Genomic DNA, 144,179 nt, shown 5'->3' with positions numbered 1-144,179 from the left:
CGCATTCCCACATTTGATCTTACAAATAAGATCTTACATTTATACCATAACCTAAGACCAATTTTAGTAGGTCGGCTCTACAAGATATTACAATAAAACATTTTACAAACAATATAATATCTGATGCAATAACTGATTAAACATGTTGGCTTAAAGCATTTACAACAATAATAAATCATCTCCATAGCGTGCCATGCTGATCTGGAAAAGATAAACCTGTCGGTGTAACCCTAGGTAACCCTGGACCTATTTGCTGGTAAAAGCAAATATGCAAATATGATTATACCAATGATTAATTCTTCAAAACAAAGTGTCCACATGATGTCTTCGACATTACCAAGTGTCTTCCATATCATTCCAAGTGTCGGTGATCATTATATCCTACCGGTTAACCATATACCAGTAACTGTGCAATAGTTACTTGTTTGTCGGTGAATGCTGCTGGATCTCCATAGTGCTAGTGCTTTAGTAGGTGTTGACATCAATGACAAAACCATACCAAAATACCAACAATCTCCCCCTTTGGCATTGATGGAAACACAAAATGGAAAAACCATCAAAGTGCCAAAAACCAAAAACCAACAATCTCTCCAAAAAGATCATAACCAGAATACAGAGAGTAATAGTCTCTCTCAAACAACAATCTCTCCCCCTGGGAGCAACATGTGTTATTCAAAGTTCTCTTAAAAGATAATGTGTTTTTCCATAGATATCTCTCCCCCTTTGACATCAAATGCAAAAGTTATAATAATACCAAGTTCATATACAAAATACCAATCAATTCAATATACCAACTACTCCCCCTGAGAAGTAGCTTCCTCATCAAAGACCGGAGTAAAAGATTTGTCTTTTAATTATGTCAGTTCATGACAATCATCAACTGTCTAAGTCTCTACCAGTGGTGGTACGACTCCAAGCTGATCTCTGAGATATTCAAAAGTCTCCTTAGGCAAAGGTTTTGTGAAAATATCTGCAAGTTGTTCTTTAGTATTCACATAAACCAGTTTTATCTCTTTTTCTTCAACTTTTTCCCTTAGAAAATTCAGTTTGATAGAAACATGTTTTGTTTTAGAATGTAATACCAGATTCTTATATATATCAATTGCTGCAATGTTATCACAATATATGGTAATAGGTTCCTTGCATTTTACCTTTATGTCTTTCAACATTTGCTTAAGCCATAGAACCTGTGTACAGTTAGTTGCTACTGCAACATATTCTGATTCTGTTATTGATAAAGATGTACAACTCTATTTCTTACTCAACCAAGAGACTAATCTCTTTCCAAGAAAGAATGCTCCGTTGGTGGTGCTTTTTCTATCATCCACATCTCCTACCCAATTTGCATCTGTGTATGCGCATAGATCAAAATTTTCATCTCTAGGATACCATAATCCAGGATTTGCAATGCCTTGTAATTACCAGAAAATCCTTTTTACTATTGATTCATGATTTTCTCTAGGATTACTTTGAAATCTAGAAACAATGCATACTGCATTCATAATATTAGGTCTAGTTTGTGTCAAATACAGTAAACCTCCTATTATAGATTTGTATCTAGTTGGATTAATAGGTGTAGATTCATCCCTTTGAGATAATTTGTCATTTTTAGTCATAGGTGTGCTTACCGGTTTAGAGTTCTCCATCCCAAATTTCTTTAGTAACTCTTTCAAGTACTTGGATTGACTCAAAAATATACCTTTGTCAGTCTATGAAATCTACAATCCTAAAAAGAATTTTATTTCTCCAATCATAGACATTTCAAATTCTTGCTACATTTTAATAGAAAATTCTTTACATAATCCATCTTCTCCTCCAAAGATTATATCATCAACGAATACTTCTATAATCAAGATATCATCATTAGTTATTTTGTAATATAAATTGTTGTTTGCATTTCCTTTAGAAAAACCAATCTTTAAAAGATACTTATCCAACCTTGCATACCAAGCTCTTGGGGCTTGTTTCAATCCATACAGAGCTTTTCTTAACTTGCAAACCATATCATTATCATCTGTCAAAGAAAATCCATCGGGTTGTTCAATATAGACTTCCTCTTCAAGATCTCCATTCAAGAATTCACATTTAATATCCATTTGATAAACTTTGTAGTTCTTCTGAGCTGCAAAAGCCAAGAATAATCTGACTCCCTCAATTCTAGCTACCGATGCAAAGGTTTCATTGTAATCAACTCCTTCTTTCTGAGAATATCCCTTACACACTAGTCTTGCTTTATTTCTGACAACCTTACCATCTTCATTGAGTTTGTTTCTAAATACCCATTTGGTTCCAATTATATTTTTATCTTTAGATTGGGGAACTAATGTCCAAGTGTTATTTTTCTCAATTTGTTCTAATTCTTCTTCCATAGGTTTAATCCAAAATTTATCTTCACATGCCTCATTAACAGATGATGGTTCAATTTGAGAAATAAGACATACCTCTTCATTTGCCAATCTTCCTCTTGTCATAACTCCTTTAAATTTGTTTCCAATTATCTAATCTTCAAAATGATTCAATTTTACATACCGGGGTGTCTTAGTTTGTTGTTGTTCTTCAATTACTGTGGAATCCTCTGATGGTACCGGGGTAACTGGATCTTCATTCTGTACTGGTGGATTTAGTATAGGTTCATTTGTCACAATTTCTGTTTCCGGTTTAGAATCTATATACCTTGAAGTTCCTCTGAATTGTTCATCAATTTTTACATTTGTACTCTCAATAATTTTCTGTAATCTTTTATTAAAACATCTATATGCCTTGCTCTTAGATGAATAACCAAGAAATATTCCTTCATCACTTCTAGGATCAAATTTGCCAATATACTCATCTCTTCTAATATAACATTTACTTCCAAAAATTCTGAAATACTTAAGAGTAGGAGTATTACCAAACCATAGTTCATGAGGGTTCTTACTAGTTTCACCTTCGATGTGAAATTTGTTAAATGTATAGACGATTGTGCTAACTCCTTCTCTCCAATATACATGTGGTAAATTTGCTTCAGATAACATACTTCTTGCTACATCCAAGATAGTTCTATTTTTTCTTTCACCAACTCCATTTTGTTGTGGTGTCCGAGGTGCTGATAGTTGTCTTCTGATTCCATTCACTTCATAGAATGTATTAAAGTCCTTAGATGTGAATTCTCCTCCTTGATCTAATCTTAAACATTTGATTTTCTTATCAGTTTCATTTTCAACCATTGCTTTGAATAGTTTGAACTTTCCAAGTGCTTCTGATTTTTCTCTGAGAAAAGTAACCCAACACATTCTAGGATAATCATCAATAATTAGCATGAAATATCTATCACCTTGTAAGATTTTAGTTCTAGCTAGACCACATAAATCAGTGTGAATCAAATCAAGAGCATTATTGGATTTTTCTGGAATACTTTTGAAACTAGCTCTAACTTGTTTTCCAAATTGACATTCCTTACATATTGTATTCTGAGGTTTCACAATTTTAGGTAGATCTCTAACTGCCTTAGAAGTACTGATCTTTACCATGTAATCAAAGTTTACATGATAGAGTCTCTTATGCCATAACCAACTTTCATCTATATGTACAATCAAGCATGCCTTTTCACTGTTATTCAAATGAAAGATATTACCTCTAGTCTGATTACCAGTTGCAATTTCTAAACCAGTTCTATTCATGATTTTGCATTTTCCATTCTCAAATTGTAACTGAAATCTTTTCTCAACTAATTGACCAACACTTAAAAGATTATGCTTTAATCCTTCAACATAGTAGACATTGTCAGTGTTATGCTTACCATCAAGAGATATTGTGCCCTTACCTTTGATTTAACAGGCTTTGTCATCTCCAAATCTTACTAAACCTTCATTGTATTCTTGAAAGTTCAAGAATTTACCTTTGTCTCCTGTCATATGATGTGAGCATCCTGAGTCAATGATCCATTCATCCTTTACTTCAACTTTAGTTGCTAGGGCTTGTTCTACCGGTTGAGCAGTAGGTGTTGATTGATCTTCTGTTATAGCAACAAAAACCCATCCATTGTCTACTAGATCCTCATCAAAATCATCAGTTACACCTTCATCAGCAATGTAACAAGATTTGTCTTTGTTCTTCTTAAATCTGTATCTCTGATATTCAGGATTAGGCTTGTATGTTCTTCTAGCTTCTTCTCTTAGTCTAGCATGTCTATCAAGGCATCTCGAAGCCATATGACCAATCTTATTGCAGTTAAAACATTTAAAGGGTACTTTACCTTCATATTTACTTCCAACTAGACCTTTTGGCATTTTCCTTGCAAATAGTGCTTCAAGTTCTTCAAGTTCTTCATTCTCCTTCCTAATTTCTTCAAGTTCTCTTGCATAAAAGGCTTTCCAATCTGATTTGTCAAATGATGGAGTAGATGATGTTGATTCTTTAAAGGCCAAATCTGTCTTTATAGTAACAGCAGGACCAAATTCCTCAATTTCAAAGGCTGAAAGTTTTCCAATTAATGTATCCCTAGTTATTGATGTATTAGGCATTGTTCTCAACTCATTTATAGTAGTAACCTTCATTTTATATGCCGATGGCAATCCTCTTAAGATTTTTTAAACAATTTCATCCTCACTCAATGTTCCTTCACAACATTTAATACCCAAAACAATTTCATTTACTCTTTCCATCAAAGCAGAAATCCTTTCATCTTCTTCCATTTTCAGATGTTCATACCTGACTCGGAAGCTTTCAAGTTTTGCAATCTTGATTGTGGAATCTCCTTCATTCAGTGTTTCCAAATGATCCCAAATAGCTTTAGCAGTAGACCTATCTGATAATCCCATGATTTGTTGATCTGATAAAGCGCTCAAAAGTGCTTCTCTTGCTTTGCAATCATTCTCCTCATCTTTAGCTAAGGTAGTTGGAGCGATCTGACTAGCTACAATAGTAGTATAACCATTCTTTGTAACTTCCTAGATGTCTTTACCAATGCAACTCAGATGTGTCTCCATCCTAATCTTCCATATCCCATAGTTGGTTCCATCAAGTTTAGGACTGTCCTTCCTGAAATAATTAGTAGTCATTGGATCTCCTCAAGTTGTTAAACTTCTGCAAAAGAGGACTAGGCTTTGATACCAATTGTTAGGTCCCAGAGACAACTAAGAGGGGGGGGGTGAATCAGTTGTCTAATAAATTCAAACCAAAAACAACTCAACCAACTTAATGCTTAATACCGGTTGTAGACACCTAAAAATGGTCAACGCTTGCGAAGTCATACTTTAACATTTGCGCATTGCCTCATTTTAGGTTTTTGCGTTGCATTAACATTTCTCCTATGTCACGCACTTGATCTTTATCATTTGCGAGCATCGAGTCATTCTTCTGTATTCTTCATTCATCTCGCCTTCGAATTTGGTCTTGTCGACAACAATCTTCAATCATGATTTTGGGTCGATCTTTGTCCTTGTCAATCTTGTCATTTTGTGATCAATTTTGCTATTGATCCTTGTCCTCTTCAATTATGTCAATTTGGATCAATTTGTCATTGTTCCTCGTCAATTGGCGCTTTTATCAATCAAATCATTTATCGCACTGGTCAGTTATCAATTCAAAATCATGATCGATATCAACTATCCTTTGTCAAGACCTAATTGTCATTCTCGCATTTCTAATTCATCTTCCAAGGTTTTATGATTTATTCATTTAATCTTGTTTGTCATTTCTTCCTCTAGGATTAATAAATTATTTATTTATCCTAAGTCTTCTTGTCACAATTAAATGTTCATTTAATTGGCTAATTATTCCTCTTTTTGTGAATTAATTAATAAATGAAAGATTATTAATTAATTTACCTAATTTTCTAATTTTCTAATTTCCTAATTTCATTATTTATCCAAATTCATTTTCCACCTATTTTCTAATTTTCCTAATTGCAATTTCCACCTAATTATCTTGTCTCTAGTTCTCCCTATTTTTGTGCTTCATGTGTCATACTCTTGACATAGAAATTTGTCATAGAGTCTTGTCTTGACATAGCAATTTGTCATAGAACTTGTCTTGACATGGAAATTTGTCATAAAATTTGTCATAAAATTATCATAATCCTCTTTGCATAGCAATATGTCATAACTTTGCTATTCTTGATTTGAATTTCTATTCGAATCTATTTCATGCTAATTTGTCCATTTCTCCAATTTCTCTATAAATTGGATGATCTTTGAATCCCTTGAATCCCTTGACCCTTCGAATCCTTCGAATCCTTAAATCCTTAATAACCTTAATAATCCGAATTTCTATCAAAACTACCGAACTTACGCTTCTAGTACTCTTGAGCTTTCATCAATCTTGCTTTCAATTGTGTGTGCACTTGTAGGTGAGATCCACAAACCTATTGAAGAGGAAAGAACAACAATGGAGCCGCATGGAAGGAGTATTCAATCTTACATCTGGTTTGCATAATGTTTTCTTTTGAATGCTTCGTTTTCATACCTCTATTGAATGTGCTTTAGAATTAGGTTCATTTCAATGAGTATTCTCATGATATTGCTTTGATTGTCTTGTGTTTTGATTGATATATCTTGTTTTGATGATTCCTAATTTCTATGCCACACCGGTAAACCAGTTAAGTATGCCGATAGACAGTGTTAATAGTTAATTGCTATACCGATAAAGATTAATGCATGAAACATAAACACAAAGTCATCCACAACACATAACACAAATATTTGTACGTGGAAACCCTATAAGGGGAAAAACCATGGTGGGAAACCTTACCCACAATCAGATGATACTACTGCAGATAGTAAGTGTACATAAATGGGGTCTGCACATGCAGAAAGGCCAATAGCCTAGAGCTCACTACTCAATCACAAAATGGGAGTCACACTGACTACAGTTGGATGGTTAAATCCAATAAGAATGTACTGCACAAAATAGCATCTTCATATGCTGGATTCTGTACCGGTGTAATGCTGATATGCTTCCACAAAAACCTAGCTTCTCCTTCAAATGATGTCTTCGTGTATAGCTCTGCTTAATCTTGCATATACCTTCACTTAGTTCTTTTTTGCATTCCCACATTCGATCTTACAAATAAGATCTTACATTTATACCATAACCTAAGACCAATTTTAGTAGGTCGGCTCTACAAGATATTACAATAAAAAATTTTACAAACAATATAATATTCGATGCAATAACCAATTAAACATGTCGGCTTAAAGCATTTACAACAATAATAAATCATCTCCATAGCGTGCCAAGCTTATCTAGAAAAGATAAACCTGCTGGTGTAACCCTAGGTAACCCTGGATCTATTTGCCGGTAAAAGCAAATATGATTATACCAATGATTAATTCTTCAAAACAAATTGTCCACACGATGTCTTTGACATTACCAAGTGTCTTCCATATCATTCCAAGTGTCGGTGATCATTATATCCTACCGGTGAACCATATACCAGTAACTATGCAATAGTTACTTGTTTGCCAGTGAATGTTGTTGGATCTCCAAAGTGCTAGTGCTTTAGTAGGTGTTGACATCAATGACAAAACCATACCAAAATACCAACACTATAAGCCTAACCAAAAGTTTAGATATCAGAAGAGATGTTATTATGTTGTTGATGAAGGTGTGACAGATGAAGAATCAGAGAATGGGAATTCAAAGGACGAGTTTGTATTTATTTCTATCAAGGAAGATGATCTGGTACCAGTGAATTCTACAAGCTACATTGTTGAGGAGAAAGGTTTGGCTGCTAAGATTGAAGAGGAAGATGAATGGGTAATTGACAGCGGTTGTTCAAATCATATGACAGGCGATAAAAGTAAATCTGTGAGTATGGAAAGGTATGATGGTGGTATAGTAAGATTTGGAGATGATAAAGCTTGTGTGATTCATGGTAGAGGTTCTATATCTTTTAATGGTAAGCATACTATTGATGATGTCTTGTATGTTGAAGGTTTAAAGAATAATCTTTTGAGTGTTGGACAGATGATTGACAAGGGATATCATTTGCAATTCAAGAATGGTAAATGCAAGATCCTAAATGCCTCTGGTATAGAGATTGCATCAGGGACTAAGACTAAAGGTAATATCTTTCACTTGAATGTTGGTGAGAAAAGTTGTTTGATTGCTCAAATTGATGAAAGTTGGTTGTGGAATAGAAGGATGTGTCATGCTAATTTTGAATGCATGATAAGGATAAGTTCTACTCAAGTTGTTAGAGATTTGCCTAAAATTGTGAAGCCATCTAATTTGGTATAAAAGGAATATTAGTTGGGAAAAAAAACAAGAAATACATTCAAAAGTAAGTTGTATTCATCTAGTGGATTGTCAGATCTAGTGCATACTAACTTATGTGGTCCTACTAGAGTGAGAAGCATGCATAGTGAAAAATACTTTATGTTGTTGATTGATGACTATTATAGGATGATGTGGGTTACCTTTCTAAGGGAAAATTCAGAAGCGTTGGAGAAATTCAAGATATTAAAAGCTAGAGTGGAGACTAAGATAGGGTTAAATCTGAAGTCCCTGAGATCTAGCCGTGGAGGAGAATTTACATCAAGAGAGTTTGATACATTCTATGAGAGGAATGGAATTAGAAGACAACTATCTTCTCCTAGAACCCCTCAGAAGAATGGTGTTGTTGAAAGAAAGAACAAAACCATTTTGGATGTTGCCAGGACTATGTTGATAGAAGGAAATGTTGCACAAACCTTTTGGAGAGAAATTGTTGGCACAGTTATTTACACATTCAACTCGGTGCATATAAAAGGTGGTTCTGGTAAGACTCCTTATGAGCTATGGTTTGGTCATGTTCCTATAGTTAGATATTTCAGAGTTTTTGGAAGTAAATGTTATATCAAGAGAGATGAGGATATAGGGAAGTTTGATGCAAGATGTGATGAAGGAATATTTTTGGTTATTCTACTAAGAGAAAGGCCTACCAATGTTACAACAAGAGAGTAAGAAAGATAGTAGAGAGTGCAAATGTGAAAGTTGATAAATGTCTTGGAAAGAAAATCAGAGCATGCACATATGAATTTGATGATGAAGATGTTATTTCTAAGCCTATGCAAACTAAGATCTTGAAGCAGAATGATCTGGTGGAGATAAGTAATCCAAATATTATTGTTGTCGGTGAAGAAGTTCAAGAGCCTGAGAATCAGAATAATCAGAAGACCTTGAGGTATGTAAGATTAAATCATTTAGAAAATCAAATTATTGGTGATAAGAATAAAGGTGTGATGACTAGGAGAAGGATTGCTACTAATGACACTCAGATAAAGAATGCACTAGTAGATCTGGAAGCAGCAATCAATGTAATGACAAAGGACATTGTGCAAAAGCTTAATATAACTAGCCTTAGACCTACTCCTATGGTCCTATAGCTTTCTGATAGTTCTACAGTATAGCCTGATGGTATGATTGAAGATGTTGTGGTTACTATAGATTCCTAGGAATATCCGGCAAATTTTATGATCTTATCTCCTAAAGCTACACTGGGGGGATATTTGGTCATCTTAGGAAGACCTTGGCTTGCTACAACTGATGGATTTAGTAGATGCAGATCAGGGGACATTACTATTTTTAATGGAAATTCAACTAAAACTCTTTCTTTGTATTCACCCACTCAGCCACAACTCAATCAAGAACTAGTTGTCTGCCCTGACATGGGGGATGATTTAGAAGGAGAAATCAACTTTGTCGGTCATCTTATGATGATCAATAGAGAATCACTCATACAACTCCAGGATGATGATTCTATCCTTTCTAATATTCTGGAAAATCAGTATAATGTGGAGCAGCAATCGCAGGAGCTAACATCAAGCATAGCAGCATTGGATTTTCCTAGAGCCACTCACATATTGCATACCTTGTTGCTGCAGGAAATCCGCACTTCTTATCTATCTAAAGCAGCTCAAATCAATCTTACTATCAAGGTAGAAGTTGATCCAAATAAATATTTGAATATCAATAATCAACTCGCCAAAACTCAAAGGCTAACACTGATTGAATTTCTCAAATGTCATCAACGCGCTTTTGTGTGGGATTACAAAGATATGAAAGGAATAGATCCTATGATTTGTACACACCGTATCTATATCAAAGAATATTGTAGACCACTTAGACAACCACAATGAAGAATCAATCTTGCATTAAGAGAGATAGTTAAAGAGGAGCTACAGAAGTTATTAAATGCTGGATTTATCTATCCTATATCAGATAGTCAGTGGGTGTCGCCTTTAGTCATGGTTCCAAAGAAAGGGGGTAAATGGTGAGTATGTGTTGATTACAGAGCTTTGAACTCAGCAACTAGGAAGGATCATTTTCCTTTACCATTTGTGGCTCAAGTGTTAGATTCCTTGGTAGGGAAGCAGTACTTTTTATTCTTGGATGGATTCAGTGGCTACAACAAGATTTAAATTACTCCTAAGGATCAGGAAAAGACTACATTTACTTGCCCTTGGGGAACATATGCATACTTTGTCCTTCCTTTTGGGTTGTGTAATGCCTCAACTACTTTTCAAAGAGCAGTCATAAGCATATTTTCAGATATTTTCCAGGATAGCATGGAGATCTATATGGATGATTTCACCACTTATGGTTCAGAATTTGAAGAAGCATTTGATAACTTAAAGAAAGTCTTACAAAGGTGTGAAGATTACAATTTATCCTTGAACAATGAAAAAATTTTCATGATGATGTAGGAAGGCATCATTTTTGGCCATCATATTTCTATAACTGGAATACAGGTTGACCCAGCCAAAATTGAAGTCATTCAAACCTTCCTATTCCCACAAAGAAAAAGGATGTCTAAAGTTTCCTTGGTCATGTTGGGTATTATCGAAGATTTATTAAGGATTTTAGTAAAATTGTAGGACCTTTATATTCTCTTTTGACTAAAGATATGGAGTTTAATTGGACTTCTGCATGCCATGAAGCTTTCTTGAAACTCAAACACCAGTGCTTAAGGGTCCGAATTGGTCACTGCCTTTTCTTATTCATACAGATGCATCTGATTATGCCATTGGAGCAGTTTTGGGAGAAAAGATGGACAAATTAGAAAATGCAATTTACTTCATCAACAAAAACATGTAGGGACCTGAGCTTAATTACACTGTCACAAAAAAGGAGATGTTGGTAGTAATATATGCACTTAACAAATTCAGGAATTATGTCACAGGATATTAAATATATGTGCATACTAATCATACAACAATCAGATATCTCATGAACAAGCCTTCAATTATAGGAAGATTGGCTCGATGGTTACTATTGATGCAGGAATTTGATATTACAGTTATTGATAAACTAGGTAAAGCTAATGTGGTTGCAGATTATCTTTCTATCATAGATTATCTTTCTAGGCTTCAATTGCAAGATAATCCTAAAGCTATAGATGATGCTTTCCCAGATGAACATTTGTTCGTGATAAAAGCTCACACTCCCTGGTATTGCCAATATTGAAAATTATTTGGCTGCTAAGAAGATGCCTTCTAGTTTTTCTCCTAAAGAAAGAAGGTTGCTAGTTGAGAAAAGCTTTAATTTTTCTTGGATTGCTAACTGTTTATTTTATACTAGACCTGACCAAGTCATGAGAAGGTGTGTCAGAGAAGATGAAACGTATGATATTCTTCATGCATATCATGATGAGCCATGTGGGGGACATTTTGCTGCTAAAAGAACAACACTTAAAATTCTTAACACATGATATTATTGGCCAACTTTGTATAAAGATGTAGCTCAATATAATAGAAGGTGTGATAGATGTCAATGCATGGGTAGGCCTACCAGATCTAATGAGATGCCATTGCATCCCCAAATATTAGTTGCACCATTTGACAAATGGGGATTGGATTTTGTTGGGCCTGTTGATCTTCCTTCCAATGGGAAATCCTATATTCTAGTATGTACTAATTATATTACAAAATAGGTGGAAGGAAGAGAAATGATACATGCAAAAGATAATAAAGTGGTTGAATTTCTCTATGAGGAAATATTTACACGATATGGAGTCCCAAGGGAGATTGTTTCAAATCAAGGACCACAATTTACTTCCACATTAATTATAACATTGGTTAATGAATATAATATCAGACACAGGAAGTCTACTTTGTACCTTCCTCGGGCAAATGGTCAGGTAGAAGTTACAAATAGGGAATTAGAATTTATTATTACCAAGACAGTAACTCTTCATAACAAATATTGGTCAAATAGACTTCCTGAAGCCATTTGAGCATATGGAACAACATGGAAGACAACAACTAGTTTTACACCTTTTGAAATGGTATGTAGAAAAACAACCATGATGCCCATCGAGTTTGAGCATAAAACTCTTAGGACATCTCTTCAATTGAATATGACTTTCTCAGAAGCACAAAAATACAACGTCATGCAGTTGAATGCCCTTGATGAACTGAGAAAGATGGTTATCCAAAATACAAAATTATTCAACATCAAAGTGCTAAATGACATGATAAATATATCAAGGAAAAAAAGTTTAAATCTAGAGATTGGGCATTGTTATATGATTCCAGATATAAGGATGCAATTGGGAAGCTACAAACATGTTGGTTGGGACCATATGTGATTGATGAAGTCTTTCAGAATGGAGCAGTTTGGTTGACAACAATAGACCCAATAAGATTCAAACTTTTGGTCAATGGTCATCGACTACGCCTTTATCATAAGCCTGCTTCAAAAGAAGAGTTCTTGCAGCAATTTGACAACCAAGTGTCGACCTCAGTTCTTGCAGCCTCTATAGGGGGCCTTCTTGGCTCCATTCTTTCAGCCTCTGCAAGGGACCTTTTTGGTCCTCAATATTAACATTCTTCTTGCATGCATTCATAATAAATATTTCCATGTTTTATGGAAATACTATTCTCTGCTAATAATCTTATCGTCCACCTTATCCCATTTCATTTTTGTTTTTGTCACATCATCCACTCCACATCACCTCATCTCATATCCTAAATAACTAAGCGTTTGATTGCAGCATTAATTAGCATGACTGTGGGTATGTATAATATTTATTTTTCTTTAATTTTGCATTTATACAGTTTTCATTATGATTTTTACCTGATATAATTCACATAATCCGCATTCCCTTCCCTCTATCCTTTTTCACATGTGTGGACACGTGTCATCTTAAGTTGGGGGGGAGGGGGTTGTTTTATGGTTCTATGGTTCTATTTACAGTTGCGTAATTATGTGTCCTTGTCCATGATGTGTTTTAATTTTCTCGACATTATTTTTGAATGACTTAGTTCTGATGTGAAAGCTTGTAGTACAATTGAGTATACCGTTCCTGCAGCCAAAGTTGATGAAAGGTACTAAAGAATAAATAGAAGATTATGGGGCATGAATTTTCAAAATCACGCACGATATTTCAAGCCTTTCATTTTGTTGTGGTGATTGATTTTGAATGTCAAGTTAGCCATGGGAGGAGCTCCTATTCGACATGAGCCTGTGATTCATGACACTTTGCTATAGGATAATCAATGTGAACACTATTTACGAGCCTATGGGTGGCTCGATTATATTTTGAAATTAACACATTTTAATGAGGAGATTGTGCAGGAATTTATGCACACATTCAGTGAAGGGGAGGCTTCTATCAAAGGGTTGCAGGTCATAGCCATAGAGCATAGAATAGCCAAAGTAACCAGGTTGCCACAAGATGGAGAGCTATTTCCTGAGGAAAAAGATGCAAGAAGTGCAAGGGTAGAGCTTACCCACCCGGCTGATGGACCTCTAAGCATGGACAAGAAAGGAACTAAATGAATGTCTCTTCCAAGTGAATGGCTACCGGTTGCATTTTATATAACGAAATATAAAACGTGTGATGATAGGTACTCCAATCTGTATTCTATCCATTTTAAATTATTGAGTCATCTGAGGCATGGTTGAAGGATGAATATTCCAAATTTCTTGTATCATTTGATCTCTATTAGTGCAAAGGAAACACAAAGGGGTAGTAACCGTTTTGTTAGTCATCATGGACTAATCAAATTATTGGTAGAACGGTCTCTTAGAGATGTTTCGCAGATGTCATGGGGAGAGTTCAAGGATATTGAGCAATTTGGGGAAGAAAATATTCCTATTGTAGAAGAAATTGCAGCCCAAGCAGAAAATGTGGGAGAACCCTCGTCTCCTAGGGTTTCTTCGACAGCTAAATCTCCTATTGTCGAAGAAGCTTTGCCTGGTGCTGAAGCAACAGAAGTTGAGCCAAGTATTGAACAACTCTCCACTCAAACTCAAAGTGGAGTTGCATCTTCTAAAAGGAAAGGTAAAGAAACCATGGAACGACCTCAAGAAGCGCAGGTTCATCCTGCAGCTAAAAAGCGAAAAATGAAAAAAAGTTTTCTTGTAGCAGAATCTCCTGCAGTCACTCAGGAAATGCCATTAAGAAGGAGTCATCAGGTTAAGAGAATAACTCAAGCAATTGGAAGTGTGAGTGAGGTTATTTCTGTGGAAACATCAAAATTAGGTCACGAAAGTCCGAAAGAGGGAAAACTGTAGGAAGAACATGAAGCTGAAAGACTATCAAATTTAGCCCAACTAGCATAACAGTTTGAAGAACCAAGCGATAAGGTCTCAAGCCTTCAGGTAACTCCTCACAAGCTCCCTTCATGTCTCAGTAGCTTATCCATTGCACTAACATTTAATAGACAATGTGAGATAGAAAGGGATATGCTACAAGGGATAATTGATAAGCAACATAAATAAATTGAAAAGAGGGATAACCAAGTTACAAACCAAAGTAGATATTGTCACAAACTCTTGAGTTAATGCAATGCAGGGCTCCACCAAGAGTTTATGCTTTATATTTGAAGGAGTGGTATCTATGTTTTAAACTCAACCACATTGTTAGAGATCTTAGCCCTTCTTTGAATACTCCACAGGAGTTTTATAGTGTTTACCAAAGCTGTCCTACAGCTGTTAAGAATTTTCTATGTGAGTTTTATTTACATAATTATGTTGTCTCTTCTGACAATGAATGGAATCCCTTGTTGTATATTGGTGATATTCAGTTAAAAGCATTGATGACCTAGATACATAATGAAATTAGCATGGGAGTGCAATCTAGAACTTACACAAACTTGGAATTTGATTCTCCCCTATCGCTCAGAGCTGAAGCTAAAAACCCATGGCAGATGTACTATGACTGGCAGAAATTATTGACTAGACCTGATGTCAAAAGCCAAGTTTTTCCATTAAGGGAGGAAGTATTTCAGGAATATGAAAATTTGGTTAGAGTTGAGAATCAAGTTGCAATTGAATGTCTGGCTCAGCGTTGGAATAGTATTCTAGAGGACCTAAAGCAAGGTGAACCCCATTCATTGCCCAATTATCATGAAGCCACACAAAGAGCTCCCAAGTATATCCACTTGGGCAAAACAAAAAGCAATAATTGGTTACTTTTGATACTTTAGCCACCTATCCTTATGTGGCCATTGATGGGATGCAAAGTTATAGATAAGTTGTATGAGGAGGCCACAAAGGAAGCCAGGTGGGCTAGGCTCGAGAAGATGAAAGGATTTTATTGGAACTTGGCTACAAGGGGCACAAGACAAGGTACCATAGGTGATTTTCGAGTCAGTGCCAGAGTAAGGAATTTTCCTCCTGTTGGAGGACCAACAAGACATTAAGTTGGGGAGAAAACGATGAGCTAAAATAATAGCTATTTTATTTCTATGACTGATAAATTTTTCTTATATTTTAGGTTGCATATTGGGACAATGTTTGGGTCATGTGATGTATTAGAGTTTTGATTATGTGCATTCTGAATGTTGGCCAAACCCACTAAAATCTGTATTGTTTTGACTTAATATTCCTATAGTTATGCAGATTGTTATGGTAATGTCATGTGTGGATGTATAAATGTTGTAATTAATGGAAATGGATATATGCATGCTTGTATGTTCTAACCTTTATTGCAGAAGTAAATAAGTTGTTGCAGAAGCGGTTGTGCTAGGCCAAATGGAGGGTTGCGCCATGAAAGCAGTTGGAGACATTACGGGATGGTTAAACATTTAAAACAACATAGAAGATGATGTGCAAGAGGAATGGAAAAGGAGTAGCGAGGTGATACCAGATTCATTTATATTTGTCTCTAACAAGCATCAATCTAGTACCCACCACCATGCTATATTCTTGGTTGCAGTTAGTTGAGTTCCACATTTTTGTGGATTAAATTCTTCTCTTTATTGTAATAAATGTTTTCGCCTAATTTCATGGGCATGATCTAAATAGTAGGAATTTTATTATAAATTTCTTATAAATAAAGACCTGCACCCTTTCCTAGGGGTTAGACAGCATTTTCCAGAATTAGAAGCATTTCTCTTATCTCATACATTGTATCGACTTTTGGAAATAATGAATAAAAGCTATGTTACTCTAAGTTTATAGAATAATTTTAAAGTTTGGATACACTCATCCAAGGGGGCTCACTTGGTGAGTATTCCTATGTGATTATTAGATTAAGTTTTCCTTTGCTACAGTAAATGTTCTAGTAACTGACTGTTCTTGTAGCCACTGGAACCAGATCCTGTGACTGTTCCTACAACTAAGGCAAACAAAGTAATTCCTGTTTGCTAGCTCTGAAATTAGTTAATAGATGTTTAGTTAGAATCCTTTATTAATGTTAAGATTTCTTGTAGCCATTCAGTTATTATATTTTAGCTTGTTATTGCAGATAGACTTAGTTGTTGCAGGTAGTGTAGAATGACTCTTACCGGAACTTAGTACATATACAATGCAGGCTCATTTCAAGTAATACATCCCTGGGTTGACAAGTAAATGAACCTCGGTCATTAAAATGATAGCTACTCAAAATGGATGACCAATCCTTGAGTTAGGACTTTTAGTCTAGTTATTGTTCTAATTGCTTAGGCAGACATATGTTGTTTACAAGAATTTCAAGGTATATCAGATGGATGTCAAGTCAGCCTTTTTGAATGGTGATTTGAAAGAGGAAGTCTACATTGAGAAACCAAATGGATTTTCTTTATCAGATGAAGGAGATATGGTATGCAAATTGAAGAAAGCATTGTATGGACTAAAGCAAGCCCCTCGAGCTTGGTATGCTAAAGTGGATAAGTATTTGTTGAAGTTGGGATTCTATAAAGGTACTATTGATGGAAATTTATACTTTAAGGTTGATAATGATAACATTTTTATTGTTGAAGTCTTTGTTGATGATATCATTTTTAGAGGAGATGATGATTTGAGTATGAAGTTTGTTGATGATATGCAAAAGAAATTTGAGATGTCTATGATAGGTGAGAATAAATTCTTTTTAGGATTGCAGATTACACAAGTTGAAAAAGGCATTTTCATTTCTCAATCTAAGTATGTGAAGGAATTGTTAAAGAAGTTTGGGTTAGATGATTCCAAACCTGTTGGAAATCCTATGGTAACTAGATGCAAGTTGTCTAAAAATGATGAATCTCAAAAAGTTAATCAAACTTTGTATATATCTATGGTTGATGGATTGTTGTACTTAACTCAGACTAGACTGGATATTATGCATGATGTTTGTCTTTTTGCTACATTTTAAGTTAATCCTAAAGAGACTCATGTTACTTATATGAAGAGGATTTTCTGATACTTGAAGGGGACTGTTGACTATGGTTTATGGTATCCGAATAATGATGATTTCATGTTATGTGCCTATACAAATGTTGATTGGGTAGGTGATGTTGATGACCAGAAGAACAATACCGGTGGAGCTTTTTTTTTTGGAAAGAAGTTGGTTTCATGGTCTAGTAAGAAGCAAGATGTTGTATCTCTATCTACTGCTGAAGTTGAATACATTGTTGCTACTAGCAACTATACTCGGGTAGTTTGGATGAAGCAGATGTTGAAGGATATTAGAGTTATTTATGACGAGCCTACTGTTATTTACTCTAATAATTCAAGTGCTATAAATATTTCCAAGAATCTAGTACTGCATTCTTAAACAAAGCATGTATCAATTAAGTATCACTTCTTGAGGGAGAAAGTCAATGATGAACAAGTCAGATTGGAATATGTATCTACAAAGGATCAGATTGTAAATATTTTCACTAAGCTTGTGCCTGAAAATACATTTTTCTATTTGAGAGACAAGTTATGGGTCTCTGCCCCTCCTGTTGAGAACTAGATGCATGGAGATGCATCAATCTAGTGGATTTCAGAGCTTCATCTTTTTTCCTGAGTTGATAAGTTGGTACTGCTACTTAGCCAAAGTAGTTAGTGTGTGATTCAGATGATCAAAATTATGAATTTATCCTAAGGGGGAGATTTTCCTTCTTAGAGGAAGAGATTGTTTGGTTTGGGGAGAGAAGTATGACTTATATTATGTCTTTGGCATTATTGTCAAAGGGAAGAGAAGCATGTGAAAAATTGCTTTATCTTTGGAGATTTGTGTGCATGATCTTAGGAGGAGTTTATTGGAGATTGTTGGTGTTGATTCATTCCTTTGCATTGACTATTTATCACATTCATATGTTGCCATCAATACCAAAAGGGGGGACTATTGGATATTGTTTTTGCTAGGATATGTTGTTGTCATTGATGTCAACATATCCTGTGTTTGGTGTTCAGGTGATTGCAAAGAATTGGTTTGGTTTGTTGATAAGGATTTGTGGTTAAGTAATGAAGTATTTCTAGTATCTCTAATTCATTCTTTATTGATTCCATGATTTTATGTGGTGATTTGGTTGAGTTGTGGATTTCAGTATGAAGAGTGTTCTTTTGTGTCCAGTGTTGCAGTGTTGTGGTATTTGATTCGTTGTGCTTCGGTACGATCATATCTTTGGTTGCGGATTTGGGAGAGTGTTTTGGATGTTCATGTGTATCTACATTTCAAATGGTTAGTGATTTGCTGCTCTGCAAGTTATCTTTCTAGTCTGAAGTGTTGTTGATGAGTGTTCTTAAGTGTTAGCGTGTTGATCGATAAAGATTTGGTTAAGTGATGTTGGAGCAGCTATTGTGGATGGTTCTAAAGTGCTTGTTGGTGTTTCCTAATTATTTTCTATTTGTTTTGGTGGTCTGAATTGATCCTTGTGTACAGTATTGGTGATTTTGTTGATCCGGTGATATTCTTCATGTTATACGATATTTTTGGTGGTGTAGCACATTACAGTTGATCATGGCGAGATTTCTGGTGATGATGCATGTTTGGAGATTTGGTTTAGGTTCATTCTATGTTGTATATGGCATCGTATTGGTCCTATGGTTGATTTATGTATCGTATGATGTAATTTTGTAATTAAGGGTTGAGGGTTTGGTCGACCTTGTAGTCAAGATTGATGAATTGTATATATTGTTAGGATTCCCACAGATACTGAGAGGGGGAGGTGAATCAGTATCTAACTGGTGATAAGAATTTTCTAAGTTAAAACATGCAGAACATAAAATAATAGTATACTGGTATGCAAGAATTAATGCAATAAACAGAATCAGAAACATCCACATGAAAAGAACACCATAACACAAGATGTTTAACGAGGAAACCCGGTGTGGGAAAAACCTCGGTGGGGTTTGTGACCCACAATATTCACTCACTAGCCAATAAGAGAATATTACTTACAATAGGGGCCTACACATGTAGGAAGGCCAACTGCCTAGAGCTCACTGCTCAATGAGAAGTCACACTGACTTACAATAAGGATTATACTAATCCAATGACTTGTACTGCTTTACAATAGCATCTCCAATGCCAAATTCAGTATCGGTTCTTGCTCTGTTCTTTACATATACCCTTGACCTATAATTCGCACATTAGGTCTGCCTAATAATTTTCTTTTTGCTCGCCACATTACCTCTCTAAATATCTACAATGATCTCATTTATATACAAGAGTCATTTTACAATTTGCCAAGTCGGCTTACAATAATAAACAAAATATTACATATCAAAAATCCTGTCGGCCTCTATGCTGGTATACATCTTTTCTTTTGTGTTGGTGTCGGTGTCAGTGTAGAGTGATCTTGTTGATGCCGGTGCACTGTCTTGCCTGTGTAATGCTTTACCGGTATGATGTCTTGTCGGTGCCATAGGATTGCAAGGTTGCCATCAATGACAAAACCTTCAATCACATACAATGTCTCATTGGAGTGTCCATATGCCAACATATATAGATGTTATACTCATCTATTTTGGGTGTCAATGTGGTGTCTACATTATCAGAGAGTGGTGTATGTGTGCATAAGTGAATTTATCCTTTGATATGATGTATTGAGCAGAGATTGTTGCAGCGCAAACAAATGAGCTTAACCAAAACTATCATCAGACATTAGCAAATGTTATCTTTGTAGTTCATGTAATCCAGATTATAGTCTGAACATCATTATAAGGTAGTGAACCTTCCCTAAGGGTTGGAGCCTTCTAGATCATTATATTTTGAGCAGTGAGCTCTAGGAAGTGTGCCTGAATGCACGTGCATTTCCCATTGTAATATTTACACATATTACTATAGAGTATCATCTTATTGTGGGTAGGTTCCCACTGTGTTTTTTCCCTTAACTGGGTTTTCCACATCAAAATATTGGTGTTATGTGAGTTGATGTCATTTTCTTTATCTTTATTCTTGTTGCAGTTGATTGGAATCTAAGTTTGTGCTTGAATTTATTAATCCAGTGAAAACCGATTCACCGCCCCCCCCTCTCAATTTCCCTTCATTATTTTTGCCAACAGAATACCTAAGGGCGCAATTCAAGTATCGTACAAATGCAAACATCACCTCCATGTTCACAACATGGTGTTTTGACTTGGTCAACTTAGAAAAGGTGAGATGGATAGTTACTAACAATGTGAAGAAAGAGTGGCATGATGGATTGGAGAATTTTTTGTGTATGTCACGAGATGGGAGTGGCTTTGTGTGTCTGAATGGGGTTTGGCTCCGTTCGAGTGAATTATGATCCCCTCTGAGACCATACCTTCTTTGTAGTGTAGACAGTAACAAGGAGGTCCGAATGGCATTTTCACAAGTCGGGTTGTATGGAATTGAAGAGTACCTATGGGCATGGGAGAGGAAAGACATTCACAAGGAACTAGAGAAGTGGGACTTGAGTGGCCATAAGTCAGTAGAGGAAGGCGCGGACTCGAGTTCATCTTCTAAAAGAAAGAGAGGGCGTCCAAGAGTCCCAAAGAAGAAACTAGTGAGGCGCACCCTCTGGATTGGTTTTTTGCCTGAGGACAATGATGACCTAGCTGATCTAGAAGACTCATAGGATGATGACACAAACAAGAAGGAAGAGTCAACAAACTTGCATTAGCAAGTGATTCTTAGTTTGCTAGCCTAAATTATTTTTTGAGTAATGTATATGCAATTGATTGTAGTATGGTTGGATATGCATTAGACTAGGTGATAGGTAATCCATGTGTTGTATGCTTAAAATCATCATTGCTTAACTAGAAAATAATAAGGAAAATCATGAATCCCTATTCTAGCAATTCAAACATAAACCAATGAAATAGATGCATAATAGAATCAAATTAAACAATATAAAACTCCCTATTGTGCATCATAGCTTCCATTGTTCTTCTCTTCTTCATGGTATGATGGCTCTCAGATATTACACTAGTAACCTGCAGTTGACACAAAGATTCGAAGTTCGTGATTGTATCATGATTGTTGAAAATGGAGATTGAATGCTCAATTTATAGATTTTTGGAGAGGATTGATTGAGAGGTGGAATAGAATGATCAAGAGGTGAAACTCTAGTGAGCTCACATGCTGATTAATAGTTGAACTATTGATTTTGAGGTGGAACAAAATAGATTGAATTTTTAATTGAGTTAACTGATTGAGAAAAGAGTTGATTGGAAGATGAAAAAGAATGATTGGAGGAGAATTGGTTGATGACAAAGAAAGCTTTATTTAGAAAAGCTAACTGGGAGATAGAAATAGAATGATTGGAGAGAATTAAAGAAATGATTTAATTAATCAATTAATTGAAGTGATCAATTAAAATAGATTGAATTGTTAACGAATTGAAAGCTTTGCGGAAAAAAGAAAAGTGGATGACAGAAATAGAGATTGAAAAGATAATTGATTTAATTAATTAATTTGGCATGTGTTTGCACTTTGACTTTGATTTTTAATTCAATCTTTCAATGAGATTTAATTCAATATGAATTTATTTTAAATTCAATTATTGTTTGAATATATTTAGAGCTTGACTTTGATTTTCAATTTGTTTTTTGAAATCATGCACATGTATTTGAAATAAAATAAAATTAGAAGAATATGAAATTAAATAAAATTAGAAGAATTAAATGAAATCAAAATTTGGGGATTTCGAATTGGAATTTGAAGAAATAATTAGCTAATTAAATATTTAAAGAAACTATTTAATTATTTAGAAATTGAATTTAACTAAATAATAAAGATTGTTTAAATTAAAGGATTAAATCACAATTAATTACATAATTAATATTTTAGAAAAGGGTTAATTGTTAGAGTAATCTTTTATTAGCTAATAATTATTTATTTAATTATTAGTCTATTATACTCTATGCTTAAGCTAAACTTAGGAATCTTATAATTCTTTAGGGTTTTCACCTTTAGGGTTTCGAGTATCCTTTTATAAGGATTCTCTTTTTGTATTTTCATAACAATTTTAATTATTGAATTTCATTCTTCTTGCACAATCAATATGACTCCTCTTTTCTGGATCTCTGAATTCTTGCCTCCATAGCTTTTTTGCTTCTCTCCTTCTGTGACAAGTTTTCATGCAAGTGATCTTTGGGAGTTGTAGAGTTGATTTTTCCTCAACTCCAATATGGTATCAGAGCTCCAGATCTGCATGCCCTTGTTCTCTTCATGAGAGATTTTGGGCCTTGTTTTTTCAAATTTGGGCATGCAGGGGTTTGTGCAGTTGTTTTTTTCCATTTCTGGGGGTAGTTGATTTTTTTGGTACGTTTTAGTGCCAAATGGACCTCACAATTGGATTTAGAAGGTTGATTCCATGAATTTTGACATATAATTTGCCTATTTTCGGTGACAGGGGCATCTAAGGCATGATTTTTTATTGGCACATTTTTCGAGGCATAGAAATCCGTACGGTTGTACTTGCAAATGCGTCAGAAAATTTTCGTCAATTTTTTTTTTTAAACCCTCTTTATGCCCTACAAGAGGGGTTTTTTTTCTTTTGGCTGTAACTTGGTCATACGAAGGCGCTTTTTCAAAAACCTTATATCGTCAGAAAGCTCTTTTCGAGCTCTATCCAGATCTAGAAGTTTGAACTTTTGATTTTTCTTTTTTGATAGCATTTTTTGCTGTCAAAATCAGAGGTTTATTTTTGCACTCCAAGAGACATAACTTGAGCATCTGAACTCCATTTTTTGAAAACTTTATATCATTGGAAAACTTGTTATGTGTTCTTTCCATTCATTTGAGTTTTCTTTACAGATTCTGCTCCAAGTATATTTTATTCAATTTTTTGCTTTTCAGCATCTGGTGAATATCTTGGATGTTTCAGGTCCTGGGATCTCTTTCTTTGAGTAGAATGTCTCATCTTTGGTTGTTCTTTCTATTTCCAATCTTCTGTCTATTTCCAATCTTCTATCTCTTCTAATCATTGTAGCATTTTATTTATGTAAACGCACTGAGATAAAGTGCCATCATGTATTGTATACTTGGGATCTTGCACATCTTGTGTTTTATTGTACATGCACTACTTATAAAGTGCCATGGGGGGTTGATGTTTGCCTTTTGTTTTCCATCTACCTTTGTCAAGTGAGTGTTCCTTCCATGACATTAGCCTCGTGATGTGTGTCAAGTGAGTCTTCCTTCCACAACACTATGTACTTTCTCTGCACCTTCGATGTTCCTGGTTCTTCGTCATATAGTTCTTGTTGGCCATTCTTTTTTAGTGTACCTGTCCCTCTCCCTTTTCAGCATTATGGGGAGGTTTGTCCTGTTGGTTCTAATTCTTCCTTAGTTCGATTGATCATCTCTTCATGATTTGGTGTTTCATGCCATCTGTATCTTCGAGTTCAGTTGTTTGCATTTGTTTGCCATCTGATTCGAGCAGTGTCATTTGAGGGCACTCATGCAGATTACAGTCTTCTCTACCTGGTCATGTTCTTTTTCAATGGAGGTTCTTCATATCAGTAGTTACTCTTCGACAATGTTTGCATCTATTTCATGCTTCAGTGGTGTTCTTCATTCTCTTCTTTTTGTTCCTATCTTCTGGAACACTCTTGTTTGGAGGCTTCTTAGTCCTTCACTTGAGCTTTAATCTCTTCTTGGAGAGGATTTTTGTTCCCACAGGGTTTTCTCCTTTTTCTCCACTTTACAGAGATTTTATTGTACTTGGGTACCTCATCAGGCCTAGTTGCCAGGACCCATTGTTGCTTTCTTGCATTTTTTACATGTTTTTTTAGTCCTTAGTTATTTTTTAGCTACTCCCTATGTTCATTTTAATGGGGGGTGTTAGAGTAATCTTTTATTAGCTAATAATTATTTATTTAATTATTAGTCTATTATACTCTATGCTTAAGCTAAACTTAGGAATCTTATAATTCTTTAGGGTTTTCACCTTTAGGGTTTCGAGTATCCTTTTATAAGGATTCTCTCTTTGTATTTTCATAAAAATTGCAATTATTGAATTGCATTCCTATTGCACAATCAATATGACTCCTCTTTTAGGGATTCTAAATTCTGGCCTCTATAGCTTTTTTGCTTCTCTCCTTCTGTGATAGGTTTGCATGCAAGTGATCTTTGGGAGCTGTAGAGTTAATTTTTCCTCAACTCCAATATTAATGATTAAATGATGAGAATAATAGAAATTGAGAATGTATTTATTTAAATAATGGATTATTTAAATTGAAAGATTAAAATCACAATTAATTAAATAATAAATATTTAATTGACATTAGAAATTGATTGAAATGATTAAACGATGATAGAATTGGAATAATTAGTAAGATGATGAAGAAATATGAAATTAGAAGAATAAGATTAATTAACTTAATTAAATAATTATTTAACTATTTCAATGAATAATTAGTACGTGATCAATGAGACATTTTTAGGTGTCTACACCATGGATGATCTTTTTTGCTTCTAAACTCTTTATTTTGATGCTCTCGACTTAGGAGAAGTATTTATAACTTTATGTATTTCATATTTTTTACATCAATAGAAATCAACATTAACTGATCAAAAGAAAATATTTCACCCTTCCACCTGTTAGACCTATACATGTATTGATGACACTTGTACATTTCTATGAAGCTCCCACTTTTATGTGGACATCATTAATTGAATGGTTGTGATATTGGAACGTGCATGTCACTATAATATGCAAGACCTCATTAATAGATATATTATCCTCGTCAAGAACCATAATAATAAATGTAACAAGTATGTTGTGACCTTAAATATAAACTAATCATTTCTTTCAACATCAATGGTCTAATCATTTTGCTCATATCATCAAGAGACCCACTCTTGATACCTCTGATAGATGATATTCTTTCTTCTTCCTTTGATGAATTTATTGGTGCTCTTAATGTCCAACCTTCTTTTACTCCTTTTGCTCCTTGTATCATGTTCTTAAACTAAATATCAAAAAATGGATATCATGGGCATATCTATGTTGAAGGACGTAGTAATAGAACTGGTGAAGTATTATAATCAAACCAAACCAAGTGTTTATCATTTAATCGAACAAATTCCTCTTCAACCACTATGTGCAATACAATTCTCATGTTCCCTTTAGTATGGCCTTAAATGTTTTAATGGTACCTTTATTGATATCTTGGACTAGATTATTCTTCACATTTAAATCAATCCAAAGGAATTGCTTATATTTTATCATATTTTTCCTACTTCAGATTGGCTTCACATTTCTTGGGGACCCTTGGATGGGTAAAATAATCCCAAGTCATTATTTCAATCATTTGATAATTTATAAAACTCATTCATAATAATGAAGTAGTGACCATCCCATGTTAAGAGTACCAACCACTTTTTGAACTTGTGAAAATTTGCCTATAGCAATCCAAGATCTAGAGGCCAATGAATAGTACAAAAATAAGATCAAACTGTATTCTCATCAAGATGCAAAATACCCCGACTGGATTAACCAATCGTACAATGTACATGAGCCTTCTTATAAAGGTGAGGCTATAGGGAATGAAAGCACAAAATAATGACATGTGGCCCAATGAGATACAAGGGTAGGCAGGGGTAGGTAGGAGAAATAATAGATAATTCCACTAAAGGTGGATCACCCACCAAAGGTGGAATTTCTCCTACAACCATATCCCTAGAAATGCAATTCCCAAAGTGTCTCATATGCAAATTACTATGACATGCATTGTCCTGAGTTAAGTAAAGTACAACTTAGGGTAATGTCGACTTAGGCTAACAATGCAAGATGTGTCCCGACGACTAGGCCATGTTAGGTACCCATGTACAAATGCAATGCAATCTCTCACAAATGGAGAAAGAGAGAAGAAACAGATGGGAAAAAACTCCCCCCTAAAAGAGAGATACAATCACACAATGATCTCAATGATGAATGAGAAGAATAAAACCTTGTGTGAGGAAAAATCCCCCCTCCCCCCCATAAGAAAGAAGAAGAGAGACCATGAAGCCCCCCCCTCAATATAGAATCTCATGCAATGATTGTCCAATGATGGTGACAAAAATTCCTCCCTATTAGGAAGAAATAGAGTCAATGTTGCACCAAGAATGTCAAAGTGTGACAAAAACTGGTACCAATATCAATGAAGAATGATCGATGAATCCCTCACTGCAAAAAATTGAAGATCAAGCATGGAGACACTTGCTTGAGCATCTACTGGATACTCGTCGATGACAAATTGGTACAATCTAAGTCTCATTGGAGCCATGCACAAATTTGTAAAATCTAAGTCTTAAATGGAGCCATGCACCAAGTCTCACAAGATATTTCCTAATCTACAAGTGCAAGAGGATTACATCAAATATGTCATCAATGAGAAAGTACAAAGAAGAATGACACTTGATATTAGTGCATGTAAAACATAGCTCATGCAAGAGATACAACATGATGAGTAAATCAAGAAACATGATGATGTTGCCACCAAAAAGAAGTTGTGTAGAAGAGTGCAGATGAAGATGCTTCTAATTGGTATATCACCAAGACAAATGTAGGAGCAACTGGCCCCCATGGCTAGTGGTTGGAGACGCTGCAATACAGGTATGAAAGGAGGACAAAAAAATGTGTTCCCAATTTTGCTTATTTATGAAAATTTTGTTTTTTAAAAAACTTAATTAAAGTTTAAATAAAATATTTAATTAAAAACCCATATTGAAAAAACTTTATTAAAAAAAAATAAAGAAAAATTTGAATTTTTTTTCTATTTTTGAAAAAAACTATTTAAAAATAAAAGGAAAAAACACACATTTATTTTAAAAATATATATAATTAAAAAAAAAACATTAAAAAATAATAAGTGAGAATTTGCCTATACCAATCCAAGATCTAGAGGTTAATTAATAGCACAAAAACAAGAGAGAGAAAAATAGACAAGAACAAACTTTATTCTCATCAAGATGCAAAATACCCCAGCTGGATTAACCAATCATACAATGCACATGAGCCTACTTATAAAGGCAAGGCTATAGGGAAATGAGAGCACACAATCATGACATTATGACCAATGAGATACAAGGGTAGGTAGGGATAGGTAGGGGTAGGTAGGATAAATAATTGATAATTCCACTAAAGTTGGACTGCCCACCAAAGGTGGAATTTCTCCTACAACCATATTCCTAGATATGCAATTCCCTAGGTGCCTCATATGCAAATTACTATGAAATGCATTATCGTAAGTCAACTTAAGTAAAGTGTAATTACATGAGACATAAATTACACTAACATAACTAATTAATTTTACCATTGACACTTGTATTACCAAATCCATGAGACCACATTGCAAGTATCAAGAGGGACTTACCAATGATTCAAAGAATAACACTTTCACTGCTATTTGAGAAATATTTGCTTTCCCATATTCTCTAAAGAGAACCTATCAAAATCTATGTAATATATGCCTAAAAATACCATAATGATGTAGAGGTATCTGGTCCTAAACACTTCCTTGTACAAGAATCTTAATAGGTTTACTCAAAACCTTCAATTCCTTTAAGTCTTTTACTCCTTATAAGCATGCCAACCCACTCAAACTTGGATTTTGGCTCTCACAACTCTCTCAACCCTTATAAGGGACTTAAAAAACTTATTATATCTCAACTCAACACCCCAAAATTTCCTTTTGTGGAGTTTTGACTCCTAACACCAAACTACCCTTTGTAGGCTTTAATCCTACTAGCCCTCCAAATCAGGTAATTTAACAATAACTCAAAACTTTCCAAAAACACCTGCCCAAAACATTACATATTAAGACACCCATTTGTAATTTATATAAAATATCAAAAACTCAAGTATAGGTACTTTGGATCAACTATACCGACCAGCACCCTGCTACGCTTGAAACTAGGCTAATTAGCCCACTTTTATATAAATTATAAATTATATTTTATAATTTATATAAAATATCAAAAACTCTTCAACAAGACTCCAAACCCAAAAAAAGTCTTACTAAAGGATTCAAATCAACAAATTTTCTAGGTTTTAGATAGTGAAATGCTCATTTAATCACCCAAACACAAAACCCTCCTTTTTAGGCCTACAAACTAGGCTTTCACATACACACCCCCTCCAAACACTTCACAAATCCAACAATGGATGAAACACAGTACACATGAACTTCAAAACTCCAAAAACCATAAAAACACCAAATCATTCAATGGTTTCACTCAGATCCATACATGGCACCAAATTTCCACTTACTCAACACACCATTCCTCACCACTCTCCACCCTAGGGTCTTGCCATCACATATCCATGGCCATACCTGCACTCAAAATTTCCACAAGAAACAGTGGATAGATAAGGTGGAATGGGTCAATTCTTCATTGTGACCCTTAAACCCTTAGCAAAAAACCCATCAAAAGTGGTTGATTTTAGGACACTCAAAATAAAATACACAAAATAGATTAAAAGAGCCTATCAATTACAAAAGGAATCAGATCAAAAGATATTATGAATGGAGAGTTATAGTAGTTGGAAGTTCATATTTTAGACCAAAATTACGGGGAAAACCATGTATTTCAATGCCAAACTCCAAACTCTTACAATGCCAATAAAGTTAGACCGTCAACAACCTTTTCCAGGCTTGTACATGAGTATTTAAACATGATCCAATTCCCCTCCAACCGAAATCAACCTCCCAACTAACTTTCAAAACTAATCATGACCGTTGGAATTCAAAAATGACAACTTTAACAAGTTGTTTCATGACAACCTTACATTGTTTGATTTTTTCATCATTTGGATTAACCAATAGACATAATAAGACTCAAAATCACCTAAAACGTGATCTCCACACCAATAAGGAGCATTTTTACATTTATTTGATCATATGGCAACATTTGACACAATTTGATAATTGTTTGACACAACTAGACAACATGACATATTGACCCAAATTATTACATCATGGACCATAAATGGTCTTATTACATCACATATTGATCAAAATGACCTTATTATACTTCATCTAGACTCAAAATCACATATTTACTCATGAGGTCTCATTAGACCCTTGGGTGCTCCTGCACCACATAATCCCACTCTTTTTATTACCAAAGTTGAACATGACTCTCTACCTCCCCCCAATCTAATTTTTCTTCTACCTAATATTCCCCCATGTATTAATTTAGTGCTTGTATACCTACAACTAAAACTAAACCATCCACCCAGCTGTCATGCCCAAACTTTTGGGCACAAACGGAATAATTTTTTTTTTTTTAAACATGTCCTAATAAAACTAAGTTTGCTAAAATAATGTAGTATCATGTCTTGTCTTGACTACGTTTGAATTCTTCTTCAGCTAAAGTTAATTTAAACAACTATATCAAATAAGCGAGGTAATCTAAATTACATGCGGAAAATTAACTCTCCAAAGAATTTATTATTATCTCATCAATTAATAAATAATAAATTCATTTAAGGAAAAACCTCTAAATGAATTGACAAGAGATATTATTAATCTTAATTAATCTTTTTAATCATTGTAAGAATTAATTAAATTAACTCTAGCAATTGGATTTTTAAATCTCATGATTTATTTTAACAATAATTATAATGATGCTAAAACTTGAGTAAAGGGCTAAATAAATCCATAATAAAAATTTCCCTATAAAGTTTAATCTTGACAAGCCTAAATTTAGGTGGACTACAATAATCCCCATATAGCCAAATATCTTACAAAAGGAATCGTTATAATTTCCTAAAATATAAAGCTTTAAAGAATTAAAATTTAAACATCATATTCAAATGTCTATATAATCGTATATAAAATATGAATGTTTAAATAAAATAATTAAATTCAAGTTAGATTTATACATTTATATTTTTAACTATATATATATATATATATATATTCATTAAACACATATATATTTATATACGAGGATATTTATTTTCTAAATAAACATTATTATAAAAATACCTTATGTAGCCTAACTAAATATTATAAAATACCCCCACCCTCTACTCTATTTTTCTCTTTCACCTTATTGTCTTGCCCTAACCCAATTTTCGGGCTAGGGCTTAACTATGTTCTCCATTTTTATGTTGGGCCGAGGGAGAGCGGGCAGAGGTGGCTAGAGGGTGGCCGCAGGGTTTTATTGCAGGTGCGGGGTGGGGAAGGCCATGGGGGCTCCCCGCAGGGACGGTCGCAGTCGTGCCTGCGGGTCACTGCCTACATAGGCGGCCTTGGCCCCCATCTGTGGGTTGCAGCCCACAGTGCGGCTATGGCCGCCGCTGGGGGTCGCCGCCCACAGCGCAGGGGGCCGAGGCTCCCCATTTTTGTTTATTTTTATTTAGACAAAAAAAATAGTTTAAATCTCTTTTTTTTTTTTTAACATATATATATATATATGTATGTATATGTATATGTATATATATATGTATATGTATATGTATATATATATATATGTATATGTATATGTATATGTATATATGTATATATACATGTATGTATGTATATATACATGTATATGTATATATATACATACATACATGTATATATACATATATACATATACATATACATATACATATACATGTATATATACATATACATGTATATATATATGTACATGTATATATACATGTATATGTATATACATGTATATATGTATATATATACATGTATATATGTATATGTATATATACATGTATATGTATATGTATATATACATGTATATGTACATATACATGTATATGTACATGTACATGTATATGTATACATATATATATACATGTATATGTATATGTATATGTATACATGCATACATACATGTATATATACATGTATATATATACATATGTATGTGTATATATACATATATATACATACATACATATATAACATACATATATATATATATATATATATATATATATATATATATATATATATGTACACACACACATATATATGTATATGTATATATATGTAATTTAAGGGATAGATTTAGTGTAGGTTTATCTAAGTAGATATTTTATTTTCTTAACTTTTTAAATCATGCAAAAATTATTAAAATACTGACAACAAGGAAATAGGGGCAAAATTTCTTTTATTTACTTTAAGCAATCTGTTTATATTTCTCTTTTTTTTTTAATCACATAAAGCAGGTTTATCAAAACTAACAGATTTAAATAGGGTATTTTTTTTTTGACAAATCTAGTTGCTAACTTTAGAGATAGCCTATTAAGTCTAGATTTATTTACTGCAAATAAATAAAATGACAGAATTTAATAAATTTTAACAGCAACTATATTAGACTAGAAATCATTTGAAATAATCCTTAGAGATAGACAAATTAAATCTATTTAACCAAAGTTTGTAAATGGAAATAAAAATGCTTACTTTTCTCTTATTGACATGCAAGCTTACTACTTCTCTCATTTCCATTATTTCAATAGGCATAAAGAGATAAAATGAACTTTTATTTTCAAAATATAACACGAATACAATAAATATTATTTCAATAACTATAGGAACTTAAACAAAAAATAATCATTTCTTTTCTTTTGCAATAATAACTTAATAGAATAATGCATTTCTTTAAAGCATATTTAAAATACAATATAGTCAACATTACAAATGAGTGAGATACCCATCGAGTCTCTCATTTCTATTAAATGAGAACTTTAAATAAAATGAGTACATTTCTTTTTCAAAATAAATACAACATATAGCTTTTCTTTTACATTGTTGCAACTAAAATATAATATCCCACTCCCAAATCTTTTTCTGCAAATCAAGTAAAAACCAGCAACTCCTAGCTTGTCTTTTTTCTTTTCCAAGCAACCTGCATATAAATCATGAGACTATGACCATGGAGAGTTCACCTCCGAGCCTAGGCTTACTAGAAGCCACCCCCGAGCTTGGAGAACCAATCCCTAGACAGGTTACACTCAAGCAAACACAACAAGCAAGGGAAAAACACTCAACAAACACTTTCCTAACCAAGGCTAAACTTCACCATAAAATGTGGTGCTTTCACACGGGTGGAAGTGGACCAAATACCTTGAGGAGACTGCAAGAATGGTAGATCACAAATCCATCTCATGGCAAACAAAGATATATCTTAAGTTCATTAATCCCACATCCTTATGCCCCCCAAGGCATTCATGCCATACTTTCTCTCCTTATGACCCTCAAATGCATAAACAAGGCTATGCAGCAAGGGTCACATATACAACCCTTGAAGTCACTCTCATAATGAGAGTCTGTCACTCGAAGGCTGTCAAACTCCTTCCACCCACAAGACCATCCTACTCTCCCAAGAGTAGAAGGTCTTGGTTACTCCCAAATCACAAGAAAATGCATAAAAGAAATAACAGATAGGTCACATAATAATTTCACAAAGGAAAATACAAGAAAACAACTTTTACATACAAACAATCTTTCCAACATAAACATGCAACGTGAAAGGGAGAAGATGAACCAACCTTCAATCTGCCCAAAGGTTTGCTAGAACTAGTTTGAGGATGAGCAGCCCAATTCCACAATCCCTTCTTCTACACTTAGCCAAATTTTTATCCCAAAACTATTTTTTTCAAAATTGCAAGATCTCCAAAAATGGAGATTGGGTGATTACCCACAAAATCTCTAATCCTTGCCTAAAAAGGCCTCAGTGAGAGTTTTCACAGGTTACTAAAACTGAAAAAGTAAGAGAAAGTGGGGAAAAAGATCTCACATCAAAAAGGAAGGTTACTAACCTAGATGGAACCTTCTAAATTGAATTTTCGCTCACCTTAGGAAACCCACTTTTTGAGGTGACTAAACAGTCACATGGGAGTAGTCACATGCCTAAAAATACTCCTAACCCATAGGTATACCTTATGGACTTTAGGAAAAACCTTTAAACTACCCCTAGGAGTCCATTTGACCCCTTAGAAACCCATCTAAAGTTAACTTTCGGGTCAAACCTGAGTTGACCACTGTAAAGACTCTCTACCCAAGGAAAATTTGAGACCACATTCAAATGTTTGAAAAGGGCTATGGTCGAACCAACTCCCTCCAAGAGACAAGTCAAAAATTAAGACACAAATCAGCACGTGTCAAGTGACACAATAAAATACATTACAAAATTACACATGGAATTTGTCTCTTGTTGGATTTACACAAATTAATAAATTCAATTTAACACACATGCGACATTTACTTTCACAAATAAAATATGATACATATGGGGTGTTGTCTCTCCAAATAGACAACCCCTAGTTTTACGAATGTACATAGGTCTAGGTTTGGTTCTCCATAGTATTTCCATGGTCACATGGATAATTTTCCTACACAACTCAATTACACATTAGTAATTCCAAATAACCTCATATAAAATTAAACACATGAATAAGAATACACATCAAACACTCTGCATACAATTGACATTAAACAAAATCAATATATCTTATATCCAAATAAATCCACATAAATAATTATCATAATCCTCATAATTTTGATCCATACATAAGACATGCATCCTATTTCTATCATCATAGTAAAGTCCTGCAAATCCAATAATGGCATACATCATCTCAAAGTTATCCTATTCTAGAATCATATAGAGTTCTATACCTATAATGCATAGAAATGAAGCATCGATATACATCAACGTTATCCAAATCATGGAATCATATAAGTTCTAAATCCATAATGCATAAAAATAAAGCATTCATAATAGTCTCAACATGAAAATCACTGAAATGCTAGGATGAGTTTTTAAGACAAAATTTGAAACCCATCCATAATAATCACCTTTATGTCATGTCTTACCATTCAAACAATGTTCCCATTTCTTTTATTGATCTCTCCATCATGACTCATTTTATTAAATATTCTTTGGAGTATCTTACAAATAATAATTGCCTTGATGTTATGTACTACACCAACTACACTACTTAAATCTATTTAGGCCACTTCTTTATGTACATTCTTGTTATTTAATGTGTTGTTCATCACTTTTAACAGATAATTCAAGGTCACACATGCGTGAGTGCATGTTGACTCATAAGATGTGGAATTGCATGTATACTTTCATTTGTGTCCTCTTTCCCAATTACTTCTCTTTTTAATGTTTGTTTCCTCTTTCACACACATGCCATCCTCCAAATTTTGTTCACCCTTCATATTATTTTTCTACCTATGAATTTAAGGATTACTCAAAGCACCAAGGTGCTTCACCTTCATAATGTTGACCAAAAATCATAGTTTCACTTGTCATGTTCCAAAAAAATCTCCTTTTTTTCTCATACATTATGTAGTTTTATGAATTTTGGGATAATGTGAAGCATTAAAGTGGTTCACCTTCATTGTGTTGACCCAAAATCATAGTTCTCTTTTTATTTGCTACTTTCCATCTTACTTTTCTTCCCTGCAAGATTCTTATAGATTCCTTTTATGTAACCAAGTAGATTTTTTCGTTTGGAGATGATGCAACATAATAGGATACTTCAAGCACATTCTCTTCATTTTAACCTAAATAAATTGTTTCTATTGTTGTTTTACCTTTTATTTTGGATTTTTACTCCATGCCTTTTATTATTTTTCTTAGGATGTAGAAGGATGCAGAAGGATGCAAGGCATCACACATGTAATTTGGATCATTTTTAGACTCATATAACTATTATTTCTTGACTCATATATCTGTTATATACCACTTAAATAGACCTAAAACACCTCTAATATGCCCAAATAAGCTATAAAAGTACAAAATATCATATAGGAAAAAGGTAAATTCACAAGAGTAAGATAATTAAGTGTTACTATGAAAGGATATGATGGGAAGCCATTATGAATAGGCATTAAGAGGATATACAAATAAGGGAAAAGTGGTAGATAACAGAAGGAATCATATAAATTAAATATGTGTGTGAATGAGGGAGATGATTAATAAGAGTAAACCACGTGTGAAATTAATTATAAGACATGTATAATCCATTAAAGTATACATGTGTATATTGGTGTATATATGTGAATGTATATTATTTAGTACGATTTAATTTAAATACTTATTCTATATCTAAGTTCTCCCTTTTTATTGCATCACGTCAAGGTTTCGTACATAAAACATAATATTAAACCTTGGACTTTGGTCTAGTTTTTTTCTATCAACACTTCTCCTCCATATGTAATTAATTTACTCCTCTTGCTCCACTTTAACATTTCTTCTATTATTTCCATAATACCTCATACTATTATTGTTGTCATTTATTCTTATTGTTTATATTCCTAGCAACATTATCAACAAACATGCATCTTTCTTCACTCTTTTACTATTTTACCCATTCCTTCCCATTTGTACCCCAATTTATATGTAATACAATCTTGTGTAATATTTACCTAATTTACATCCTTCCTTAACATTTATCTTTTATTCCATCATGTTTAAAATTAAATTTATGATCTTTCCCCTCCTATTCCCATGTACCAAATATTTACCATACCTAGCATTCCTTCTTGTCCATTGAAATCCTTCTCAATTTTGATTATTGCCAATGATATTACCCATTACTTATCTCACATTTATTCTCCTCCTTGCCCCTACCATGGAGGAAAATTGTGGGGGCATCTTTCAAGGTATTTCTTTCATGTGATATACTTTTATCATTTGATTCCCCCTCCTAAACATTTAAATAAATCACAATACATGTCTTTTCTTTCTTTCTATTCTATTCTTGCAAATCTTTCTTTTTGTGGTTCCTCTTCCCAAAAGTTATTTTACACCACACTTCTACTTATATTCTTGATTCACATTTTTATCCCTCTATGCCATGACTCTCTAAATCATTATTATCTACGATATACTTCCTTACTTTCTCTAAAATCATCTTCTAATACACTAAGTTTCATATTTCCTTACTTTCTCTAAAATCATCTTCTAATACACTAAGTTTCATATTTCCTTTCTTTCTCTACTATGCCTATTGTATTGCCAATATTTTTTCTTTACATCATATATAATAGTTTCCCTTACCATGGGGGTAATTGTGGGTTACACCCTTGAAGAAAACACTCTCTTTTCCCTCACATCTCTCTTTTCCTTTTTTATGCGTACATAATTACATCCTCTTTACACATGAATATATTGTGTACTTACACTACACTCTCCCTATTTCCTTAAATTAATTCCATTTTATCACATCTAATCAATTTAAAAGGGTGTATATGTTTTCTTCCCATTACAAATAACAATGACCTATAAAATAATTGAAATGGTCCTTTGTGGAACCCTACATCATTTGCCCTTAGTTAAAATGGTTTTAGATTAGTCCTACATCATCCGTTTTGGTTGATGTATTTATAAGAGTTGATATAGAATGGTTTATAACATGTAAGATTTGGTACAAAATTGTAGCCACCAAAGATTTAGAAACTTCTATGAAAGCAAAAGAGATCAACTATGAGAGAACAATGATATTCTATCAAAGGATGCAAGTGATAAATTGCAATAGACTTATTAACTAGATTGAGATTATGTTTTTTATTTTTTTGGATTCGACTGTGTGATTTTTTTGCTCTCTTGCTCTTTTTCCCTGAGGATGGATCATGGTGTTTGATCCGAAATGTTGGCAACATAAAAACTCACACAGACGAATCCATAAAAATTAAAAAACATATCAATATGAACTGTGGAAACTTCATGCATTCAATACATTGAGATTACAAGATAATCCCTTGGTTATACAGGCCAATGTGGGACATAGGAATCTATAAGATTATGATAGGTTCCTTGATCTTATGAATTGATATATAAAGTGATAAGAATCATATATACCCTAAGTAAAATTAAGTAACAAGTGTGAATAAGACCTAGGTGATGAACTAGCTAGGTAAAACACACCTTTCACATCAACACCCCCTTAAGTGTAACTTAGGGAGAATGTTAAATTTGTATTGATGTAAAGATTAAAAAATGGGTCTTGACTACTAGGCCATGTTAGATACCCATGTACAAATACAATTTCCCACAAAAGGAGAAAATGAGAAAACCCAGTGGAATAAAACTCCTCCCCAAATAAGAGAAAAGAAAAATACTCTCAAAGAATAATGAGAAGGAAAAAACCCTTGTGAGGTATAATTCTCCCCATAATAGAGAAGAATAAGAGGGACCATGCAACCCACCCTAAATACATAGTCTTTTGAATCATGGTAGATGCTTGACACTAAATATTGAAAATGGTTTGGCTTTTTTGAACAAGATTCCTCCCTTCAACAAGAATGCATGTAGGATTTCTTCTCATTCCTAAAAGGAAGAGGAGGGAATAAGGATGATGAGTGATGTATTTAAATTCTTTTGTGTTTCCCCATGTCAATGTTAAAAGCTTCCAACAATCAAATCGAGTGTTCTAGGTCATACTAATGAAGATGCCAATCTAGAATACAATAGACATGATTGCAAAAATACAATCCAAAGACATAAATTTCTCTTCAAAAGATAAATATGCCTCTTCAAAATGTTACTAAAAAGTATCCACACTCATGTCAAATTGCAAGGAATGATCATGTGGAGAATGAACAAGAGGCTCTAAGTGTTTAGGCTTGTAATAATTCAAGAAAAATCATCTCCAGAAAAAAGAAGGTGAATATAATTAATGGTATCTCCTAAATACGAAATGTGGGATTCTACAAAAAACCTTGCAATGTCTATCAAGTGATCATCCCAAATATGCATATTTGGAAGACAATAATCTCTTATTATAGTCAATTAGAAGAATTCATGAAAAAAGCATTATCAAATAGATCTAACTAATGACACGAGAGATAGAATCTTCGTGTGTCATTTGACTACACTTATCATCTCCAAATGATGTCATGTCACCACAAGATGTTGAAGTCAGAGCAATAGATGAATATGTTGATGCTAATTAAAAATAAAAGCAAACTGGTATTATTAATAATGCAATGATATTTAAACCGATGAAGTTCATATTTTAAATTTCAAATCATCAAGTTGTTTCAGAAAGCATTCATTTATTGTATGTTTTTTCCTCCCACAATGATCACATGTATCTTTCTATGGATTAGGAGACATGATTACAACAAGCAAAAACAAAAGAATGCCCCCAAAATACTCAAACAAGAATCTCCCAACAATATTTAACTCTGGTACTTTGTATTTATTGTGATTACAAGTGTCACTTGCCAAAAACAACAAAGTGAATTTAATTTTAGTGCTTATAGATGCCAAATTTGGCCATGGAATTAAATTACATTTTTTAATAGAAAACAAGACCAATTTGATTGAACCACTACAAAGTATAAGGAAAAAGTATACACTAAAAAAAGTACCAAAAAATATTATTTTAAGAGTGAGAACTATCCCCATAAGTTCTCAAAATAAGATCTACTCAACAACACTTTCGGTAATACACAAGACCATTTCGAAGAACACAAAATTGTACCTTCTGCAGTAGTTCGTATTGTCTCTTTTTTGTTGTTATGTTTTGTGTTGGTTCACTGATGGTTGGTTGTTGGTTGTCTATGGTTATCTTTTAGGTGGCATTTTTTTGTAAGGGTTCTTGGGTCCCTTCAAAACCTAGTTTACCCTTCATCAAAAATACAAAATTATACCCTAAAAAAATTGCTTGAAAAATGAAGGTTTAGATGGCTATGTTATGACCATTTTAAGATCAACTACAAAAATAAAAGTAGCAATGCATATGGGGCCAAATAGGGGGTTGACCTACTAATATCATGCTCATTTCAACATGATCAATTGCCAAAATATTCTCTTAACAAAAATATTATCTCAAAATATTTTATTTTGGGTTGATGTTGACAAGATCTTTATATTTTTTGGAACATTCCTTTCATCGGTTTATAATTTACTATTCACCCACCATAATCTTTGAGTTGCTAGAATATTCATTTGATGTCGGTTTATTTTGTCAATAAAGGTGGTGAATACTGCACTATATGGATGGCACAAATCACACCATGTGGTACTCGTTGAGCACTTAGAAATATAGTGGGAACATTGTGATAATGTAGTCAATAGTACCCACAAAATTCCAAATTTTTTTATTTTAAAAACTTCGACAAAATAGTTTAAAAAACAAAATTTATAATGTTGATAGTATCATTTTTTAAACATGACCTGTGTAGTGCTTGTGCCAACAACCATATGTTCACACAAATAGAATTGATATAGTGGGTCGTTCTTAGGGCCCTAGACAAAGTTCTCTAATTTTGATGAATTGACAATTGATCTCAGGTTCTTGGGCCTTTTGGATGCAATGATAAGGTTTGTTTTGACCCAAAATTCTCTAGAGTTAGAGCTACCTTCTAGATATAACAATCACCTTCCAACTTTAAACTATTGTATATTTGGCCTCACATTTCCAATTTGAACAAAATCAAAGGAAAAAATAACTTTCTTGAACACTCAAAATTCAATAGTGACCTCAAATTTGCATCAATAAGCTAAAAAATAAAGTTATAATACAAAGCCACAAAGAGGAAACTCCCTAAATCTATTATTTCTATCAAGTTTTTTTTATTCTCTAGATCATCATTAAATGCAACACAAGAGAATAATCAATTTTTCAAGATCCACCAGGATTTACAACCTTGCAAAAGATCCAACACAAATCACACTTAAATATGAGGAGGGGTTTTATATATCTAAAGCTCTAATACCATGCAAAAGTTGGTATGGAATGCTCATTCCATGCAATATTTGGCTAAATATTGTAGCCACTCAAGATATATGAGCTTATATGAAAGATTAAGAGAGATAAACTTGAGAGAATAATTCTATTCTATCAAATTATGCAAATGGTAGATTACAATAGATTAAATATGTTGATTGACTAGATTGAGATTACAGAGAAAAACCCTTAGTTGTATAGACCAAGTTGAGACATAGGATTGCATATGATTATGACATGTTTCTTAATATTATAAATTTAGATGTAAAGTGATAAATATCCTATGTGTACCCTACGTAAACTTAAGTAACAAGCATGGATAGGGCTTAGGTGATGAACTATCTAGGTGAAACAACCCTTTCACACTAACATTAAGTTTGTCTAAGTCCTACACCATTCCTTCTTAAAGTGATCCTCTATGGATCATACGCAAGCCATCAATCATGGATTGTATCATTTATAGAGGTCAACTTGGTAACAACTCCAAGACTATCACATATAATACAATCCCCTCAAACTTATCTTGATCACTTTCCAATCTCTAGTGTTATGAAGGTCATATTGTTTCTCCCTCCATGAATTCTTTTTTACCCAATTCAATGTTAAAATTGAAATAGATTGAAACATTTACAATTAGATCTTCCATATGTTTTCATGATGTGCATTAACTTATCTTCTTGTGTGTTTTATAGACCTGAAAATGATCCTCAAGTGATATATTTATAAATACTGTTAAATGAAGCTCTTTACTATCATTTTTATCAATCATAATAAATAACATTTAATTTAATTTAACATACTGGATGGTGGCAATATGTGTTGTCATTGATGTCAACCTAAATGTTTGACAATATGTGTTGTCCTTGATGATAGGAGGTTGTTGTGTTATAATTGATGTTGTTGTGTTGTTGTACTATCAAGGAGAAACAATTGGTAGTGTTGTAATCTATTGTCAACCTGCAGTTTTTATTGGGTTGTCAAATATGGTTTGGTAAAATATGAGGAGATAGTCATTACTAATTGCAGTTGCTTTGGGGTGTGGATGTCCACCTTTCTTGGTGTCTGATGTCTACATTTAGTATGATGTGTTAGTGGTAATAATTTGTGGATTGGTAGCACGATGATGATGGTTAGGATGTGTTTTACCTGGCACTAACACTCTTGTTTAGGTTAATGTTGTTTTTGGAATATTTGCAACATGGGGAGATGTGATATGCAAGAAGAATACTTAAAGTCTAGCTAGAAGAATGTTTTGCATTCCTTTGCACTTGAGAATTTGATCTTGTAGATTTGTACATGATGTTTATGCTCTATGGATATTGTATTACTATCTTTTCAGGTTCCTGGTATTGCAGCTGATGTGGCTAATGATTGTTGTTTGCTAACAATCTAGTTGTTTGTTAGAAGTGAATTCAATTAGTCCAAAAAATGCTCCACATTTTTTTTGCATTGATTTTTTAGGTGTTGTGACTTGGAGGACATGATTTTAATGTTTTTGCATTGTCTTGGTTCCATTTTAGGGTGTTGAGATGTTCTACAAAAATATTTATTGATGTTTTGTTCAGGAATTTATTTCCTGGCATTCTAGCAATATAGTGATTTGTATATGTTTGTGTTGTGCCAACATGTATAGATGTGACAGTGAGAAATAAGTATTTGTGAATGTTAGATGTTCTAGGAATCTCCTTGTGTTCTCCACGTGGTGTTGGATGATCTAGTTGGTGTTGCATTGTGTTTGATGTTGTCTTTTTGGGTAATTTTTGTGGTTTGATCATCATAGTTTTATTTTCTAGCTTGTGCTATAATCGTAATGATACATATCAACTTTGGAGAGTGTATTAATTTGTATTTGGGTCCTACCTTTACCATGTGGGGATCTGCATTGAGTTAATTCATTTGGATGTTATGTTTTTGGGTTGACTAGTTATGTGCTACATTGTTTATCTACATGTTACCTAGTCGTCATCTTTAAATGATGTGTGTCAATGTATGTATTATTTGAAGCTATTTAGAGAAGTGTAATATTATGTTTTAGGTCATCTCTATCTCATGGATTGGACCACATTCACCATAATTATGTTTAGTGGTCAACTTAATAGAACATATGTTTATCCTTTGTTTTAGTTGAAATAATTGATGTTTCTAATGAAGAATGTGGTATATATAGAAGATGAATTTGGAGGCGTGAGGAGTGGCACTATGATGTGAATGTGCAAATTAGAATATATGTGAGTCCACTTTCATGATCATATCATTTGCATATTTTTATGATGCAAAGACAATGAAAGTGTGGTGGTGATTGTTGTTGAAGCTGGCTACTTGTGAGAATGGTTCAAGTGCTGCATCATATTTGGAGAAGACTTTATCCTATTGATTCAAATATTGTGATATTATGTCTTGCCCTGAAGAAGTGATCTTTAGTCATAAAATCTTTGTATCTTGTCTTGGAGAAGTGATCTTCAATCAACAAGTCTTTGTATCTTTCTCCGGAGGAGTGAACTTCAATATGTAGGTCCTCGTGTATCTTTCCCTGGAGTAGTGAGCTTTAGCCTGCAAGTCCTTGTGTATCTTTCCCTAGGATAGTGCATCTCAATTTGTAAGTCTTCTAGGTGGTGGTGTGCTTCCTTGGTAGTGTGCCTAAGAAATATTTGTAATCAGTTCATATATTGTGAGTTGAATCTCACCATGGTTTTTCCTTGTTTGGTTTTTCCATGTAAATTTGGGTGTTCTCTTGTGAATTGTGTTTCATTGCTCTACTTTTCATTATTGTAGATGAGGTTAAAGATAATTTGACATTGTTTTGAGAAATAAAGTTTAAGTTTAAATGTTTTAAGGTCCAAACTAATTTTCCCCCCCTCTTAGTCCTCACATGTGTTCAATAATTGGCATCAGAGTTGAATTCCTCTAGAAGAAGCTCAAGTGCTTGAAGCTGATTCAAGATGGCACAAGATGGATCTTACAAGATTCCTAGGTTTGATGGCTCAAACTACTCTTTCTGAAAGATGAGGATGGAATCACATCTAAACTCTACGGATTTAGGGTTTTGGAACTCTATAATTGTAAATGGCTATATTACTCCCTCTACTCCACTCAATACTCTAGATGAGATCAAGGCGCATGTGAACAATGGAAGAAGGAATACAATTATAAGCAGACTATCTGATAATGAACTCTTGAAGGTGATGGACTGTAAATCCACCAAATATTTATGGGAGAAACTTAATAGTATTTATGAAGGAGACAAGAAGATAAAGCAAGTCAAGTTGTAGAATCTCAAAAGCAGATTTGAAAGCTTGAGAATGTCAAAAGATGAAAGCATTGACAACTACACGCACTAGGTAATAGAGGTAGTTTTTGGAATCATAAATGTTGGTGGAGAAATGAAAGAATATGAAGTTCGGAGGAAGGTAGTTTAGACTCATCCTAAATATTTTGGTCCTAAGGTATTTGCCATTGAAAAAACTAGAGATTTGGATACCTACACTATGGGTCAGCTCTATAGAGCCCTCTTTGCCTTTGAGATGAGAAAAATTGAACTAGATAAACCTAAGAGGGAAGATCCATTGAAATCAAGTAAGAAGGATGGAGATGATGTTGACCTAGTGAAGCAAAAGCAAACTTTGGGAGAAGACTACAAAAGGGTACTGGTTAATACAAAGGTAAGTTACCTCTAAAATATTTCAGCTGTGGCAGGATTGGTCATTTTGTAGTTAGATTTCCTTATAGATAAGAAAGAAATAGAAGAGAGATTATAGAAACAAGAGGGTAGATGATAAAGAAAATGGATATAATCCTAAGATAAGTCAGAGAGTAGCCATTCATCTGGGGATGAGGATTATGATTATCCTGGTGATGAGAATAATGAAAGATCATTAATTGTATGGTCTACTCTACATGCAAAAGAGGATTCGAATGCACGAGTGATTGACAGTGGTTGCTCAAACCATGTGATAGGTGATAGAAGAAGATTTATCAATTTTGAAAAGACAAATGGTGGATGAGTCAAGTTTGGTGGTGTAGAATCTACTTAGGTCTATGAAAAAGAAACACTATACCATTGATGGGAAGATCAAGACATAGGATGTTCTATATGTTAAGCGTTTGAGGCATAATATTCTCGATGTTAGTTAGATGTGTGGTAAAGTATATAGAGTTACATTTCATGGTAAGGGCTACGAGATCAGAAAAGGTAACTCTGGAAGACTAATTGCAGAAGGAACAAAAACTGATGGAAATATGTATTACTTGAAGGAGGATATAAATGATAGTTGTTTAATTGCTCTAAGTAGTGAATGTTGGCTTGGCACAAGAGAATGAAACACATAAACTTTGATAACTTGATGAAGATAAATTCCACGCATATTGTTAGAGATTTGCCAAAGATTACCAAGCCTACAAACACAATATGCAAGGAATGTTAGATGGGAGAACAAACAAAGACAATATTCAAGAGTGATGAGTTTTCTACTTTAAAACCTTTGGATTTGATGCATAATGATTTATGTGGACCTACTAGGACAAGGGAACTTGATGGTGAAAGGTACTTTATGATACTTGTTGATGATTATTCTAGAATGACATGGGTTACTTTTTAAAAAGAGAAATCAGAAGCTTTAGATAGATGTAAAGTTTTCAAATATATGGTTGAAAATGAAATGGATGCTAAGATTGAATGCTTAAGGTCTAATAGAGGAGGTGAACTTACATTAAATGAGTTTGAAAGATTTTGTGAAAAGCATGGTATTATGAGATATTTGTTTTCTCCTAGGGCACCACAATAGAATGGGATTGTTGAAAGAAAAAATAGAATTGTTCAAGAGATGTCTAAACAAATGTTGAAAGATGCTAATCTACTAGAAATTTATTGGAAGGAAGTTGTGTGCACTATGGTGTATATTCTTAATAGAGTGAAGGTGAGAGTTAATCATTCTAAGACCCCTTATGAGATTTGGCATAAAATACTTGCTACTATCAAGTATTTTAGAATCTTAGGAATTAAATGCTATATTTGAAGAGATGAAGATGATCTTGAAAATTTGATTCAAGGGCTAATGAAGAAATCTTTCTTGGTTACCCAACAAGAAGCGAGTCCTACATATGTTTCAATAAGAGAATCAAGAAGATAGTTGAAAGTATAAATATCAAAGTAAATGAAGATTGGGATCATATTACATTAGTACCTGAGGATTGCAGACTTGATCCTATTCCATAAACTGAAGAGGAAAAAAAGAAAAGGAAGAAGAAGAAAAGAAAATAGAGTAAAAGGAATAAAAAAAGACCCCCAATAATCTGGCAAGATATGTTCAAAAGAATCACTCTAAAGATCACATCATTGGCGATAAGAAAGGAGTGTGAACTAGGAGGATACTTGCCAAGATAAGTGAACAAGTAAATATTTGTCTTCTATCAAAAGTTGAACCTAAAACTTTTTTTGATGCATGCAAGGAGAAAGGATCATATTGAGAAGAATCAAATATGGGAACTTGTTCCTAGACTTGCTGAGAAGAATGTAATTGGAACCAAGTGGGTGTTTTAGGACAAATTGAATGAAGAAGGAAAAGTGTCAAGGAATGAGGCTAGATTGGTACGTAAGGGATATTCTCATGCTAAAGGCATTGATTTTGAGGAGACTTTTGCTTTGGTTACTAGAATAGAGACAATTAAAATGTTTTTAGCTTTTGATACTCACAACTTCAAGGTATATTAGATGGATATCAAGTTAGCTTTTCCTGAAGGGAGATCTGGAAGAAGAAATCTATATAAAACAACCTGATGGATTTTAGCTGGCAAAAGATTCAGACATGGTATGCAGATTGAAAAAGGTACTATATGGTCTCAAGCAAGCCCTTAGGGTTTGGTATGCTAGATTGGATAGGTATATACTACAACAAGGCTTCAATAATGGTATTGCTAATAGGAATCTTGATTTCAAAATTGAGGATGGAACTTTTTTTATAGTAGTTGTGTATGTTGATGATATCATCTTTGGAGGAGAAGATAAGGCATGCACGGGATTTGCAAAAGAAATGCAGAAGGAATTTGAGATGTCAAGGATTGGTGAGTTATCCTTCTTTCTTATCATTCAAGTTTCTCAATTAGATAATGAAATCTTTATCTCTCAAGAAAAGTATGTTAAAGAGTGTAGTGTCATAAATTGTAAAACCTTAACTAAGGTGTCCAATTTCACACTCTCCTAGCACTCATTTTAGTATTTCCCATTACTATATACATTATAGGACCTTTTATTTATTTAAATTAATATTTAATTCAATATTATGAGTCTTATTCCACTTTATTACATCATAACACTCTTATTTCGACTCTTAATTCTAGGTGTGACCTTTATCTTTTATTATCTCGATTTATCATCAAACCTACCCTATTTTAAATCTCAAGAGATGTTTCCCTTAACTAAACATTATATATTGTCACACAAACTTAATTATGATATTAGAACCCTATTATATTACATTCCTAAAAAGTCAGGCTAAAAGTGTTGTGACTAGGACAATTTTTCCGCCATGGGACTGCACTTTCAGTCCTGAATTTCAAGAGGATAATAAGACGATCCTATCCTATTCAAATCCAGCTCCATGTGAAAATATGATAATTCTAAGTCAACCTAAAGATGATTTTATTATGAAATCCTTATAAAAGGCATCATTCTAAATTCAATTTTACCTATCTCATTCTTATCTCATCATTACGTTATCATTCCAATTCAAGAGCAACACTTCAAGAGCATGTATGATTCAAGGAGTAGCAAACTAGATCAAGGCATCTTAAATTATGTTCATTTATGACTTCATGATGGATTTTATTAGATTTATCATGTTATTGCATCAACACATGAAAGACTTATCTTAAGGACATTGCATCATCAATTGGAGGTATAATCAATCAGAGTAAAACATTTCAATTCAAATATAGCATTACCCTCAAAAGGAAAGATTTTTCAATTAAATTAGAGGGTTAGTTCCACACTTGGGGTTTGACCTACGAAAACCCCTATCAACATGTTGGTTGAAAATTTTGCAAATGTGTGAGGTTTACAAAATTGTGGTTCAAGCCATAGTGTGCACGAGATTAAAATCTCTCCTAGTTATAAGGGAAGGTTCCCCCTTTCGCTTATTACTCTAACTTAAAACAAAATTCTAACTACTAAGCCTATTATAATCTTGGGTGTTACACCATCTCATTCTCTTTCTTCATAATAGATGTTTATTTTCTCTGTTTTCATAAAGGATATTATAATTTAGAGTAACAATGATTTAAACAACTTCAAAATTATTAAGAAACAACTTAGGAGAATATATAAGATTCAAAAGTAACAAGCAAAGTTTCTATAAAAGCACAAAGTCTTTCATTACTTCTCGGGATGATAAAAAAATGGTGAAGCTCAAAGTCTTTAGCTCACTATTATCCTATCTACCTTTTTATTATAACTTTTACATAACCCAGACAACTTTCTTTAAATATGAAAATAAATATCAAAGTCTTTATGATGATATTTTTATACAAAATCACAAGATATACTTAATCCAAGATAACAAGATAAAGCTCAAAGTCGTTATGATGTCATCTACCAACAATTTCTACTCTATCTATTTCTAAATGTAGCACAAACTCTACACAACCAAATTTATTCTACTCTTTCACAATATCCCTATAAACTACTTTTACTCAATCAATTCAATTGCCATAACAAGAATGGTGTAAGAACACTCTCACCATAGAACACAATAAAGTCAACACAAATTTTGAGTGCCAAAGATGCTTTATTTATTGATTGAATTATCAAAAATCACAAATTAATTCAAAGTTTCACTTTTCTCTTCACTTAAACAAAGTTTAGTTGCATGTAGATAATAGATGAAAATTACAATGAGCACCCTCATATATATATGAGAGGGGCGATGAGTAAAATTGGGAAAAGAATCAACTAACTATAACTAAGTCAAAAGTAGAGTTCAATTTGACTTAGGACTTGTGCAATCCTACATGCAAAACTATATATACAAAATGACACCTAAAATATCAATTGGAATTACAAAAGGACACTAAACTAGAAATCTATAAAATGGAATAGGTGTCTGGATCTCCATATTGAACATCGGCATCTCCATTTTTCTTTAGGAAATCTTCATATTATTGAAAGTTAGCCTATATTTTAGAGTCATATGGTCACAGTGTGTAGAATCTGGCACCTGGAGTGGAGTGGAATATTGATTTGAAGAATTCCCATAGTTGGACAAAAAAGACCAAAAAATGCAAATAGGGGTTACTTTGGTGTAACTCGGGGTTATAAACCCGATATAGACCAAGAAGCATGACTTTGGTGCAATTCGGGTTTATAAACCCGATTTACACCAAAAGGGTGACTTTGGTGCAATTCAAGTTTATAAACCCAATTTACACCAAGAAGGGGTGACTTTGGTGCAATTTGAGTTTATAACCCCAATTTACACCAAGAAGGGGTGACTTTGGTTTTAGGTTTATAAACCCAATTTACACCAAGAAGGGTGACTTTGGTGCAATTCGGGTTTATAAACCTGATATACATCCAAAAAAAAAAAAAAAATTCCTAAAAAGACAATTTTTCAATTTTTTAGATTGACAAATTGAGACTCAAATCAAGATGTTTTCTCGAAGAACCTAAATACACATGAGGGAGTTTGACAAGCGCCTCAACATGCATGCTTAGAGGGTGTGGGCTATGAAATGGACAAATTGTGTTGGGGTTATCCCACAATTTGAGCGAGTCAATATTGAGGATAACAATTGGCTCTTACTGGGAAGCTTCTTTCGATCATTCTTTGAAATGATTAAAGGGAGTAGAATCCAAAACTCTAAGTGACTTCATCCATCCATTGGGCCATAGAGTCAAGCAACAAAAGACATAAAAGACAAAAAGGAAGACGCAACTGACTAAAACAAAAAATGACTCAATCTTTGTGCAACTGCACTTGGAAAGGGAAACTAACCTATCCTAGACTAACCAATAATGGAAACTTCTTCAAATGAAACCATTAACTAGTAATCCAAACTAGTTGCCCTTCTTCAACAAGGTAGAATGTGTTACATGATCATAAGCATCCACAACTAGTTGAAGCACGAACAATCATACCATAGCTTAATGCACCACTTTTTGGAAGAAATTAACAAATGCACTTGCCACCTCAAATGAGTTCTATGTACTGCTGCTCCAAAGTGAATCAGTGAACCAAGACCACCCTCACTCAACTATAGATGTATCTTTAACCTCACTTTCAACTGTATCTTCATGTTCAAGAACAAGTGTGGCCTTTAACGACTTGCTAGCTTCCAACCAAGCTAGATGTCTTATAGGACATCCCCTTGATGGGATGTAGACTAAAATCTTCCTGATGGTTCTACCTTGATGAACTACTTTCTCAACCATATCCTCATGCTAAGTGAAATGATTTTCCTCATGCGATTCAAGTGAAAATATGGTTGCATAGCTTGCTTCATCATGTTGCTCACAAACTTCAGATTTGGGAGATATTGAGTTCACATCAAGATTTGAGCAAAACTCCTCTATTATGCTTGTGAAAATCTCTTCATCAAGTTCCTTGTTATCTTCCACATGCACAATACATCCAAGTTAGCTTGAAATATAGATAAATTCTTCTCATTTTATGTAACTTGAATGGTACCTTCACGCATATCCATATTTTCACATCTCAAGACACGATTGTCCTTCTTTACCAACACCTTGGCAAAGTGAATTTCATCACCCATAGATTTATTCCCCATGGTATTTTGCTCAATAGCTCATTGATAATGCACTAACTAGATATGAGAGTTGCTAGCTATGTCTGCTTCCTTCTCCTGAAAGAGATTAGCAAAATCACTTTGTTTAGGTTCAGAGTTTCCCACTGTTGCATTCGTTGGTGGTGCTTCATTTGAAAACCTTTGTGGTGGTGAAGGAAGCTTGTTCTGATTCCTTGTAGCATAATCATAGATAGTATTTGAATATGACCTCCTTGGAATGTATTTGTAAAGAGAAGAGAATACACCTTGATCTATTTGCTTCTTGAGGGCAAGCATCTCATTAGCCAACCTTTGCACCATGGGATGTATTCTATTGGTAGACGATGATTCCAAAGGAGAATTTTCTCTTGACCCATTTGGCTCTATCTTTATCTTACCCGCAAGGATAAGGTCATCTTCAATGTCAATTTATAAGGTTTGTGCAGTTGCAAGGTCTCTTGAAACTATCCTTCTCAACAAGAAACTCACCTTAGGTAACTGAGCGTTGATGAAGAAGCACTTCAAATTTTCAGTAGTGGGTCGAGCCACTGTTGGAATTCTATTAGATAGCTTGTTAATTTTAGCAACAAACTCCTGCATGGGTTCTTGTGGCTCTTTTTTCATTTGATGCAACTGTGCTAACAATGCATGGGCATCTTCTACAAGCTTGAAGCTCTCTTCGAATTTTGTTTTGAGTTTTTTCCAATTGGTGATGGTTTGTGGTTCAAGATGGTAGAACCAATAAACAACAGAACCTTTGAGTGTTTCAATAAACAATCTTATTGAAATATCTTCATATTCCACACCAAGCACACCACATGCAATGTAAAAAGTAGGAAGATATTCATCAGGATGTTGTTTTCCATCCCCGTAGAACTTGGGAATATTCTTCTACGAGACATCACGGAGAGCATGGAGAGGTGGAGCTAGATTTAATTGACCAAAAGGATTCCCCCAAGGACCTTGGGCAGCTATTTCACATGTCCTTGGTGAAAGCTTGACAAATTACAAGAAAGAAATTGCAATGAATAGGATACTGGTATAGTTCAACCAAAATCACAAGGCCTTTGGATGCGTATCGTATTTCCCTAGAAAAGTCACCAAAAACTGTTGGTTGAAAATTCTGCACGAGGTTCACAAAATTGTAGTTTCAGCCACAGTGTGTGAGATTAAAATATCTCCTAATTATAAGGGAAGGATCCCCCTTTCGCTTATTACTCAAACTTAAAACAAAATTCTAACTACTAAGCCTATTCTAATCCTGGGTGTTATACCATCTCATTCTCTTTCTTCATAATAGATGTTTATCCTTTTCTCTATTTTCATAAAGGATATTACAATTTAGAGCAACAATGATTTAAACGGCTTCAAAATTCCTAAGAAACAACTTAGGAGCATATATAAGATATTCACAAGTAAGAAGCAAAGTTTCTATAAAAGCACAAAGTCTTTCATTGCTTCCTGGGATGGGAAATTAATGCTGAAGCTCAAAGTCTTTAGCTCACTATTATCCTATCTACCCTTTTATAATAACTTATGTAACACAGGCAACTTTCTTTAAATACCAAAATAAAGCTCAAAGTTTTTATGATGGTATTTTTATGCAAAATCACAAAACATACCTACTCCAAGGTAACAAGATAAATCTCAAAGTATTTATGATGTTATCCTCCAACAAATTCTTCTCTATCAAATTTAAAATGTAGTACAAAGTCTACACAACCAAATTTATTCTACTCTTTCACAATATCCCTATAGACTGCTTTAACTCAATCAATTCAATTATTATAACAAGAATGGCGTAACAACACTCTCACCATAGAACACAATGAGCTCAACACAAAGTTTGAGTGCCAAAGATGCTTTCTTTATTGATTGAATTAACAAAAATCACAAATAAACTCAAAGTTTCACTTTGCTCTTCACTTCAACAAAGTCTAGTTGCATATAAATAATAGATGAAAATTACAATGAGCACCCTCATATATATAGGAGAGGGGCAATGAGAAAAATTGGGAAAAAACTCAACTAAGTCAAAAGTAGAGTTCGATTTGACTTAGGACTTGTGCAATCCTACATGCAAAATTGTATATACAAAATGACACCTGAAGTGTCAATTGAAATTACAAAAGGACACTAAACTAGAAATGCATAAAAATGACTAAGTGTCTGGATCTCCATCTTGAACATTATCATCTCCGTCTTTTTTAGGAAATCTTCATATTGTTGCAAGGTAGCTTGTATTTCATAGTCATATGGTCACAGTGTGCAGAATTTGGCATCTAGAGTGGAATGTAGTACTGATTCGAATTCCTAGAGTTGGACAAAAAAGACCAAAAATTGCAAACAAAGGTTATTTGGGTGCAATTCGGAGTTATAAACCCGATATACACCAAGAAGGGTGCCTTTGGTGCAATTCGGGTTTATAAACCCGATTTACACCAAAAGGGTGACTTTGGTGCAATTCAAGTTTATAAACTTGATTTACACCAAGAAGGGGTGACTTTGGTGCAATTCGAGTTTATAAACCCAATTTACACAACAAAAAAAAAAAAAACTCCTAAAAAGACAATTTATCAATTTTCTACATTGACAAATTGATACTACAATCAAGATGATTTCTCAAGAGCTTAACTACACATGAGGGGGTTTGACAAGTGCCTCAAAATGTGTTCTTAGAGGGTGTGGGATATGAAATGGATAAATTTTGTAGGGGTTATCCCACAATTTGAGCGAGCTGAAATTGAGGATAACATAACACCATTTTTCTCCTCTTATGTGTAGCTACTATTTTTTGGTAGAGACAGGAAGAACAAGGGAGATTCAAGAGACACATACAAATCAGTATTAGGAACTAAAACAAGAAAACACTAGACCAAGGTGCTTTGGGCACCATGGTCCATGACCAAGGTGTTTTGGGAATCCTAGTCCTTAGAAATCTGCACTAGATTTTTAGAGAGGAGATTGCAAGGTCTCGAAAGGTCACAACTATTTTTGTGTGCAAACTTCACAAGACCGATGCACTTTGGCCACCCTGGTCTAATGAATCCAACTCTATATTTTAGTCAAAGGTGCACCCTTGTATTTCTTATTCAATTCTATACCTACTGTGAAGTTTTTGTTTATGCATTACAGTGTTACAATCCTTTAAGTTTTAATTTACATCATATTAGATCTTAGTTCAACATCATCTCAAATCCATACACTTTCCAAAGCAACAAAAGAATAGAAGCCCTACTTAAGGTACTATTTGACTCTCATGGACAAGAGTTAGTCAAATTCAATCACATCTTTGTGGCTTTGTATTCCAATGTTTGTGTGTGTATTGGATCAAAATAGAATTGGGTAGTTTTAGGACTTAATCCCACTTTCATCCAAACATTAGAATACGAAAGCACCTAAAGGAGTAATCCTCTTTGACTATCTCTTGTGAAAGAGAGTCAAGGGATACTTTTAGGATTTCTATTCCTTCACTGCTATGAAAGGGAATGTGGATAATATGAGAGGATGTGAAACTATGTAAAGAAGATGAATACAAGTGACTAAAACAAAAAAATAACAGACTAATAATCAACAAAACAGAGACAAAAAGTATCGATTTGAGAATAGACGTTTGATGTGAACCCGTGATAAAAAAAAAATTGACCTTGAATTGACAAGACCATGGTGTTGTATGCCTTGGTCTAAGGAACATTGATGATCTACAAACTAAGAACCTATTTTTTGAGACTATTTGGATTGAGCCTTGGAAAACTAATGCAAAACTAGGAGGACCAGGGTGTGGAGCACGTGCATGGGGCACCCTAGGCCTTGAAAACTAGGACCAATTTCTGATAGAGATCTTGTGCTTGTCTGTTGAGATCTTTTAAAAATTGCCTACTTTGATGGAAACCTATAACTGTACCAACAATCTAAAATATGGTGTGTTTATGGCTATATAGGGTTTTTTCATAGTCAAACCCCTTTTTTTGGTGATTTCCACCTCCACAAATAGTCGATGATGTAATTGAAAATGTGTGTGTGCTCTAGAATCTCATGTATTTGTAAGGCTCCTATGAGATAAATTTAAACTAGAGTTCTACCGTATGTTTTGAGCAAAACCCTATAATTGAGTGCAATGAGAATGATTTAAATAAAAAATGTGATGCAAATCTAAAGAAATAGTGAAAATCTGAAAAGAAATATTATGTAGATCTGAAGCTCAATATAAAGACATGAAAACAACATGAAATCATATTGAATCCTAAGGAAGAGGTACAAGCCAATCAATAGTTGGTGATTTCCTTATCATTCTTTGATATCTCCTAAAGCTTCCATGATTGATGAAAATGTTGATGCATACTTGATTGATCGATGAATTTGCTGATCCGAAACTTCATGAAAAGCTACACTTTCACTTCACTAGGATCTCCTTTCAAATTACTAGATTAGGATCCCAAAATGAGGAAAGGAAAGACTTTACATATGAAACCCTAATGTTAAATTTGATAAAAGACCAACTTAGAATTGATAAAATGTGACACCAAGTGGGATCTGAATAATATAAGACCACCAAATTAAGCTCCCAAAATTCAGGGAATTTTTTTTGGGACCAAGTAGTATAATACCTGGTTCAACCAACTTTTTTATATTTTCAACGAATGCGAGATATTGTGATTCTAATGCTAAATCGAAAACGATAAGTCAATCTAAGATGTGTAGATGTGCAAAAATGTGCCTTGCAGGTTGAAATTAGGAATTATTAGGATTAAATTAAGATAAAATAAAAATGGGCGCACCTAGGGTTAAGGGCCCAATTTAATGATATGTGAGTTGATGAGAGAGGACTTTAGATTTAATTAAATTAATAATTAAATACTTAAATAATTCCCATAATGCAAGATGTAATGGGACACACTAAGGCTGGTGCTAACCTAAGCATGAAATTGGACAACCTTAATTAAGAGTGTACAATTTACGATGCTACAATGTGAAAGTGGATCTTGGCCCTAATCCTACCTTGCTCCATTTTCATATTAAACAAGTGTTGTAAAACAAGTTGAAGAAAGCTTGCAATATGAACTTAAATAAATATTATTGGAAACTTGAAACTAAGATTAACTCTTATCAAAGCAATTGTAGAATCAAAACAAGAACAAGAAAACCATTACACATGAAACACTAGATTTACATGGAGAATCCCTTTTGAGAAAAAATGCCACCATAGAAAGAGAGGAAAGTATATTACTAATTAAGTGAATATTAAAAAAGAAATACTCTTCTCTTGCATGCCTCTATAAAATATGGCAACACTTTGTTATCCTAGAAATTGGACAAGCTTGAATGGGTAACTCTGGCTTAAGGCCCTAATTTATAGAGATTTGTGAGGATGATTACCACCATGGAATCACCAAACAATAGACTACAAAACCACCTAAAAAAATTCATGTGTATCTCCTTAAAATGAATAAAAACACCCAAAATAGCTTCTCACATATGCTCTTACAACTATCATCTTGACATCTCTCATGCATGGGCACTTGTGTAAGGATTTCATCATAAATATTGTCATAGAATCAATAATGATTGTCATAACCATCATAGATGCTCTTACAACCCTTGACAAGTGTCCAACAACCTCAAAATAGAGGATTCCAAGAGGGGATGCCTAGTTATTTTGTTATTTTTCTTTGGTTGTTTGTTACCTGAGTCAACTCTAAATTCCTTGAAATTGACATCTCTAGAAAATATCATTTTATGAGTTAGAGGATTCCAAAGCTTATAACCTTTTAAATTCTCACCATATCCTGCAAATATTTATTTTTGAGCTTTTAGATCCAATTTTTTATTGCTTCTCTTAAGGCACATGAATAAAAGCCTTACAACCAAAGATCCTTAAATGTGAAACTAAAGGCTTTTTACCCAAACACATCTCATAAGGTGTTTTATTAACAAGAGCTTTACAAGGAGATCTATTAATTAAATAACAAACAATAACAACAACTTATGCCCAAAAAATATTTATCAAATTTAGCACTACTTAACACGCTCTTAACTCTTTCCATTAATGTGCAGTTCATTCTTTCTACTACCCCATTTTGTTGGGGAGTGTAAGGTGTAGTATTTTGCCTAACAATTCCTGTATGTTTACAAAACTCATCAAATTCCTTAGAGAAATATTCACCCCCATTGAATCTCAATACTTTTTGCTTTTTAACCAATGCCTTAAATTCCTTAAACTTAGTGAAAACTTTAGATTTTGAATGCATAAAATAAATCCAAGTATATCTTGAGACATCATCAATGAATGAAACATAATACCAAGATCTATTCAAAGAGTCAACATCTATTGGACCACATACATACAAATGAATAATCTCTAAAAGTCTCCATGCTTTATTAACTCCTCTAGGAAATGAAGATCTATTTTGTTTACCAAATACACAGTGCTCATGGGAATCACTCTTACTAATAGAATAATACAAAATTCCCCTCAACTAGTTTCTTATCTGGAATAGTCTTAGGACCTTTTTCACCAATGTGATCCAATCTATGGTTCCACAACATACATGTATTTTCAGTCCTAGTTACAAAAGTTGAATTATAAAAAGTAGAATAATGTATCTTAAACAAAAGTCAGGTTTGAGATCCCTTAGCCACTACCAAAATTCCCTTTACCAACCTGCAACTAGCCTTATCAAATGTCACATGCATCCCAAAATTATTTAACTTGGAAACTGAAAGTAAACTTCTTACAAGATTTAAAATATGCAAAACATTATCAATAGAAACAATCGTCCCATCACTGAAACACAAATTTACCTTTTCTTTGCCAACAATTTTCACTGAGGTATTATCAACAAGAAAAAAATCTTCATCATATCCTTTATCTAAAAAAACCACTCCTTATGAAGAGTCATATGACCTAGGAAGCACCTAAATCAACAAGTCGAGCACAATTACTAATATAGTTAGTTAAAATAAATAAAGCATCAAAATCACCATCATTTAAGGACTTATCCATGGAAGCATCGATAATCTTTTTCTTGTTTCTGCACTCCTTCACATGCCCTATTTTACCACACTTCCAACACTTCACTCTGCTCTTTCCAGGGGTCTTAGAACGTCCTTTTGACTTATCCATCTTTTTATCCCTTTTAAACCATTTTTCCTTAGGCCTTCCTTAAACATGCAAGGCATCTTGAGAGCCAACATTCATGGTCTTTCTTCTCATATCTTTTGAAATAAGTACGAGACTCACATGTTCCATCTTAGGCTTTGCACCACCACTACTTATGGCAACAAATATATTTTTCCAAGAATCAAGCAAAGAGAAAAGTAGAAGAATACACTTATCTTCATCTTCAATACTAACATCTATTGTTGCAAGCTAACTTAAAATCAAATTAAAATCATTCAAATGTTTGACAATAGAATCACCATCCCTCATTTTCAAAGAATACAAACATCTTTTCAGATAAATCTTGTTAGACAAACTCTTATTTGATAGATATCACCTATTTTTCTCTATAACTTGTATGCAGTCTCTTCTACATAGATATTCATGAGGATAGAGTCAGAAAGACATAAATGAATGGTTTCTCGTGCCTTCTTGCCTAAATTTTTCCACTCATCGTCTGTCAGGGAAGAATCCTCCGGTTTCTTTTCTTCTCAAATTAGAAACCATTGGTCTCTTTCTTCTAGGAGATCCTCAACTTTCAAATTCCACATCTCATAACTAGTGCCATTGAAATTCTCAATATTTTGACAAGAGGTGGAGGCCATGGTATGCAACCTTTCTCAAACCTGCAAAAAAACAACAAAACAAAAGCTCCCACTGCAACAAAAAACCATCGACACTTATAGAGAAAGGCATCCCTTCCTCAACATAATCGTTAACTCTGGTACTAAATGCTGTAAAACAAGGTGAATAAAGCTTGCAATATGAAATTTAAATGAATATTATTGCGAACTTGAAACTAAGATTAACCCTTATCAAAGTGATTGTAGAATCAAAACAAGAGCAAGAAAACCATTACACATGAAACATTAGATTTATGCGGAGAAACCCTTTTAGGGAAAAAAATCCACCACAAAAAGAGAGGCAAGTATATTATTAATCAAATGAATATCACAACATCAATACACTTCTCTTGCAGACCTCTATAAAATCTAACAACACTTCATTATCCTAGAAATTAAACAAGACTGAATGAATAACTCTAGCTTAAGGTCCTAATTTATAGAGATTTGTGATGATGAATACCACCATGGTATCACCAAAAATAGGCTACAAAACCACCTGAAAAAACCCACAAGTATCTCCTTGAAATGATCCAAAAACACCCAAATTAGCTTCTTACAAATGCTCTTGCAACTATCATAAGGCATCTCATGCATGGGCACCTGCATAAAGATTTCCTTATAAATATTATCATAGAATCAATAATGACTGTCATAACCATAAAATATGCCAAGCTATTTTGTCATTTTCCTAGAGGACAAATGGTAAAAGTAACTTTGCCTTTACACAATCTCTTTCACCACCATTGGTTAAATGGTTTAATCTCTTATGGGTAAATCACAAAAGACGTTAGGAAAATAATCAATAAAGGATTTACAGGGTTGATGACACCTAAATCCTAACAACAAGGAGATGTTAAAAAAGTTTGGAATGGAGAACCAATGAGTACTCCCATGACTACTAGTTTTCACTTGAGTAAGGATGATGAATCTCCGAAGGTTGATCAAACTCTTGATATGGATCTATGATTGGTGGTTTGTTGTACTTGATAGCTTCTACACCTAATATTATGCATGCATTATGTATGGTTTCTAGATATCAAGCAAATCCTAAGAAATCTCATGATGTAGCAGTCCAAATGATATTCAGGTATTTGAAAGGGACTCCAGATTATGGTTTATGGTATAAAAAGGATAGTGATCTATCTCTCATGGCTTACATAGATGTTGATTGGGCTGGTTGTAATGATGATAGAAGAAGTACTAGTGGTAGTACATTTTTCTTGGGAGACAAATTGGTCTCCTTGTTCAACAAGAAGCAAGATTCAGTCTCCTTATCCATTGCAAACACGTAATACATTATTCCAACATCCTACTACACTCAGATGATGTGGATGAAGCAAGCTTTGAAAGATGTCAAGGTGATTTATGATGAGCCCATTCCTATTACGTGTGATAATACTACTATAATAAATATTTATAAGAATCCTGTGATGCATTCAAGAACCATGCATATTTCTATTTGACATCACTTCTTAAGGGAAAAATTTGTAGAGAAGAGACTCAGATTAGAGTATGTGCCTACTAAGGATCAGATTGCAACCATATTCACTAAGGCACTCCCAAAGGATACTTTTGAGTATCTCCAACAGAAGCTAGGGGTTATTGCCCCTCCTTCTTTGAACTGAGATGCATATAATGGTGCATCTATCCAGGTGGATAATTTCAAGATATATCCTTAGTCCTAGATTGATGTTGACTGCTACTCTCAGGGGAAGTAGGTGGCCGATTTGTTATTGTTGTAAGGAAAGAACGATTTGGACACAAAATTAAAGGGGGACATATATTAGTTAAGGGAAAAGTTATCTATTGTTGGTGCTGGAATGATGATGAGATGAATCTATGTGCCCCTTGTCCTTGATGTTAAAGGGGGAGAGATACCATCGTTGATAAAGGGAGTTTATGTAGATATTTTTAAATTTATATATGGTGTTGCCATCAACGACAAATGGGAGATTGTTGGCAATATGTGTTGTCATTGATGTCAACCTGATGTCTGACAATATGTGTTTTTCTTGATGATGTGTTCTTTATGATGAGCAGTTGTTGTGTTATCATTGATGTTGTGTAATTGTATTATCAAGGGGAAAGTGTTGGCAATGTTGTCATTTGTTGTCAACCTACAATTTGTATTGGGTTGTTAAATATGTTTTGGTAAAATATGAGGAGATAGTCATTACTAATTGAAGTTGCTTTAGGATGTGGATGTCCACCTTTCTGGTGTTTTATGTCTACATTCACTAGGATGTGTTAATGGTACTAATTTGTGGATTGGTAGCATGCTTATGATGTTTAGGATACGTTTATATGGTTTTGGCACTCTTGTTTAGGTTAATGTTGTTTCTAGAATGTTTGTAGTATGAGGATATGTGATATGCAAGAAAGAGTATTTAAAGTCCGACTAGAAGAATGCTTTGCATTCCTTTTCATTTAAGAATTTGGTCTTGCAGATTTGGACATGATGTTTATGATTGGTGGACATTGCACTGCTATCTTTTTAGATTCCTGGTGTTGTAGTTGACGTGGCTAGTGACAGATGTTTGTTAATAGTCTAGTTGTTTGTTAACAGTCTAGTTGTTTGTCAGAAGTGGATTTTATTGGTCTGAAAAATGCTCAATATTTCTCTATGTTAATGTTTCAGGTGTTGCAACTTGGAGGAAATGCTTGTAATGTTTGTGCATTATCTTAGTTCTAGTTTCAAGTGTTTTGCAAGAAGATTTATTAATCTTCTGTTCAGGACTATGTTTCCTAGCATTCTGACAATATAGCGATCTGTATCTGTTTATGTTGTGCCAACGTGTATAGATGTGACAGTGAGAAATAAGTATTTGGGAATGATGTTGGATGTTTTAGGAATGTCCTTGTGTGCTCTGAATGGTTTGGTATGATTAGGTTGGTGCTCCATTTCATCTAATGTTTTTGTTTTAGGTTATTGTTGTGGTTTGACTGACAAAGTTTTGTTTTCTACCTTGTGCTATGATCTTAATGATATAAGAAAACTTTGGAGAGTGTTTTAAGTTGTATTTGGGTCCTATCTTTGGTATGTGGGGTTACACATTGAGTTTATTCATTTTAATGCTATGTTTTTGGGCCAACTAGTTATGTGCTACAAATTTTATCTATACTTTACCTAGTTGCCATCTTGGATAATGTGCATCAGCACGTGTATTATTTGGAACTACTTAGAGAAGTGTAATATGATGTTTTAGGTCCTCTCTATCTCCTAGATTGGACTGCATTCACCATAATTATGTTTGGTGGCCGAGTTAATATGACCCATGCTTATCCTTTATTTTGACAAACTTAATTAATGTTTGCAATGAAGAAGATGGTATAAATAGAAGATCAATTTGGAGATGTAAGGAGTGGCATTGTGATGTGAATGTGTAAATAAGAATACGTGCAAGTGCACTTTCATGATCATATCATTTGCAGAGTTTTGTGATGCAAAGACATTGAAAGTGTGGTGGTGATTGTTGTTGGAGTTGGCTACTTGTGACAATGGTTCAAGTGTAGCTTCATATTTTGAGAATACTTTTTCTTGTTAATTCAAATGTTGTGATATTGTATCTTTCCTTGAAGAAGTGACCTCAGTCAACAAGTATTTGTATCTTGCCCTGGAGAAGTGATATTCAATTAGCAAGTTTTTGTATCTTGCCCCAGAGTAGTGAGCTTCATCCTGTAAGTCCTTGTGTATCTTGCTTAGAGTAGTGTGCTTCAACTTGCAAGTCCTTGTGTATCTTGCCCTGGTATAGTGCATCTCAGCTTGCAAGACTTCTAGGTGGCTGTGTGCTTCCTTGGAAATGAACCTAAAATAAATTTGTAACCATTTCATATATTAGTTGATTCTCACCATTTTTTTTCCCTGTTTGGGTTTTCCATGTAAATGTAGTGTTCTCTTGTACATCGTGTTTCTTTTCTCTACTTTTCATTGTTGCTAATGATGTTAAAGATAAGTTGACATTGTTTTGGGAAATAAAGTTTAAGTTTAAATATTTTAAGGTCTAGATTTATTCACCCCCCTCTTAGTCCTAAGGTGTGTTCAACACTTGATTCACTGTAGCTCATGTGTGCGCTAAATGGGGGGTAAAATTTAAGGTCAAAATGTGCATACATAACATTTTTACTCTAGTTTTGCACTCATTTTAGCACTCACTTTTAATAAGTATGTTTTGGACCATTTTGATAGCTTGGAACTCAAATAATCCCCTAACCAACCCCTCCAACATGATCACAACTCCTTGCACATTAAAGTACTTGTTCCACCTTTCTTCTTAGCTTTTTTGTAGCTCAAGAAACTAACATGTTGTTCTCATGCCCTCTAGTCAAGGTTGTACATGCTTCTATCTTGCAATTTCAAACTCACATTTTCCCACTTAAACACCAAACTCTTCATAAAACTTAAGCTCTGATTCACCTCCAACACTTAAATTGGGCACAAGACCACCTATTTAATTTGACTAGACTAAAATAAAAATGAATATGACACTCTCCAAACATCCATCCACACTCATATAATTTCTAGTCATTTTGCACTTATTTTTAACTACCTAGGGCTTCCTACATTGTTGTGCACAACAATTACCTCCATTTCTATAGTCACCTACACCAACACTAAGGTTACACATCGAAAACCTACTTGATATTATTACTTTTGTTGAGTCAACCTAGGGATCTAACTAAGATAGGTCCCTAAATGTGCTTCATATACCAAGCTTGCCATTTTTTGATACTTGCAAGTAATGAAGCAAGAGTAGGCGTTGATAGTCACAAATAATTTACATTGGAAAGTATGAAGGACATGACCATGCTAGTAAGGGACATAATCATACCATACTAAACATCAACACATAAGAAAGACACTGGCATACAGAATCAAACAAAAATCACGTAGAAATAAACATAAATACACATGACACAATCTCTAATATAACACAAAAACTTAATTTCAATCCAACAATGTAAACCTATCTCCACCCTTCTTTTACAAAATGATGTGATGACAAAATCACACACTTTTTATTTCTTTTTTGATCTTCTCATGCTCTACAATTTAAATAAATGAAATCTAACATGTATTAAATAGTTTAGTTGGGATTGTAAATCAGATTATTTAATAGACAAACATATATATTTAAAAGATTACTAAATATGATGCAAAATAGATAAAATGCACTATGAAAAATTGATACAAAACATATTTAATATTTAATAATTGAAGGCAAAATACACAAGCATATGTTTTATTTCATTCAAGATTTCATTCGTAAAATTTTCGTCCATATAATTTCAATTTGTAACGTCAGTATTCCAATCACTGACTCGCAAGCTACTTGAAACTTTTAATATATAAACTCCTTTGAATGCGATTTCGAACGTTTGAGTATATGTTTAATGGTTGCCCCAAAAGTCATGAGAAGAAGAAGATGAAGATCACGGCAAAACAATTTTAATGTGCGCAGGTATTTAAAAGACACAGACATTTGGCTTTAACAGACTTAACAATGGCGTCTCTTTTCAAGGTAAGCTAATGTTTTCGCGCGGAAATTACACAACAAACAACCTATGAATATGTTTTAAAAAAAAAATGAAATAAAACTTGTCATCTTATTCTATGCAGCTTAGCGAGTTTGCCAGGAATTACTATTATTTTCCTTTTTCGCTGGTAGTTTTGTGCAAATGTTCATTCCCGAAACCATATATATTACAGTCTCGTACGGAAAAACCAAAATGATTTCCTCAAACGAAGCCGTCGTTAACTTTTAATGAATATTCAAGTCTGTTTTTGAAAATTTTCGAGTGTAAAATATGCGAGCAAAATGGCTCAAAAGTAGAAACCCTAATAATGTAAGTTTGTCAAACCCTAATACCAGAAAGAAGAAGCATCGTTACGGGAAAATGTGTTTATGCTTCTTTTGGCGGTTTGGTATTTCCACGTGTCGCTAGTTGGAGTACGTCATAGCTAGCGATTTGGGTTTGACAGTTTACCCGGTTTCATCATTTTATCAGTGTCTGACTGGAGTTAAAGCTATTGGGGGAACCGACTTTCAGCCATTTGGGTTCATCATTTTACCTGATTTCAACACTTAATTATGTCTTGCCAACATTTTAGTTTATTTTAATGTTTAACATGTCTTCGGGGGATTTGGACATGCGTCTCGGTTGTGAAACCCTTCACCATTTGAGCTCATTTTAGTAGGAAAAGTGTTCATTATGTGCATTATGAAATCCTTGACCTTCATACCACTTGAATTCATCTCATTAGATTGAGGATTAATCTCAATTTTTTTAAAAATGTATTAGGGTTTGTTGTGACGTTTCACACATCGCCCCATTGTAAATGGGGATGCCCACTTTTTCCTGCTTTCTAGGTTAGTTGTTGAGTCTTTAGCTATTAACCTTGTGCTTGGAAGAGGTGTAGTGTCTCAGGTGGCCAAGAGGTAAGCAAGTCATGTCTCTCTCTTTGGGATGAAGTGAGGTCAGTTAGCTTTCGGGGCTTAGGAAATGAATGATTCATGATGATCATTATCTTTTGCTTGCAAAATCAGAGGTGAAGTGCAAATTTGGCTAAGGCAAGTTGGTTCTAGAGGTCAACATTCTAAAGGAAAAGGAGCTGAAGATCAAATTACCATGAGAAGCTTGGAGCAAATGAATCAAGGCAGCGAAAGTTGCCATTTTGGAGGACTTCCTTTGACCCCCAAATGTGCGACTTAACGTTTCCACTTCCTTTGACCCCTTGAATCAGCGAACTAAGGTTTTCCATTGCATTGCATTGCTTTGAATGAAATCATTGTTTTTTGCCAAGTACGTTGCTAAGAGGCTCAAGCAATATCAAGTGTGGAAGGAGATCGATCACTTCCAATGGAAGGTTGAATCCATGAACTAAGACATGATTTCCTTTGACTGCCTAGATCAGCGACTTAAGCATTTTCATGATTTCCTTTGATTGCCTAGATCAGCGTCTTAAGACATTCTGATCATTTCCTTTGATTGCCTAGATCAGAGACTTGAGACATTTTGATCCTTTCCTTTGATTGCCTGGATCAGCAACTTAAGCATCTTAGGTGATTTCCTTTGCCTTCTCCAATCAGTGACCTAAGACATTTCATTTCCTTTGAGGGTCTAAAAGAGTGACATAAGGATTGAAAGACTTCCTTTTCCAATGGAAATGCGCGTCTTAAGGATTGAAAGACTTCCTTTGGCAATGGAAATGTGTGACTTAAGGATTTGAGGACTTCCTTTGGCAATGGAAATGTGCGACTTAAGGTATTATACTTCTTTTGCCAATGCAAATCAGGCCTGTCTCAGACCTGAAACCTATCAAATCAGGCATATAAAAGTGAGAAATCAGATATAAATCAGGCCTGACACACAAAATCAGAATTAAAATCGGATGTATCCATGATCAGAAAATTCATTTCTAGATTTAGAAAAGGTAGTGAGAAGCTTGACTGAGTATCTTTTGCAATGTCTTGATTCAAATTATGTTTGTTTCCAGGTTTGATGCAAGTGGAATGAACATGCAAAGGAATTTGAAGAGGGTCGATTTAAAAGTGTGGAAGGAACATTAGCTTCAAGGCATGGAAAGAACATCAGCTCACATACAACATCAAGATTTCACATGGGCAAAGACAAGGGTCCAAGAAAGACATTGCAACACTTCGAGTCTCAAGTGTTGATTTATAGCTGCGGGCCTCATACTTCCAGCGGCAATGTTAATAAGCAATAAATAAATATAGCCGATTGGCTATTCATTTATTGGAGACGATTATGAAGAGATGCCTTCATTTACATTGTAAATTATATTTTGATCAAAAGGAAGCCGACATATAGAGTATGTTCGCCACCTTTCAAAGAGCTACATTGTTTTATGGAGAGGTCGACCTCTTGTGTAGAGACGCATCCCTTGGGAGAAGTCATTCTTATGTGGTATATATATGCGCTGCTCTCTCCCTCATTAATTATTCACATTTCATCATCTGTTCATGTTCGCAGATGCAAGAAGTCAAGTATCATCTACAGCAGATCGATCCAAGTAAAGGATCAATATTCTTTGAGTGTGGTGCTGTTATTCGGCCTTGTGTTTGGCCTCATTGTAAAGGCAGATTTTCTGTATTATTCAATAATATAAGTGATATTATTGGCTGGGTTTTTCTCCCTCGAGGAGGGTTTTCCCAGGGTATTTGCTGTGTTCAAGTGTTCATTTTTCTGTGTACTTATGCTTAACTTAATTTCTGATCTTAAAATTAACATCAAACTCATACAAGGCAGCTAATGGGATCATCAAGCACAAAGCACCACAAGGCAGGGAGATGAGATCAAGGAGAGAACAAAACACTCATCATCATTCAAGGCAAGAAGGATGGATCAAGCATAAGCATCACAAGGTCTACACCAAATGTAGCACTAAGGTGGAATTCCCAAACAAGAAGATGAAAAGTGAGATGATCATGAAGAAGTACAACCAAACACTTGTGATGAGTTACAAAGATCAAGCAAGCTAAGGTGGCGCCCAGTCATCACTTAGCCAATCATATTATTTCAAGCTAAGGTGTCGAGATTCAATGTACCTAGCTCATCCATCAAATGGATAACTACCACATGTGGGCACAAAGTCTGATGTACCTACCATTGTCATCTATTGGTCAATTATTCAAGGGAGGACATGTGTCCATTTTAATGTAATTTTGTCATTGGTCAAGCATTAAATGCTTTGCAATGGGTGTAACAAACCCTAATTAGGGTTTCTATCTTGTAATCTTGGCCGTTGATTGTGAATCAATCTAAGCCACTCAATTGTAATAAGACCACTATATAAGGCTCCACTCTTTCATTTGTAAAGGTTAATAGTTAATAGCGAAGAGTTAGTAGTTCAACAATAGCAAGTAATCAATAGTTCATAGTAGATAGCTAGAGTAGAGTAGGAGGAGAAGGCAAAGATTGTTGCCAAGACTTTGTTGTAAGAAGCATGTAAACTTCATTGAAGATGTGGTGGAATTCATATGTTGATTCAACAATTTGCATGGTCTCTACTTCTCATTTATTTTCATGTTGTTTAGATGAACATAAGAACTTTGTGCATGATCAATGGTGAAATTCATACTTCCATACTACTACCACCTTGCCGATGGTAAAGTGCCTTGTGAAGTCAACTGGATTCATCTTAGCCAAGCTTAACTTAAATTATTCCTTCATTGATATGCTTCACCTTGAGGGTATCTATGCTTGTAGTGGTGATTTGAAAATCATAAAGCTATCCCTAGAAGATCGCACTAGCCTTGTGGAGATGTTCGTTGCATGCCAAAGCAAAGCTTAGTTGAGTTTCACCAAAGATTGTCCATCGCTCTTGCATTCCTAAGATTAGGCTAGCTTTCTAAACCCTTATCCCTTTTGCTCTTTTTTCCAAATCAAGTAATCTTCCACGTTCCATCGACATTCAAGCATTCAAGACTCAACATAAGTCCACCTTGTGATTCTAGCAATATCACATCAAAGACACTGAGTCTATCCAAGAGCATGTTAAGACTTGACATTCGGCACCTTGTAGTCATTCCATTTGATCACGCAACTTAGAATTTGGGGAGTCTTTGTTCAAGAGAGGATAGAAAACTTAGCATTTTATTCTGTGTTGCATAGTGCGTAAAAACATTATAAACAGGGTTCAAATTACATGGCACCAACCTATCAGCACAACAAAAGATACTACAACAGACTACCTAAGACTATTTAAACAACCCAGGACACAAATGCAGCAGCGAAGAACCAACAATAATTCAAGATTAACATGCTATCAATACCAAAAACCAAACAGATACTCCAAAGATCCAACTAAAACATACTACTGGAAAGCCGAAATATCATTCCTTCAGAACCAGGCCTTTCCTTTTTTCCAACGAGAATGTAGAACCATAGAAGTAAATATCTTTCTTTGTAATATCTTGGCAAAGCAAAAGATAAAGATATTTTCAATTTCTGGGGACAAACGAGAGAAAAAATTGGGAATTAAAAAACACAGATTTTTTTCCTTGACAAACGAGAGAAAAAATTGATGCCTTTAATATCTAAAGGCGTCCTAATTGCATAGAAAGTGAGAGAGAAAGTAAAGAAGAGGTTAACTACTAATTTTGAAATATTGATTTTTTTATGAAGTTTGAAACCATTATTTATAGTGCACACTACATAGTGTGTTATTACAGAGTTCCACTTAAAGTTTGAACTCTCAAAATCAATCACAAAGTACAAAATACAAATGTGAAGCTACAAGGTTTTTTGATCAAGAGGCTCTTCTTCATTAGCGACATTTTGTGTCAGGATTAATTTCATCAAGGTCAATTGCTTGATTGTTCTTGACATTCCCCATATAAGCAATTCAAATGCGTTAGTTTGAAACCTTACAAAGTAAGAATGATAATTGCTAATTGGAAGAAAACAATAATTACAATTTACAAATGGAAATCAAATTTCCCTCGCCTTGAAGTTTTTTCTTTTGAAGGTGAAGGTAATTGTGGCCAAAATCAAATCATTCATCTGTATTTGAGTGAAATGGTTGCATTTCTTGGAGTGCATGTGTTGAAATACACTCCAAGAACGCTCACAACAGACAAACTGCATGACTTGTTAAATTTGGATCAGATTGATAGCATTTACTCTTCTAGACTGTAATATATATCCAATTTGTATTATGAACTGTCAAGAGGATGATATATGATCTTATTCTGCTAATGGAAGAGTGCGAACTGCAGGTGTAATGACTTCGATCTGACTGCTGAAGAATAACGACTATAGAAGTATGTCGATCTTCTGTTGTATGTATTATATTCAATCCCCTTGCTTTATGAAATTTGAACTGCTTATTCGATCCCCATGCTGTATGAATTCGAACTGCTTATATATGAATACAATCTGCTTGTGGATGTCTACAGTTTGTTTTAAATGAACTCGGACTATGTGTGTGTTCAGTATTTGGATGAAAGGAGATACAATCTCCTTTAAATACCTGCTAGTGTCCCTTCATCAAGGGGTGGTATTTTTCTCAAGCAACACGTCTCATATACAAGAGGGGTGGCTGACTTCCAAGTTGGCCCCAACGATGATTAATGATAATTAATCACTAACTAAATACATATGACAAATCGGCATATAGATATCTATTAATATTTGCTTATATAATGAGACGGCACATGTAATTTTCTAAGGTATAAAGAAACACCAAAATATGTAAGGCCTGTAGGATTACTACCGACACAACATCATCAACACTCCCTCTTAGCTAGGGAGGACTCCTACTAGATGTCTACAAATCACATCACCTCTTCGTGATGACTAACAAAATGACTACACTCATGTGTATGAAAGAAGCTAATCATCTCATTGTGATGATTGACCACAATGGCTACTCCCATATGTGGAAAGGAAAGATATCACCTCACTGTGATATCAACCATCATGGCTTCCCCCATGGATGGTGTAAGAATAGATATCACCTCATCGTGACATCAACCATTATTGTGAGATCGTCACCTCACAATAATGGTAAAATGCACAAGTGTTCATCATTGTGAGATCGTCACCTCACAATGAGATTCAGCATGGCTCATCCCAGAGGGTGAACACACAAGTAGTACAAGAAAGATCATCACGGACTCTCTCACGTGATGTTGTCATGGCGTCACACACATGACATCCACCATGACTCATCTCAGAGGGTGGATCCAAGGGCTTTCACCTCAAACTTCTCCCATAGAAGAATGCATTACCACCACGGCTACTCCCAGAGGGTGGATACACCATGGCTACTCCCATAGGGTGGAAACAAGGGCTTTCACCTCAAACTTTTCTCACAGAGAAAAATGCATTATCAAGGGCTTGCACCTCAAACTTCTCTTGCAGAGAAGAATGCACTAACAAGTCTTCATGATGATGTAGCTCCCTCTGAAACTGATATCAACCTTCTGACCTCCTTGTCCAAGGTTGCTTCTGATGAAATGTCAGACTCCCTTTGAAGCTGATATCAACCTTTTGACCTCATTGTCCAAGGTTGCCTCTGAATGTTGATTCCTCCTCTTTGAAGAAAATGTCTCTAGCCACCAACTCAATCTCATTGCAGCAATTATCAAGGTCTTCCTTCCTTGAATGCAATCTCTTGTGCTTCTTGAGCCATCTTGAAAGCATTTTTAGAGAGAGGTTATAAATAGAATCAACTTATCCCAAATAGAAACACCAATGCTAGAAGCATACATCATTTACTGTTCAAATGTATAAAAATTTCATGAAATACTTATCTCATTTAGGTCTGCACTAGACCCAACGAACCTTCACCAGAGATGAATTGAAATGCTTGATACAGTATGAGCCAAGTGGATGGAGATGGAAGGATTTAGATTATCAATGCGGCTGTGGATTCAATCCATGCTGATATGCGTTGTAGTTTGTTGTCTAAACATTGGAGCACACTAGCTAGACAAAGGGAGATGGGACCTTCTAGTGGAGAATGCGGGTGTTTCTGCAATGCATATGACACTCTTACACGCCAATAAAGTGCTCATCTTCGACCAGACACTCGCAGGTTTGTTGCAGATCAACAAAACTAACCCACCTTGCAATAGCAAAACACCAACAACGGGCGAGGATTGTTGGCTGCACTCCATCGAATACGACATTGCCAACAACAAGGTCAGGCCTCTGCACGTCGTGATCGACACATTTTGTTCTTCCGTCTCTTTTGCCATCAATGGAACGCTGGTGTAGACAAGGGATGGAGCAACGACGACAGAGTGACCCGTTTCTTCACTCCATGTTCGGAGTCATCCTGCGACTGGGTTGAATGTTCCACATTGTTGTCTTCCAGAAGATGGTATGCTTCCAATCAGATATTTCCCGATGACCTCATCATTGTTGTGGGAGGGCGAAGATCGTTTAATTATGAATGTCCCGAAGCAACTAGGCGAGGAGGCCTTACAGCTCCCGTTTCTGGTAAAGACGAATACCGTTGGCGAGGAGATCAACTTGTACCCATTCACACATCTGTCTTCCGATGACAATCCGTTCATCTTCACCAACAAGGATTCGATCCTCCTCGACAACAGCAAAAAACCAAGTGCTCAGAACTTTCCACACCATGCCTGGCGGTGGCCCACGAAGCTATCCTTCATCGGGTTCCTTCGTCATGCTCCTGGTTGAGTTTTGGAAGGCCTGTAATCTTCTTCTCCATTGTAGGTAGTGTACGAAAGTGAAGGTGGCCCAATCTTCTATGCTAAATCTCACAAGTACTTGATGAGTCATGAAGTAAGGCTTGAGGAAAGATTAGTGCAAAGTCTATAAAGACATCCATGACGAACTCCAATGACTTGAGCCGTCTTGATATTTGGTTTCTTTGGCCATGCAAGGACTTTGCCGTCTACGAATGCAATTCGATATCCCTTGTTTTCCAAGGTTGATATGGAGACAAGATTTCGCTTAATTCCCAGAACGAATAGTACATCATTCAATTGCAAGGAAATGCCTGAATTTAAGTGAAGAGAGGAGGTCCCAACTCTTTTTATGGAGTAACTAGTATCATCTCCAATGATTACTTGTTCATTTGAATTTCTCTCCACCAAATCATTTAGATGTCCTCTAAATCCGGTAATGTGGCGAGATGCACCGCTGTCAATAATCCAAGTGTTGTGGTCGGTAGGCACATTACTTGAAAGGGCTGAATAGAATATGAATCCATCTGAATCCTTTAGTGGAGGAGTCTTATCAACATCCGCAATGGAAGCTTGAGGCATAGGCCTAGCTGGACATTCCTTCGCGTAGTGACCGTACTTGTCACATCTAAAGCATTGGACTTTTGAAAGATTCTTCCTTCTTTTGAATGTAGGAGCACCATTGGATTCCTTATCTTTCTTCCTTTTGAAATGTCCTTTCTTACCCTTCTTTGAGGATTGAGAGGCAAGAACATGAATATCTTCATTTGTAGAGTTTTGGCCAATGCCTCTTGTAGCCAATCTTGACTCTTCTTGAATGCAGTCCGTCTTCAATCAATCAAACTTAGGGAGTTTTGATCTTGCGCTTATCCCTTGTATAAATGACTCCCATGATGAAGGAAGACCATTAAGTGCCAACATGGTTAATTCTTTGTCATCTATAGTATGTCCAATGGTAGAGAGTTGATCTCTCAATTCGGTAATCCTCATGAAGTATGAGATGATGGATTCTCCTTTCATCATCTTGATGTGGTGAAGTTGTTGCTTCAATGCAAGACCTCGACTTGTGTTGTTGATCTCATACATCTCCTCTAATGTCTTGAACATGTCATACGCCGTCGTCAACTTGGAGATGATTGGCACAATGTGATCTTTTACAGAGTCAACCAACATTTTCTTTGCTTTGGTGTTCTTTCTCTTCCATTGAAGCTTCTCATTCTCTTCGGTTGGTGCTGGTACTGCTTTCTCAACGAATTCGTCTAATTTGTTTTCCTCCAAGGCAAGCATAACTCTTAACTTCCAAGAGACGAAGTTTGATGCACCCTCAAGTCTGTCTTCTACTTTAAGTCCATTCACCATCTTGACGTTTGATAGATGTAATCAACCTTGAAGGCAATAATGGAGGATAACCCTGCTTCTATGAATCTGATCTGATCTTTTCTTAAACCTGGCTTTGATACCATGTTAAATTTGGATCAGATTGATAGCATTTAACTCTTTTAGACTGTAATATATATCCAATTTGTATTACGAACTGTCAAGAGGATGATATATGATCTTATTCTGCTAATGGAAGAGTGCGAATTGCAGATGTAATGACTTCGATCTGACTGCTGAAAAATATCGACTATAGAAGTATGTCGATCTGCTGTTGTATGTATTATATTTGATCCCCTTGCTGTATGAATTCGAACTACTTATATATGAACACGATCTGCTTGTGGATGTCTACAGTTTGTTTTAAATGAACTTGGACTATGTGTGTGTTCAGTATCTGGATGAAAGGAGATACAATCTCCTTTAAATACCTGCTAGTGTCCTGTTGTGACCTTTTTCACACATCGCCCCATTGCAAATGGGGATCCTCTCTTTTCCTGCTTTCTAGGGTTTTGTTAGTGTCCCATGGCCTTCCGCTTCAGTTTTGCCAAGCCTTGCTCAGTTTTGAACAGTTCAAGTCCTGGTGTTTGAAAGTTAGTTTTTGCAAACCAAGTAATACCAGAGGCTAGATACCGTTAGAGTGCCTAGAAAGGCCAAAGGACAAAGATCGCAATTGATTTGGACGAATTTGAACAACTTTCCATTTTTAGAAAGTTTGCTTTTTTGCTTTTTCCTTTTTTTAGGAAGTTTTGTTTTTGGCATTTTTAGCCCAATCCCCGGTATGGCTATTTTTTAGAAAGTTTTCCTTATTTTTTAGGGATACCTGCTTTTTGCTTTTTCGGAATGGGGACCTAGTTTGCATTGATACCGCTAACCTGCTTCGATCGTGATCCAAAATTTGCAAGTTTTGACCTAAAAAGCTAGTTTCTTACATTTTAGGGTTCATGATGCTTCAGATGGTTTGCCTGAGTATGGATTTCAAATTTCAAGTTAATCTGGTTAAATTTGGTTAAATTGTGAAATTTTGAAATATTCCAAAATTTTTCTAAGTCTGGCTAATGGATGATGTTGAGTGTTATAGCAGGTGATAGAAACTCCGCCCAAGATGTTAGCAACGGAGGTGTCTCAAAAGTCCGCCATGTTGGAGACCTTCCTAAAGTTTGCCATGTTGGAGAGGTGCCTAAGGTCCGCTCAAGGTGACCTTCCTAAAGTCCGCCTTGGTAAAGAGAACATGAAGAGGGAGCACAAAACTCCGCCCTACCTAGAGGGTAGCCAAAAGTCCGTCCATGATGGTCCTTCCTAAACTCTGCCCAAGGAAGACCTTCAAAACTCCGCCCAAGATGCAATGATGGGGATGATCAAAGTCCGCCATGTTGGAGAGGCTTCAAAAGTCCGCCCCCTTGATGATGTATTCAAACTCTGCCCTCAAGGAGACCTCCCTAAAGTCCGCCATGCCTTGTGGACTGGAAAAAGTCTGCCTTGGAAGGCTTCAAAACTCCGCCATGCCTTGAGAAGTGGCCAAAGTCCGCCTTGAGGAGACCTTCCAAAACTCCGCCCTATGCCTTGAGGAGGTCTTCTAAAACTCCGCCATGTCTTGAGAGAGCTCCAAAGTCCGCCCAAGTTGAAGCCTCTCAAAACTCCGCTATGTGTTGAAAGCTTCCAAAGTCCGCCCTCAAGTTGATATCATAAAACTCTTCCCTGCCTAGAGGGTAGCCAAAAGTCTGCCCAAACTTGATAGTGAAGATGGTGAAGTCATAAAAGTTCGCCATGCATGGTGAGAAGGAGAAAGGCTGCCCATGAAGAGAGCCTCCTAAAGTCCGCCCAAGCATGAAATTGAAGGCAAGCAAACATGAAGTTGAACACTAAAAACTCCGCCCTACTCTTGGAAGTCAAACAAAGTCAACAAGAAACCAAGTGATGTCATCAAATCTTCCTAAAATTCGAACTTCTAATCAATTTAGAAAGTTGAAAAAAAGAGATTTTCAAAGATCAACAAGCTGGGAAATCAAAATGGAAACTCGAAATTGAAATTAGAAAGAAGATATTTGCAGATCAAGATGATTTTCAGACTGAGTTCCAAATTAGAAACTTTTTGGAAGATGCTAATTTATAAGCCTAGTTCGAATTTATGGACTAAATACAATTTAGAAACTTGCACAAGTAGAAGATTTTCGAACTAAAAGAGATGACAACACAACTCAAAACTGGATGAGAAACTTTCCCAAGATTTAAGTTGAATTTAGAAACATGAGTTGGATGTTTTTTTTGTGTGTTTCTAACTATGAAATCAACTTCATTACAAATGCATTCTTTGTAACTTCATTCTTACACCAAGAAGTTCGAATTTCCTTAGCAAGCTAAGGAAAACATTAAGAAGTATTTGCAGATTGAAGTTCATTGGGAGAAAATCTTGATATTGCCTGCAGTTGGGCAAGCTTCTTGACAAAGAATTCACAGATTTTGGAGTAGAACCAACTGGTATAAGGCAGAGTTGTTAATTTTTCTGAGTTTTCTGAGTTTTCTGAGAAACTTCTAGCCTTATTCCAATTCGAAGGTGAAGTTGAATTTAAAATGCAGGTTGTTGCATTTTTTGAGTTTTTCAGATTCATTGAAAGTGATTTTAGTGGTGGATCTATTCGAATTTTTAGTGAAGGAAAATCATTTTATTGGCTAAGTAAAAGGAGAGTTATGAAGTTATAACACTTGGTGTCGGATTGTAATCATGATTATCCCTAGGATTGAAGAGTTTACATGTAAAAATCCATTTTTGTGGCTAAGTATGAAAATAAAATAAAGTCTCCAAACACTTAGCCATTTACAGCCTCTATTTTCTTCAATTCGCGAACCAATTTTTAACTTAAGCTTTATTTTAGTTGCAGATTTTAAGCACGATAAAATTTAAAGTGGACAAAGATGCTCCTCCCGAGTCAAGGATGACTTCGAAATGGAAGAATGTTAGCGACACATCAATCTGAGGGAGTTCAAGAAACGGATGTTTGGTTTGGACAACCTCGTGCCTACCACAATCGCGCGAAAGATGATGAAGAGTGGCATCGTGCATGCTGCTGGTTTTCTCCCCACCATGCAATGCACCGAATTAGTAGCTGAATGTGCTAGGCATTACAACCCTGTCAGTAGGGATATTGTCGCACTAGATGGGAGTGTATTGGCAAACATCAATGATGAGGCCATCAGAGAAGCCTTCAAAATTCCAGAGTATCGTAATGCCATGTACGTGACCAAAGATGAAGCTGATCGCATGTATTAGGACCACTTGGAGGAGTATGATGCCATCGTCAATCATTCCTAGCTGGATAAGCCAAGGAAAGGTGCCTCCAAACTACAGAGGAAGAGCTTGGTGAGAGCATACTTCAAGGAAGATATTGGAGATATGATCGTCCTGTTGAACAGGATAATGGGGAATCCTCAAGGTGCTCCATTCGAACCTTGGATGTATTATTTTGTAAATGAAATAATGAACGGAGTGAAGATGATAGACTGGGCTCGAATGATAAGTGACAACTTGGATAGCCAGCTAAAGAATCTGGAAGCAAAGAGGACCTTCTTCATGAGCTCGTACCCGTTCTATTCCCTAGCTAGAACCTACAAATACAGAGGCCTCACCTGCAGAGGGGAAGTGGGAAACAAAGAAAATCAGTATCCAGTTTATGACTGTTATCCCCAACTTCACATGGAAGAAAAGTTCCATTTCAAGAGGGTGAATGACACATTTCTCATGCACATCACACGGACTTTGCAAGGTGGACTACATCATAGACTCTCTCAAGAGTCTATGGACTTCATCGGTAGATTCGAATATTGGTCTATCCAATACCCGAAGTTCACTTACATTAGAATTCAAGGGTTTACTGGATCTCATTTTAAGCTTCCAACTTACCCTACCAACCGAATTGTGCTACTCGAGGTTGTGAGGCAATTGGAGGGATATATGGCAATTCAAAGAGATAAGCAGAAAAAGGCAGGAACCTCCTCACTCATGATTGGGAATGGACTGGAAACGTGTCCGTCATCACAAGCCGCTGCCACTGCTGAGAAGGAGTTGGCTTGGTACCCCTTTTATCAGTACAAGGCGAGGAAGAATTTTGATCTATTCCACAAAATAAAAAGGATCGAAGGGATGACATTTGAGAACAAAGCTGATTTAGAAGATTATTGGGCTAAGGCACCCGATAGTTTCGAGATCGGGAAGAGATTTTGGTCAAGGATGCCCTTGAGCATGGTAAGAGCAACGAAGGTGTTTAGAGTTGCTGACCAATTAGAAGACAGCCTTGAGCTTCAGCAGCCAGGTTTTGAAAAGATGAAGGATGAACCACTAGCCTTGATAGATTGGTCAGAGGGAGAAAAATCAGATTTGGCAGACCTCATGAGGTCGGTGGTCGAATATTCTAAATGGTGGACCTCTGAAAGGACGAAACTATTAAAGTCTAAAGGTGTGGCCCTGACCTACGACTTGATGGGAGTAGATGACTCTCTGTCTTCCAACCCTTGTATCTTTGCAGGCAATGCTCAGAATCCAGAGAGTGTTGGGTCCCGGAAAAGGAAGGAGTTAGTTGGAAGCTCTGGAAAGGCCATAGGAAAGAAGGTTGTAGGGGAGAGACGGGAGTCCAACGAAGGTCATTCCATCTTGAGTGCCGCATTTGCCGTGCCTAACTAGAATGTAGTTGAGGAGCAGGAGATGGACATATATATGGTAAATAATAAAGTGAGAGTGCCTTCTCCTTCAATTGAGGAAATAATGAAAGCAGTTGTCCAAAGTCCGGACAAAGAGCAAATTTTAAATGCAGCTACAGAAGTTGAAACTCCTGCATCTCTAGTAGTCTTATTGGATGGTATAGCTACTAGACTAGGAGGGACAAATGATGGGGTTGATCAGAATACCGTAGAGCAATCGACCATTACTGATTGGCTGAGGGAAAGGATAAGGGCTAAGGTCCCTAAGGAAGCCCATTCTGAAGAGATCACAACAACATTTTTGGAGAAGGTGAATGAGCCAGTCATAGTCAAGCCACCAAATCCAGCCATAAAGTTCTCTTTGATTTAGAGGGATAGTGCAGGATTCAGGACCGTTCAGATAGCTGTGTCATAGGAAGGAAAAACTCGAGACAATATTGCCCTGAAAGATTATAAGATCACCACTATAGAGTTGGGTAAGCCTACCCAAGACCAAGAAGTCCAGTACTTTGACGACTCTTGTAACGCCCTCAAGGCGAGTTTAGCTCAGGAGAGAGAGAAGAGAAAAAAGGTTGAGGAAGAAAACCAGCAATGGAGGAAGTATGTTCTCCATCTTACCAAGCCACTCAACCATGAGATACCGGTCACCCCTCCATAGCCTCTTTAGCAAGAGTCAATGAAGGATTACGAGGATATGAAGGGCACACTTCACAATGCAACAACCTTCTATTTTCATTGATGGTTCATATTTAGCAAGAAGGACAAGTGTCCCAAATGTAATGTTCTCATTGGTTGAGGGTAGCTAGTTTTGGCAAACCCTAACTAGGGTTTGTAGCTTTCAATCTGGGCCCTTGATCACTGTTTGATCTCAGTCGTTCATTTATTTTTGAAAAACTATAAAAGGTTACCTCCTCTCATTTGGGGAGTGTGAGGTTTTTGACATATTGTTGCGTGAAGGTCATTTTCGAATAATATACTGCATGTGCGCTTTCTCTTAAGGCTTTGTAATCTCTATTGTTTGAATGATTAGCATGGTTTCAATTTCCTCAACACCTAGTTAAAGTTAATTTAGATTTGCTTCCATGTTATTAGAATTGAATGAAGGATTTGATAAGTGTTAATTGACGGTGTATCTCCGCTCATACTTTTGGTGAATGGATGATTTCCATCTCACTGTGCAAAGTTAGTCTGAGCCTATCCTCTGTGCATGCCAATATTTCAATCATAAGCACAACCCATTGAAGATTGCACCCACTTTGTGTAGTTGTCCTCAGTGTGGCGAAGCAAAGTGTGGTTTCCTGAGAGCACCCAATTGATACCGTCTCTGGAGTTCGTAGGATTAGATTAGCCTTCTCAAACCCTATCTCTTTTCTCCTTTTTGAAAGTCTAAATCCAGGAAAATCTAAATAAAAAGAGAGCCTAAAATTGCTAAATCCGTCTAAGTCCAACAGTTCAAAGACATTTGTTAACGTAAGTCCCCCTTGAGATTTTTAGCATACACTACCCAAGAAGCTATTTCACTAAAGTCGCTTGTTCGCACATATAGACCTTGGAATCAGTAGTGATTTTTTAGGAGAGGATAGAATACCTTCGGGTATCTTATTCTAATGTTTGGTAGATGATAAAACAAACACCAACATGTCCCTTCACCAAGGGGTGGTATTTTTCTCAAGCAACATGTCTCATAAACAAGAGGGGTGGCGGACTTCCAAGTCGGCCCCAACGATGATTAATGATAATTAATCACTAACTAAATACATATGACAAATCGGCATATAAATATCTAATAATATTTGCCTATATAATGAGACGGCACATGTAATTTTCTAAGGTATAAAGAAACACCAAAATGTGTAAGGCCTGTAGGACTTGTTTCCACACGTTGTCTTCAACTTGGAGATGTATCTTGTCTAGCAAACCTTTCATGATATCCATTTCCACTTGAATATGAGCAGATGTAGATTGAATTAAGCCTTTAGTTCTAGGTTCAAGAGTCAATAATCTACCCAAAAGATTTACCATACCCTGAAAGCAATCACCAACTATGAATTGAAGTGAAGGGTATGGTAATCGCACCCAAATCAGCGTAATAGAAAGTATTCTGTCATTGGGTTAAATGCGTGGTACATGGCTTAGTCAGAAGCATATTTTTATCCCAATATACTGGGCCTTTATTCAATACAAAAGATCAATACTTTATTGACATAACAAAGCAAAATCCTTGAGTGTTGGGATAGATTTCTATAGAATCCTTGAGTTTAACAAGCAAGGTTTTTATTAATCCATGTATGTGCTGCAGTGAGAATTGGACATAAAGAGTTAAATTTGCAAATCAAACCTCTCTTCAAAATTTCATCTCCTCAAAATACCTTTTTACCAAGCTTAGTCATTGGTCAGCATCTTGTGCAGAGGACAATCTGCTTCTGAGAAGGATGAGCACCCCAAACCTCTGCATGCTGCTTAGGAGAAATGAGAATGGCTGAAGGGTAAATCAGAACCTTGGCATGCCTAGGATGATCCTTGCCTACCACATTTTCATCTATTTAGTAGTCACCCATGCTTCCTTGTTTACATGGGGTTATAGGTGCTGACGGAGTAGGAACTCTGTTAATAGAATGGTGCGGAATTTCATTTCCCAATGGGTTGCCTTATCCCCATAGGCTGCATCATTCTTGTCTGAAACCCATACATTGCCTCCATTTGCCATTAGTATTAGGTTTTGCTTGTACGGAGGCAGGAATGGCCTTCATCTTGCTCTTTCAAATTTTCTAATGCTTATCATCCATAATCCTATGTTCACATTAATGCTATGTCTGAGGATTCATCTTGTTAAATTGCTTTGGGTGTGTGCTTTTAACTTGAAGAGTTTTCTAATCCATATTTAAGGGGGCCTAGGAATGGGATATTTGAGAGCTCGCTGTGTTTTGGATCATGGGAGGGTTTGTGAGCTTGTTCTTTTACCTATCAATGAAATGGTTGAACTTGGCCTGTTTTGGTTGTGCATTGACTCCTTATGCAATTGTCTCAACCTGTTGCAAATTTGGCTTGCTCTTCTCTCCAGTGGAGTTTAGAGAACCCTCACATACTCAGATGTCACATTGTACAAAGTCTTAAACTTTATTGAACAGTGCCATGTGAAGAATCTTCATATTCTTCTTCAATTTAGGATTCAGAGTTTAAGTTGTGGTTGTTTTTTCCATATAATACACTTTGTCATCATTTTTGACACCACCCAAGCTGTATTCGGACCATTGAGCATTTAATCACATCCACTCCGAAGCATGTAAAAATAGCTTTGGTTTAAGATTGAAACTTTTGGTATTCCATATCAGGTGGTCACCATGGGATAACCCTGGTCAGACTAACAGGAGCAGGGAAAATATTTCCTGATACTTTCCATCTTCTGCCTGTAACAAGTTTCTATTCATCAGGGATAATCATTTTCTAATGTCACAATTTTTTGCCTCTGGTCATTGGTAAGCTAATAGTTAATCTTTCCTACATCTTTACAATTGATTTTTATTATCTAACTAGTCACAAGTAGTACATATTTTAAATAATTTTCATTGGGCTTCAGACCATAATGTTAAACCTGTACAATGATCAGTGGATAGCTTATCATACTGTTTTTTTTCCACGTGGAGGGCAAAGCATTTAATTTAGAATTCATCTACACCGTTGTCTTTGGGTTGCACCTATTATATGCTTTCTTGAGAATGACTTTGTTAGCTAAATTGTACCCTTTTCACAGATATGTAGTTTCCTTCCTTTTAATTGAATTTGGTTGGTTATGTTTATAAAGTATAGTCATGAAAGAAGCATAGTTTAAATATGCACAAAACCTGATTTTTGGTTGGCTATTTGTATAAGAGGTATTATCTTTAACAAAGCAAAGCTGCGATGCCTGCTGAATATGTGTCTAAGTTAACAGGAGCATGCAAAATTAAGAAATATTCATGCTGTTTTAATGAGCTCTATACTTGAAGACTCTTCTCAAAAACTGTTTTTCTTGATAGAGGTTTTGCTCTTTACATTCCTTTTAAACTTACCAAATGCAGTAAGTGATTAGTTTTTAATTTTTATTTTGTCTTGTTGGCCTACTTTGTCTATCATGATGGAGTAAATTCATATGTTAATTATTTAAATCTGTAGTTTCTTGTTGTAAAACCTGAACATTTATGGAGACGATTCTTTTGATATGTGAACTTGCTAAATGTTCTTGCATATTGTAGGACCCAAACCAGCTTTCTGCATACAGAGATCGAAGATTTAGTGGAACACAGGATGAATTTGAGCATGCACTTCGCACTTCTTCTACTGTTTATATTGGGAATCTTTCCTTTTATACCACTGAAGAGCAAATCTACGAGCTCTTTTCTCGGGTTGGAGAAATCAAGAAAATCATAATGGGCTTGGATAAAAATACAAGAACTCCATGTGGCTTTTGTTTTGTTTTGTAAGTTGCACTTTAGATATTGCATCCTCTAGTTTAATTTATGTGTTCTATTTATTTAACATCTTTGTGAGGACAAGATTGTTAATTGTCAGCGGATCTCTAGTCATAAGTGTTCCCAAGTCTTAATTCTGATCATTTCCCTTTCTAGAGGAGTGCTGATATCATGACATGTTCCTTTTGGCATGTACAGAAGGCATTTTCAATAAATATCATATTAAGCAACATGACTAATGAGGTAGAGAGATTGCAAGTGTAGCATTTTATTTTGCCCCTATGAGGAAGCACAAAAGGGAACACTTAAAGATAATTATTTCTTCAAGCTAGAAGAGGAAGCTTCCTTGCGACAAAAATTAAAACTAGAACCATAGTGCTCTCAATTATAGAATAGACGAAACATTTGATTATTTTTTGATTTGATGTTAGTGACCTAATTTATGAGATCTAACACGTGCGTTTTGGCTAAAAGAACAGACCAAAAAGAATAAGTACATGCAAGAATTGAATTGGAAATAGACACAAGATACTATGAGTTAAATATCAGAGATTTGCATGTAAAGCTACAAATATTCAAATTAATTAAGATTGCAATACAAAGCATGCAATAATAATTTAATTCTGTTCAACTCAAAAAATCACATGCTAAAAATAACAACCTAGCTTGAACAACAATTTCAGCAGCAAGTAGGCGTAGGATTACTCTTGTGATTTTCTAAGTGCATAAAGCACTTATTTATAAGTTTTTTCAAAGTTTACATGCTCATGCAATAGAATTTACTCAAGATAAAATACAAAAGCAATTTACTGAAGTTCTATGTTGAAAAGAAAATGCTTGCACACAAAGCAAACTATAACTAGAAAATTATTTGAAATAGATTAATGTAAAATGAAAAAATCTGTAAATAAATTTTAACTAATAATATTAAGTTTTACAATAAACCTTCTAGAAGGTGATACCTAAAGTAACAATGGCTAAAATTAGCTAGTCTGAAACATCCAGAGGTTCTTTCAGTTATTCTTATGCTTTTGGCTTTGTAACATGATTTTTGTACCTAGACATCTCAATTTGAAAGCTTGAAATTTGGCATTTTTTTATAGAAAAGCTACTTACTGGATTGGGCTGAAAACTTGTAGGGGTGTTCCATACAAATGATGCCTTATCTTGATTGGATGTGATGACTGGGCGCCACCTCAGCTTCGATCTTTGTAACTCATCACAGGTTGTAATTGTAAATGAGGCATATCTCTTGATACTCAACATTTCTAAGCGCTGATGTGAAGATGACTTTGCTCAAATTGATCTTCTAACTTTGATTAACTCTTCTGAAACTATCTCTTGTCTTGATCACTTGCATTCTTGAGCTTCCGTCTGGCTATACCGGCAATGGTTCTTGGATTTCTGAAGGAAATTCAAGATTGTGAAAATTGAGTGCTTGATGAAGGTCAACTGTGCTACAGCCATCCTCTACCTATGAGAGATGTCTAAATTAGTTTTGTAAAATGATATTCGATTTGCAAAGCTTGGTTAAGATTCATAACCCTAAAGTGATAACATTCTCAAAATCTCTTAACATAAATTCAAACCGTTGTTGCATTTCTAATCCTTGATTTAATATGATCATCTAAACTTGTGAATCGCGTTTTGTAGAAGTTCTAAGATGATCAAGATGTAGTAGAGAGGGCACTCAGTAACTAAAATCACATAAACATGATAGACAAGAAGCTGGATCAACATTAAACAGTCCGATTTTCTGTCAAAATAATCAAATGAGCCCATTTCAGACCTGCGATCTATATCAAAGCAATTGATATATCAATTCAATTGTTCTTTTTGGCCAAATCGTATGTCCTTCAAGTAAATAAACCTTTAATTGACCGCTGGATCTTGTCAAATTCTGATGTAGATTCGATAGTTCCCTTCTTATTTGATATTTACACTAATGCATTCGCTGATGTTGCTGTGTATGCTGCTTAATATAATTGCCTTAAAAAAGGAATGCATTGCTTTGAAGTGTTTGATCAAGAATGGGAATCGCTGGCACTCAATTCACTATAGTCAGAATCGTTGCTTCCTATGACAAATGAATACAATTTGCTGTCCTTAATGATCGTTGTGGCTGTTTGGATCAGAATTATCTGTCAAATGACTTCGCCTTTGCTTGATTACACATCTTTGGAACTCAATGAAATCAGTAGTAACATCAATTATGTGTAAAATCGTGGTGCCTGGAAATGAAATTTATTGCAATTTGTTGCCCATTTACAATTACCTTGTAATTGCAAACACTTTACATTAAATATGATTCGATGAATAATCATAGCCATGTTTAGAACTTTGAAATCAAGCTTTAAATGCAGGTGCTTGGCTATATCGTAGAAATGATTCAAATTTAATAAGATGGAATCCACACGTTTGTTTGTATTGATTGAATCACCTTATGCTGATTGAATCAAATGCCACGCCCAAATACAGCGATTTTACTAAATGCCTTATAATCAATGCTGCGTGTCCAGCGTACATCTTGGCAAAGTTTGATTTTGAAGAGGAGTCATCCCTTACTCATTGCACCCATCCAATGGATTGCTTCGACTTTCAAATCCAAGGCATCATCTTCTCTCAAATTGGCATTCATTAAATGATACATCATGAGGTGGAATTTGCCCAAGGCTTTCTTGTCTTTGCCAGGAGAGGTTGTTCAAATCATAGAGCTGCTTAGTCAAAGGACAAAATGGTTCTAGCCTAGGACGGGTAGCTTTGGTCAAAGGACGAGATGGTTCTAGCCTAGGACAGGTAGCTTTGGTCAAAGGACGAGATAGTTCCAGCCTGGGACGAAGCGTTCCTAGCCTAGGAAGGCTTGATCATGCAATTGTGTAAACGTTCCAAGTCAAAGGACGGGATGTCCCTTGATTTCCATGCCTTAGCCAAATTTTCTCCTTATTTTAATTGAGCAATTCAAGGATGAATCAGTCTTTAGCCCATGTTTTTAAGGCCCAGCTGGAAGTTGCATGTCTTAGTTTGCTGTTTGGAGTGATTAAAGGAGTTATTGATGCGTGCCTTGGAATGGTCAAAGGGAAGTCGCAAGGCTCAATTGTCGATTGGACTAGGCAAAGGAAAAGTTGATGTCGGTGGTTGAAATGCCTTACAAACAATCTCACTGTCCCTTGTTTCATTGGTGGGACCCAAGCAATGCCACGTTAGAACAAAAGAGTTCTTAATTTTTTTTTTTAACTCACCATCGTGGAGTTTTGGTGGGGCCCAAACAATGGTATGATAGTGGAGAAGTCAAAAGGAAGAACAAAACTTTTAAATCTCCAAGTTTAAAGTTCGTGTGCCCAAGCATGCCACGGTGGTAAAGGGTGAGTCAAAGGTGGTGAGGTGGAAGGGTGTGATGAAGAAAGGGAAGTGGGATGTGAGAAACCGCAGGGTAAGTGAAGGAAGATACGGGGGTAAGGTGAAAGGATGCCGTGGCAGGAAAGAATGTGGGGATGTGTTGAGGAGAAGCCATGGGGGGTAAGGTAGGTGGTAAGAGGGGTAGGATAAGAGCTGTGGGGTAGGAGTTAGGAAAAGGGAGATGCGGAGGGTTAGGATAAGAGGTGCGGTGGGAGTTATAAGGAGTAAAGGGAAGGTAAGGATGGTGGGCGGAGGTGATTGGGAGGTATAAGGGATAGGCTAAGGGGTTATGATAGGATGTAGGATAGGATAGAATAGAGGTTATGAAAGGGTAGCAAGGAGGGTTATGAAAGGTGTTAAGGGGGGTGGATTAGGATAGGATAGGGGTAGGAGGTAGGGTGGTAAAGGAGTGTGGGTAGTGGGCGGGTAGGCTAAGAGAGTAAGGGGTAAACGGTGTGAGATGTAAGTTAGAGGATGTCGGAAATGGAAGGTAAGAGAGGTAGGAAGTGAGGGTGAGAGGAAGTAAGGGAAGATAGGGTGGACGTAGTTAGGAAATGGGGAAGGTGAAGTGGAAGGATAGGGGAATAAGATGGAAAGGTGAAGTGGAGTGGTAGGAAGTAAAGATAGAAGGTAAGAAGGTGTTGAAGGCATAGAGAGGTGGAAGGAAAGAAGTGGAAGGTAGAAAAGATGGAGGGGCTATGGGATGAAGGAGGAGTGAAGGGTGAAAGAGAGATGGCAATAGGCACCCACTAGTAGTGCTGGGAGAGGTAGGTCAGAAGCCTGGAAGGGCAAAGGAAGTGCTGTACTTCATGTCATCCTCATGAGAGAGACTAGACTTGATCAGCTCTTGACAAACTACACTTCTTCCAATTGAAAGACTAATAGCTAAAAGACTCAACAACTATCCTAGAAAGCAAAAAAAAAAAGTGGGGGTCCCCATTTGGAATGGGCCGATGTGTGAAAATGTCACAACATGAAGTCAATCTAAGGGCCATTTTTTGTGGACAACAACAAATATTAATAGGAGTAAAATTGTAAATTTAATCATTACAACAGTAAAACAACATTATTTCAGTAGTATGACAATAGTATATTATATAAAAATAGTATTTGATTGTTCAAATTTTAAATTTTGAAGTTTAGAAATTAAAATTAAAATTAAAACTCAAAGTCTCAAATTTCAAAATACAACTATGCTTTATTTGGGTTATCAATATCAAAAGACTCAGGGCTATTTGTGTCAGTTTCTGGTTAAAGTTGTGGTTCATTCAATGGAGACTTGACCAATCTTGGTTGCACCTCCTCGTCAATTTGCCTAACATCTTTAGGTTTAACGCCCCAACGTGTTGCTAGAGTTTGTTGATACTCAATCGTTTGTTGATCCTGAAATCTGAAGGCACTATGAGCTGTACCTATCTTTTCCACTCATTTAGAGGTAGGCCTATTAATTTTAATTGAGTGGATGAAGCCATAGGTGGACCAATTCCTCTCTGCATTAGAGGAACTAGCAATCAGTGAGGGGAGACAAATAACAAGTTGTTTTAAATTTGGTGTATACTTTCCATGAAATTTCTACCATCCAATGGGTTTTCTTTATGCAATAGTGGTTCTATCCATCCTAGCCTCTAGTTTGTTGAATATAGGATCTTGAAGATCGAAAAATTAAAGCCATTGCTCTCAAAGTATAGTTGCCTCTTCACTGCTATACATCTCATTGAGGGCCTTCATTAACCCCTCCATTACCTCATCATCATCAAAAGAATGAATTTGGCCAGGTCTAGGTGTGTGCCACTTGAAATTAAGAGCATAGGCAACCATATGAAGATGGTTGTTCATTGTGTTCCACCTCTTTGTGACAATAGGTGTGATATTCTCCACTTAGAATTCTAATCTAGGATTCTTGTCACGATTTATTTGTCTCATTTGATCAAGCATGCTATCAAAAGTCTGATAAATGTCTCCAAGGCTAGGAGAGTTTGTATTCGTATATCTTATTACCCCACAATAGGATATATGATAGAGAAAATATTTCTGCAAGCAACATCAAAAAGTTATAAGAGATTAATGCTATTTATAAGGTAAATTAAAATTAAAAAATAAGAAATATGTAAAAACATGTTAATTTTCAATTTTTTTTTTCTTACTTGATTGTGGACGACCAAGTGTCATTAAGCACCTTTTCCCTCACCTTCACTTATTCTATATTTGATTGAGCTCACTTTTTCTACTCTCCAGAAGCCACTATGAATTGTAAACCATCTTGCACCTCCAACATCCTCTTCAACAAAATGAAATAACTAGCATATCTAGTCTTGATTGGTTTGAGGAATTCTTTTTTTGAATAAGATTGGAATAATGCAAGTGAAGTTTGATGGTTCAAAACATTTGTATGTCTCTAGCTTCAACCATTGCTATCTTCACCCAATACATTTTGCCAATGTCTTTCAAAGCATTATTCAAAGCATATGCATTGCATGAAGTCCAAAAAATATGCTTGTAATTGCTTTCAACTATCAAAACAACTAAGTTACAAACATGCGCTCAATTTGTCACAACTTCCACAATATTAGAAGACTCAAACTCCTCTATGGCCTCTTTGGAATGTCCCTTTTTAGTAAAAACCCTAATTTTTGCCCTAAATCACCATTTCCATGTAAAACAATAAGTGGAACAGGATGCATACCTGATTGAGATCTGACAATAGGTTAGGAAACCATTCAAATGTATATAATTAATAATATGAATCTTCTAAGAAAGACAATTAAGCACAAATTCTCTATACATAGGGTTAGGAACATTAACTTAACCATAGTTTTTGTCCAATTCCTTATCGAAACTCAACCATAAGAAAGTGGGAGTAAGGAGGAACAATAAGGTGTCCAAGAGACCATCTACCCTAGGCCCAAGAGCGAAGTGAGAGCCAGAGCCCCCTTGGTCTCATGGGACCATCAGTCAACTACCATGAGGTGGTCTACCTAGTGAGGTATCCTATCACTGTTCCCCTTCATCACTTCCATCCTTATCCTTCTCTTGTGGTTAGAATTTGCTTAATTCAATAATCAACCATGATAGTGTTTGGAAAGATACAATATGGTCTCTTGGACGTCCTTCCCCTCTAAGTCCAAGAGCGGTGGACTCTATCTACACTCCCTCGGCCTCATGGGACTATCGGTCAACTACCATGAGGTGGTCTACCTAGAGGAGGACCTCATCACTGTTCTCCCTCCTTGTACTACCTTATACGTACTATCATGGTAGTTTGCTCAATATATATAATTGTCCATCATTGATTGTTCGTTATTCCAGATATAATAAGAATGACGTATATCATTCATAATTATGTAATTATAAATAAATTCCATATTGCATTGTTTATTACCAAGAATGATATGCCCAATATAATTGGCCACAAGGTATTGTATAATCTTAATAGACATTCGATCTGCAATTATAGTCTATTATGTTATAAATTTATGAATAGGGAAGATCATACTAGATCTGAATTAAGTTTAACTGATGATATGGTTGTAATGCTGGCTGGTCCTTTATATTTCTAATTTCTCACTGTTTGCCTATTGTAGTAGTCTGTTGTATATTTATGTCTTGGTGTTCCACTGTTCTTGATCCCTTCAGTTCGCTGATTATTGAAGATGCTTCTCCTTTAGTTGAAGGTTGTTATTTATATTTATCCTGTGATTCAATAATCTCTGCTGTGTATGCTTCTTCCTTTCTTTTCCATAATCCCCATGCATACCACCAAGAACACGGATGTTACTGCCTGTAACTTAATAACAGTTCTGATCTGATGTGATCGATGGTGCTGTCATTGGAGGCTTTTGATTCATTTCCTTTATATCTCTCAATGTGAGGGAGAGGTTACACCTCTTCATCACGTATGCCCTTTGGCAAGAGACATACCTTTTCACCATTAGCACCCTTTGAAAAAGTGCAACTCTTCATTATTTCTGCCCTTTGAAAGGGACACAACCTTTCACAATCAGATCTGCACTTCTAATTCCCAAATTATCCCCCCTCAAATGAGGTTCTCTTCCCCCTTTTATATCTCATGTTTGAGGGAGTCGCAACTTTTCATTTTAATTATATTTAATTATATTCTTTTATATTTTAATTTTAATTTTTAATATTTTAATTTTATTATTATTATTTATTATTAAATTCTATTTCAAAGTGGGGACATTACACTCTTTTGAAAGGACAAATTGTTTATCGACATCGTTATGTTTCCCAAAGCAATCGATAGCTGTAAGAAAGTATGAACCAATATGATATGTAACAATAATATTAATGAGTAGCTGATGTCGAATATTACTCACCTATCCACGACATGTAATGTCCCCTTAAGTATATTCTCAGGAAATAAAGGAATAATTAACTAATAAATCGATTTCAAGAGACTTCTTTTCAAAAAGACTCTAATAACACTTAAAATGATGATAATTAATGCTACTTAATTGCAAGAATTATAGATTATGATACCACTTATAATGTAATGTAATTTGATATATTACTAATCAATAGGATAGAGTATCACTGCTATCTCTGATATATCTATTACATTTATGCAAGGATAATCTCTTGTTCTATATCTGATCTGCACTTCTGCTATAACAATAGGAATTGTGTAATCAATGTTGCTGATACTATTTCTGATATGGCACTAAGAAATATGCTTTAATCTGCTTATATCGCTTACAGCAATTATGTATCTTGCTGTTTGTCTTTATGAGTATGCAATTATATATTGGTGCTGTTCCTGATTTCACCTTGAATGTATGCTACCTGATTAATGCCAAGAGGCTGGTGCTCGTTGATCCAATCCAATAAAGGATATCAATAGAAGTAAAAGACAAATTCCGAAGTTTCCCCCTTGAGAATGGGATTGATCCCCATTATATATCTTGCAAGATCAAAGGGTTGCATCCTTTGAACGTTTAAGGGACTTATCTCTTCCTAATTGTATCTTTTCTTGATTTTATACAAATCGGTTTATTATGCAAATCACCTTTCATAATTAATTGTGTAATCGCTGCCTTCCATGTTTAATTGTTATTTGTTATCTTCTTTCTAATCGATATACATTAGTCTCTTCACTTGTTGTTAGTTAATCATCCTTGATCGATCCTTAATAGATCCTTCTTATGCAGCGATAATAAGTTTTCTTTTTGCTTGATATGATCGATCCAAAGCAACTTTAAGTGATGCTTATGATATACATCAATATGCTTGCTGATGGTAACATAGTGCTTGTAGATCGATTTGCTTGGCAAGTCAATGGTAAACGATGCTTGATTATTTTCTTTCTGTTATCTTCTCTACACAGTTATAATATTGACAAATGCTTATGGTGTCTTCCTTTGTCTGATAGTGATATCGATGAGGAGTCGTCTTCATTTATGATCAATGCATATAAGAGTTACTTAGGAATTGTTGCTATGATACAAACATTTCTATGTGGTATCTGTATTATGATCCATGAGTATTGCTATATCGATGCTATCGGACTCCCTTCATTTTGTCTTGGTGCTTGATAGGAAAATCGTGAAGTCAAATGAATAAGACGATTTTCCTCCATAAGATCTTGATGCTACAGTCTTTATTGATATAATATGCAAAAGCTATCTACTTGCTTATGTACAAATTGTCTATTTTTATTTACTAACTACTAGAAAGTGTTCAAGGCCTGCCTCCCTTGATCACATATATGTTTTATTGTTAATTTTCTATTAGGTAAAGGATGGAGACATCATAGTCTCCCCTTCTTGAAGGTGCTTGTCTACAAGCAATCTTAAATTGTCAAGTCGATACTAGGATCCCATGGTTTGTAGTGCCATTCATTTAAAACATGATGTTGTTCACTAATAGGGATGATCTTCTGAAAATTACCAAGAAGAAGAACATTCCATTGCTGTGCAAACTCTTTAGAGGAATATCTCTGGATGAACTTGAACCTTTTACTATAGCCATCATATATTGTCTGATTTTAACAACCTTTGAACTCCAAACGCTCCCTGGATTCCAAATCAACCTTAGGAGAGTACCATTATGTTGATACTGCGCTACTCTGATTACCTCAACCTGATTCTCACATTCATATCGTATTTGCTTCCCACTGAATCCTAATGAGTATTTGTTGTTCATGTCCATACTGAGGATCCTGCTGGCAAATTCAGTCCTGGTTTGCATAAGAGCTTCGTTCAACCATTGGGCCTTAACAAATTTCCTTAATAAGTCAATAGGAAAATCCAAATTGCTCCAAAATTATTGCAATTACTAATGACCTAGAACGTTGGCAAGAATCACTATTCACTGCGATGGAGAAAAACTGATTGGTATTGGTTAGATTCTTCATGATTTGATCTCTTAATGATAGTAGTGGGTCAAGAACCACTTGCTCATCAACTGATGTCATCACGGCAGGAAAACAATAGCAATATTAACTCTTTTGTGTAGCAGTTGCGGACATTGATATAATGGGATTGTTGCTTCTTTCTGCCCAATTTAAGCATCCAATATTTGATTATTGAGTGAAAGAGTGAATTATATGGTTGCGAATTGCAATCTCTTCTGGATTGCTTGGAGAGTGGCTAGTGGTAACTTCACGAGGAATTGTTTTGCAGCTTGTATTATGTGTCAATTCTTTATTGATGGATAGTGCACCAGGATCCCAAGCTTTGTTTTTCAATCTTATCACATGGTTCCGGAGTAGATTTGTTATCTAGTTCGAAAAGAGGATTATCATATGTTCTACAAGCTTCAACCTTAAACAATGGATTATTCACAAGTTGAATTGTATCCTTAGACTTATCTATTTCCAAACTTTCATCGTCTGATTTCTTCGGACAACGTTTCAAATCATAGGCCTCTTCTATATCTTTTAATTCATTTTTTCCTCCTTGGTCTTCTGGTCCTTGAAATGTTTGGTTGTTATATCCTGATTTCTGGTTTGTAAAGTTTCACGAACATATACCAACTCTTGCTTGTATTCGTCTGTAATGTCCCCTAGTTAGCTATACCTTTAAAGTTAACCCCAATTTACCCAAGTCTAAAATAAATAAATAAAGTTTATGGGAGTACCTCTGTTTACTGTTTTCTTGCATATAAAAACCAGATAACATATATGTAATGATGCTTATAAAAATGAAACACACTAAAAAGTATATTGAATGACGTATGTCTTAATGCATTAATTACCATTAGTATGACATTTATTAAATAAATTCAGATTGTTATATCTGTCAGATACAGTCAGATTTGTTAGATAAAATCAGATTATAGGCTAGTTACTTTTTTTAGCTATCCAATTCCTCATTGCACTAGGGTAGGCTAGTTGGATAGGGTGTCCAAGAAACCATCCCTCCTAGGCCCAAGGACAGAATACCATATCCCCCTTGGCTCCATATGGCAGGTGTTAGGCATCCATTATGGAGTGGCGTACCCAGCGAGGTGTTCTATCGCCGTTCCCCCTCATCACAACCACCTTCTCTCTTAATCCCAAGAGCAGATGCTTCACCCCTCCTGGCTCCATGTGGCAGGTGTTAGGCATCCACTATGGAGTGGCGTACTTAAGAGAGAGTCCCTCATATAATGAGCCATTTGTGATATTTCCATGAAGTTATATTTATTCAATTCATCTTATTATGACAGTCAGTTATATCATATTACATTAAATAACATAGTGCCTTGAGTGGAATTATCATTGCATTTCCTGTTAGTGATTACTTTAGATCAGTGTAAATCAGTTGTTGTAAATTTTCCATTATCATCAGTTTGCTATTCCTTATATTACTAATATTATATAAACTTACAGCATTAACATAATTTGTGAAAATTGAGTTGTACTGTTATTTTTTAAACTCCTGTGCAGATATATATATATTTATGTATTATGACTGAAAGTATTAGATTGTTAATGCTGTTTAATTAATTAATTTCATATTGATGTCTTTCGTTTGATTCAGATTACACACAATATAAATAGATTCTAACATATTTATAAATTGCTGATGGTTACATTTTAATATTACGTCAGAAATCAGTCTGTGCATACCTGTCACTGCTGCTCCCTGTTGTCCCTGCTGGAAGCCTTAAGAATTTCTTGATGTATTGCTGAATATCTCTTTAACCTTCCAGCCCGTTTCTACTTTCTTATGTCCCATGTGTTCTTTTTTCTTTTCCTTTGTTTCTTTTTTTTCCCCCTTTTGATTTGCACAGGGAGGGGGGTATTTAACCTCCCCAACAGTCGTGGTGGAAAGCCACAATACTTCTCTTGGTAGCCAGTATGAAGGGACACCACCTTTACCTAGCGGGGCCCTCCACAATCTGACGTGGGTAACACTCAGTCATCCCACCGATTCACCAAAGGTTATCAGGCCTTAGGAAATAGAATTAGTGAGTTGCTTTCTATATATATATATATATATTTTAATGTATTTTTGAACATTGCTAATTAAAATAATCATTAATCAATATAAAGTGTAAATTAATAATATGATATCAATCTTTAAATAATAGTGCCATATAATAATTTTATTAATCAATATAAAGTGTAAATCAATAATATTATTTCAATAATGCAATATAATAATTTTCATTATGATTTTACACATGTTATGGCAAAAATATATCAATTATATTTTCTACAAATGTGGGGACATGACATCGTCTAGGGTCTCATGATATCTAGCTGCTGATCTGTCATTGTTTACTATTTTCTTACCTGTCACATTTCTTTGTTTATCTTCCTCAAGGAGATTAGATCAGACACACAATGTAACTTCTGATTCACTGCTATTAGAGATGGTACTCTTCTCATCCTGGACCAATGTTTGTTAGGTGTTAGGGCTTAGACAGATCTGGAGCAAATACAAATTAACAATTATATGCAGATACAAACACAAAAGATGAAGAAAATTGCATAACACCGATAACATAGAGATTTAACATGGTTCACCCAAGATGGGCTACATCCACACAACACGACTGTCCAATCTTTTCTTATTATCCAGTAAATCAGTACAACACCATTATAATGCCCTTTTACATTTCAGCCGCTTATAACAAGCAATTTTGAGGGCAACATACAAATTCGGCTAACAAAGAATAACCCTAACCCTAAAGGAATATTCTCGTAATCTTCTTCCCGTACACGTATTCTCATACTCGTATTCTCGTACTCTTGTATTCTCGTATTCTCGTACGTACCCTGGACGACACTGCTGAACTTGCAGCTCCCATTGGATAAAACTCCTTGACTCAGTTGTACCTTAATTCCAGGATGTTCAGTCAAGAATGCCGAGAGAAACTGAGGAAATCAGCTTCTCTCATAGGACTACCTTTGTGAACATATCTGCAGGATTGTCACTTGTGTGAATCTTCTCAAGCTATAACTGGCCATCCTCCAAAACAGATCATATGAAGTGGTACCTGAGTTGAATGTGTTTTGTCCTCAAACGAAGAGCAAAATTCTTTGCAAGATGAATGACACTCTTGCTATCAGTAAACAACGGGCTATTTGTCTACATCTGGCCCCATTCCTCTAGAAAACGTTGTAACCAAATCATCTCCTTGCTAGCTTCAGTAGAAACTACATACTCAGCTTTAGTGGTTGAAAGCGCAACAACCTTTTGCAGTCTAGAAATCCAACTAATTGTAGCTCCCCCTATAGTAAAAACATACCCTACAGTACACCTTGTATCAATATCACCTGCCAGATCATAGTCAACATATCCTTGTAGAGCAACATTTGATCCTTTGAAACATAATGCCTTGCTAGAAGTACCTCTCAAATACCTGAGAATCCATTTGACAACATTCGAATGTTCCATTTCTAGATTGCTCATGTACCTGCTCACAACTCCCACTATATGTGTAATATCTGGCCGTGTGCATACCATTGTATACATCAGAGTGCCAACAGCTGATGAATACGGGATGTTAGACATTTTATTTACCTCTTCCAGTGTCTTTGGACACATCTCCTTAGTCAATTTGAAATAACTAGCCAAAGGTGTACCAACTGCTTTTGCATTCTGTATGTTAAATCTTTTCAACACCTTTATATACTCACTCTGGGACAGAGTTAATGTTCTATTTTTCTTGTCCTGTGAAATCCTCATACCAAGGATTTGCTTAGTTGCACCCAAATCCTTCATAGCAAATGACTTTGCTAATTTCTGTTTAAGATCATTTATGTGCTGCATGTTAGATCTAGCAGCAGGCATGTCATCAACATAAAGATGATAATATAACTGACATTATCCAATCTCTTAAAATAAACACAATGATCAGAATGACATATGTGGTAACCTTGTTCAGCCATGAAATTATCAAATTTTAAATACCATTGTCGGGGTGCTTGCTTTAGGCCATACAAACTCTTGTTCAACTGCACACTAACACCTTACCTTTGACCTCATATCCTTGTGGTTGCTGCATGTAGATTTCCTCCTCCAAATCCCCATGGAGAAAAGCTGTTTTAAGATCTAGTTGTTCAAGATGCAAGTCTTTTGCAGCCACAAGACTTAGAACAACTCTAATTGAAGTCATTTTTACAACTGGAGAAAACATTTCATCAAATTCTATACCCTTTTTCTGTGCAAAACCTTTAACCACGAGTCTGACTTTGTATCTTTTCTATCCTCCATCCTCCTCCGTCAGCCTATAAACCCATTTATTTGGCAAGGCTCTTTTCCAGCAGGTAATGGGACTAAGTCCAAAGTTTGATTCTTCATCAAGGAATCCATTTCCTCTTTCATGCCTAGCTCCCATTGCTATTTGACATCCACCTACATTGCTTCCTCATATCCTATGGTTCACCAGAATCAGTTAATAAAATAGAATACAAAGGAGGAGAAAATCTTTCAGGAGGCCTACTTATCCTTGTAGAACGTCGAACACTTGCAGGAGTTTGTGGGATATTTTGTTGTTGTTGAGCATTAGGTACCAATGGCATTTTATTTTCAGGAATTTCATCCAACACCACATATTCCTTTTTGACCTATTCATGCTTCTTTTCCTGCATCTGTTCTTTATACATGACCTTCTTATTGAATATAACATCTCTACTTCTAATTATTTTCTGATTTTCAAAATCCCATAACTGATAACCAAAGTCATCCATTCCATATCCAATGAAGGTACATTTTTTAGATTTAGCATCAAGCTTGGTTCTGTTTTCTTTATCAACATGGACAAAAGCTTCACAACCAAAGGTTTTTAGAAAAGAATAGTTTACCTTTTTACTAGTCCATGCCTCCTCTGGAATGCCACCATCCAAAGGATTTGAAGGTCCTCTATTTATCAAATAAACAACAGTATGTATAGCATCTGCCCAAAACTGTAGGGGCAGTCCAACATACAATCTCATGCTCCTTTCACACTCCATGATGGTCCTATTCATTCTCTCAGACACACCATTTTCTTGTGGGGTTCTTGGAACTGTTGTCTGCCTCCGGATTCCATTGAAAGAACATTAATCTTCAAATGCTTTGTTGCAATACTCGCCTCCATTATCAAATTTGAGACACTTTAACTTTTTTCCTGTCTCATTCTCAACCAAAGCTTTCCATTTCTTAAAAGTTTCAAAAACATCTGATTTCTGTTTTAGGAAATATACCCATGTTTTCCTAGTTGCATCATCTATAAAAATAACATAACAAGAGCCACCAAGAGATGATACCCGAGCTAGTCCCCAAACATCTGAATGCACAAGCTCTAATTTCTCACTCTTCTTTTCTTTCCCAACCTTGAGAAATCTGAATCTTTTCTATTTACCATAAACACAATTTTCATAGAATTCTAAATCGATCTGCTTCAATCCCGGCAACAAATTTTTTAGAGTGAAGGATTTTCATCCCTTTCTCACTCATGTGCCCAAGTCTATGGTGCCACAGTTTTCAATCTGTCCTTGCAACAACTTTTTCTGTAGTAGCTAAGGTAGAATAAGTATTACCAGTACACAAATACAATGTGCCTACCTTTGCACCTTTAGCTACTACTAATGCATCTTTAGTTACCTTCCAAACATTGTCTGTGAAGGTAACTGTGCAACCTTCACTGTCCAGTTGTCCTATAGAAATTAAATTTCTTGTTAAATTAGGAACATGCCTTACCTCCTGCAACAATTAGTCATTTCCATTCTGCAACTTGATCTTTATCTTGCCTTTTCCAACAATCTGGTAGGTCTCATCATCACCCAAATACACCTGTCCAAAATCACCTTGAACATAATCTAGAAAATATTTTCTATGGGGTGTGGCATGAAATGAAGCCCTTGAATCTATTACCCAAGAATCATTAACATTATCTAAACACAAAATCAAGGCATCTTGTAAAGTATTACTTGCAACATTAGCTTCCTTACTGTCATCTTCATTTCCGTCTCCTTGTTTGTTTTTTCGAGACCAACAATCTTTCTTTAAATGTCCTGGTTTTCCGCACTACTAGTAATCCTTTCTTCCTTTGGATTGAGAGCGCCCTTTTTTTGACTTCCCTCGTGACTTCTCACGTCTAGGGCCTTTTCCTCTTTCCTTTGATCTTTCCTTGTTCTCTACATTCAAAACAGTACCTGATGATGTTGAAGTCTCACCTGTGCTTTTCTGTCCCATTTCCTCGCTTAGGATAACACCAAACGCTTCATAAGAAATACCTTATTCAAAGTTGAGGGTTTCTCATACAGTTTAGCTAGTGCTGACATCAGATCTACAGTCATTGTTGCTTTTGATATATTGAATGCTACAGACGGCGCAAGGCACAACCGAATGGTTTCCAGTGCCTTTCTGTCCAGAATATCCCAATTTTCATCTGACATCACAGTCGGTATCTTTGACTTTCCTTCCAGTGGCCACCACAAATCCTTTTGATATAAGTAATCCTCCATCTGCATTTTCCATAACTGATAATTCTGGTCATTGAACTTGTTGACCTTGAATTTGGTTTCTTCCATTGCCCCCACTCAAATCTGAAAGTCCCTGCCAATTTACAGAAATACATGGCTTTGATACCAATTGTTAGGGTTTAGACAGATCTGGAGCAAATACAAATTAACAATTATATGCAGATACAAACACAAAAGATGAAGAAAATTGCACAACATAGATAACACAGAGATTTAATGTGGTTCACCCAAGATTGGCTACATCCACAGAACACAACCGTCCAATATTTTCTTATTATCCAGTAAATTAGTACAACACCATTATAATGCCCTTTTACATTCCAACCGCTTATAACAAGCAATTTTTAGGGCAACATACAAAGTCGGCTAACAAAAAATAACCCTAACCCTAAAGGAATATTCTCGTAATCTTCTTCCTATACATGTATTCTCGTACTCGTATTCTCGTATTCTCATACGTACGAGAAATCACTTGGCGAGCTCTGCTCGCCATACTCTGGCTCTTCAGGCCAACACGTTCGCCCAACGAGTGTACAGTACTTGCATGATCAGTCGCCACATACCAACAATTAGGGATTGTCGTGTGCTCTTCAAGAGGTGAAAGGGAATCTTGGGTGACATCCTCATCACTAAGCAGTTCCACAAAGTCCGAATTATGATCCTTAGATTCTATTACAACCATGTCATCTTCAATGCATGATCCTTGAGAGGGCATAAGATTAATCCTACAATCCTTATGAACCCATGTACTTAGTTTAGTTGTGATAGAGGAAACACATGAAGAGTTCAACTGCTTCTATGCCTTTTAAGGTGTCAAAAACTATTTCCTCTTCTTGTATCTTTAGCTCATTGAAATGCTTAGTGATTATGTTCTGTTTTTCTGCTTCTTCTTGTGCTTGATGATTTGGATTAACCTTTTCTAAGACTTCATGATTGGCAGTTGTCAAATACTTTACACCTTCTTCCTTTTGTTTAACAACCTACAAAGCTTCTAAGGACATTTGTTGTGAGGAGTGTATGTGTGAAACTCTTGATGCAATTTTTGGATCACAATCATTCATCCTGTGTTCATTTAAGTGTTCAAGCTTTCCACTTCTTCTCCCTGGGTCAAGGTGATGATCTGTATCTCTTTTAGGCAAGTACTTCATTCTTAAGTCTATGTAATCTCTTAGAGACATGTCATGTTGTAAACCTCCATTTATCCAATCCTGTTGAAATTGCTTTTGTAGATCAATCAACTTGGGTTCTTTGTCTTCTTGATATTCTGCTTTAGGTGGAAATGTTGATATCATTGGCCTCAAGCCTGTTGTAGGCATATGTTTATTTGGAATTTGATTGTTGATGGATTGATTTTTATTGCCTTCTTTGTTGCCATTATTGTTTACTTATGTTAGCATGTTCAACAATCGAGTCAGTCTTTCTTGAGTGTCTTTATGTTGTGCCATGGATGGATTCAATTTATCATTGAGTTTGTACAAAAACCTTTAAATTATCCTCATTTTCTGCTCATCTAAAATGATTTCCTGCACTCTAGCAGGTTCATTAAATCTGGTACCACTTGTAATGTCCCCTTATGTATATTCTCAGGAAATAAGGGAATAATTAACTAATAAATCAATTACAAGAAACTTATTTACAAAAAGACTGTAATAACACTTAAAATGATGATAATTAATGCTACTTAATTGCAAGAATGATAGATTATAATACCACTTATAATGTGATGTTATATGATATATTACTAATCAATAGGATAGAGTATCACTGCTATCTCTGATATATCTATTAGATTAATGCAAGGATGATCTCTTGTTCTATATCTGATCTGCATCTCTGCTATAACAATAGGAATTGTGCAATATGAATTGTTTAATCAATGTTGCTGATAGCTATCTCTGATATGGAACTAAGAAATATGCTTTAATCTGCTTATATTGCTTATAGTGATTATGCATCTTTTTGTTCCTGATTTATGTTTGAGTACGCAATTATATATTGGTGCTGTTCCTGATTTCTCCTTGAATTTATGCGACCTGATTAATGCCAAAAGGCTGTTGCTCAATTGATCCAATCCAATAATGGATATGAATAGAAGTAAAAGACAAATTCCGATGTTCCCCCTTTGAGAATGGGATTGATCCCCATTAAGGGTTGCATCCTTTGAATGTTTAAGAGACATAACTTTTCCTAATTGTATCTCTTCATGATTTATACAAAGCGGTTTATTATGCAAATCGCCTTTCATTATTAATTGTGTAATTGCTGCCTTCCATGTTTAATTGTTATTTGTTATCTTTGGTCTAATCAATATACATTAGTTTCTTCACTTGTTAGCTTAATCCTTGATCGATCCTTCTTATGCAGTGATAATAAGTTTTCTCCTTGCTTGATATGATCGATCCAAAGAAACATTAAGTGATGCTTATGATAAACATCAATATGCTTGCTGATGGTAACATAGCGCTTGTAGATCGATTTGCTTGGTAATTCAATGGTAAACAATTCTTGATTATTCTCTTTCTGTTATCTTCTCTTTACAGTGATAATACTGATGGATGCTTATGATGTCTTCCTTTGCCTGATAGTGATATCGATGAGGAGTTGTCTTCATTTATGATCGATGCATATAAGAGTTCCTCAGGGATTGTTGCTATGATATGTACATTTCTGTGTGGTATCTGTATTATGATCCATGAGTATTGCTATATCCATGCTATCGGACTCCCTTCATGTAGTCTTGGTGCTCGATAGGAAAATCGTGAAGTCCTATGAATAAGACAATTTTCTTCCGTAAGATCTTGATTCTATCGTCTTTATTGATATAATATGCAAATTGTCTATTTTTATTTCCTAACTACTAGAAAGTGTTCAAGGTCTGCCCCTTTTGATCACATATATGTTTTATTGCTAATTTTTTTTTTAGGTAGAGGATGGGCACATCACACGACAATGGAACAAGTAGTCCTTATCCATGTTTGTCTCATCTTCTCCATCAATATGTTCACCTTTGAATATTGTTTGTCAAATAGGGAGGTATGTAATGTATGTTCTCCAAGGGGAACATAAAAGGGTCCAGTTGCTATTGCATCTCTCAACATACCTTTGATGAAATAAAGGGACCTTGCCAAATGAAATGGGATGGCATGGACATAAAAAAGCTTGGCCAATGAATTATCAGGTTGCTCACTTTTTTTTGCAAATTCATTAACCCTATCACTATATTTTTCTCGCTTGTGGTAGAAGTGGCCTTCTTTTTCCCTATATCACGAGTCTCTCCAATTGATGCATTGGAATAGTCATCTGCTAGTATCTTTCTCTTCACTCTCCCAAACCAACTTTATCATTTCAACCTATCCTTTCAATGTTTTATCTTTATAAACTCTAACCCCATGTCCACTCTCATCCAATAAATGGTGTGTAATCCTATTATAGCTCTCATGATAATTAGTGTTGTAAACATGACACAACCAATGCTAGTAGCCCAATTTATTTTTACCCTTATTAATGCTTAACTTGGTGGCAAATTGTAGCAAGGGTTTTTTGCGGTTCAAAGGGCCTTCTGCAAAAAATTGAAGAGAAGATGAAGGGCATGCAAAAAGGTCTTGTGGAGTTCCAATAGAACTTGTGTTTGGATTTTTAGAATGAGAAGAATGATCTAATTTGTTTACTTCAACTTCTTCATTGCCCATCTCATTCACATTCACATTATCATCACCGTTGCTAGTGCTCATTTTATGTGACAACAAACTGAAACCAAAACATTTTAAAACTTATTACAAACCCTCCCTAACAAGCTAAAAATAAACTAGTCAAACTGACATACCTTGATTAAATGGTTGCCGTTGAACCAATTGATGTCGTCTTTGAATCTTTTAGTTCTAAGTTTATAACTTCTCTGTAATGTGTAGCTATGTTACTTGGGGAGGTGTCCCCACCTCTCAAACCCTTGTCCCTGTAAGTGTAATATTGATCAATGATGTCTCAAGCAGCAATGGCACACAACCTCTCTAGCGCACAATCAATGGCAATAAAAATATAAAACAAAATGAATATTTTGAAGTTTCTTTTTGTTTTTATGGTTTGTTAGGGTGAAAGGGGCATGGGAGGACATTAACAAAATTTTATTGGGTTTAAAAGGGGCATGGCGGTCCCACAATCCCTCTGATGCCCCTTATTCACCTTAATATACAAAAGAACAATAGAAAACTTTGAAACATTCATTTTGTTTTATATTTTTTTAGTAGCCATCTCAGGGATGTCCAAGCATCCCATATGCGTTTCTTGTTATCTGCAATTATAGAGATGTGTTTCAAACTTTCAAGCTGTCCTCGATTATAGAGACACATTTTCTTTCATCGTCAATTATAGAGTTGCATTTCCAACATGTTTCTGGACTTTCTCAGTTGGGGCGGGGAACGACCAGTGATGTCTTATGATATCCCCCTGCCCTCGAAATGCCTCAAGGGATGGGGATGGGGGTTTGAGGGTTGAGATGTGTCCCCATGTAACGCAACAAAAAACACATTTTTTGACTTGCCATGTCATGCCCTGCCTGAGTTCTGGGTCGTGGCATTAAATAATGAAGCCTAAGCATTAAAATACAATAATAAGGCTGACCTAGGTTAGAGTCTTTTAATTACCAGTGAATAATACAACCAGGCTGACCTGAATAACCTAAGCAAGGGAATAAACTAGGGCTGACTTAAATGAAGAACAATTAATTGAGGGCCGACCTGGTGAAACCAAGCCACAAATTAGTTATAATAGCTAATTATCTTGACCAACTCCCTAGGATTAAGTGCCCTCCTTTGGGCATGCAAACGATAAAATAAAATTTATATGAGGACATTAAGCAGGCAATTCATTGAATATTCACAGCAGATCTGAAACTGATCGAAGGAGAAAGAAAGATTCAGATCTGCAAAAGGGAAGGCATCAAATCAGACAATAACCACGCACTAGTGATCAGATCAGATCAAGTTGATATTATACAGGCAGTAGCATCATTATTCATTTGAGATATGCATGGATAAATATATATGTTTGATACATATGCCTGGTATGTGGCACTATAATGCACAATCCTCTACATATTAAATTATGATAACATAATATCATGAATAATAACATGGAGTTCTAAATAGTAAAAATCAATCATGGTAGGGTAAGGAAGGGAATGCAAGGAGGGGGAATGGCTGTGGATCCCTCACTAGGCACACCACCTCATCTGGATGGCAGAAAGGCCACATGAGGCCAAGAGGGACAGAGTTTCTGCTCTTGGGCCTTGGGTAGAGGGTCATTTTAGGGTACCCTATTGCAGTTTCCCCTACAAACCCTATATTGATCAATTGTTGGGGTGAACTCAAGGGATCTTCAATCATAAGAGGGTGAGAAGGATGACATGATGAAGGGGAATGATTATGCAGGCCTCACTAGGTACACCACCTCATGAAGATGGCAAAAGGCCACATGAGGCCAAGGGGGACAGAGTTTCCACTCTTGGGCTTAGGATAGGGGATATTTTGGGCACCTTATCATGTCTCCTTATCTCATCCCCTGTTTATGGTTGAATCCCACATAATAGTTTAGATCTGTTATATGTTATGAATATATGTTTCCTTTAAACTTAGTTAGGGATTTATCTCATGAACTGTATCTTCAATGTTATCTAACTTGATTGCAGGTTTCCAAAACAGATTTATCTTATCTTATTCTTGGGTGAGAATTATAGCTCTATCTTATATTCTTTGATTCATTTGGATTTGTGAATTTAGGGCAAAATTAAGGTAATCCCGAAAGGGGACATTACATGCCACACCACTTGTCATTTTTGGAATGTTGGGTGAATCGTATAGAATTGACTTTTGAAATTTTGGATGAATTGTACAAGAGTGACTTGTTTGAGTTGTGTTTGCCATTTTTGAAATTTTGGACACATCAAACACAAGTGACTCATTTGAGTTGTGCCTTAAACTTTTGACATTTTGGGCAAATTGTACGCAAGCGGCTTGTTTGAGTTTTGTGTGCTACTTGAAATTTAGTGCAAATTGTACACAAGTGTGTGCTTTAGTCATCTCTTGTCACTTTCAAACTTTTATGCAATTTGTACAAAGGTTCCTATGCTCTAGTTTTCTCTCACCACTTTTCCTTTGACAAATTTTGACTTTTTCTTTTGCATATGAACTTTGATCTTTGTCTCATTTGATGTGTTGGAATGTAATGTCCCCTTCCTAGGTGACAGGCAATTGAGCAGGGATTGGCCTATCATCAGGTTCCTGTAGGCTAGTGGAGTGGAGAGGGGGCCCATACCGAGGCTTGTGGAGTTGCATAGGGGCTTTATAAGCCATTTTGGATGTTCAGAGGCAGGTCCTATTTTTTAGAAGGGATCCCTATTTTTTAGGGAATGACTAAGAGTTGTCCCAAGATGTCTATGGATCATTCCAGATGATTTGAGACCATCTCCTATTTTTTAGAGAAGTTTGCTAGTGGACTGGTTGACCACCCAGAGAACTTTGGAGCATTTTCAGTTGATTAGAGATAGTCTCGTACCTTTTAGGAGAATCCCTATTTTCTAGGACACTGCCAGTTCACCTGCTATATTTGGATATCATCCCTGGACTGGTGTTAGCACTTAGATTTCAGTTTGGAGTCCAGATGATGATTTTTGGAATAAAATGGAATATTTAAATCATGACTCTAATGTCTTCAATAAATTGATGAAATAAATAATTAATAAAGCTACTTTATATTATTTTAATAAAGTAACTAGCATGGGCCCCCCCTTGAGTCATGATGCCTAGGAGACATGAGTTAAGTTGTTTTTAAAAGCAACTTAATTTTATTAATAAAAGGAGCCTAAGTGGATTGTACCTCTTAGAGGAGGAAATAATTTGATTTTAAATCAAATAAAGACTTTATTAAAGAGTGAAAATAATGGAAAGGCAACCCTAAAATCGAATTAGGGTTTTGAGAGAATAACTTAACTGTTGATTGTAACTAGGGTTATATGGGTTTGGATTGCCTTAAGGCAACATCCGAACCCCCTTTAGGACCGGGTCCTATCCTAGGGTAACGTGACCCTATCTTATGCACAATCCAATACCACGCTATGCAAAATACACACCATTTAATTATTGGTGCCAAAAACCCAAGGAGGCCGACTTGCATTTCAAGGAGTAAAAGATGTATATAAATAAGTGACAATTTGCAAGTCAATATACATTCATTCATTTTTTCATATATGCGAATGAGAAAACAGCTCTGCTCATCAAGTGCGAATTAATAAGGAAGAAGGCAAATTCATCCAGACTTACGCGAATTTGTGTAAGATGACCTAGGTGGTGTTGTGCAACTTGAAGGACATAGAAAGAGCAGATCTGCTACACAAATAGATCAGATCTGATAGAAGAGCTAAGTATTGTAATTGTGCATTTTAAGAGGAGAATATATAATCTGACCTGTGGGTCTTTCATGCTGGGTTTTTCCTCATTAGAGGTTTTCCCAGGGTATGCTTGTTGTCTACTGTTTTATTTCTGATTTACGTTGGCTTATTAAATACTGCAAATCTGATTACAATCTAGGGCATATTTAATTTATGTTGGTCTAATAAAATACTGCAAATCTGATTACAAACTAGGGCATAATTAATTATCTAAATCTGATTAACATACCTAAGGTTTAAAATCTACATTAACATGGGGGACATCCAATAGATTCATGGTGAATGGCACCTAGTGGTGTTAAGAGTGGGGTTTTCCGTCCCACTAGAGTGCCAGTGCAGGCTAGCCCCCTCGTGGACACGTGGCTGCCTGATCGTGGGTGGGTCCCAGCCTTGGGTACATGCCCAATGGGAATCCGCACCACCGAAGTATTTAGGCTGGGACATCACATGGAAAGTGTCTTCAGTTGGCTATGCAATGACATTGATTAGGGCTTAAAAAACATCAATGAACACAGGAGAGAGGATTCCATAATGTCTAATTGGATGAGAAATTATCAGTGTTTTGACATGAAAAATGATTATATATACAAAAAGTTTTGTATAGGTGCAATGGTGAGGGTAGAATATAATTGTAACTTTATTCTGAATAAAAGCTGCAACAGTAGCATACATTGCATCCCATGCAGTTTTTAATGGCAATCTCACCAGGCTGCAAATATGTAGAATAAACTGTTCTTTGATAGTCTTGAAGTGGTGGCGATGCTTAACAACTCAAATTGCACATGAAAGCTGCAACTTAACATCATTAATAAAACCAGTGGTTAGTAGCTCCATTTCAATAGTCACTATTAGAGGTCTGTAGACATTGTCTTGGAAAATATGGCTGTGTCTTCCCTTATTGCCGGTTAAAAAGAAATACATCTTCCATCTCAATAAATTTTTTGGTTGCCCTTAGTTGATTAGACTTTTAATATACTATTAATGGTTTTTATTGTTGTTGCATTGCCGGGCTCATGTCATCTATATAGAAATTAAGATGAGTATACTACGTTTCCCCTTCAAGAAAAAATTAGCAATTGCATGCATTCTGATGTACATTATGCGATGCGTAAAGGTTTGGGAACATGGGAATAAGGGAACAAAGTCGTGGGACAAAAAAAGAAAAACTGTTTGTCCTAAAAAAATTCAAATTAATACATATGAGGTAATAAGTGTGCAGTTGCCATGTATGTATGCTTAATGAATATGTGCAATATGCTTACAGCAGTCAAATTAAAAATATCACTGCAATGGAATCAATTCTGTATTAGTAGAAAGATTGACAAAATAATGAGATTTCAGGCTTATAAGCCTGTTTTGATATCCATAACAGAGAAAGTTTATGGATAGCATATTGCATATATTGGAAATGGTGCAAATAACATACACGTTGCAATGAAATTTACATCTCCCAAGTTCTGAAACTATTGGAGTATGAACATATGTAGAAGCTGGTGACATATTAAATGTGTGAAAATAGAGTGAGGAGAAATTTGCCTTTTCAAGCTGAAAAATTCTTCATTTGTTTACTGCTAGTGTTCCTCTACTATAGTCTCTTCTTTGTTAAAGATCTGTACGTTGCTTTGTCAAACCTGAGACTTAAATTGCTAGTTTTGTTTTTGCATTCAAACGAATATACTTTGCCTCCTTAATTCTGCTACTCAATTTACCATACATGTTTTGCACATTAACATGGACAACATTTTGTTTTTATGTTTACAATTTACATTAGTGTATGCATGGAATGTTCCCTGACCATACAATATGTCCTAATGAACATATGTAGAAACTAGAGACACATCAAATGTGTGAAAATAGGGCGAGGAGAAATTTGCCTTTTCAAGCTGAAAAACTCTTTTTGATTTTTCACTAGTGTTCCTCTACTATAGTCTTTTCTTTGTTAAAGATTACGTTGCTTTGTCAAACCTGTGACTTAATTTGCTAGTTTTGTTTTTGCATTCAAACGAATATACTTTGCCTCCTTAATTCTGCTACTCAATTTACCATACATGTTTTGCACATTAACATGGACAACATTTTGTTTTTATGTTTACAATTTACATTAGTGTATGCATGGAATGTCCCTTGACCATGCCTAATAAAATCCCCAACAAAAATCTGGGATCTTTTATCATGCCTTTAAGTTGCTGGGATATTAGGTAATGTAGGAGGTAACTTTTACAACCTCAAAGATCTTTTTCCCTAGTAACACAATATCTTGATATATCTTTAGTTTGTTGCACATATGAGTCTTTGTTGTCATTGATGTCAAATTTGTTGATAGTCTAGTCCAAATGTTGGTCCAGAAGTAATATAATGTTGCGATGTATGGAGTATATCATTGATCTGGTTGTTGGCTTGTTGGTGGTTCGGATGTTGGTTCGGAAGTGACATGATGCAGATGAGTATGTGGTTTGATAGTATTCTGGTTGAGTCTTTGATATTGGTTGTATCTAGATGCTGGTCTGGATGTTTGCCTGTAAGCGATAGGATGCATAGTTATATATGATGTTTTATATATGGAAACTAATTGCAAGTGTTTTGGATGGTAAATGTTGATGGTATGTTGTGTTTCTGGTGGATTGATAGTCTTTTGCTTGGTCCAGAAATTGTGTGACTGTTCTGATGAACAATATCTTGGGGTGGATTGATAGTCTTTTGCTTGGTCTAGAATTTGTGTGACTATCTTTGGTGACTGTTTTGGTGAACAGTATCTTGGTCTAGATGTACCGGATATGTATCAAATGGATTTGTGGATTGGAATAAAATGGTTATGGTAGATCAATCTTCTTACATTTTAGTTTTTCAGATGGACAAATGTTTCACTGTCTATTTTTGTGATCAGAGTTTGTGCAGTTTCAGGATGTTGCAGAGGAATGCGTTGCATTCCTTGTCTTGCTAGTACTTTGAGGATGTTGTGGATCATAGGATTATCTTCATAGCACATTGTATTTCTTTTTGTGGTGGTCTGCATATCTTATTTTGGGGTCCGGATCTAATGTTTGGGTAAGACAGATTGATATGAGCTGACTTATGTGTTATGGTTCGTGCGGTTGTTTGTAGAACCTTTTTGGAGATAATTGGAAGGTGTGTTGACATGGTGTGAATCTTCACGTCTTTTTTGCCTTGCGCATGTAATGTTTTGGGTCAATGATGCATATACATGCTACATCTTTAAGCCGACCTAACAAAGATTTTTGATGATCCGGTGGATATATAAAGGATAGATTAAAGGTGTTAAGAAGAAAGTGAGGTGTTGTGTTAGTAAGTGTGTGGTGTGTGTGGATATGAAGTGTATGTGAATGGTGTGCGAATATGATGTGAGGTTAAGGTGATACAGAGGTCTGAATGTGTTACAGTGCAGAGATGAAAGTTGGATCAAATGAGTATTAAGCTATGAACCATTATCTACATATTGGTAGATGCTATTCTCTTTTGCAGTCTAGTCTATTATTCTTATTGTATTTGGACAAATGTTTTGTATTTTGCCTTGAAGAAGTGATCTTCATTTGTGCAAGTCTCTCTTTGTATCTTGCCCTAAGGTTGTGCACCTTAGCCTGCAAGTCTAGAGCAGTGAGCTCCCTGGCCTATGGCCTAAATCATTGTAAACATGTATTACATATATTGTGAGTTTGATTCTCCCCGTGGTTATTCTCAGTTTGGGTTTTCCATGTAAAAATCTTGGTGTTCTTTGGTGGATGTCTTTATTGTTTTAGTTATTTACCTTCATGCATATGTGATGAATGAATGTTACGGAGTAAATGTTGTTAATTTGATCAAGTTTTAGTATATGCTGATTCATCCCCTCTCAGTATCCGGTAGTGTTCAACATAGTGTAGTACCCATTTTTGTCTATTGTGTTCTCAAGGACGATGATGGGTGGTTCTCCCGCATTTCCTCAATGAAATGTGCTTCTAATGGCCCATTGTTGATTATCTGATTATTGTCCACAAAAAATATTAGTAAGGCATCTAAGTGGCTTGGTGATTAATCATGTAATTTAGAATAGGCAAAGAGGTTAGTTTAATTAGATTTTTGAGGTAAATTTTTTTGATTTGCAGTTAAAAGTTATTTAATGCATTGGTGTGGTCAAGTGCCAAATGAATAGTTGCTATTTAGTGGAACACAATGCACAATATAACATAACAAGTGAAAACAATAAGCATACATGTTTAGAAACATATGACTTTCTTCATTAAATTCTGAGAAATCTTATATGTAAACTATTTCCGAAGAAATAAATAGGAAAACTAATTTTCTGCTTTCTAATCTCAAACTCATTATAGGGAATAAACTTCACTTTTTGACTTTTCTTGCAATTTTAATTATTCTTTTTTGTTGCAAGTTTCCCTCTTCTTTTGTCAGCCTTACTTAACTCAGCCCTTTTATTCAATTTGAAAAATCACGTCCAATTCAGAGCTGGTATGGTAAAGTTATGGTCTAAGTTGCAGGAAATGCTCCCACAAATTTAAGATCTTAGCTACATCCTCCACCCCTAATCCCTAAGACTGCATATAGTTTTACTATTATTTGATCTTTTACACGAGATATTAATAGTTATTCATGTAAAATTATGGAAGTGTAATGTTATTAGTGACTGCCCTGTTGGTGTCTTTTCTTTATTACATCTCATTGGAGATGTATCTATATTACTAGTATGGCTCTGTATGAGACATCTGCTTCATTTTATTTCCTTCTGAATCACTGTATTGTTTCTCCCGTTGCATGTAATGACCCCTTTTATAAATGCCTGAATTTTTGCCCTAAAATCACAATTCCAAGTAAAACAAAAAATGAAGTATATTAGTGATATCATTTACCAACTTAAATTGTTGAACAAGATAGATCCTGGTTGATACCCTGCAATCATGTTAGATAATCATTGAAAGCATAATCCATAAAAAGATCTTTCCTACTAGAAACTTTATCTTAATCAAAAGCATAGGTCTTTCCTACTAGGGTTAGGAACATTAACTTAATCATAAGATATATCTATTTCACTAATGGAGTTTGACCATAAAGGGTTAGGATAAGAAGACATGATAAGTGCCCAAAGCAATCCTCTACCCTAGGTCCAAGAGCGGATATACGATCCCTCTTGGCCTCATGTGGCCTTCCACCATCTCATATGAGGTGGTGTACCTAGTGAGGTGTCTTCTAGCCGTTCCCCCTCATCATACCACCCTTATTCACCTTCGTGTTATTGGGACTCCTTAACCCAATAATCAACCATGGTGGAAGCTTGTGGGGAAACTACAATAGGGTGTCTGGAGCACCCTTCCCTTCTAAGCCAAAGGGTGGGGCACTTCTTGCACCCCCTTGGCATCATGGGACTATCAGCCTTCTACCATGAGGTGGTGTGCTTAGAAGAGGACCTCATAACTGTTTCCCCTCGTATTCCCTCTTCTAACCTCCTCATGATTTATTGCAGTGAATTGACAAATAGATAGGAAATCTAGACGCTTCACGTTACTGCCTATATCAATATATTAGAGATCAAATACATCACTATACATAGCCATACATGTTACAACCTATATTAATATGTGAAGGTTCTGCATTAGGACATTATCAGGCTTCATATATTAAGCGCATTTCCATGCATACCACAAATGGGTAACAATGCAACTGCCTGCAATTTTAAGGATTTCTGGTCTGATTTAGATGCCCAATTGCAGATATATTAAGAGATGAACTGTTCCTGTTCATACAGATGCTTGTTTTTATTCGTTTCCCTTGATGCCCTTCCTCCAATGGAAGACTCTCCTCTTATATCCCTTAAGGGACACGTAGGGGTGTGACTTTACCAAGGTTCTTATTATTCTTGAAAGGAGATGCCTCTTCAAACTGACTGCTGTCTTACACGATAGTCAGTCAGCCTTAAATATTACTATTTGAATATTGCTTAATCCTTACCCTAGTGGGCCATTATATGATATTCACTTCTCTGCCAATAATTATTTATTTTTCCTAGGCTTAGTCAGCCCTAACCATTATTATTATCATTTCTATTTCTAATAGTAGTCGGCCTTAGTTGCCCAGGTTTTAGCTGTTTGGTGCTACGTTACCTGGGGACGTGTCCCCGACCTGAAAACCCCCGTCCTAGTCTCGGGGACGTTTCAGGGACTTGGGGACGGCCAGGGGATGTTTCCCCCCGTTCCCAAATTGTCAAGCATTTTGAGGGGACGTCCATGAAACGGGGGGACGCCTGCCCTAGCTCTGGGGGATGTACGTACGTCCCGGGGACGGCTAGGGACGGTTGGGACGTCCCTAATCCGCCCTAGGGACGACCAGATGTCCCCCATATCTAAGGCCATTAAAAAATATTAAAAAAATAAAAAAAGTTGTATTTTCAATTTTTTTTTTTAATTTTCTAAATATGCGCCCCTTATTAATTCAAATTGTTATTAAAAATAAAAAAAATTAAAAGATAACATTAATTAAATTTTAAATTTATTAAAATTTATTAATTTAATTCATAATTTTTTATCAAGCGTTTAAAATTAATTCATATTATAAATATAAAATATTAAATTGACAAATTGTTAAACATTTAAAATTAATAAATAATAATTTATAAATTGTAAAATTAATAATTATAAATAAGAAATCAAAATAAAAAATAATAAAATATTAATAATTTAATGCACAAGTTGAAAAAAATAAAAATTAAAAACTTAAAAATTAAAACAAAGACGTAAGTTTAACTTATGTCTTATAAGTTATAAATTAAAAACTTAAAAATTAATTATATCATATACGATATAATCATATATGATATATATGTATATGATATATATCATATACGATTTAGCATATCATATAACGATATAACGATATGAATATCGTTAAAGACTAAACAGCAAAAAATAAAAACGCCGTCAAACTCGTGTTTTTGTAGCGCCGACGGGAGAAGGAGAAACCGAAATACAGCAGAGGTTTTGGGGCATTTGCAAGGTTTTCTTATATATTTTAAATTTTCCCTATATTTTATATAGCCGTCCCCTTTGCCGTCCCTCGCCGTCCCCAAATTTGGCAAAAATATTTGCTGTCCCGGAAATGCGTCCCGCTGCCCCCTGCTGTCCCCATCCCGGAAATTCGGGGTAACGTAGGTTTGGTGTAATCACACCTCATGTGATGTCCCCATCTTTAACCTAATGTTAAGAAGGAATAAGCAATCACGTGTTCAAGGGTGGCATCCTTGAAAAACATCTTCAAGTAGCTAGTAGTAGAAAATAACAATATTGTACATAGTATTTAAGAAGTTCAAATGGATAATTGTAAAGTTGGTAGCATGAATACATTATGGGAAAATCATCTTATTCCATGAGACTTCACGATTTTCTTGTCAAGTCCCAAGTGAAACATAGAGAATAAGATAGAATAGTGAAAACAAGCAGTTGATATGTTATCCACCTATTTCTACGATCAATATATAAAGGCATACAATCTACTAAGCTACATGTTGAAGAGGTGATCATAATAAAGAACTCTTACATCGATCTATAAGGGGAAAGACGATGAAGATAATGAGTGACACATTCCAATAGAGCATCCATTCCCATTAACCGATTGTTTCATGATTGCATATTGATGGATAAGGAGAAGTCAACAAATCCATGGAGTCAAGTGTATGATCATACCAATTAAAGCATCATCTAAACCGAGCAACAATAAGTATCGATTGAAGGGAGATTCAGCAAGATAAACATATCTAATATCCATTCTTTAATTAACGCTGTAAAGAAACAGAAAGAATATCAATTACACTAAGAATAATACTGGAGGAAGTGCGAATAGACTAATATCGATTAACTAACCATTCCATTGGTTAGTTATTCACAAATGATTGTATTAAGCAAGCAACTCCCATTACAAGCATCATCAGTTAATGAAGAGCCATGATTAAACAATCATGAAGACCCACAATTAACAACAAATGAACATTCGATTTGTCAAAGGGTGTGATTAGAACAGGAAAATGGTTTAAAGGTGCAATCAACATCATAACAATTAAATATGATACCAGGAGAGGACATGTCCATTCCAAGTCAAGAGTTTGATCTGCATATATCTTGTATTGCCACATCAGAAAGAGCAGAGATCTCTCTTTACTTTTGTAATGTCCCCAATTGGGGTTTACCTCAATTTAGTCCCGAGACAACATTTCTAATCTTGATAACTTTATCTGATTTGTATACTTGAGATATATGACTCAATGTTATATATTGCTGCTGCTTAACTGAACCTTAAGATTAGAATCATTACAAGATAGATTCTTTTACATCTTAGTCTATAGTTCTCCTTTTCATATATCTTCTATTTCTTAGAGGCATACTCTTTAGAGTAGATACTTCTTTAAGAGAAATGTCTCTCTATTAATTGTTTGTGAGTTATAATAATAATTATAAACCTTAATACTTCATAACAATTACCATTTCCTCAACCATAGATTGCACTTTGGACTCGGATTATGAATTGCTGCTTGTAAGAGAATCGCACTAGACTTGTTGATCTATTTTATAATGGATCAAAAATAATTCGCTGCTTACTATATTTGTTTAGTTTGACCATCTTATTTGCTTACGTCATTGAAGTTTGTTCCTTTAATGGGATTGCTTCCTTTCAAAGTGGATTACTTGTATCTTGCATCCTTTTCCTAACTGAAGCTTAACCAAACTATTCTTCTCTTCCTGATTGCTGCAATTGATATAATCAAACCTTTTATATTGCTACCTTTAGTTGTATATTTGATTAATGTCTCAGATTGCTTTATTCATTTCATCGCTCCTCCTTCCTCGCCTTTTTGAATGACGGTTGTCTCTTATATCTCCATCCTTGAATGAGGGGTTACGTGGGATAAGATATATCCTATGTCTTTTGGCAAACACACCCTTCCTAAACAATTCTGATCGCACCTTTTCTTAATAGCCAAATGGTGTTTTATAATCGATGCATATCGTTTACACTTAATCAATATTGGACTTGGTTGAATTGCTGTGTAGTGAGGACCATTTGATGAATAATAGGAGATCGCTGCATCCCGTATCATCTATGTAGTTGGCCTTCTTGCCATAGTTGGCTCTTTTAGAAAATCGACCAAAGTTTGTACTCCGCTATATTGTATGCACTACCTTGTATATCCAATTCACCCCGCATATATTATTTGACTCTGATTCTTCATCATTGTCTTCTTAATGTTAATCATTACATTATTTATGAATCGATCTTGCTTCTTTATTAATTTCAGTCATATGTAAGCTTATTCTGATTAGGAATCGGCTTCATGACATGAATAAAGTCTTTGATACATCTAACTGACTGTTAATGTTGAACAATGCTTTGTCTTTCTTCATGTTGTTGCCCGTAATATGTGTATAGGACTGTAATAGCCATGTGCATTCACTGATCATTCTCATACAGCTGTCAACTTGCCCATCACTAGATGATGATGTCGACCCTATACTTTGATGAGTCTTAATTAGAATTGTTGTATTTATATCCTGTTTGGAATTGTAGCAATCTTTGAGTCTGAAAATAATACTGGGAGCTTTCTCAATATTATTCATTCTGGATGGAGTCTTGTGTGGGTACATCACATTAATGGTGTAACGTCAAGGATGGGGACATTACAACCTATGCAGATTGAAACATCTAAACTTGCAGCATAACCTATACTGTTAAACCTGAGATAGCGAAGAAAACTCCACCATTGCAGATCAGAGATCATTCTTGCACAATTATAATTGATCATATCAGAGACAGCAGAGATAATCTATCCATACTTACATTGATTGCATTGCACAAGTGCATATATACAGATCAAGATCATTCTGCATATTTCGAAGTGTTGAATCAGAGATAGCAGTGATATTGACTTTTATATCATTGTATCACAAATGATAATTATTGTAATTCAAATCCATCACTCTTGCATTGAATAGTATCAATTATCATTATTTTAAGTGTTATTAGAGAATTTATAGAAAGAAGTCACTTGCAATTGATTTGCAAATCAGTTGCTCCCTAATTTCCTAAACAATAATATAAGGGGACATTACACCTCATTAGTTAGTGTAGCGATCCTAAAACATTCTCAATTTAGTCGCTGTGGTTGATTTGCCAATGCATTGCTGGGTATTTATGCCTTGATACAGTTTTAGGAAAGCAGAAAATGGTAAAGTCTTATTAATAAGACCATTTTCTTGAGTGATGATTTCTTCCTTATGGGGGGGGGAGGGGTGCATGAAATTGCAAGACCAATATGTGTATCTTAATGATATCAGAATCAAATGCTTCATCAATGTTATGAATGTATGTTATGCTATTAAATTACTTGATTCTTCAATGATATCAAGGGCTATTAAATAACAACTGGAGATAAGGTGAGTTTATATTTGCAGCAACCTGCTGTTTTTGTGTGGATTATATCCGTTTTTGAAGTTTTCTGTGTCTATCAGGTATTACTCTCGAGAGGATGCTGAGGATGCTGTGAAATATATAAGTGGGACTGTTCTTGATGATCGTCCTATCCGTGTCGATTTTGATTGGGGTTTCCAAGAAGGAAGGCAATGGGGCCGTGGCAGAAGCGGAGGGCAGGTTCAACTTTCTCTTCACTTCATCTTAGAAATTTGCTTGGGACGTTGGAACTTGGAATAGAAAAAGTTGTGTGCATATTTCCATGCTTATAGGCTAGAAAATATATGTGCTGGATCAAATTTTTTCTATGTTCTCATGTAAAATGAGATTAGGGGGAGTGCAGTCTTCTGAATCTTATTATCCATTTTGTTTTGGACTTGTTGTTCTTCTGCCTAGTGGTGGAGAACTTGTGCTCTTGAAAGAGAGGTCACAAGTTCAAATCCCACAAGGGGGTAAGGTATGTACGCCTCTTTTGTAGTGCAGTTAGGTACTTCCCTCAAGGAGTGCGAGGTAGTCCCATACTGCTCTAACCCATCTGTAGACCCATACATAGATGGCTGGCATCGTGGACTATAAAAGACATTATTATTATCATTATTATTATTCTACAGAAGTAGAGGTCAAAATTTATATCGAACATCTATTCTCCATTGTGTGATTTAGTTGCTGAGAGTAACAACTGGTTACTCACACTTAGAAAATGGGGTAACCTATTAGCTTTTGAGTTAAAGTCATTGGAATAGTTAATCTATTTATAAGTTGATTGTTTATAATTATATTTCATGAAGTTAACACTGCTGAGTAGAGAGTATCTCCTTTTTTGTTGAACACGCTTTTGTGGTTTGCAAGTGAATGGTAGACATGATAAGAATGGACATAATGTAATCAGCTTAGAGTAGTTTTGATTCTATTTCTCTTGTTTCAATTTCAGAAGGGGATTCCAATATATATATATATATACTAAGTTCCATCTTTTCAAAAGATATTTCAATTAACTAATATCAAATTTTTCACTCTCACAGGTTCGGGATGAGTACCGCACTGATTATGATCCTGATATCCTTTTTTAATGAAAAGAATTTGAATTTTTAAGCTGGAAAACATTTTATGCTGAGTTCAGAAATCCATCTCACAAATTTGCACTGAGAACGAAACCTCTGCACTACCTCATGGGACTCTTTCTTGTTACTTCTAATTACAAAATTTTATGGAAAACACTAATAGAAATAATATATTGCTTAAAATCTCTGCGCAACTTTCCAAAACCAATTGCTATATTTTAAGCTATCAAAAGTTAAAACAATCATTTCATCGTGTTTCGTAGATGAGATTGGCTGGCCAAAGTACTAAGGTCTGCTTTCATTTCCTTTCAAAAAGCATGAGTAATACTCTTTATAGTAGCAGAAATCTCTCTTGGCAATAAATTGGCAAACCAAAAGATACAGAAATTTTCAATTTAGTAGGATTTAATCAGGAATAGAAGAAAGTACAGAAAAAAGAGAAAAATTGCTGTGTTATGTTTAAAGCTAATTTAATTTAATTGCCTAGAGATAAAGTGAAGGGAAATGAGAGTTTACACCTTGAAATTTTGGAATATAGTTTTTTTTAATTGATTTTTTGAACACTGATTACATTGCTTTGCACAATACATAGTACATTACTACATTTTACATAGTTCGATTTTTATGTTCAAACCATAAAATTAATTACAATCCATTTTGTGCAATGACAGCCTACACAGTACAAAGTAACAAAATTTGGAGGGAGCACATGACTCTTATTGCTACAAATTTCGTCACACTAGGTGGCTGTAGGTCATGATAATGAAGCTCTAGGGTCAGAGCCTCTGCCAAGTTGATCAATCGAATCTGATATGTGCCGTAGCTATGCAAGCCTTGGGGAATCTTGTGCAGCCTTGATATCCTTTTGTGCTACCACACACTCATCATCTTGCATGCTTTACATGTAGTTCACTATCATTGCACGCTACCACACAAGACCTTGTGCAAGTCACTATTCGATCGCCTTCTGTTGCGCAAGTCAGTATTCCATCACTTGCTATTGCACAAGTCAGCATTCCATTGCGCACCACCATTTGTGACTCAACATAATAGTTGTGTACATTTCTCAGCAGAATTAGCAATCTGTTATATGTGGCATCTTTAGTAGATTTATCCTTTAGTAGTGGGAATGAAATGCTAATCATTAGAAATCTCAAACATCAAGTAGTTGGAAAGCTAAGTGGTTTAGGTACATGAATGATTTCATCCTTGTTTGTTATCTTGTAAAAATATTGTACATATATTTGCATTATCCTTTGCATCAGAGGGCATTGATGGATAATTGCACAATGTACACAAATTATTGTGATGTGCTCACCCCTTTCTGGTCACAAAAATCTCCATTCCTCTTTTGCTATTTGTAACATCCTATGTATGTATCCTATTCATCTTTTTGCATTTGAATAGAAGTAGCACATCATTGCTAAATGACTTCTGCACATTTGATTGTGTAATGGATTATTTTGTATCCTCTTTTTTTGTGCATAATCTATAACCTCAATTCTTGATTAGGATAAGGTTGTCCCCTACACTACATAGGATATGGATCAATTGTATAAAAGAGCTGTGTTTATTCACATGCTATTACAAACACATGCACAACTGCATAATTAAGGGTTTCAACTTCTAAGAATTAAGACAAATGTCATACCAAGGGGAAAATTTGCATGAAAAAATTGACACCATAATGTTGGATAAGTGGTTGTAACTTGTAACAATTGGGAGCATATTTCTTAAAAGATTTCTTTTGTGGTGTTGAAAATACCCATTTCAGTGTTACACAATGGAAAACATTTAGAGTGTAGTGTGAATGGGACCATGATCCAATTTGAACATGTGATTCCTTAGTCTATGTTTTGCAAGACAAATACTGCCCCCTCAAACATTACGAGGCTGAGCATACGAAGTTCCAATAGTTTTGTTAGCATGACGAGCAATCAATTAAAGATCACATCAATGAATTCCATTACTACTCTATGTGCTTTCATGAGAATAGCTTGCAACAATGCAAGGTGCTCAAGTACATAAGTAGGTTATCAACTTACATTCGCACAAATATGTTGTTCTTGAATAAGAGATAGGGGCAAGCGTATTGCAACACTTCTGAATTTGAAGACAAGGGCGAATTCAAGAAGTTCTCCTTATACAACAACAATCAGCATAGGAATTGGCCTTAAAACCCTTTATGTAGAAGCACAATCCTTTTGTGTAGAAGCAACAATAGAGCTCCAAAGCCTTTACATCGTCCATGCCAAGCAAGGGCAAGAGCAAGAAGAACGAACAAGATGATAAACTGTGCCATTGCCACCACACCGATTCTCACAATGATGTTGAATGTTATGTGCAACAATCCCTTATTGTGAAAGCCATAGTAAATCCCACTCAAGTTGAGGAGGTAGATCAAAGGGCATAGTGTGTAAGCACAAAGGTTATGGCCATTGACACTTTGGAGGAATGCGGGCATGTTTTTTACATGAAATGTTGGGTGAATGGACAAATAGTGCTTGCTATCATTGACAATGGTAGCCAAAAGCACATCATCAAGAAAGATGCAGTCAAGTATGTGGATCTTTCCATTGAAGCTCACCATAGAGTATACTCTTTGGGATGGCTGCAGCAAGGTAAGGATACTTGGGAAAATGCCAATGTATATTCAAGTATGTAGTCAAACCCATGCAAGGAACAATCACTTGTGATGTTGTTGCGTTTGAAGCTAAGTTATCGGTTCAGGTTGGGGCGCACAAACCCTGTTCATGGGTTCGGGCAAAAGTATTTTTGCCCTTTGGGCTCGTGGGTCAGGTTCGTTCGTGTATATATAAATACACAAAAAATAAAATTAAAGAAATTTACTAAATACATTTGATAGTAAGATACTTCATCATTGATCAATGCCAAATGCCAATTGATAGTTCATAACTGAATTGGAAGATGGAACAATGCAGAATGGCAGAAGAAAAACGGCAAAGGGCAATTGGAAATGCTTGGGGCGAACCCAAACTCGGATGAACCTGGTTTGGGTGCGGGGTCCAAAACTGGTGAACCCGGTAACATAGGTTGGAAGTCTACAACATACTACTTGAGAGGCCATATGTGTATGACATGAATGTTGTCCATGAGACAATGCTGTAATGGTGGATAGAGCATGTTGGCAATTGCTGCTTCAACCTGCACAAGTCATCGCCATATGAAAGATCATTTTGCACACACAAAAGTCTTTTTTTCCAAGGTTCATCAAGAGGCACTTGCACAAGAAAGAAAGTGCTCATTGGTAGCATGCAAGGTTGTGCAAACATCATTATAGCAACAACTTTGACAAGGTATTGCAACAAAAAAAGAATGTCTTTAAGGAGTGCAAAGATCTTCTTATGCACTATTTGGTACAAAACAAAGTTGGTTTGGTTCTCGTATCCCTAATATTTCCTCGTACTATAAATTTGTTAGGGAGAATGATTGAGTGCAATGCTAAAATTAGGAGTTGATTGATCAGGGGAAGATTAGGTCCAAGTCTTCTCCTTGCAGGGTAGCTTGATAGTTTTTGTGCCAAAGAAATACAAAATGTGGTGCCTTTGCGTTGACTATCGTATGCTCAACAAAATCATGGTGGAAAATAGGTATTACCTATTGCTAATCAACTCCTTGACTAGCATGTGGGTGCACAGGACTTCACTAAGATCAATCTCTAATTAAGGATATCACTAGTTACCACTGATTCATCTTGAATATGTTTGAAAGACAATAGTCAAAACCAAGGAGGGATTGTATGAATGGATGGTTATGCATTTTGGCCTAACCAATGTGGCAACAACATTATTGGGCTTGATGAATGACAATCTATGACTCTTTGTCAAGTCCATCATTGTCTACTTGGATGATCTCATCTTTCGCAAGACTTGGGAGGAGCATGTCTTGCACATCTTGCACACATCATGCTAACACAAGTTGTAGGCCAACTTTAGAAAGTGTACCTTTGCAACCACACAAATTCAACATTTGGGCAGAATAATCAATTGTTCTAGTATCCATGTAGACTTGGATCAAATCAACGCAATTTGAGATTGGCTAACTATGTGCAATATCACCTAATAGCACTATTTTCTTGGACTTTTCATTTACTACCATAGGTTTGCTCTTGGGTTCTCACACATCACTTGTGTGCTAAGTCAAATTATATGCTACAGAGAAACGTTTGTTTGGATACATGTACTACAACACACTTTCGGGGATCTCAAGAAATACCTTTCCACAAGACCTATATTGGCAATGCTTGACATTTCTCACTCCTTTGAGATTCAAATTGATGCATCTAACTATGCATTGGATGCAATACCAACTCATTGTGGGCATCTAGTTGCCTACATTAGGAAACATTCAACAACATGGTTCAATGATACTCCACCTATGGGAAAGGATTTTATGCCATTGTTCAAGTTGTTAAGCAATGGTGCTAATACATTTGGGCAAGGAGATAATCATTCATTCTATTTATAAGCCACTTTGGATTTGCATATAGAGCAACCTAGAAAATGCACACCACATGAAGTGGATGGCATACTTGTAGTAATTCCGTTTGGTGACCATGCACACGAAGGGACAAGACAATAAGGCAGCAAATTGCCTTAGCCAATTGCTAGTTCACACTTTATGCACTCATCATGGTGTTAGACTTGCATGGTCACAACTTTGTTGATTGAGAGCACCTTTGCTTTACCAGATTTAGACTTTGCATAAACCTATGTTGTGCTTGCATTGGGTAAACAAGTTGGTGAGTTCCATCCAAGTGACAATATTCTTTTTAACCACAAAAATCTCTATGTTTTAGAAGGTGCACTTCACCAAAGATTGATTTAGGAAGTGCACTATGCCAAGATAGTTGGAAAATTTGATATTACCAAGACTTCTATAGTGCTACAAAATCACTTATTTGGCTTTCAATGCATGTAGAAATTGAGTGCTATATCAAATCTTGCATTTTGTGTTGCATCACCAAGGCCATGAATAGTAAGCTTGGGCTTTACACATCTCTAGCAGATTTGCAAAGGTTTTGGAATCAATCTTGATCTACTTCATGAGTGAATTGCGTATGACAAAGCATTGTAATGATTGTATTTGTTGTGGTGGACAGATTTTTGAAAGTGACCATCACGTTTTCTTGCAAGAGAAGTGTCATAGCAGAGGAAGTCACATGTATCTTTTTCAATCATGTTTGCCTTGTAACATAGTCAACAATTTGTTCTACATGGCGTCTTCAACAAACTTCTCCTGTAGCCACAAGAATCTCAACCATTGGGCAATTGGAAGGTCAAGTGGTTTATGGAAATGAATTGTTTCATCTTCTTGCCTTGTCTTGTAAAAGTATTGTATATATAGGTTACCGGGTTCGCCTCTGGGCCCCTCTGGTACGGGTTTGGGTTCGACCGGGTTCGTGGTACGGGTCCGGTTCGACCTGGGTTCGACCAAGGTCGAACCCAGTCGAACCCGGGGTCGAACCCAGTCGAACCCGGGCGGACCCAGTCGAACCTGGGCGGCTGGGCGGCTCGTAAAGTCAAAAAACAATGCAAATTTAATTTTTTTTTCAATTCCGCCTTGTAAAAAGTGAAAGTTATAACCTAAAAAAGCAGAAAATTAGACGTCTTAAAAAAGCAAAAAATTGATGCACGCCATGGAGTTCCGTGTGGGTTTGAAGGTTGTGATTTGGTGTTGGCGGCAGGGGCGCTGCCCCTTGACCCCACCCTATACCGCTACAAGGAGCGTGCCCTGGGCGCTGCCCCGGGACCTTGCGAGGGGCACTGCCCCTCGACCCCGCAAGGGGCTCTGCCCCTTGACCCTGTTGGGGGCGCTGCCCCCAGACCCCCGCAAGGGGCGCTGCCCCTTGACCTCGTTGGGGGCGTTGCCCCAAACCCCCATTAGAGAATCCATTTAATGATCAAACTTTAAATTGTTGAAAGTTGAAACAATGATACTTGAATATTTTATCATTTTGATATTAAATTTGATGTATATGATGTTGTTATGGTATGATCATGATGCTATGATTACAAGTTTATGTTGGTTTTGTTGTTTATATGATGCTATGTGACATGCTAATCTTAATTCATGCTTATAGGTTGCATATATATATAATTTACATATTTTTGTACTAACGAACCCAAACGGACCCAAACCCCTTTTCAAAATTTTGCCGTACCGGTGTACCGGGTTCGAACTTCGAACCCGAACCGGTGCCCAAACCCAAACCGGTGCCCGAACCCGAACCGGTAACTTAGTATATAAATGCACTTAATCTTTCACGTTGGAGGAGGATGCTAAATAATTGCATGGTGTAGGGAAACCAATGTGATTTGTTTACCCCTTTTTTGGTCATGGAAATCTCCATTTCATGTCTTCCTATTTGTGACATCCTATGTATCCTATTCATTTTTGCATTTGATCAAAAGTAGCAAGTTATTGCTAATAGATTTATGTACATTTGATTTTGTTTTCCTCATCAGAAAGTGGCTCCTCGTCATCCTTTGTGATCTATTTGGCATTTGGATTGTCTCCTCCAGGTCAATTAGTTGATCTTCCTTTATGGTGCTTGTTATTAAATTGAATGCATATGTTAGTGAGGTAGACAAAATAAGTTTTAGAAAAATAGAAATTAGTTTTCACAAATGAAAAAAACAATAATTGAAATTTAGAATTACAACTGCAAGTTTTTTTTCCAACCTTGAGCTTTTTTCTACATATGGCAGAGATTGTAGTGAACAAACACCAAATCATTTATCCAATGTTGAGTCAAATGATTGTGTTTCTTGAATGTGTGTGTTTGAACATGCATCAAGTGTCCCTACAAGCAATGGAAACCATCTCAAATTTGGCATCACCATCCATTGAGTGTATTTGGCTTCCTTGCCAGAAAAACCCACCGTTGTGCTGAAAGAAAATGAATTGTATCAAATCATGAACAATGTAGTCAAAAGTTAATACCATTTACTTAAAATTTAAAAACCATAGCAAGCAGATTTTGCACTTAAAAAAACTTAAACTCTATTTGCAAATTATCTTAAAATGAAAACTCCAATCAAAACAATAGGTTTGAGTATGCCAATCTACAAACAAATATTGCTGAAAATATTAACCATTGTTACTCAGAATCCACAATTACTTGCAAATCTAATCTCTTAATAGTTGAAGCCTTCTAATGTACCTTGTGATACATGGAAGAAGAGAAGTACATGGCAATAGGATGTTGCCAGAGAGTATTGCAACATTGAAACATATGGCACAAAAAGATCACAACTTTCAGGTTTGTTTGAGGCTTGGGTATTGGAGTAGTAGCACTCCTCACTTTACTAGACTTTTTATGGGGAATATAATCAACAATGATAGATGAAGAAACAAAGAAAGAGAAATATCTAGAGAAGATAATTGTTGGGAAAATCTTGTATAGTTTTTTATTACTCCATTCTCAATAACCCTCAAACATACCTTTGGGGGTTTTACTTCCCACAATACAAGAGAGTAATCTTTATTGAATGTTGTGTTCGGTGCACCATAGAGAGGCTTAAGAACCAATTTTTTTTGGTATGCATATTGGATATTTTACAAATGCTTTTAGTACTTTACAACAAAATAAAAATTTACAATGTTACACAATTGCTAATCATAGTGTCTAAACCTTGAATAATTGAAGGGTTAAGGGTTATGGTTATGGCACACTTACCAAGTCAAAAAACCCTAAACTTGACTCTAAATCCTAAAATGAACCCTAATTCTAATTAGGGTTAGAGTTAGGGCATCTTTAACCTAAATGCTATATTTTCTTTTAGGGTTTATGGTTAAGGTTTTCATTTTAGGGTTAGGGCTTTTTAAGTTAGTAAATAGGCCATAATCATAGCTCTAAACCCTTATATTATTTAGGGTTAGGGCGTATTTAACACTAGCCCTAAATTTTCTTCTAAGGTTTAGGGCTATGGTTTTTCATTTTGGGGATTAGAGTTAGGGTTAGGGCTTTATTGAGTTAGTGAGTATACCATAATTGTAACTCAAAACTCTTAATTGTTCAAGGTTTAGGGTTAGGGTTAAGATTAGGGCATACTTAACTACTAAAAAACTTTGGTAATCAGCAATTATGTAATATTGTAAATGTTTATTTTGTTGCAAAGTACTAAAAGCATTTACATGAAATCCAATATACATAACAAAATAAAGATTTGGTCTAGAAACCCCTCTATGGTGCACTACCTTCTTGTACCATAGGAAGTAATACTCCATAAGTATTTTTAGGGGTTATAAAGATTGGTGGAATAAGAAAACTACTGCATCGAACACAACATCCAGCATGACTACCTTCTTATACCTTAGGAAGTAATACTCCATAAGCATATTTAGGGGTTATAAAGATTAGTGGTATAAGAAAACTACAAATGATTTTCCCAACAATTATTTCTTTGTAAGGGTCTAGTGTAGTGAGGGGTTCTATCACTCCAATATGTAGACCTTAGACAAATATTTTAGGGTTAGGGTTTTGATTAACCTAACTAATAAAAACTATTGATCCTAACTCTAAACCCTATAAAAAATCAGTGTTTTTTGTTAGTAAAATACATTGAGCCTAAACCCTGAAAAATTTCAGGGCTTAGGATTAGGTTTAGGGTGTAGTAAAAAAGTATCATGGCCTAACCCTAACACTCACCACTAGTTTTTTCCATTTTTTTTATGCACCACTAGTTTTTTCCATAGTTTTTTTTATGTTCAGAAATAAAATACCTTAATCCTAACTGCAAAACCTGCAAAAGTCAGGGTTAAGCTTTTAGGGTTATACTATTTCATATTAGCATTCTATTGCTGCAGATATTCATAAATTAAAATGAGATAAAATATCTAAAATAGGGGGGGTATGTAGAGGCTGAAAAATATAGGATCAAACCATAGAACATGTAATCTTAATTTGAAAATGTTAGTTGTATGATGGAATTCTGTTTGGTTGATGTAATTTTGTCAAAGACACTGAAAATTTCTGAAATTGGTTGCACAATGAGGATAAAACTGAAAATTGGCACATAAAACCAAAAAATCCTGCACAGGGCTGAAAATCGTGATTTAAGTGGGATGGATGAATTAACTGTGATATGAAATTGCAATTTGACAGTCAGACGCGTGAGCACGATATTTCAAAATATTGTGATTTTTGATTGAAAAAATTGGTTTTCAGGTTGAGTAGCAATTTATTTCGATTAAGTCATGAATTTTGAACTTTGGTACCATTTATTGTATGGTGCTGAATTTCAATATATTGTAATTGCTTTAGGTAATTTGTTTAGTTGTGGCTTTCCCATTACGGTAATATCATCAGTTAGTAGGGAAAATCTACTACTCTGGAGTCACTCTCAAACAAGATGTTGGATCTTTAGGGGCTACCATTCCAATGAAATGTCTTTCTGTATTAATATCTTTGATGTCTGAAAAGGTTCATGTCTGTGAAATTCTGTAAATCATTATGGACTAGGACTTACAGATGGATTCATACATCCATACGTATGTCTGATGGTAATTAGTTAGAACATGGCGATGTGCATATACATGCCAGACCCTTACCACCTATTCAGTTTAATTCAAGCCTTTTTGTATTGAAGTTTTAATATTATTTAATTTTTACCAGTGTTTCATGGGGATTCATTACCCCATGTCATATATGTTTCAGAATCTTGGGAACTTGGAATGGATGTCATCTTCTTCCAAGAGTGACCAGCCTGCTCCATTTGGTGCAAAAAATAAAAAAAATAACTTTTTAAGAAAAAATGCTATACATCCATAAAAATCTAAAAGGGAGTAGATTGTCAATGCAAATTCAGCACATCATATTTACTTTTTAAAATTTCAGCTGCTTCTAGTTTGTTCAATTTATATTAGTAGCCGTCCCTTTATATTAGTAGCCGCCCCTTTGCCACCCCCTTGCTGTCCCCAAAATTTGATAATTTTTTTTCTGTCCCTGAAATTGTGTTCCCATATTCCCTCTTCCCATCATGGAAACTTGGAAGAACAGCTTTTTTTACATAATTGTCCAAATACAAGACTGATTTCGCTATTTTTGGAATATTAAAGTGCTTGAGTTATAAAGCGCTTATATATATATATATATTATGAATCTTTATAGGACTCTTAAAGTTAATAGCATATTCTATCTTATAACATTGTTTTCAGGTGGATTAGCAATTTAACAAAGATAGGGTGGTCTAACTGATTTGGAAATCAAGTGACAACAGAAGATTAACAAATCAAGTTCATGTAATGTGGTTGCCGTTAAATCTTCATAGTATGGATCATTTCTAAAACAGACTAAAACAGTTAAATTCTATGATGGTCTAAGACATTGATAATAATTAGCATTAATTGAATTCTTGTGTCAGTTGACAGCTCTTTGTGGATATATATGAAATAAATGTTCAATATATAGCTATGCAAATTAGTATGATTGCTTGTTTCCTTAATTCCTAGTTAACGCAGAGGAGGATATGGAAAGATGGTGCAGAAAGAGCTAGAAGCACGCAGACAACTTGTTGATTATGGTGTGGGATCATTGGGCAATTTTCATGGAAGTGCCTCAAATTCTTCATGTAAGATTTTGAACTCTTGGTCTGTTTGGCATAAAATGAGAAGTTATTGATTTGTTAACTCAATTCTTGTCAACATGATAATATGTTTGTTTCATTCAGTAGAGTGTTACATTTCTGTAAATTATCGAGTATAGAGAGCATCTCTGTTTTTCTAAATGTCCACAAAACGATGTTATCAGGAAGGAGATGGCTTCTCTACTTTTTGGGCTTTAGAACATTGATATGCTGGGTTGTTAAGACTTAAAGCCCTTTCCTCCACTTATGCATATAACTTAAATGCGTATAATGAATAGGGAAGGTGTTGACAAAATTAGAAGCAAGACTTTGTGTGTATTGATGTGCTAAAACCGTTAGATACATTTTTTGAAGGGCAATGAATTTACATTTACATCCTGGGTTTATAATTTTCTAATCAAAATGGCAAAAGTCTATATCAATTATATAACTCTGTGCAAATGTCAAACTTGAATTTATTTGATTCACTTATTAATAGCATAAGCTTAAGTGAAGGCAATCTCAATAACCCAATTGAAATGTCCAAACAATTGACTGTAAATAGTAAGCATGCATGATCCAAGGTCCAGGTGTGCTTGGGGGACCACGCATTCAAAATGGATTCAGAAAGTGTTATGAACAGACACAAATCAAAGACTGATGGAGTGCAAATTTCACATTTGAGTATTATTTGGAAAAGAATAATTCAAGAGCAACAGGACACCATGTCTGGACTCTAAATGGCAGAGTATACCATGCAAAGTTTCTTTACAAGATCCAAGGGGTTAGATGTATACCACAACATGTCTATGTTTTGTGCTACTCTGCTGTTCCCCCTAAAAAAAGTAGTATTAACATACAAGCATGGAAGGCAAAGGGACATCATGGCAGCTAAAGAAACACGACTGATTGTCACTATTTGTCACGTGTTGGTTTACTTATGCAATTTATTGTTTAACATAAACATTTCTAAATAACTACATGCAAAAGGGCTGGCACTTTTAAGTTGCATGGTATAAATGAAGAGGAGATAGAGCTTTGTGCTATGGCTGCATGTTCTTTGCAAGGTTCTAAAGCCTTTGCTAAAGATGACAAATGGTGCAGAGTATCATTGTTGCATTGTGAGTTGATCAATGTGCCAGATTCCTTTGGAGTAGTTACCCTTACTTGAGAAACAATGGTCCCTACTGCTGTAAGTTGTAGGAAAAATGTGAAAAGTTGTTAGCAACTCACTTGCATTGCTATGAACTCTGGAAATATTATGTGTTGAGCTCGATTGACCATCTCCCCCGGAAAAGAACTTGACTTGCTTTGATGATTTACTAAAGATATTTCTATTTATTTTTTGTGCTTTTGATCTGGGTGTCATTAATCTCATTGACTTCTACTCAAGTGCTGTAATTAATTTTATGACCTCTCTTCACTGAAGCTCTTATGCAGCATTTGTTCTAGTTCCCCTTGCTGCTACCTTAGAACAGTGGAATTCTGCCCATAAAAAGCTTTGCATAGTTTGATGGCATCGACATCTTTTGGTTTGTAAATGTAATAGAGAGAGTGGTCATGGCATAAATGCAGAGATGTGGAAGAGTAAGGACAAGAGGAGTGAAGAGAGTTTGATGCAAAATGGTTCTCCAGACAGCAAGGGTCAAAACGGCTTTGCTGCCTTTATGTGTCTTCCACTGCAAACTTGGGCTCCATCTACATCAATGACAGATGCCATAAATAGATACGAAAGACTTTGGTTAGTATTTAAGTCATTGAAATCACATTTGAGGTATCTTACACGTTTGTAAAATCTTTGGTCAAGTGCATAGCTATGCTTCTATGTTGATGGCTTTGATCTTAAAATTTTAAATAGGATAACTTATTTTTCAAATGCGAAATGCATAGCTGACCTAAAGAAGTGGAAGGTTTATCAAAAAAGGAAGAGGGAAACCAACCAAACTAAGTGATGATGCAGAGCACCTACCCCTCAGCATAATAGCAACATGCAGCATTGTCAAGCTGCTATGGTAGGTCTCACAGACTCACACAGATATAGGTGGCCTCTAAGTCCTCTTCTTCCTTGAGCAATATGAATTGTGTTCAGTAAAATAGTCCTAGCTACCTTTTTGTCTCCCCTAAACCTCACTTACATTTTCAGACTATGGCTGAGTTTGCCTAGGACTCTGAATCTATCCCTGTCAACAGGAAACTGTTTAACCATTCCTCTCTAGCTTCTATGCAGTAACAGCTCGTTAGCTTCCAGTTCAAACCTGATTCCATATTACCTGAATCAGCCAGTGTCCTATGTATCATGAAGTTTCTAGCATAGTTTCTAGATTCTGAAAGTTTGATTTGTTTGGAAGGTCAAAAGAAACTGGAAATCCAGAATTAAAAAAAACATTTGTTAAAAGTATATAGGAATTGAATAGTATGGACTGAATTAGACAAATCCAGCTGGTCCAAAAATCTGGATCTATCTGGATTTGGTAACAATAGTTTTCAGTATAACAAGCAGCAGAAGGCAGTAATTCAGGTGCCTCAAATAGTAGTATAAGCTCTTAACACAAGCTAAACCCTGCCTTGTGGTATGCTTTGTTAAAAATTCTATTAAAGCCATGAAAAATAATATCGAATACCTAAAGTAACAGATTGTTTCCAACCCTGTGCTTGAATGATGTTTCCTCCAGATTGTAGGTTGTCAGAGACAACAAGCCCACTGAAAAGTGAATGGCCACTGAATATTGCTGATAAGGGGGGATGCTAAGACATAAGTGTGGGGACTCTTCAGGATGGTTAAGCACATAATCCAAGTCCAAAATAACAATCCACAAATGCAGAATGCTCAACAGCTGGAGGATAGGTAGGAGAAGAGAGGGTTGTTCCCATCATCATGTTCAGTGGTGACAATCCATCCTTAACTAGGCATAGGACACAACAGAGGAAGACACCAGCCCCATACAGCAATTGGGAGATGGTCCTGTCAGAGTTCATCAATACGTTACTATCATCTAATAGTCTAGGAGGATGGTAAATTTTTCTTTTCAGGAAAATATGGGGAAGGATACACAGAACCAGTTTGAAGGCATGCAGGACAAAAACATACAAAAACTGTTTTTATGTATATCTTGGACCATGCATGTGACTGACAGTTAGTTTGTTTGGACATTGTTGATATAACTATTTTAGGAGTTTAAAAGAAAGATTTCTGTTCAAATCCTGTATTTTCTCTACTGGGTGCAGGAGTTGTGTTTTAACAATATGGTTGCTGTTGGCATTATGTGAACCGGTATGAGGACATAATGACATTGTATTTTTGTCATTGATGTCAATATGCTGAAGAAGTGAGAACTGGCATATGAGAGAACCGGTAGAACACTGTTAACTAGCATTTGTGCCAAAGTGAAGCATGACATTGTATGTTGTCATTGATGTCAATATGCTGAAGAAGTGAGAACCGGCATATGAGAGAACTGGTAGAACACTGTGAACCGGCATTTGTGCCAAAGTGAAGCGGTGAGTTTGTTCATGATGAACCGGCATTTGTGCCAAAGTGAAGCGGTGTGTTTGTTCATGATGAACCGGCATATAGTTATGTGAACTGGCTCATGGAAGTATTGTATGACTACCGGTTGGTAGTCTCAACTTCAGGGTTTCCGGTTTAAGTACTTCAAGCCTGTGTGGCTCAACCGGTGACTTTGTGTGATGAGTTAGCATGGTAACAAAGGATAGATCGTGTTACCACGTAAGCCTTGTGCACGTGAAGGATCTTGCATGAAGGAGATTGTTCCTATCTACCTCGGGAATGTGAGAAGTCTGTAAAACGGTGATAACGTGTGATGGGTTATCAGCCGCCATAAAATCGGTGCAAATGGATGATGGAGAATGTCTTGAGATTGGATCAAGAATTGCTGCATTTAATGCAGTGTGCTCAACGGTTAGGATTGAACCGTTTGAATTCCTTAACCTAACAAGTTTAGGGTTTAGGGTTTATGCTACCGACCTATCTGTTTTCCTATAAGGTCGATGTTGTGTCTCTTTCTGAGGTTGTTGGCAAAAGTTGTGTGTGTGTATCCAAGAGAAGGGATACATGATTCTTGCCAGACCTAAAGGAGAGAAGTGATACCTGCAAAGTGTAAGTGCAGAAGGTGAAGAGGAGCTCGAGTGGATCTGCATTGGCATTGAGTGCTGTTACCAGATCATTGTAATACCTGTTTTGGGTGATCCCTAATAGGATCAGTTCCTAGCAGAACCTATTGTAATGTCTCTAATCAGACAAGGCTCCTAACAGAGCGGACTTCTAAAGAGTTCAAAAACAGCTTGTGGGTATTCATCCCCACCATGGTTTTTCCCAGTTGGGTTTCCACGTGAAAAATATGTGTGTCATGTGTGATGCTTTCCTATTGTCTGTCAAGCATATGATGGTTCTGTGTTTTATTCCTGTCAATAAAACATGTTGAATTAGCTGTTATTATGATTTGATGATAGATTACCTGTTCATGCATAAGGGTGAAATGGTAGTGTAGTCTTGAGTTGAGTGAAAAGCTAAGTGAGTAACCGGTTAATGCTTGTCTCAGTCATTCTTACCTTTACCGGTTGCACTCTGTTTCAAACCGGTGTCACTGTTTGCCAGTCATTTGAAGTGTCTGCTGTCAAACCGATTTAGGACTGTATTTTTGTTTGTACTGATTCACCGCCGCACACCCCCCTCCCCCCCTGCTTCCCCTCAGTACTGGGATAGTACTATCCGTTCATCGTTGAGTTATCAGTTGCTTTCATGCATCTTACCATATTTTAAGTCTCATATTTTCAGGTTTCTGCTTGAAATTTTCAAGATTAACACATCGGATACTCTTAATTTTTTAGTATAAATACATGCTTCAAGACTCATAAATAAAAAAAATATAAAAGCATTTGATACATGTAATTAATAATTGTTCATAGATGCTTTACGAGTAAGACATAATAACAAAAACATAAAATAGTTGTTTGAAGCTTCTTGGTAAGAAAATTTAAAACTAAAACTTGAGCATCATAGTGGGGGATATGTAGACAAGAGTTGGAATTACATGGAGAATCCATTAAGAGTCACCAAGGTCTATTTTGACTGTGGCTCCGAGAACTACAGGCCGTATTACATCACCAGCTAATATGAGTTGGTGTAGCTGCTCCAGAGCAACAGATTACACAGGAGAACTTGCTGTTAGGATTCCTGCTACCATGCATGCACACCAGAAACACTTTAAGGCATTCAAGCGAGCCTGGAAGTTGTTCAGTCACATTATTCACAAGTAGTAATGTCGAATATCTTATGTCCATTTTGTTGCTTAGAAGCCTGTTTGGCTGTCGGTCATAATCTTTCTTTTAAATCTTGGTCATTCTTGTGATCCCATGCTCTGGTCACTGGCCCCATGTTATCAAGTTTCTCTTTGCAGGGTCAGCACACCTCAGTTCTCTCATTCATATACATCAGCTATATTCTCCAAAGAGAGATGGCAGTGTAAATGTCTTCGAGGTATTGAAGGACATTTATCTTCATCACTGTAAATCCATTCTCGAGCATGCCAAGAGAATAAATTCCAAGATCCAATAGTGATTCTTCAACTCCACAAAGTACAAGTTATCCAGTAAAAGTTGCTCGATATAGTGGTGTCTTTTTGAGAATTATGTGGGGCATCCACTTCGAGAAAGGTACATCATCAGCTTGTCAGAAAACTGGTCTTTTGTATACCCCTGCCATCTGTCTTGATTCAAACACTATTCTTTCTCATTATAATAACTGCCTCTATGGAAACTAGACACCAATGCACCGCCATATGCATTGCAAATTCACTCAATTGACAGGGTAACCCATCTATGATGTTCTCTATAGGAAACAGATGATCCAAGATAGTTAATTCACATATTTTGGCGCTGAAGTCTTACAGATGTTGCAGTGATAGTGATCAATAGCATAGACCATGTTATTTTGCATCTATTATACTGTTTTGATGAATATTTGCTTCCATTAGTGGGCAAATCGTTTTCCTAGTAAATTGTGCCTTTCAATCAGGTTCTTTTTGTTCTAATTTATATATTATAGACTGGCTTATTTTGGTTCTAGTCTGGTCTAGCCTGGAATTTGGCCTTTTACATACAGAGATATTGTCTATACTCTAGAAGGTACTGAATTTGAATTGCTTCAATTGTTTTCAGATGGAGGGCATGGAGGAGGACATGGAGGTCATGGGGGCTCCCATCGACATGGTAGAGGTATTATAGATATCTATTCAGGATTTGTCTTGATCCAAACTGCTGTATTTTATGTTTATTAATAAATGCTCGTAGCCTGTAGGATGGATCAATTCACTCCATGCATGATATCAATTCCAAATGTTCCACCCACTAGATTAGAGTGTTGCGTTGTTGGATGCAAAAATTTAAACATGGGAATGAATTAAGAGTAACCAATTGCCATTTGCAGATTATGGTCGCAAACGCTATCGATCAGATGATGACCGTGCAACAGATGATGGATCAAAAAGGAGCAGAACCTATGATCGAGAGTCAAGGCCGGTATGCATTTGTCATGTTCAACTATTTGTTTCCCTGTTAGAACTCAAGCATTTTTTGCCTGAAACTATCATTCTGAGCTTACTATGGATCGATTTACAGTTTTTGTTGCATTTGTTCTTAGTTAAAAAATATTTTGGTGTCCAGGAAAGGAATCCTCGTTTTCGAGAGAGTGGTGATTCCGATGAAGATGATAATGGAAGGCACTAAAGACCAAATTGTTGTGTAAAGTTAGTTCCATGTAAATACATTTCCAATCTAACAGAGGTCTCTCTACATTTTGTAAGACAACCAAAGGACTTACAAAATGTCATTTTCAAAATTTTCTGTGGTATACCCTTTATACATTTTAAACTAGCACCTTGATATGGTAATTGCTTAGCTAAGGAAAATAAATATAGATACAATATCCTTTCTAGAAATTTTTAATTAGTTTGTAATTGATTTATGTTATCAGATCTTATTACCTTAGAAACATTTTTTAACAATTTTGGGAAAAACATGCCTAGAACGAGCAACTCCTTTGGTTATTTTTGAATGTTTCAACCTATTATCAGCTAAAATTGCCTCAATTTTGAAATGCATTAAAAGTGGGTTTCAATCCAAAATGAAAAACAAAATTTAGGAGTAAGTGGAAGCGAACAACCATAGTCCCTCCTGAGTTTCTTTTCTGAGGCCTCAACTCCACTATTGATGTTCAAGGGTCACTTGTGAAAAAGTTCATGGCATGTGTGATCAAAGAACTCTTGTTTTTGCCTCAAATTTTCAAATTTACCCACCACATGCTCTTATTCTTAGTATATCTTCTTTGGATATTTAAAATCTTTTAAATAAAAAATAATTTAGCACTTTACCAGGGTGGCTCCTCTGTGCATTATTATTGCTTATGAACCATGCATTTCTAAATAGGCTGATTAATATTGTTTTCTAAAAACTTTTGAGTTTTTTACACATTATATTTGTATATTATTGAAAAAAAGGGGATAGAGGCACAACCACATCAACTGAGATATACATTTTTAATACTTAGATATATTTTTGAACTAAAGATCACTAGAAAACAAAAAACTAAAAGCACTCACGAATTTAAGCTTCTACAATGAATGGTGATTTCTTAGTTGTTTTTCTTATTTAATTTTATTTATGGCCTTTCTATTTTATATGCTTGTTTTCTTTTCTATATACTTGCATGGTTTTCTATACGTTTCTAGATAATCTGGTTTCTTGTAAAAACAATAATCTGGTTTCTTGTAAACATAAGTTTATGTTTTCTTGTTACAACTAGAGCTATGAGTAATTGGATCGTTGGTTGAACCTGCTTCATAAGATAATCTAGAGTCTTGTGATAATAAGATGTTTATAAATTTATGGTTATAGTTCTAGCTTTGAGTAATTGTAAATTGGGTTGTTCCTGCCAGTCTCTTACATTCTATGAGACGATTTTCCTTGACTAGACTGGCATTTCTTTTGTTAAATTGTCGTATCTTCCAAACTGGATTGTGATGCATGTGTTTCCTTTTGAATTTGATTTATTCGTTACTCTTCCTCATTTCCCTTGATTAGTAGAGAAAGTGTTTTTTATCTTGTAAATTGTGTAGTGGGACTAGACCTCATGTTTTTCAATAGAGAGACGTTTTAATCATTTAGACAATTATGATCCCTTATTTGTCTTTGCATTGGAATCAGTGTTGGGTTTTCCAGCCCTAACCAAACAAATAGAGAATGATTTCCTTGGGTGGCCTATATCTTTGTTTTAATGTTAAATCGTTGATAAAACACAACATATAAGATTCAAGCCCATAAAAGTCACGATTAGGATTGAATATGTTTTTTAAATGATGGGTGGACTTCTAGAATATAATAAGCACACTCAAAATTTGGAAGGACAAAGTTCACAAACTACTCAAGGATCATCACACAATCTCAATGATCTTGCCGATGGCAGGCAATATGGACATCCACTCGGGGTATCCCACCTAGTGGGGTGCTTCTACCTGCTTTCCCTATCCATGCATCATCTCCTAAGATTAATAGCCATCATTATAGAGTCGGAGAGGAGATTGTAATGGAGGTTACTCGATTGTCCTATCGAAGCCCAAGAGTGGAGCTTTGGCCCAGGTGGCAGGCAACATGGACATCCACTCGGGGTATCCTACCTCAATGGCGATCCTCTGGATTTCCCTCATCCATACACCTCCTTCCTTCCACACATAATGGGGGTGTACAAAGAGATTTATTAATCAGATATATTCAATTTATATCCAATCATACATATATAAGAAATAAATATTGACAATTAATGCATAAGCTAAATAAATACCACAAGAGCTATTATTCAGATTATTAGATGTTGATTATAACAGGTCTGAATCAGATTAGTGAGAGTCTGATCCTGAATATGTGTCTGCTGTTTATACATATCTGATTCTAATTTTTTGTTCTTTGTTTGCTGATTACTGTGATTAGTTCTTAGCCGATGATGATTACTTCCTCTTGTACGCTGAATCAGTTGTGGTTTCTTGAATCTAATTGTCTTTAATGATAACGAGTCTCATTCCTTCCTTCCTCTTTCTCCCTTTGTTTTGATCTCCTTATACCCTCTTTATTGGTTGAAGAGCTGCGTTCTTTCCAAAAGCTACAACTTGTTAGAGAGGGGAGTGTCTCTTCATAAACCGGGTGTCTTAATGTAATTCTTAATTGTTCCCTTTTAACTGACCAATTCTAATCGCCCTTGTTAACCCCTGTTGACAACCCTTCCTTAGCCGTTCTTTATTAATTATAATCCTTATCAACTGCCAATGATGATCGCTATATCCTTAGACTGATTGCCGATCCCAGTGATAGGTGATCTGATCATATTAGATGGATGAAGACCTGGACCGAAGCAAGATCATTGAGATTGCGTGATGATGCTGTCTGTGAAATGGATATTAGATCAGGGCCATGACACCCTTGAACATAATAGATTCGCTGCTACTGATTAATCGTTATCTTCACTACCATGATTCCACCCATCTATTCCTCAATATCTGAGATTAGCATATTCTCTGTCTTTTGTCGTGGAAAATGGGTTGACCAGCCTATGGTGCATAATTCTTTATACAGAAGGTAGTCGGCCCATTGCCAGTGATTAAAGCTGTCTTTCATATCGACCAACATTAAACACGGAAATGGAATGTAGTCTATTTGAGACTTACAGGTTCGTTAATAAACAGGGAGAGATTCATTATGTGGTGGTCGACCTAATTGAAAATGGTTAAGTCCTATGAATAAGACCATTTTCTCCATAGCTAAGTTCCATTATTTTATTCTTTTTAGGGACATGGTATATAGATCATGGCAGGGGTATGACAAATTGTGGATGAATTATTGTTGAGGGCATATTCAAATCTTGCCTTCTTTGAAGGCCTTCCATTACCTTTTTTATTGCATTAACACTAGTTTTCAATTGATAGTTGCACGCCCAAAGACTTGCAAATAAGGCCTCTAGTAGCCAATTGGTGAATATTAAAATCCAAATTTAAACCGCAAATTTAATACCAGATTATCTTTGTCGTCGTTAAGTAAAACATTACAAAACTTTAGATGGAGCAATATATTTCTTTCCGATAAGAGACATTTTCTCTTCTAGTTTGAACCTCTTTTAAATGTGACAAAAGGAGCCCTTTGGGAGCTTTATACCCACCATTACAAAACGTATACCAATTTTGTCTCATAAAATTGAGATATTCAAATATCTAGGAAGATGGAAAAATTGAAATGATAATAAAGGTTCACAAAGTATGGATCTAACACCTTGAAAAATTGGTAGAGGTCTTACTCTTGCACATTGTATACAAAAGCCTTAACTAATTTGAGAAAGTTTTTGTTCGCTATAAAATTAAGTTTTGACATGTGATTTTATTCAGGATGAATATAAGATTGATCACAATTTTCTATCACGTTTCCTTTGATCCTATCGCTGTGCTTCCAAATGCTAAAGACCTATTCCATTTAAATCAACTTTTAAAAAATAGAGTTTTGTTTATTAATTTACTATTTTAGATTCAAGTAAATGATATGGCATATGTAGAGTATCCAACCTTAGTCAGATTTTGAGGGGCATGAAGGCTTAATGATATCTAAGGCTTGCAAGCTTTCTTTAGCACATAGGCAAACGGACTAATACATTCAATTGATAATGAAAAATTGAATATTAAAATTTCCCAAAAAGAGATGGCTTAGGCACCTTTGTTGTTACTAGAGGAATTATGTCCTCCATGAGTGATTAAGTATGATGTAGTACAACCCCTTGACCACCTCCTCTAGTATCGTGTGTTGTTAATTTCTCGTCATTATGTTCTCATACTTGAATTCTCACAGCTTGTCCATGGATTCTTTTATCAAACTTGTATGCTTGAATCTTGCAACTCTTTTTATTGTTGTTGTCTTGACCATTGCTTATTTGAGAAACACGTGCTATCCAAGTCTTCTTCATTTGTTTGCTCATTATATTCATTTATGGCTTCAAGTGCTCTACTTTGTGTTGTTTTTGGATGTAATCAATTGAGATGAATTTGGCGAAGGGCTTATCTTGCAAGATATTTTTAATGTTTTAAAAAAATGGCCATCACTTTAGTATCATAAACCTGTTTCTTTGATTGCTCAAGATATTTGTCTCTAATTAGAACTCAATTAGTGTTGGCAACTTAGGGGGAATTGATACAAAATGCTTGCTTTGATTACCCTCTAGTATGCTTTTGTTGCACATAGTTTTAACGATTGACATCCTAATTTGTGGAGGCATCTTGTTGGATGGTATGATGATAAAATTTCGTTATTATAGAGAGGTGATTGAGTTGCTCTAATCCCAATTATGATTCATTTTAGATCTAATGTTAATTCTTTCTTTACATAGGACATCTTTCTCCTGCACTCAATATTCTTGTTTGATTTTTCATGCATTGCATGCAAATCCCCTCCCATGTGCTACTATTGTTAGTGATGATAATCTCCTCAGGGTGGTGGATGACAAATTTGTCCATGTCAACTATTTTATTGGCCTTGTAGCAATGTTGTATGCATTAATTGTCAAACGTGTCTAATCTTTAGCAAAATCAATTTTAGAATATTCCTTAGTTTCTAGTTGAGGACTTCTTGATTTTGTTTTGCATTTACGGTGATAATGTAATCACCTTCTAATTGAATATTTGTTATGTTTCTATTTTGACAAACTCTTGGGCTTAGCAATAGTTGCCATATTTTTAGTATCATTGTTAGTGCTATGTGGTAGCTTTATTGAAGATGCATCAATTGGATTTCCATGTTCACCTTGAATAATGCATCCCACTTTAGAGGCTCCCAGGTTGCCTCGACAGGTGTGGTTTGAAGTTTAGTTCTAGTCTACTACTGGATGCCATTTGAGTCTTAACCTATCAATCTTTACTTAGTAGTTGAGTTTGCAAACCCCTTGAGTTGGGGAAAAGTTTATTAATTTTCATTTCTTCATAATTTCTTCATCCCACTTCATCGTGAAATGGACTTTTGTGTGATTGTCCATCTATTCCTGCTATGAACATTTGGCTTATGGAAATTTCTATTTTCTTTATGATTTGCTTGATTGTGAGCACCTGTTCAGAGACAATTGTTTGGCTCCTCTCCTTCCAAATATGTTAGATCATCATTGAAGAAACTAATTAATGAGAACATTTTGAAACATGATTTATTCTTGATTCTTGGCTAGCCTTTGAATGTTTTGCTAATGCCAATAACAAGGTACGATACAACTTTAATTGTTCATGAATCCAATTTGAACATTGTTTATCATATGTGTAGTTTAATAGGAGATGATTTATAGTTTGTTTTGCTTTAGCACATAGGATAGGCCATGAAGGGATGTTGATTTCCTTTAATTTGTTTCATATTAAAATCTACTTGTGAATTGTTGTCCATGCAAAAAATCTCACTCTTAGCAAGTAGAGTTTATTCTTCAACATAGGTTTGAGGTGAGTGGTGGTTAGTCTTATAGTTACAATTTTTGTTCACTCATGCTAAGTAATGTATGGCTTTGTAACAACCATGTTTCAAGGTTGATGGCATGGATACAACATAAAATATGAATGTGAGTTGTCTTTGCTTCATGTAAAAAGGGTCTAGACCTTAAGCTTTTGTCACGAGCAAGATTTTTTGATATTCCCCCTAAAGGTGTAACAAAACATTAAAGCTTTTTTGAAATGTCTTCTCCCGCTCAGGTTTCTGCCTCTATGTTTCGACTGTTGCTGGGGTGTGGCGCCTCTGCTCCGTCTGGGTGTGGCGTCCCTCCTTCCTCCTTGCTGGCTCTGCTCCCTCCCCCCTTGGGCGTTGGCTTTTCTGGGGACTCGATCGTCGCTTCCTGTGCATTGCCTCTTCCCTGCGACTCCCTTTTCTTGCGGTGGTCTTCTCGCTTGCTAGTGGTGGTTCTGGTGCTCCCCACGTGGGAGCTTCCTTTTCGGAAGATGGTCCCCCTCTCGTGGATGCCCTCCCAGAGAGTGCTGTTGATATTGGTTCTCAACCGACTACTACTGGTGCTAGGGTTCCGCCCAAGCCTTCTTTTGCTAGCAAGTGTAGCTTTGCTTGTGTGGCCAAATCTACTACCCAAGGGTGTTCGTCCTCTTCTTTGTGCCAAATCCTCCCCCGTGGTGGTTTGTGGGTAGAATGTTGTGGACAACATTGGGTTCTACCAATGCTGTGCATTAGTTTGCAGATTCTCTGGGCTCTGGCCTTCACTTCCTGACCTCCATCGTTGGGCGAGTGACTCTTGGAGGCCTTTGGTAGCTCATAATGTTGAGCTTTTTCCTTGTGCTAAGGGATTTTTTATAGCTTCTTTTACTTCTTCGACTGATAGGGATTTGGTTTTGGGCAAGCTGTGGGCTTGGGGAGTTCACCCCCTCTCTGTTAAGCCTTGGACAACTTTGTTCAACCCTCTCACTGAACTGCTTAATGTGCGTCTAGTTTGGGTTCGCCTTACAAATCTCCCTCTCCATTTTTGGGAGCTTTCTTGCTATGAGATTATTGGTAACTCTTTAGGCCGATTCTTAAAGGTGGGTGATGCCATGTCTTCTATGGGCCACACTACCTTTGCTCGCATCCTTGTTGATATTAACATCTCTTTGCCTCTCTCGGGAGATGTGGTTCTTATGGTTGGTGATCAGCCTTGGACACAACTGTTAGACTTTGAGGGTCTTCCCTTCCACTGTCGAAAGTGTTTCTCTACAGGCCATCTTGCTTCAGACTACTCTATCTCACGCCACAAAGGTGCTGCTACTTGGTGGAAGGATGCTACTATTGATCACTTGACCATCTATGTTGCTGAATCTGATTTGGATGGTTCCTCTCAGGAGGTTGAGGTGCCTTCTACTACTGCTGATGCTGCTATCGATTCCACCGTTTTGGCTCATCCTGCCCTGACGGACCTTGTTGCCTCTGATTTGCAGCTTCTCTCTACACCTACTGGTCCTTCTTCTGATGCTCTGCAACAACCTTCTGTTCTGCAACAGTTGTTTGTTGCCTTGTAGTAGCCTGTTGCTTGCTTCACTGATGGTTTACAAGCAAGTTCCTTACCGCTTGGTCATTCTCTTGATGGCCCCGATAACAGTATTGCTTGGACTGTTGTTTGTCATAGGCGGAAGGGGAAGTCCTCCCCGCCCCCCCTTGGATCAGGTCTTCACACCCCTTTTTGAGGTGGGTCTTTCTTGTTGAAGGTTGGACAAGTTTCCTTTGTTCAAACTTGTTAATCCCGAACTTGCTCCGATGTGTTGTCTTTTTGCTTGCGAGATTTTCTTTCTTTTTTATAGTCTATGACTATGTTAAGGGTCAGCGCCCTTGTTAACATTGCTTTTTAAATAAAAAACAAAACATTAAAGATTTGTTAATTGACTTATACTTGATCCCATAATTTATAGTATTGTGAATATACTATAGAATGCATTTTGTAGCTTGCCAATGACTATCATGGGGATCTTGATCAAAGTGTGATACAAGATTGCCAATAAAATAAATATTAGTACATGTATGAATCAAGTACAAAGGACTTCCCAACGATTGATTGTAGAGTGTGCCATCAACTATAGGAGACGACTTGGTAGAAAGATTGAATCAAATAAAAAAGAAGTCAGTGTGAACTTGCTATTTTCCAAGTTGAAGAGTCGTAGAATGTCATGGGCATACTTGGATTGATTAACAAAAAATCCTTTCGTAAGATGTGAAATTTGTAGACCAAGGAAGAAGTGTAACAAACCCATGTTGGTCATCTCAAAAGACTTCATTAAGCATGCTTTCAAATCATGAATATGCTTGGTGGAAGCTCTTGCGATGATTAAGTTCTCAACATAGAGGACTAAAGTTATGAGTTTCCCTCTACTTTATGAGTGTAGATTTTAGGGCTAGAGGGACTCCATGTAAAACTAGAATTGATACGAAATATGTCGATATTTTCATGCCAAGCTTAAGGATCTTGTTTCAATCCATCCAACGACTTTTGAATTCGTACACATAGCTAGAGCTCTCAATATTGATAGATCTCAAAGGTTGAGATATATAGATTTCTTCTTGCAAGTATCCATGCAAGAAGACACTTTTTATGCCCATTTGATGGACTTAACATCCATTTGTTGTAACTAAGTAGAGTACAAGCCTGATGGAATGACTATTAGAGCAAAAATTTCACGGTAATCAACACCTTCAACTTGTGAAAAATATTCTACTACAAGTCAATATTTGAAAATTATCAATAGATCCATTTGTTTCATATTGTGTCTATTTCATATTTAGTTTGGTGCACCCACTTGCACCTTACTAATTTCCTTCCTTTCAATAGTGGAGCGAAGTCTCATGTGTTTCTCTTTAATGAAAAAACGTTCTTTTTCCATCGTTGCCTTTCCATTGAGGATGCTTAGAATCTTGATGATAAGTCTCAAGATAGTGTGCTACTATCAACTATGCCAAGTGTGCAACAACATACTAAATGTGACCTTGTTGTGCTTGGTTCACTGAGATCCCTTGTCAATGCACCAACCTCTTTGCATACTATGTGGACCCATTTAGATAGAGGTTGTTGTAGCATCCTAAAATTGCGACACTTGCAATTTCGACTGCATTTGGGTCTTCATGATGGCGGTGCAACGTTGAACCTGAATGGAGACCTCGAAACCTGCTTGTGACATCAAAAACTGCATCTTTTTGCACCTTGGCCTGATCCCTCCTTGCACCCTGCTGTCTTGGGAGGTGGGACCATGGCGCCCAGCGCCCTGGTCCCTGGCCCTATTTTGGGCCCGGTCTCTTGTTGGGCATTGGGTCTTGAAGTTTGCAAATTGGAAAATATTGTTTCTAGGTCGGCCTAAGGTCGGGAAAATCAGTCTCTCAACCCTAATTGACAAGTATATAAACTACTTTTCCTCTCCTAGAAAGGGAGGAAGGAAATAAGCAAGAGCAAGACGCGAAAGCAATATTCAAACATTCAAACATTCAAGCATTCAAGCATTCCTTCAAGCAATTGAGTATTCTAAGTCTCCATTCAAGGCTAGGTGTTGCATTCAAGACAAGGATTCAACCATTGAAGAGGAGATCACATACAACATACAACATACTACATACATTACACCTTCGCATGTGAGAATACAAACATTCTTACAACAAGGTATCAGTACTTGTTTACATTAAAAACATTTACATTTACAGCATTCTCATTTCTTGGTTAATTCCAAAACCGGGGTTTGACCTAAAGGCAAACCCCTAATCCCTAACCCCCCAATCGTCCTCTCTTTTCTGTGTGTAGGTTGCAGGTACGCGACTGTAATTGAAGATTTGGAATCCTTGTGCAGAGATGAACAGATCCCCCTTCGTTTCGCGGATTTTTCGGAGGACCGTGTGCACTCCGGGCGCCATCGTCCTGTCAACTTTCACTCAAATTTGCAGAACAACATCGTCTCGACATTTTACTGCTAATTCCAGGTCCGCAGCTTCATCCCGTATCCCTATCTCTGTTTATAAGTGAATCTTTCTTACTTTACATGCATTCCTAGTTCAATCGTTCTATCTACATTCTTTACAAAAGAGGGTATCCTTGATGTCTTAACCCTTGAAACTCATTTAGAATCCAATCCTGCATTGTGTGGGATTGGATCTTGTGGGTTTCAACCCCTCTTTTGAATGTAAAGTCTCTCCTAAGTGAAAACCATCAACCCCAGTGACCTCCCTTCTCTCTCCTTGGAGTTGGGGGGGGGAGAACAACTAGGGTTCGATTTTTCCGCTTTACATTTTGGTGAACC

At 35.7% G+C, this 144,179-nt stretch overlaps 1 protein-coding gene across 2 annotated transcripts; it reads left to right on the top strand.

Moving 5' to 3' along the window:
* Positions 1-63,111: 63,111 nt before the first annotated feature.
* LOC131029973 (nuclear cap-binding protein subunit 2) lies at positions 63,112-134,325 on the top strand. 2 transcript variants are annotated; one of them, XM_057960656.2, is made up of 8 exons: positions 63,115-63,319; positions 81,286-81,509; positions 115,754-115,892; positions 116,735-116,768; positions 127,255-127,368; positions 133,540-133,596; positions 133,808-133,899; positions 134,044-134,325. In XM_057960656.2, exons 1-8 carry the CDS (start codon positions 63,302-63,304, stop codon positions 134,104-134,106), a joined length of 741 nt encoding a protein of 246 aa, XP_057816639.1. In that variant the 5' UTR covers positions 63,115-63,301; the 3' UTR covers positions 134,107-134,325. The 2 variants fall into 2 exon arrangements, with proteins under 2 accessions (XP_057816640.1, XP_057816639.1); XM_057960657.2 differs by lacking the exons at positions 116,735-116,768; positions 127,255-127,368 and having other exon boundaries at positions 63,112-63,319.
* The last annotated feature ends 9,854 nt before the right edge of the window (positions 134,326-144,179 follow it).

The sequence above is a fragment of the Cryptomeria japonica genome, chromosome 10 (genome assembly GCF_030272615.1).
Source record: "Cryptomeria japonica chromosome 10, Sugi_1.0, whole genome shotgun sequence".
In the NCBI taxonomy this organism is placed as follows: domain Eukaryota; kingdom Viridiplantae; phylum Streptophyta; class Pinopsida; order Cupressales; family Cupressaceae; genus Cryptomeria; species Cryptomeria japonica.
This window is presented reverse-complemented; position numbering and strand designations above follow the sequence as displayed.

What these genes read in the sequence shown, in the direction of transcription:
- LOC131029973 (XM_057960656.2), top strand. An exon ending in GTGGCAGAAGCGGAGGGCAG is followed by an intron (nt 115,893 to 116,734) that starts GTTCAACTTTCT and finishes TCACTCTCACAG; the next exon opens with GTTCGGGATGAGTACCGCAC. An exon ending in ATGATCGAGAGTCAAGGCCG is followed by an intron (nt 133,900 to 134,043) that starts GTATGCATTTGT and finishes TTTGGTGTCCAG; the next exon opens with GAAAGGAATCCTCGTTTTCG.